This window comes from Telopea speciosissima, chromosome 1 (genome assembly GCF_018873765.1).
Source record: "Telopea speciosissima isolate NSW1024214 ecotype Mountain lineage chromosome 1, Tspe_v1, whole genome shotgun sequence".
Classification (NCBI taxonomy): domain Eukaryota; kingdom Viridiplantae; phylum Streptophyta; class Magnoliopsida; order Proteales; family Proteaceae; genus Telopea; species Telopea speciosissima.
This window is the reverse complement of record NC_057916.1, coordinates 29,481,293-29,624,716: the sequence shown is the minus strand read 5'-3', so window position 1 is coordinate 29,624,716 and position 143,424 is coordinate 29,481,293. Positions and strand designations below refer to the sequence as shown.

At 38.6% G+C, this 143,424-nt stretch overlaps 10 protein-coding genes and 1 long non-coding RNA gene across 16 annotated transcripts in view; 9 read left to right on the top strand and 2 right to left on the bottom strand.

The window, feature by feature from the left end:
• The window catches only part of LOC122641280 (U-box domain-containing protein 3-like), a 6,124-nt gene extending 4,355 nt beyond the window's left edge, over window positions 1-1,769 (top strand). For 2 of the 3 annotated variants that reach the window (XM_043834513.1, XM_043834511.1), the window contains exons 4-6: window positions 1-946; window positions 1,266-1,405; window positions 1,538-1,769. The exon at window positions 1-946 is cut by the window's left edge and continues 944 nt beyond it. In XM_043834513.1, coding sequence (XP_043690448.1) covers window positions 1-946; window positions 1,266-1,331 — 1,012 coding nt within the window. In that variant the 3' untranslated portion in view covers window positions 1,332-1,405; window positions 1,538-1,769. Of the gene's footprint in view, window positions 947-1,265; window positions 1,433-1,537 lie in introns of all 3 variants that reach the window. The other variant, XM_043834512.1, reaches the window with a different exon arrangement.
• A 2,948-nt stretch (window positions 1,770-4,717) lies between these two features.
• LOC122645779 (coatomer subunit beta-1) lies at window positions 4,718-27,287 on the top strand. 2 transcript variants are annotated; one of them, XM_043839154.1, is made up of 6 exons: window positions 4,718-4,969; window positions 5,178-7,258; window positions 10,572-11,081; window positions 12,906-12,991; window positions 13,282-13,517; window positions 27,278-27,287. In XM_043839154.1, the coding sequence occupies exons 2-5, from the start codon at window positions 5,210-5,212 to the stop codon at window positions 13,484-13,486; spliced, it is 2,850 nt and encodes a 949-aa protein (XP_043695089.1). In that variant the 5' UTR covers window positions 4,718-4,969; window positions 5,178-5,209; the 3' UTR covers window positions 13,487-13,517; window positions 27,278-27,287. The 2 variants fall into 2 exon arrangements, with proteins under 2 accessions (XP_043695089.1, XP_043695082.1); XM_043839147.1 differs by lacking the exon at window positions 27,278-27,287 and having other exon boundaries at window positions 13,282-13,667.
• Window positions 14,817-35,958, bottom strand: LOC122645766 (vacuolar sorting protein 3-like). Of its 2 annotated transcripts, XM_043839128.1 has the most exons (15): window positions 35,593-35,958; window positions 34,620-35,562; window positions 32,163-32,438; window positions 22,628-22,824; window positions 22,314-22,455; window positions 21,806-22,078; window positions 21,633-21,705; window positions 19,068-19,116; window positions 18,000-18,288; window positions 17,783-17,838; window positions 17,551-17,619; window positions 17,339-17,450; window positions 16,655-16,744; window positions 15,558-15,728; window positions 14,817-15,182 (listed from the first exon to the last, which is right to left on the bottom strand). In XM_043839128.1, the coding sequence occupies exons 1-15, from the start codon at window positions 35,910-35,912 to the stop codon at window positions 15,090-15,092; spliced, it is 3,153 nt and encodes a 1,050-aa protein (XP_043695063.1). In that variant the 5' UTR covers window positions 35,913-35,958; the 3' UTR covers window positions 14,817-15,089. The 2 variants fall into 2 exon arrangements, with proteins under 2 accessions (XP_043695063.1, XP_043695071.1); XM_043839136.1 differs by lacking the exon at window positions 35,593-35,958 and having other exon boundaries at window positions 32,163-32,460; window positions 34,620-34,751.
• A 151-nt stretch (window positions 35,959-36,109) lies between these two features.
• Window positions 36,110-42,050, top strand: LOC122645821 (putative peptidyl-tRNA hydrolase PTRHD1). The gene is made up of 2 exons (XM_043839197.1): window positions 36,110-36,533; window positions 41,752-42,050. Exons 1-2 carry the CDS (start codon window positions 36,135-36,137, stop codon window positions 41,932-41,934), a joined length of 582 nt encoding a protein of 193 aa, XP_043695132.1. The 5' UTR covers window positions 36,110-36,134; the 3' UTR covers window positions 41,935-42,050.
• A 2,600-nt stretch (window positions 42,051-44,650) lies between these two features.
• Window positions 44,651-45,322, top strand: LOC122645828. The gene is made up of 2 exons (XR_006330522.1): window positions 44,651-44,851; window positions 45,000-45,322. It is a non-coding gene; the product is annotated as an uncharacterized LOC122645828 (long non-coding RNA).
• Window positions 45,323-57,073: 11,751 nt separating this feature from the next.
• LOC122643280 (cell division cycle 5-like protein) lies at window positions 57,074-76,397 on the top strand (the record flags this gene model as incomplete). Its single annotated transcript, XM_043836946.1, has 4 exons — window positions 57,074-57,338; window positions 58,079-59,806; window positions 73,724-74,005; window positions 75,969-76,397. Coding segments are annotated over exons 1-4 (2,616 nt in total), but the record flags the coding sequence as incomplete, so codon positions are not given.
• Window positions 76,393-77,523, top strand: LOC122645813. Its single transcript, XM_043839184.1, has 2 exons — window positions 76,393-77,062; window positions 77,141-77,523. The coding sequence occupies exons 1-2, from the start codon at window positions 76,398-76,400 to the stop codon at window positions 77,211-77,213; spliced, it is 738 nt and encodes a 245-aa protein (XP_043695119.1). The 5' UTR covers window positions 76,393-76,397; the 3' UTR covers window positions 77,214-77,523.
• A 3,534-nt stretch (window positions 77,524-81,057) lies between these two features.
• LOC122643186 (homeobox-leucine zipper protein HAT5-like) lies at window positions 81,058-82,923 on the bottom strand. Its single transcript, XM_043836865.1, has 3 exons — window positions 82,881-82,923; window positions 81,725-81,867; window positions 81,058-81,402 (listed from the first exon to the last, which is right to left on the bottom strand). Exons 1-3 carry the CDS (start codon window positions 82,921-82,923, stop codon window positions 81,058-81,060), a joined length of 531 nt encoding a protein of 176 aa, XP_043692800.1.
• Window positions 82,924-85,573: 2,650 nt separating this feature from the next.
• On the top strand, window positions 85,574-112,892 carry LOC122645798 (probable low-specificity L-threonine aldolase 1). 2 transcript variants are annotated; one of them, XM_043839166.1, is made up of 9 exons: window positions 85,574-86,022; window positions 87,619-87,730; window positions 90,251-90,301; window positions 90,534-90,605; window positions 90,682-90,814; window positions 91,491-91,549; window positions 91,992-92,092; window positions 93,502-93,568; window positions 112,663-112,892. In XM_043839166.1, exons 1-9 carry the CDS (start codon window positions 85,580-85,582, stop codon window positions 112,696-112,698), a joined length of 1,074 nt encoding a protein of 357 aa, XP_043695101.1. In that variant the 5' UTR covers window positions 85,574-85,579; the 3' UTR covers window positions 112,699-112,892. The 2 variants fall into 2 exon arrangements, with proteins under 2 accessions (XP_043695101.1, XP_043695108.1); XM_043839173.1 differs by lacking the exons at window positions 85,574-86,022; window positions 87,619-87,730; window positions 90,251-90,301; ... (3 more) ...; window positions 91,992-92,092; window positions 93,502-93,568 and adding exons at window positions 105,647-106,088; window positions 107,465-107,576; window positions 109,468-109,518; ... (3 more) ...; window positions 111,211-111,308; window positions 112,506-112,572.
• Window positions 112,893-125,685: 12,793 nt separating this feature from the next.
• On the top strand, window positions 125,686-126,258 carry LOC122643100 (protein LIGHT-DEPENDENT SHORT HYPOCOTYLS 4-like). The gene has a single exon (XM_043836772.1). The coding sequence runs from the start codon at window positions 125,689-125,691 to the stop codon at window positions 126,256-126,258; it is 570 nt and encodes a 189-aa protein (XP_043692707.1). The 5' UTR covers window positions 125,686-125,688.
• Window positions 126,259-140,426: 14,168 nt separating this feature from the next.
• On the top strand, window positions 140,427-141,456 carry LOC122643001 (RING-H2 finger protein ATL46-like). Its single transcript, XM_043836662.1, has one exon. It carries the CDS (start codon window positions 140,710-140,712, stop codon window positions 141,454-141,456), a length of 747 nt encoding a protein of 248 aa, XP_043692597.1. The 5' UTR covers window positions 140,427-140,709.
• The last annotated feature ends 1,968 nt before the right edge of the window (window positions 141,457-143,424 follow it).

Sequence of the window (143,424 nt, the reverse complement as noted above, 5' to 3'; positions counted from 1 at the left end):
TTCAGGGTTTTCTCCATGGTTGTCAGGGAAACAATTTCACAGTTCTGAAATAAAGGTGGCAGTGGCTGAGGATGGCAAAAATCATCATCAAAGAAGCCTTTCTCTTCCATTTTCAGATTCCGGATTCGATGATTTGACCTCTTCTTCCCATGTTGAGAAATTGGTTGATGATCTGAAGAGTCAATCCAATGAAGTGCAAACTGCTGCTGCAGCAGAGCTGCGGCTTCTTGCAAAGCACAATGCGGAGAACCGTATTATTATTGCCCAGTGTGGGGCTATTGCTCCTTTGATTTCATTGCTCAATTCACCAGTGAAACTGACACAAGAGCATGCCGTCACTGCCCTATTGAACTTATCAATAAATGACGGAAATAAAGCCTTGATTGCTGAGACAGGAGCTATAGAACCTCTTATCCATGTTCTTAAGACGGGAAATGCGGGGGCCAAAGAGAACTCTTCTGCAACTTTATTTAGTCTATCGGTATTGGAAGAATACAAGATAAAAATTGGTCGTTCCAATGCAGTGAAGGCCCTAGTTGATCTGCTAGGCTCTGGGACACTCAGGGGTAAGAAAGATGCTGCTACTGCCTTGTTCAATTTATCGATCTTTCATGAGAACAAGGCACGCATAGTCCAGGCCGGGGCTGTGAAGTACCTGGTTGAGTTGATGGATCCTTCCACAGGGATGGTTGACAAAGCCGTTGCTCTTCTTGCAAATCTCTCTACGGTTCCAGAGGGACAGTCTGCTATCACTCGCGAAGGTGGCATCCCATTACTAGTTGAAGTTGTTGAATCAGGATCACAGAGAGGAAAAGAAAATGCTGCATCCATCTTGTTGCAGCTCTGCATTAATAGCCAGAAGTTCTGTGGCCTGGTTCTACAAGAAGGGGCAGTGCCACCTCTTGTTGCATTATCTCAATCTGGGACTCTCAGAGCAAAAGAAAAGGTGTGTATCTGAATTTACCAATGTTACGTGATTAGGAAGCTTTTGCATCTTTAAAGCAGTATCTCAGTAGCTGATCATGCTTGCATGGAAATGGCTTATGGTTTTACTATATAAATCATAGGTTTGCATTTGCTATGCATAGAAATGGTTTATGGTTTGCTTTAGATTTATGTGTATAATGAGGGACCTATGAAAAATCATGGCTCTTTAGAAAAATGTTTCCTTTAATTTCTTGGTGTTCTGAAACGAATGACATGCATTTTACCTACTTTCGAGGTATCTGGAACCCTGTGATTCAGAAAGACATGTATTTATGCAGGCACAACAGATACTCTGTCACTTCCGGAACCAGCGAGAAGGGGCTGTTGGAAAGGCAAGATCATGACTCAGGATGTGGAATCTTTCAGCTTTCTGTGAGTTTGGTCTTCTCCAGTGCAATGGGTTCATTGATCAGCCAGGGTATATTGGCAGTTTCTTTGATTCTTTGTAAGATGTTCTAATTCTGCCTCTTATCAAAATTCAATTATGGTAACTTTCTTGAAAAATATTTAGTTTTTAGTGGTTAGTGGTTACTGTATTATTCATTTGCAGCATATGAAACTTACTCCAGCGTGTGTGGAAAGAAGAGAATACTTAGTATGTGCCATCTCTCTCTTAGCTCCATCAAGGAAGTAAGCAGCTCAACTGTTAGCAGGAGTAACTGATATTGTCTGTTCTACTTTATTTGGTGCTCTGGGTCTGCTGCAGCAGCAGATAAACATGTGTTGTATATGTGTTACTCCCTTTGTCATTTGTTGTACAATAATATTATAGAAGTTCCATTCTTTGAAACATCAAGTTCTCTTATGCACCATGATGGCAAAACACTATGTGGAAATCACTTATGCTATAGATTCAAATTGTTTATGGCTTTTGCATAATTCAGTGAAAAATTTGTCTCTTCTTAAAGAGGGTCTTCCTCAGGATCATGTATAAAATTTGATTTTGGGAATCCTAAACTCAAGGTTCATGCTATACTTGTGTCCCTTGAGGTAACTTACTAACATGGATTATTCATCATGAAGTTATAAAACCCAGATTGCAGATGAGGGACTGACCCATTAGTTCTCAGACTAACCCACACAAAACCAAATGTGATGCACTTATGAACCTTGATTTTGGTTTTGCTACGAGACCGGATTGACCCAACTCACTCCCTTGGATCCAGTTTGGTTTTCATACTATTACAATCAAGTGGCCTCTCCTTTTGGTAAATTTTTAGTTTTGAAGAAGGTTTCAATGATGCAGGTTATTTTAACAGCTTTCCTTCACTGGATAAAGAGCTCATTCAAGTTTGGCTCACACTCCAACTTTTTTTTGGTTGAACCACACTCTCCAACTGGAGGGCTCATTCTAATGATCTCATACCCTTCCAAAACAATCCACTTTTTTGAGCCACATAGACAAATTGGTTTTTGCCAACTTAACAATAGAGTAGGGGTTTTGGAAGGGGGAAAAAAAAATCCTCTGCAGTGCTTTAATCTTGCGGTGCCTGGCAATTCGGGTCTGAGAGCTCGACACGTGGAAGATGCAACATCCAACGGTGTCGAGCTCGAGAGGAAACAAAGAAAAAAAAAACCGGGTCAATCGAGCTCGCACCGTTAGATGAAACATCTTCCACGTGTCAAGCTCTCAGACCCGAACTGGTAGACACCATAAGATGAAGGAATTGCAGAGGATTTTAATTTGTTTTGGAAGGTTTTTTTCTTGTCAGGAGGAAAATGTCCCAAGAAATTAAATATGAGAAAATTTTCTTGAGTTAGGGCTGCATAGAAAAAAGGGAATTTTTTCTTGACTGCATTAAGTTTATCATTTGGAAAGAAGGGTGTGGCAAATCGGACCATTAGATATCTAGGAAATAATATGGATTCACCATCAATTGTTCGCCCAACAATGGGAATGCAATAAAGAGTCAAGAAAGTATCTCTTGACTCTACAAGGAAATTCTTTTCAAAAAGAAAAAAAAGGGAAAATCCTTGAGATGATCACGCCTACATGGCAAGGAACAATTTTTAATAGTTGCCATATCAAAGAACAGTGCTTATGTGGTCATATAGAGCAAAATAATGGCTTTCCTGGTTATAAATCAAACAATAATGTTTGACTTGCTAGGCTGCCCTATGCATTCTAATAAAATCATTATCACAGGCATAGTCTCCCACTCTTTTAACGTATATTTGTCATCACATCTTCTCAATCTCTAATTCTCAACATTGTGGTTAAAGAAATGAATACAATTATATTTGTCACCCTTTCCCCCTTTTGAATTATCCACCATTGTGATGGACATTAGACTTCTGTTACCTTATTTCGCGTTTATCTATTTTTTTTTTATAGATAGAGATGACAATACTTGTGTCCATGCTATTTCTAAGTGGGGATCTACTTGAAACTGTTCTTTCCCTTTTGCCATCTGGGCCTTAGTACTATTGCCCTGCGGGGTTTTCGTGCCAAATAAATAAATAAAAAAATCCGCATATTCAATTGTTCATTTATTCTCTGACAAACTTTCAATCTCAGATTTGGTAGTGAGATTCATATCAATATAACTGGTGAAGTAACTTTGAAGTTAGCCCTAACAAATATTTTTGTCCCGCTTTATATTTTTTAAATTGGGAAATAAGTTTGTCATGACATCAATGTACTATCAACCTCTCACCTGAGATATTTGTTTCTCTCCCCTAATATGACTATGTGGATCTCATGCATGGTTTGAGGAATGAAGAATCAGTATCGGATCGGTTAAATCGGCCGATTCATAGTGGTATCGGTGAAGACCGGTACCAATTCCTGATCGATCCCATATTGCTGGATCGACATGAACAAGGGTAAAAATGTAAAGAACATAATTCTTTTAGAAGAAAACAAGAGAACCTGAATGATCCAGACCGATATGGATCAATTCAAATTGGCATCGGAGTGGTATCTACAAAGACCAATACTGATATTTATTACTAAAGCCCCGATCCCATGAGGATGATAACATTCTCTATGCTACTATTTGTGTGGCCATATAAAGATGATATCATTCTCCGCAGTCCACACTGCCATTAGTGTGACATGCGAGAATCGTGGAGTACACCCTCATTTTGATTGTGAGCATGTCTATTGCGTGGCATTTGTGTAGATGGTCAATCCACCGGTCCACTCTTGGTTGCACGGATATGATCTGTTCGAGTCATTAGGATGGTTTGATCAGACCGAAAATCGTTCTTTAACAGGAATGAGGAGTGAGAAGAGGATTTAAATCCTCTCCAATTCCCTAAAGGTGCAATGCGGTGTAATTCGGAGTTGAGAACTCAACACATGGTAGGCGTGACATCCAACGGTCCGAACTCGATTGACCTAGTTTTTTTTTTCTTCTTCAGCACCATCTAATTTTGCGCTTACACGATGTCGAGCTCTCGACCTAGAATTGATCGCACTACACATTAGTTAGGGAATTGAAGAGAATTTAAATCCAAATTTTTTACGAGGGAGGAGGAAAAAATAAAAAAAACCAATCCATTTATTTTACCCCAACAGTTGAATACATGTGATAGCCAATCACATTTTAATTTTGTTTTCATAAAAACCCTTCCTCCTCCCTTTATAAATGGCAAAAATAAAACAGATGGTTGGCTCTCACATGCACGGTCACCTGTTGGTACGTGCAGATGATCCATTCTCGAGTTTTTATATCGTGACGCTCAATGTCTCTCTACTTCGTTTCTTAATTCTTAAGAGTAACGACCCACTACCAGAAACGCAGATCTGAGAGAGCAGTTCCTCACCACCTGTCTCTCTCTCTCTCTCTTCCCCCCCACAATCCATCTAGTATATCGGATCTGTTTATCTAGTCGCTATAATTGATTGAGAAGCTCCCCCAAATCGACAGGAAGTGTTCGTGTTTCACATTCGAGTAGTTCTGAAGGTTGTTTGCAAGGACAGAGCATCGATTTTCACGAATTTATCGATCTGAGATTTCCGATCTGGTTCGTCGAGGTACGTCTGAAATGTCTCTTACTGTTCGATTTTCAAATCCGAAGCTCGCTCCGTAAGCAAGGTTCCTTAGCTTTAGTTTGATTTCTTTCCCATTTCCTTCATATTCGGCTATGAAATAATGGAGTTTTAGTGAATCTAGTAGAGATGATTTGGATTTAGTGTTTCTAAGGAAAATTTTCAGGTTTCTGAACCGGGAGATACATTGTAGGTTATAGGAAAAGGGAAAAAAGGGGGCAAACAATGGAGAAATCTTGTACATTGCTTATTCACTTCGACAAAGGAACTCCTGCGCTCGTGAATGAGATCAAAGAGGCTCTTGAAGGGAACGATGTCCCACTTAAAATCGAAGCTATGAAGAAAGCAATCATGGTTCTGTTGAACGGGGACACCCTCCCTCAGCTATTCATTACTATTGTACGATATGTCTTGCCTTCTGAAGATCACACTATCCAGAAACTTTTGCTTCTCTATTTGGAGATCATTGATAAGACTGATGCGAGAGGAAAAGTTCTCCCTGAAATGATTCTAATATGCCAGAACTTAAGGAATAATCTCCAGCATCCGAATGAATATATCCGTGGTGTAACTCTCAGATTTCTGTGTCGATTGAATGAGACCGAGTTAATTGAGCCTCTGATCCCATCGGTTTTGGCCAATTTGGAGCATCGCCACCCCTTCATTAGGAGGAATGCAATTCTTGCAGTCATGTCGATATACAAGCTTCCCCAAGGGGATCAGCTTCTTGTTGATGCCCCTGAGATGATCGAGAAGGTACTTTCATCGGAGCAGGATCCATCAGCCAAGCGAAACGCTTTTCTTATGCTCTTCACTTGTGCTCAGGATCGTGCAGTTAATTACCTACTCACCCATGTTGATAGCATCCCTGAGTGGGGAGAGCTACTTCAGATGGTTGTACTGGAGCTGATCCGGAAGGTGTGCAGAACAAATCGGGGGGAGAAAGGGAAATACATAAAGATCATCATTTCTCTGTTAAATGCCCCATCAGCTGCTGTTATCTATGAATGTGCTGGGACACTCGTATCTCTGTCATCTGCCCCCACGGCTATAAGAGCTGCTTCCAACACATACTGCCAGCTTCTGCTCTCTCAGAGTGATAACAATGTTAAACTTATTTTGCTGGATCGCTTGAATGAGCTCAAGTCTTCTCACAGAGAAATCATGGTTGATATGATCATGGATGTGCTTAGAGCATTATCTAGCCCCAACTTAGACATCCGAAGGAAAACACTGGACATTGCTCTTGAATTGATAACTCCCCGCAATATCGATGAGGTTGTTCTTACTCTGAAGAAGGAAGTTATGAAGACTCAGAGCACTGAGCTTGAGAAGAATGGGGAATACCGGCAAATGCTGGTTCAAGCCATACATACTTGTGCAATAAAATTCCCTGAGGTCGCAAGCACTGTGGTTCATCTGTTGATGGATTTCCTTGGAGACAGCAATGTTGCTTCAGCTATCGATGTGGTAGTTTTTGTACGAGAAATAATTGAAACCAACCCAAAACTGAGGGTCTCAATAATAACAAGGCTCTTGGACACTTTCTACCAGATCCGTGCTGCTCGTGTTTGTTCATGTGCACTTTGGATCATCGCAGAATACTGTCTATCACTGTCTGAAGTTGAGAGTGGGATCGCAACCATTAAGCAGTGTCTTGGGGAACTGCCTTTCTACACAGTTGCAGAAGAAGGGGATGCTTCAGATGCTCCCAAACGGTCTCAGCAAGTAAACCCTATTACTGTTTCCTCTAGAAGACCTGCGGTCCTTGCTGATGGGACCTATGCTACCCAGAGTGCTGCCTCAGAAACTGCCCTTTCCACTCCAACCCTTGTTCAGGGTTCTTTGGCTTCTCCTGGGAATTTGAGATCCCTGATTCTGACTGGTGACTTTTTCCTTGGGGCAGTGGTTGCCTGCTCCCTAACAAAGCTGGCTCTGAGATTGGAAGAGGTTCAGCCATCAAACGTTGAAGTGAACAAAGCTACTACTGAAGCCTTATTGATCATGGTTTCTATGCTGCAATTGGGGCAGTCTTCGGTTCTTTCTCACCCAATTGATAATGATTCTTACGATAGGATTGTCCTTTGCATAAGATTGCTTTGCAATACTGGCGATGAGATTAGGAAGATATGGCTGCAGTCATGTCGTCAGAGTTTTGTTAAAATGCTTGCAGATAAGCAGATCAGAGAAACGGAGGAGATAAAAGCAAAGGCTTTGATCTCTCATGCACAACCAGATGACCTCATCGATTTCTACCATTTGAAGAGTAGGAAGGTGAGACATGTTGGTATTTTTACTTACTGGATTCTACAAATCCTAATAAGATGAATTATTTCACTAACTGTGGGGTACTATCTTGCATTTACAGCTAGATTTAATTACCTGGAAAAGTTTGTCTTATTGGACAGACAGTTGACAATTTTCATATCATTATAATGTCGTAGATATTAATCGCTTGCACCTTTGCTTGGTAACCTCTTAAAGAATTTTATATTTTTCTGAAATTAGATATGTTATGTGGGACCAAATGAACATAAACTCTACTACTCCTACACCCGTTTGGTCTATTTTTTTAATTGAAGTTTATTGTTCCTTCAATACGGGTATGGCTTTGCCATTGTATCAACTATCACCAATATCTTCTAAATTCTGTCATCGTTAACTGAATTTGATTTATGCCATAAGAACTGTTCTCCCCCCCTCCTTTGATGCCACCATGCATATTCTTTCATGATCCATATGTCAAGACATTACTTTTCCTTATTATTCCTCTAGATTAATATCTTAATATATCTTTTGGTTCCACGGAAATCCTTTTCACTGGGATTCGTTGAGTTAGCAGCAGATCACTTATTTTTTCTTATACCAATGATTATATGCATGGAAGAATCCCCATATCGTTTTCTTGTGTTTTGTTTTAATGTTCCTTTTGGTTCCATGGAAATTGTAAATGAGTACTATTCTTTCAATTTGTTGAGTTAGGAGCAAATCAGATTATTATTTTATTTTTTTTGAGGGGTGGGGTTTATACCAATGATTATTTGCGGAGAAGAATGCCTCAATGCCCTCTCTCTCTCTCTCTCTCTCTTTTTGTTTTTTTCTTGTTAAATAGGAGATGAGTGGTTAGAGCAGCAAGTTTATAACATCATCTAAGCTGCTTGTCAAAGTATGTTCTTATGACTAGAAGCAGTTCTTATAGGTGGCCTGTTATTCATACGCCTCTCTTGATCCCTATACTTGATGTAGAATACTTCTGATTTGAGCCCTCTGGACATGAAAAATGAGGGAGTAGAACTAATTTATGGTTCTGTAGTATTTTTTTTTTCCTTAAAACAAAGTCAGTAACAACAGATCTTTCATTTCATCAATTACCATATCAAAATTACATATGATTCAATTCTTCCTTACATGTATTCTACACAAGGAAACACATATATATATGTATGTGCCCCCCCCCTCCATATATAAGGAATTGTATGTCAATCATCCAGTGAGGAAAACCATTTGGATCTAAAAGTGATCCTAGAGACACTTCAGCTCTTTAGTTGCAATAACCAAGCACCAATATCAGCGCAAACTCTGGGAAAAGATCTTGATTGACCTTCCTGTGCATTTCTTTTGTTAATCCCATATATAAGGAGTCGGATTTCATAAAAGAGTGGGCCTCTGACTTTTTTGATAATTTGGCATGGTTGGCATTAATCTTTGAAGCATAGTTATCAAGGCGTCACCATGGTGTCCAGGCACCTTGGTTGCTTTGGACGCCTAAGCGGTCGCCTTGCCGCCATGGCGGTGCCGCCTTGCTTTTTTTACCCTCTAAAACACCATAGTCACCTTCCTGCCTTGATAACTATGCTTTGAAGGCATGATTATGATAAACTTTTTATGCAAGATTCAATAGGAGCTTTGTTAGTCTTTGATGAATTGTATTGGAACAGAAGGTGTAAAATATGGAAAAGAGGGATGTAAACTTTGATGCGAATGGTATTGTTCCAAGCGTTCTAGGTGTCCCTTTCCTTAAAAAAGAAAATCCTCTCCCCAACTCTCCACCTACAAACCCTCAATGTGGGACTATGTTATTATGTTGCAGTGGGTTTAGAAAATACATTATTAACAGAGATTGTGTTTAGCACCTCTTATTTAGAAATGGGTTCTTCATCCTTAGAACTTGTTTATGAAACTCTCTTCCCTCTTCCTCACATGTGACAACCATGAACCTTCACAATGCAAACTTTTACAGTGTTTGAGGTGAATTAAAACTGCCAATCTTCGACCTGTCCCTTTGGTTGCTTTTCATTGTTCTCCCGGTTTTATGAACTTGTGGGTTATGAATTCTGCAAGATTGTAAAGGGGCAAAGAAATATCGATCAAGTCTTCTGTGGAAGTGTGGGAGAGACCGACACAGAGGAGAGGATATATGTATAATGAATGAAGAGAGTGGTCACTTGCTCCATTGTGACCACTTTGGTCACGGGTTCGAGTCTCGAAACAGCCTCTCTGCGAAAGCAGGGGCAAGGCTGCATACATTATGACCCTCCCAAGACCCCGCAGTGGCGGGAGCCTTGTGCCTTGTGCCCTTTTTTGTGCACTGGATTATTTCTCTTTCTGGATGAAGTCAGTGATATTAAAGAGAGCCTACATTCAGCCACAGGAAACATTCTAATTTAGGAATGTAATGTTTAGGGGTTTTCTTTTCCTGAATGGTTGCCCTTTAGGGATAGAGTAAACAATGTTTGGTGTAACTCATTACCTTCTGGGTGGAACTGCCACAACATGGGCGCTCTTCTTAGCAAGAATTATTGCAGTAGGATAGTGGCTAGGAGGATTTGAAAGGCATTAAAATTATACATTTTACTCACCCATAAAGACATTCTGTTTGAGACTTGTGACAGAAGTTTTGAGATTCATTTAATGGGAAGAGATTGTTTCACTCCTGATCAAACGAATTACTGTTAAAGGTTTTAAGGGCTTATCTTGTAAATACATTGGTGGATTAGTGTAATCACTGAAATACCCCTTGATATTTTGCTGCTCACCTGCTAGTGAAATTGATCAGGTAGTCATCCTCGACTGAGGCAATTATTTTCCTTATCTAACTTGGAGAGTTGAAGGCTGTACAATTTCATTTCCTTCTATGCACTAGTGGGACAATGTGTTACTGGATTAATTATATTGGCTTGTTTACAAAGCTAATACTTATTGTGGCCAATGTGTAGAAGAAATGGAATCTTCTGATGTTTTCTTATCATTAGTTAACATTCGTCGTTTATGAGAATGAAGCAGAAGTTTGGAACTATGTCTATATGAGATGGTTTAACTATTGACATTTGCATTTCATAATGCTATTGCCTTTTTATTCTTTTGACAATGTGGAATGATTATTGTTTCCATGTTGAAACTTGATTTTCGTTGAAGTCTAAATCACTATTCTTTTCTTCTTATATTTTATGGTTCCATGTCTTCAGAAACCAATAAAGTCTTGTTTGACTTACTTCTGCGATTTGTGAATCTTATGTGTCTCTGAACTAGAAATGTTTAGATTAGTGGAGTTGTTCCTTTACAATGTTGACCTTGTGTGCTTTTCCAGGGCATGAGCCAACTTGAGTTGGAAGATGAAGTTCAAGATGATTTAAAACGTGCAACTGGAGAGTTCACCAAAGACGCAGATGATGCTAATAAGCTCAATCGCATTCTGCAACTGACAGGATTTAGTGATCCTGTTTATGCTGAAGCCTATGTCACTGTTCATCACTATGACATTGTCCTTGATGTCACTGTCATCAATCGAACCAAGGAGACCCTCCAGAATTTGTGCTTGGAGTTGGCAACCATGGGTGACCTCAAACTTGTGGAGCGTCCACAGAATTATACGCTGGCTCCAGAATCAAGCAAGCAGATTAAAGCAAACATTAAGGTTTCTTCAACTGAAACAGGAGTAATATTCGGAAACATTGTTTACGAGACTTCAAATGTGTTTGAGAGAACAGTTGTTGTCCTCAATGACATCCATATTGATATAATGGACTATATCTCTCCTTCAACCTGTGCTGATGTGGCATTCAGGACTATGTGGGCTGAGTTTGAGTGGGAAAACAAGGTACGTTTATCATTCATTACTTGTTTAACTTTCACAGCCATAAGTACTTTTCTCTTTTTTGACCATGTTTTGCTGGTATATCTAAATTGATTTAGATGGAAAAATTCCCATTTTATCTCTTTATAAATTCTTTTAAGAATAGAAGCATTGTTAGAGAAAATTAGTTGAGATAATGAAACAGAAAATGACCTGCTCTGTGTATGGAATTTAGTTGGGGGAAGGAGAAGAGATGACACTGTCCTAGAACGTGGGGATTTAGAAGTGTAAAATATGGTAGTATACTGGGTAATTGATGGACCTCAAAGAAAATGACCTGCTCTGTGCATGGAATTTAGTTGAGGGAAGGAGAAGGATATGAACGTTGGGATTTAGGTAGTGTAAAATATGGTAGTAATGTAGTATACTGGGTAAGTGATGGACCTCATAATCAAGCACCTGCTCTGTGCATGGAATTTAGTTTGGGGAAGGAGAAGGAGATGACACCATCCTAGAACGTGGGGATTTAGAAGTGTAAAACATGGTAGTCTACTGGGTAAGTGATGGATCTCAAAGTCAAGCACCTGAGGTAGGTCTAGTTTGGCCAGTGAACAAACTCGATTCAGATCTCTCAGCTCAGACAATCTTTCAGGCTCAAATTCTGCAATCTAGGTTTCCCTAGAGTAGAAAACCTTCCCAAAATCTGAGACTGATCCGTGGAAATTCAGTTTTGTTCTAAAGATTTTCTCTCAACCAAAAAATTGACGTAAAATAGAGTAGCAGAGTACTATTTTAAAATTCAAGCATCAACCAGTAATGGAGAGAAACATGACTTGATTTGAAGACCTTACTCAATAGCAAAAGAAAGTTTAAATCACCAGCAACTATCTAGGTACCAAATCACTCACATGCACAACCAGCATACCACTCAATTGCCTCAAAGCAAAACTGAGAATTCCATAGAAAATCATGCTTTACAAAGAGCATGATTTTCTGATACAATTAATCAACTATCTAGGTACCAAATCACTCACATGCACAACCAGCATACCACTCAATTGCCTCAATAGCAAAACTGAGAATTCCATTAATCAGAAAATCATGCTTTACAAAGAGGCTCAACACATATCTATAGATATAGATGACCACCTAAATTCCTGATCAATTTATGATTCATAACCTCCAATTGGACTCTTGACTCTAGACTCCCCTACTTGCTATCCACTTAACTAAGACTAACCCTGATATTTCGGCTTATGTAGTGACCCATAATAAATCCCTTAAGACCCATTTAACCACAGATGGATTCTATTTCAACCAAAATCATGCCCAAACCTCTTAAATTGAGGCCCATGGCTAGCACTAAAACCTGGCCTCCTGTGAGGAGGCACATATCTTCCAAAAGGCTGTTTAAGCCCTAACTTCACTGGCTTCCCTGCATCACAGGTGGGAGTGGGCACTTGGGTGGGTTTTTATGTGAACCTGTCCAATCCCTACTGAGAAACCCCAAAGTAAAACCTGAAGCTGAAGTTGAAACTTATGCGTGTGGCATATCATTCAGAGATATTTATTGACATTGGGTTGTGAAGTGGATGGCCTTGGTAGTGCCATTTTTATTAATACAATGTACTTATAGTTAGTTATACATTGATATCTAAACGATGCTTTTATGGTTGTTGGGCTGGGCCTGACCTCTTTGTTCTTGGATTGTGCTTGGGCCACCTACAGGGTTGCTCAACTCACCAAATGTTAAACCCCTAATGGGATGGATGATGGATGTTGGCTATGCTATTCAACGTAATAGTCTTCCAAGACTAAGAAAATATACTAAACCTACTTGCATTTCAGGTGGCTGTAAACACTGTCATTCAAGATGAGAAAGAATTCCTAAATCACATCATCAGGTCAACCAATATGAAGTGCCTCACTGCACCGTAAGTCACTGCTCTCTGCTTCATAAATGACATGTAGTCCCCTCCCCCCCCCCCCCCCCCTCTCCCAGCATGCAACCTGCAACCTACTAAAGGAAAGGCAGACTTTCTCTTGCTCTTATTTGAAAGTCTGCATTTTATGGTACCATTTACAAGGTGTTCTTGGCCCATAAGTTGTCGATGTTAGACAGACACAAGTATTCTTTCAGTCTCCATGTGGAAATTTGGTTGGAAGCTTATAAATTTTCACATGCTCTCCTTGGGGATCTTATGGTCAGTTGATTTTGTTTCAGGTCGGCACTGGATGGGGAATGTGGGTTCCTGGCTGCTAATTTGTATGCAAAGAGTGTGTTTGGGGAGGATGCTTTGGTAAATATCAGTGTGGAGAAACAAACAGATGGGAAATTGAGCGGGTACATAAGGATAAGAAGCAAAACCCAGGGAATTGCCTTGAGTCTTGGTGACAAGATCACTCTCAAACAGAAGGGAGGCAGTTGACCTATAAAAGTACTTTTTTCGTCGAAGTTCTCTTTTTGAATTCTATATTTCGCTTCTTCTCTTATCATCATTTGAAAATTGCAGGCATTTGTATTGGAAATTTTGTTTCCGAAAAGTAAAAGATAAAGTCTTAACTCCGGCCAGTTGTTGTTTCCCTAAATCTGGGAAGAGTAGTAGTATAGTCTATTACCGTTTTTTCCGTAGCCATTCATTCCTTTATTGTTATGTCATAAGTGGATGATTATGTCGTCTTTTAGAAAGATTTAGTTGGGTACACTTCTGGTGCTCTACTGTAACTATTCATTGCTAGCTTCATTCAGCATGGCATTGGTTATTGGTCCAGATTCTGATTTCAATTTTTAGTTACCATATGGCTGATTTTGGTTATTGTGTTGCAGTGCATATCTAGGGTACTGCCAATTTGTTGATAATCCCTGTGCATATGGAAGCTGCTAATATATGCAAAGCAGCATTATTGAAGTCCCAATTTAGCAGGTGGGGATAGCAATTGGGTGGCTTAAAAAGAGAGGATCTACTAGGCCTGCCCTGGTTCCCTTGTAAAATTGATGTGCCTTAAGCCCTCAACTACATTAAGTGCAAAGATACTCTGAAAGGAACATTTTAGGAGGACATTTAAGCAGCTGATAGATCCCCAACAAGAGCGAAGTCTCCTCCAAATTTCGTTTTGTGGAGATTTGAGCAGCTTGGTCTGTGACACCAAACATTCCCAATTTGGGAAGGCATCGCTTTGTTGGGATCTTGTAATGGCATTTTCCCCCAAACAATTAATCTCAATTTTTATTGAGTGTCCCATGGATGGCTTAATTCATACAACAGTTCAAAATAACCAATCTCATCTGCTGTGCCAAATGAATAATACAATTTAGTTGGTTAGTTCTAGTCTTCCATCGCCCACTGAACCTGTGTCCATCTCCAACACCAATCAAGAACAATAAAGGCATTACAGGTATGCTATGATGATATAATTATCCTTACTCTTCTTAACATAAATGTGGCTCATTCTTTTACCATCAAACTCTACCTAGGGCTAAAATTTGAACTTTGAAGTATCAGAAAGAAGAGTATTTGTGCATCAGTGCATGTATATAACAAATGCGAACAGAATCGACCATCATCCAATTGGCCCCTCCATTATCTAGCAGACCACGTGGTCTAGTCCGAAATACAAAGCTCTCTGTTTATTTGTTTTTTGTTTTCCTCTTCTTTTCTCTAAGTAAAACTGTAAAAGTCTTTATACCCAGTCTAACAAGTACACCATTTTCAAGGTCCAACTATTTTTCATGAAATCATAACAGCAAATAAACTTGTGCCAACAAAACAATTAAGCACAATGTTAGCATGACATGACCTACAAGACTTTGATCCTATAATTACATTTTTTACAGAGTCAAATCTAGCAAGAACATGTCGTCAGCAGAATCACAGTAAAAAAAATCAAATTGCATGCACACTATCTTCCTCTTCAAACAAGAACTTGATTCTGGCAAAGATTTTCAGCTTGTCGTTGTCAAGGTGATATAGCTTCACTGGAGAGCAGTAGAAGCATTGAACACAGAAGCATGGTATACATATCATCTAAGGCTCATCGGCTAACAAGCCAACCTGGCTTGATTATGATTTCCCGCTTGAAGTTACGTCCAGTTACTGAAGTGGAGTCACCCAGACGACGGAAACACTGCATGAATAAAAGAGAATAGCATTAAAAAAATGAATGCAATTTTGTACTTAAAGATTCACTAAAAAACAATTATTTAAAATTAGGGCTCTGTTTTGGTTATGGGTCTTCAAAATTTGAGACAGAAAAAATGCCAAATCAAAGGGGGAATTGGAAATTTTCCAAGGGTATAGGGATTATTAGGATTTGCCACAAGAATCCCAACTAAATTGTACTCCCTACTATTTTTCCAAATACTGTTAAAAGCCCGAAGGGGTCTGCCCAGTCACAAGCTTTACGCACAGGATGAGAATGGAAGAACATTAATAACTTGTCAGATAGGGAAGCACATCATGTAATATTGGGAAAAACAAAAGTAGAGAGATAAACAACTACCTTGTAACAGACAATCGAATCATCAGGGTACATAGCAAAGAGCTTGGTACCAAGGCGAGTGTGACAAGAATCGCAGAGGCTTTCATCATTGATCTGCACATTTCTTGACCTCTCTTCTAATCTTGCCAACTTTGTGTCTATGCTAATGGCACGGGATAGATTACGCACAATCTGAAACAATAACAATGTTTAGTTGAACCATCCAAAAGAGAGAGCAACCAAAAGCACAAATACCAATGTTATCATAGTGTACACTAAAAGACAGAACAATGCAGCTCCCTCAATGTCTCTCCCTCTCCCTATCTACACAACTACTAGTCCGCTTCATCCTTTTCAAAATAATATAGATGTTGAGGCCCTTCCAAAAAGAATAAAATCAAGCTTAGTTGTGATGGATCTCACTTTCCTATCTGGGAGCATCTCCAGAGATGGACAAGTAATTCATTTTTGGATTCCTTGGGGGGAAAGAGTAGTACAAACAGAGCATCTTTTCTATGAGGTCCAAGTTCCCAAGGGCTTGATGTTAGAGAATCTTGTTGTAGGAGGCTAAGTCAATGCTAGTTGTTGGACCTAACTCCCCCTCCCCCACCCCCAAAAAAAAAAAAAACTCATAAAACTGTAGGTCTGCAGTCTATTTGCTGAAGCATTATTAGGTGGTCTGACATCAGATCAGCTAACAATGAAGTAGATTAGCTAAACGAGTTCAGGATCAGAGTTTTTTGTGTTAGATATGTTGACTTTTTCGTGTACTTATCTGAAAAATCTTATGTATATAATAGGTATAATTCAAAACAATTGAACTAGGCCACCAAATGTGGTTTTCCTGCTATAAGAACCTACACTTTTTTCATTAGCTTTTTCCAATTTATCAGAAACTAGACAAATGTCCATCCCCAATCTGCCAAGGTGGACACCGATGCAAGTTGGAACATAATCTTTGCATACAATCACAGGAGTATTTTGTACAATAGGAAAATGCTTGAACTTTGTAGAGAGGATTCAATTATCTTCATCTGGGTTATCTTTACAACTTAGACCTGCTCAAGATTCACAAAAAACCACAGAAGATAAAGAGAAGTATCCATATCGAAAGTTACCTGTCCTTGACGACGATGATGAAGCCGAGCTTTCAACATTCTTAATATTGTATCAGAGGCAAGTTGGAGGGGCATGTCTGGGGACAGTGTCTGCGAATAAAAACTTCAAATTCCCCACTAACAATTCTGAATAAAACAGATTTCTTGACTAAAATAAGGCTTGCCACCAGCTACAGAATCACATGATAGACAGTAGAAATAATAACCACTAAAACAGAGATACGGGGACATGTGGTCTGTGCTTCCTGTTCCATCGTTAAATCTCTCCAGAACAATACATTGAGTTTTAAATAGTAAATGATATCTTTGCACAAGTCCCCAAATCCAGGTTTTCTCAACTAGTTGAATCAGATACCTGATATCCATTGTGTTTCTAACACTTTTTCCATCTATTCATGGAAGACAGCTAAAAAGTATATCCCAAGAATAACAGGGCAGGATAAACCTTCCGAAGGATGTGTTTAATGACATAGCCAAGAGATTTGCTCTTGAGATCTCAACCTAATCTGTCAAATAAGGCAAATTTCAGAAGCATGGCGTCTGCTTTAAGGGTCAATGGAAGACATCCGGAAGGTTACACAATTCAGCTGGTCTTAGACTTGAACTCACTAGGACAGGACAAGTGATGACCCTGACCTGCCCTCATGCAAGGGCACATGTTAGCAAAAGAGACAGACTTGTTACCTCTAAAACTTGTAGGGGATCCAAAGATTCTCCATGGTTGTGAAGAAGGCGAACTGCAGCCTTAAACATAGGCTCCTTCCCATCTTGTGGATCCAAATACATATCAAGCAGCCTGCAAAAAACATTAATCAACCAAATCATGGACATGGAAGAGATTGAAATAAGTTTTATTATAAAGTGATTAAATTTTATTCAAATGAAAAGAAACTAACTGCATATAGGCGTCTGGTCTACCGATTTCTGCACAATATTGTTCAGCTGCTTCACTGTCCTCCAGCTTCCTAATAGTGAATTACACACACATAAACAAATCAAAAGTTAATAAGCAACAGTGCATATTAATATATAATTATTATTTTCACCAAGAACTTGTCTATTTTCTAAAATCCCTACATGGTATTATTACTTGTGATTGCTATTATCCTATAAAATAATGAACCTTACAAAGCCAAAATCTGGAGAACTAGTGTCTCTTGCCCCAGTTTTCTGTATAGAATAGCCTGTCATAGAAAGCCAAAAATAATATAAGGAGAAAGAAGCATATAAGTCCCATCCTTCTAACAGGGAAACTCCCAAGAAATCTATAATTTCATCCAAACAAATATGAAAAGACAATGTGCAAATGGTAGGGCCCCAGGGCAACAGAAAATCACAAACTAACCTTTTCCAACCATAATTCCGATCCTTCAATCAAGTCTAGAACTTCTTCAGGGTCGTATAAGTCCGAAGACTGTAAAAACTGTTGTAATCTTTCTCTGATTGAACTCTGAAAGTTAATACCATTTTCAACATTGGAAGTGTTTGCTTCTTCAAACTTCCCAGCAAGTGGGGTTTGATAACTGCTTCCCATCTCTACGGATTCCATCACTGATTTCGCAAGAGAAAGAGCATATAGTGTATGGAATAGTGTCTCATCAGTATCTTGATCCTCAATCAACCATCGCAAATATCTACAAGATAATGGAAACATGATTGAAATCCATGAAAGTGTGCAGAACTGCCACAATAGTGAGAAGCAGCACATGGATTTATGATGATCTTTTTAGTAGTTCTGTATATTCTAATGAAGTAGCCATAAGATTGATGTAAAATCTAAATTTGACCAAGATATTGTCTAGCTAAACATACAAGGTAATAACTTTAGACCCTACAGAATAAAGGTTGCCAATGATCTGAATGTTGGCAGTTGATACATTCAGTTTATACATTAGACTAACATGCAAGGTGATGGAGTCCAATCACATCTCGAGTTTCACCTGGGAGATCTAATAGGTAGAAAATAAATGAGACTAGGTATGATTTGAGCTATCCCTCTTCCAATAAAAAAGATCAGGTATAACCTCCTAAGAGAACCAATTCAATCTACTATTTCTAATATAAGCCAAACTATAGGTAAACAACCAAGGTTTCCTCTAGCTGTTCATCAAACAACAAGATGAATAGATCAGACATCTAAAGAGACTGTTTAGGCACTTTAAACAACAAATGAATTATGAATATGGATTGCAGCGTAGGATCATTATATCTGCGGAAGATTTTGGGTATTAAACCTCACCCATCCAAGATGTGGCTCAAGAAAATCAATGGACTGGGTCGACTCTAGCTGGACAACATTTATAGATTAAGGTGATAGAATGTTTGAGTAATAGCAACAGATGGAAACAAGACATAACAACTTTCCTCTATATCAATGCAATGGGAAACAGGGGGAAAAAAAAAGAAGACATACCTCTGAAGAATCTCTACCTTTTTCGGATCAATTGCCGAAATTACTTCTTCTGCAGTAAGAGACATGAAAAGATTCATTAACATCAATCCAAACGAAGTTCAAAACTAATATGAGAAATAGGAGCATTATTCCTACACAATCCAACTTCATTCTCTATTAGTGTATGATATTCAGTTATAAACAGATCAGTACAGTCAAACAGAATCATGGAAGTTCTTATGAACAATGGACCAAAAAACAAGCTTTTCCAAAGACACGCTCTAAGCAGACCTGGTCACCATAACCTACGGGAGTACCTAAAAGAGAATGCTAGACTCTTTTACCGTATTGTAGAAAAAAATATTGGTGAGAAGGTGCAAGTATGGTCAGGTGCAACTCCCACCAGCCATATCTGCCACATGGTAGGTCAGGTAGGGCACAAATTGTGGTAAGAAGTAGAGCCCACTCTCTTCTACTAATTGTCGAGTTTGAGCCCAATTTGACTCTGCCAAGTGTCAAATATTATCAAAAAAGAATGGTGAAAAAACCTAAAATCTGGACCATTGAAAATACAATGGAAAGTATGCAATACAAGGTGGCCCAAACAATTGAATTAGAAACCTAAATTTAGCAGCTGACAATACATGGCATCCTCTCCCGTAATCACACTCAATGGTTCCAATTAGTCCAGTTGGCATGCCACATAGCAGAAATGGGGGAGTGGTGGGAGGAGTTGAACCCCCATCCCCTCCACTGAACTTGCATCCATTCTATCTAAATATCTAGTCATAAGCTATCTTCTATGCTAACGTAAGATAGAATACACAAAAGAATTAAAAAAAAAATTGCATGTTGATAAAAAAGGAGTAACTGATATAGGAAAGTGAGGTCCCAGTTTAGGATGGACATAAAATAGATGTAGAGTTGGTATAATTGATGAATAGATCAGAAACGAAATTGAAAGCTAGATGATGGATATAGGGATGCAGGTTATCATTAAGGCGTATTAATGAAGGCTGATGAAATTTTAGGGTGAGTAAATGTATGAAGGAAGGGTTTTCAAGTTGAATAAGTAAATTATAAGGAAAGGGAATATGTATAAACAGAATACAGGAACAGAGAAGAGAAGAGCAGCCATAGAACCTATCAGCATACATGAGGTTTTGATAATGGCATATGGGCTTGGACTCCTAAATAAAGTATGAATTTGAAAAATAAAATTTCATTTATCCTGAAAACCATACAATTATTTTGGCCATGAGTCTCCTAGACGGCATTGAATACACAATATCTTGGATGCATCAGATAGGAAATTGAAAAACCTCTATAACAATAATAATAATAGCAATAAAGAGCGACCCAGTGCACGAGGTTCCCGCTACTGTAGGGTCTGGGAGGGCCAAATGTACGCACCCTTACCCCCTGCTTCGCAGGAGAGGCTGTTTCCAAGTTTTGAATCTGCAACTAACAGGTTGCAATAGCACAACTTAACTGTTGCGCCAAGGCTCGCCCACTAGACAAGTTTTGACTTACAAAAATAAGGTCCAAAGAAAAGTTGCAGGAATAAAACCAAACTATCATAGAAGACACTCCAAAAGGACCCAACAGTTACATAAACATGCACATACACATGTCATGTAACAAACATTCATAGGATTTCACAGGAAGATGGTATGAATGGTAACTTCGCTTTTTTTTTTTACAGAAGTATCTTTCAAGTACAATGGACTCCGGAGGAAATTGATCATCCATTATAGACCATAAATTGTGGAGGCCCCTCCATCTGCAAGATTTGAAGTGGTAAATTCATCGAAGTCATAAATTTCCAAAACCAATACAGAAGTATAAATTGTGGCTTTAATGGACCAGTTGATCCTGGCAATTTTTATTTTGATCGGTAATTATTAAGATTAATTCTTGCTTTCACAGGCTTGTCTGGCTCTTTTGAAGACATTGGAGCAGTGTTTTAAGGGATGCCTGGCACTAAGCCCAACCATCCCCCATTTTTTTGGTGGTTGGGACATTGTCTGGCGTCTGGGACACTGTGTGTCGCGGAAGGAAAAAAACGCTTGGCAACCCCCCCCCAACCATCCGGAATGCAAAAATATTTTCGAAAACACTGTATTAGAGGTATAAAACTATTGTGCTAGCCCTAACAAGTCATGGCAGGGATATCATATTGACTAGATGGGAAAGGTCCGCCCCCTCTGTCCAATCAGAGATTCTTGTCCCTCTTCCAGGAAATGAATCTCTTATCACCAGATTCCCTTGTTGGCGAAGCTTTTCACATCCCTTGAGAAAAAATTGATCAGTCAGATAAAGTTGAAAATCTTAGAAACTAATTCTCATCACAAAAGCGTATCTATGATAGGATAGGTCACCGTCTGGAAGATGATGAACCCCAGCAAACTACAGCTTTCCAAGGGTAGAAAGAGTACCACTGTTATTGTTATTTGTAGGCAAGAACATTCTCTTGTCCTTGACCTACATGCTACCTCTACCACCCATGCAAGATAGTCAAAGCAAAAGAACAATCAAGAAGTCAAGACTAATGAATATGTAAGTTTTCATGAAGTGTGAGATAACCTGGTGAAAGTTGATGGGCTCTCTTCTCTGATGTTAAAACTCTAACAGCGACTTCCTGGTCTACATCCACAATCTAATAAAAAGACCCAGAACATTCTAATTAGCTATTTAACTGATGGAAGGTACAACTTTCAATTGTTTCAAAATTTTCACCAAGTTTGAGCAATACATACCCACCCAAGATGCTGCAGAACCATGTCCTGGTCAGATAACTCTTCCAGAAGCTTCGAAGCCTCAATTGCAGCAGTCTTCTTCCCAGAGATCACACTAGTACCAGTATCCTGATTGGGTTGTTCTGTTGCAGGGTCTTTCCACAGGCCAGATGAATAGTTTCTCGCCAAAATACGCCAGATAGCAAGAGCCTTTGAGCTCAATCCTTTACTTGCATACAGGAATGCAAGCGTCCGTAAGTGCCCAGACTCATCTAACAAAGATTCCAATTCCTCCTGCACCCGCCATGCAAGTTGCAGGGTCATCTTTCAAGCAGGCTTCTGACAATGGCCTCTCTGGTTTGCAATACACAGGAATACTAGAATTCTGCTCCTTTCCAACATACACAAGTTGTGCATGATCTTGAGGCCTATATCACTAAGTTCTGACCATACAACTAACCAACATGTGTATGCCTAAGGATAAATTGGTGAATATAATATCAAAAGTTACAAGCAAGTATGTACATACCACAACACAACTGTTCTCCGAAGATGCCAGCTGCTCCATATCATCCACATGATTAAGGGCTCTATAGAGGTACATTAGAAAAGTGTCAACTCCTTCCCTGACCTGAAGGGCCAAATCCTTATTCCGACAAACTCGCAGATACCTACAGTAGACCAGCAGCTTATTGGATTCAGAATTACTGATAAGCAATCCAGAACAAATAGAATGTGTCAACACTTGCTTTTTCAAAATATAACTGACACTTATATCAACTCTCTCTCCCTCTCTTACATACACACATGCGCACAGTGGAAAATAAATAAATAAAAGTTAACCTGATCATGTTTTGGATTGCCGACTCTAACAGTTCAGCTCTACTTGGCGGATTCAAAAGAAAATCTTCATCAGTTGCAGTCTCTACTCCTGCTTTTCTAAGAAAGACAGCTCTCTGTATAGCCATCAGCCCATCATCTACAACATTTTCAAGAGGTACAGGAGGAGGATGCAAGCCCCAATACCGCTTCCTGGGAACCTGAAACCCAAAAGTTTATCTTTAATTTTCTTACATTTGTAACCAAAATATGGTTACTAAAAACAGCAGCACATTTATTATGTGCAGAAAATCATACTTATAGTGTGCAAAGATGCAAGTAGTTACAGACTTACAGTGACATACTACTCCATGCACATAAAGAGTATGCATTATAGACATAATCAAGAATGTGTCAACACATGTAACCAGACTTCTTAGAGCTAATATAGGATAAGACCCCTCAATGCAGCTTTATGTTGGGGCAAAAAAATCCCCTCTGGAAATAGACTACAGAAGCATAATACCTCGGAATACATTCCCATATATGATATTGAAGGACTTGAGAGGTTTTAGTAGAACATTGCAACCCCAAGGAAATTTCAAGCAAATAAGCCCCCTCTATCATTTTACAAAGCTGTAAAATCAGGGCATGTGCCTCAGTGATTGAGGAAACTCCATCAGGCTTTGGTATTGTCAAGTTTTTTAAAATGGTAATAAATTGCTTAAGGTTTTTTTGGTCCTTTTCTTGGAGGAGTGAATGAACACCTTGTAGGCTTTTGAGATGAAGAATGCATGGATAAAACAACTCAAGATCCAAATTAAATATAATCTAAAGAAAAGTCCAACTGTAAGAACATTTAGAATTCCCTACGAACAAGGCAACAGGAATGGCCTGATTATACCTAGGATTCAATGGCATGTTCTAAGATGTGAACAAATACCAAAAGTAGATGCATAAGAATCCTACTTTAGACAGAATAGAGAATGAGCTTTGTGGATGGAACAGGTGATTTTTATCCACTTGAGGGAGTGATATTATTAGAAAACACTCAATGGTATTTACCAAAGGTCCATTTTGGCAACAGAACCAGTGTAAGAGAAACACAGAAGAAAATGCACACGTTTCCTGGGATGGGATGGAAGGAATTGTTCAGAAAACAAACAAAGTTTTGTTGGTAATACAAAGTGGATTTGTGAACCAAAAAATTGGGAGTGCTAGGTATCAGATCTATGGGATTTATGAATGATTCTATTCCTATTAATTGGCTATGTAGATTCAATATCAAGTCCTCTTGATGCAGATAGATTGATAGATCTGCTTGTGGTAGGCTTGCTTAATAGATTGAAAGGGAAAGATTCAGATCTGAGAACTTGCCAGCAAGGTGCCACAGGCAAAAGGGGAGAAAAAGATCACAAAGATGAGGGAGAAAGGAGAAACAGTGGGGAAAGAGAGGAGGTTCACACATAACCTTATCCAAAACAACAAATTCTATTCCATTCCATTCCACAATCACACATACCATGGGGGATAGTTACATATTTATAAGTAAATAAATAAAAGAAAATATCCAAGATTAACTCAACTAGGACAGTCCAAACTAGACAGCTAAGGACTCTAAAGTTCCTAAACTAACTCAAAGACTAACAATTTACGAATAAAATATAAGATAAATTCCAATCCAACTGTCACCAACATGGACACACTAAAATAAGACAATAATTTCGTGTACCCCCTTAATCCCCCACTTTTGGTCCTTATAATTCAGCCCATTATAGCAAATAAACCCAAAAATTAATGCCCAACACAACCCAAGACTCAATCTTGTCCCAAATTTAAACCGGGCCTTCAACCAGGCCAGCATTACTCTCCTACAAGGCCTTGAATCATGGGCAAGTGTGGGGTGTGGTAGCGGGGGTTTTGCGATCCAAAACAAGTTACAATGTATCAGTCAGAGAAATAATGGGAAACTCCAAGCGAGTTTCTTGGGTCAGGAGGGATTTAATGCAGGAGATGAGGAAAGGGTGCGATTATGAGAGCATGAATGCACGCAAGTGGCTAAGCTTTGTGATATGTCTCCTAGGCTATAATAAATGCAAGGATTGATGTGTTCCAGTTTCCAAAAACCTATTTGATGTAGCCTAGGTGAAATAACTTCCACTTAGGACCAGTTCTGTCTAAGGGTTGGCCGAATGGGCAGACTAGGATTATTAGGGCAAAATTTAGGGTTAGGGCTAAGTAATGACAAGGGGGTTTATAGGGTTTTAAAAGGCAGGTTTCAGAGGTCTTAATGGTATAAAGATATTAGGGTTTGGAGAAGTTTTGAATTTCTGCAATTTTGGGCAGAATCGGGTCACAGGCTTTAGGGTTTAATGGAGTGAAGAGATGAAGGGGTTAGAGTGGGAATTATAGGCTAGGGCTGAGGTCGAGTGTGGGGAATGATGTAGGGAAGGTGGGCTGAGACTAGGGTTTGAAGGTGATGGCTAGATCTGGAATTATAATGGAGTCCTAGTTGAAGTAAGAGTTGCAGGTTTAATGGGGTTGAAGGTTGAATGGATAAGTTGCAGGGTTAATGTGCAGGAGCAACAACAGCTTGAAGATTGAAGAAGACCTCCTGACCTTCACAGTGCAAGGAGTCATAGGAGAACCCACCCTTTAACCACCTTGAGTCCACAAGGATGCAGGCTCACAGATGGAGCAGAGGCAGCAGCTCGATGGCAGCAATCTCAGATCTGAAACACAGTTTTTTTAATGCAATAATAAGTGGGGGAGCCTGCCTACGATTTCTTCTATTTATAATAAAAGGGGAGGGTCAAAAGGCCTTACAAAGATATGTAGATTTGAACTAGGAGTCCTAGTTCTAAATCCTAAAACCAATCCTAATCAGATTAGGAGTAGTGACTTCCCTTAACCTGAATCCTAATAAAAACAATATAAAAACAGTAGACTCATACTCTAACTAGGAGTACAAGTTTAACAAACAAATAAACAAAAAACATCATCCCTCTAATAAAAACTAAATATATAAAATAAGGCTCCAACGAAAATCAAAGGCTGCTCTTCTTCTTCCTGCATGAACTTGGATCTGCATCAGCTCTCCCCGGCTTAGAAACATTCATCTCCGATGAATGGGTGAATGCCATGTAGCGATCATACAACTCCGGATCGAGCCTCTTGAAATCATCAGCATGTATCCACGTGCTGTCGTGGCGTGGGCGACCTTTCCACTTGACAAGGAAAGAGTGATAACCGGCGCCTTGACGAGTCGTCTTGTGCATATCATCCAGAACTTCTTCAATCACATCTTCTGGAGGCGGCTTCAGTTGGGGCAGCCGCAACATGTGCTCTGAGTCGCCATCATCGGAATGATGCCCCGTGTACAGATATAGATCAGCCACATTGAAAATATTGCTTATGCCCATATCATCAGGCAACTCTAGAACATAAGCATTAGGGCCAATACGTTTCAACACCTTGTATGGACCCATCTTCTTTGGATGGAGCTTACTGTTGACACCCGATTGGTGTCTCTCTGGATTCACCCGTACCATGACCATGTCACCTGGCTTGAACTCAACGAACCGGCGATGCTTGTCGGCAGTGGACTTGTAGTGATCATAATTGAGTGCAATTTTGCGCCGAACATCTGCATGCACTTCGGTGATATGACAAATAAACTCATCGGCTTCAACACTTACCCGAGCTTGAGGGGTAAGGGAATGAGATCAATCGGGCGGCGGGGTTGTATCTCAAGAAGAATCTCGAAGGGAGTACGACCGGTGGTCCTGTTCACGGAGCTGTTGTATGCAAACTCAGCAATGTCAAGGATAGAGGGCCATGTCTTCTCATAATCTCGGACCAAACACCGCAGCAAATTACCAAGGCTTCTGTTGACTACCTCTGTCTGTCCGTCAGTCAGTCTGGGGGTGGAATGCAGTAGAGAACAAGAGCTTGGTGTTTGTCTTTAGCCATAGAGTTTTCCAGAAATAACTCATAAACTTCACATCACGATCGGATACAATGGCACTGGGTAACCCATGGATGCGAACAATCTCCTTGAAGAATAGCTTGGCAATGTGGGATGCATCAAATGTTCTTCGACAAGGAATGAAGTGAGCCATCTTGGTGAATCTATCAACAACCACCATGATGGAGTCAAATCTCTCTCTGGTAGGGGGTAGACCAAGTACGAAATCCATACTGAGATCAACCCATGGTTGGTGAGGAATCGACAGTGGTGAGTAAAGGCATGTGTTTTGCTTGGTACCTTTAGCTAGCTGGCAAACTCGCACTTGCTTGATTACATGCTCTACATCCTTGGCCAAGTGAGGCCAATAGTCGATCGATTACACTAAGATGGTTTTATCTTTCCCGAAGTGTCCTCCTAAACCTCCTCCATGTAACTCCCTGATAATGTGGTGTCGTAAGGACGAATCGGGAATGCACAGCCGGGTTCCGAACAACAAGTAACCATCATGCAAGGAGTACTTACGGTGCTGCCCACCCTGCTTCAAATCAGCACATAGGACTTGAAAGTCCTTGTCACTAGCATACTCGTCTCTGATCTGCTCGATGCTAAGTGCATGGGCTGAGAAAGTGTTCAAGGTCAGGACTTTTCTACTCAGTGCATCAGCCACTGTATTTTCCTTTCCTGACTTGTATTTGAGGGCAAAGTTGAAATCCTGTAAATATGCAACCCATTTAGCATGCCTGGTGCTAATGGACTTCTGTGAGTGGAGGTGCTTGAGTGCCTCATGATCAGTGTACAGGACGAACTCTTTGCCAATAAGGTAGTGTCTCCAATGCCGCAAGACCTGAACAACAGCATAAAGCTCCATATCATAAGTAGAGTACCGAGTCTTGGCATCATTAAGTTTCTCGCTGTAGAATGCAATATGATGCCCACTCTGCATAAGAACTCCGCCTAAACCAACATGGGAAGCATCTGTAGCAACTTCAAAAATATGGTCAAAGTTGGGCAGGCGTAGTACTGGAGCTTCAATCATCTTCTTCTTGATCATCTGGAAGGCCTTTTGAGCAGCTGCTGTCCATGCGAACGGACCCTTGTTCTGTTTGGTGCATTCGGTTATGGGTGCCATGATGGCACTGAAATTGCGAATGAATCGCCTGTAAAAGGAAGCCAAACCGTGGAAGCTTCGTACTTCAGTAAATGTCTTCGGAGTAGGCCATTCAACCACGCTTCGAACCTTTTCCGGATCAGCTTCAATACCCTTTGAAGAAATTATAAAACCAAGGAAAACAACCTTGGGCAGCATGAAGGAACATTTCTTTAAATTGATAAACAACTTCTCTTGCCGGAGTACTCTGAGAACTTGTTTCAGGTGGTCTATGTGCTCATCGGGGTCTTTACTGTACACCAAAATATCATCAAAATAAACAACAAGAAATTTACCAATGAAAGGACGAAGTACCTGGGTCATGACTCTCATGAAGGTGCTAGGTGCATTCGTCAAGCCAAAGGGCATGACCTTCCACTCGAATAATCCATCTTTGGTCTTGAAGGCTGTCTTCCATTCGTCTCCAGGCCGTATGCGGATCTGATGGTATCCACTGCGGAGGTCAATCTTGGAGAAGATCTTAGAACCGGACAGCATGTCTAGCATGTCATCAAGCCTAGGAATTGGGAACCTATACTTGATGGTGATCTTGTTGATAGCTCGGCTGTCCACACACATGCACCATGAACCATCCTTCTTCGGTGTCAACAAGGCTGGAACAGCACAAGGGCTTATGCTTTCTTCAATAAATCCCTTCTTGAGAAGCTCTCCAACTTGTTTATTAAGCTCTTCATGCTCCGAGGGGCTCATCCTGTAGGCGGGCAGATTTGGTAACATAGCACCAGGTACCAAATCGATGGCATGTTGAATATCTCTGAGTGGTGGCAACTCATTGGGCAGTTCTTCGGGTACTACATCTGAAAAATCCTGCAATAGATCCTTGATGGGTTGTGCAAACTTCTGTTCGGTTGGGGCAGCAACCTCTTAGAGTCACCAAGGCAAGAACCAGTCCCGTATCATGGCTGATTTGTTCAAATTCCCTTTGTGGAACAGCTAGCAATTTATTTTCAGATTCTGTCCCCTTTTTATTAGTGCACATGACACGACGTTTCCGTATTTCTGCAAGCAAATTAAGTGGTTACCACTTGATCTCTTCTCCTTTATGTTGAAACACACAGAGGTTTTTTCTTCCTAGGAGAGCAACATCATTGTCATAAAGCCACGGTCTCCCTAGTAGGACATCAATCATTCTCATCGGAATGATATCACACCAAATTTCCTCTGAATATTTTTGGCTTGTAAGGGAACATAGCATCGCTTGTTCACATCAAGCTTATTCCCATTCAATAAGGAGACTTTGAAGGGCATCGGGTGCTTCTCAAATTTCAGATTCGCCTTCTTCACAAGATCTTCAGACACAACATTAACGTAGCTACCACTATCAACAATTATCTGGGCAGTGCGCTCACCTGCTCGCAAGCAGGTATAGAAGATGCAACTACGTCGCCAATCTTCACCTTTGGATTCAGCACTCAATATACGTGCTACTATGTGTATACCTCGGGTATCTTCAAATTCATCACCCAAGTCGTCAAAATAAGCAGTCCCATCATCACCATCTTCGGGGGGTAATGCATAAATACCCTGTTCATCAAATTCATCAGGGCTTTCTTCCTCCTTTTCAGCTATATGAATCTGCCGTTGTCGTTGTGGGCAGTCCTTAGCATAGTGTCCCTTCTCATTGCAGCGATAACAAGTGTTGGACTCACTGGTAGTCATTGGGGCTTTACCCTTGTCCACACGTGAAGAGCTGCCAGTGTAGGGGGCTGTCCGTGTGGAACCAGCAGTGGTGTTATTACCTCTATTGTAACCATTAGTTGGTTTGGATGCTGGAAAAGATTTTCTAGTGTCGACAGCAGTAGAACCAAACCTTCTAGCAGTGTTCAATAGGTCTTCTGCCTTCAATGCCTTCTCAAAGCAATCCTTGACGTCCAGAACATCCACAACGCCAATAGCTCTGAGGATGTTAGATCTCAATCCCAATCGGAATCGGGATAACATTTGAGTAGCACTTTCTATTGTGTCAGTGCGAGATGAGAGAGAATCAAACTTCTGCATGTACTCGGATACAGTCATATTCCCTTGACGAAGGGAGTTGAATTGGTCTTGCATCTGAGCTGTATAGTGTCTTGGTAAATACTTCTCTTTCAAATCATACTTCATATCCTCCCAGTTGGTAGGTGCTTTACCTTCGCGTTCCATATCCCTCTCTGTCTTGCGCCACCAGTCTCGAGTAGCACCAATTAATTTAGTGCGTGCCAGTCTCATCTTTAGGCAAATCATACCAATCAAAGTAGTCATCTAGGGCAGCAAGCCAGTCGTAGAATTTCTGTGGATCACCAGTCCCATCATACTCTTTCAATTCTAGCTTGACCTTCTGTGTATCAAATCTTTTGTTCTGGGCTTCATCTCCAGTGAAGTAGGATCTCAAATATTCCTCAAAATTAGGTCTTCGAGGTGCTTCAGTAGTTCTGTCCCTATCTTCTCTGTAGTCATCCCTGTCATATCTTCTTCGATCCCTGTAGCCTCGATCATGTCTAGACTGATCTCTGTGGTCCCTGTGACGTCTGGAATGATCTCTGTAGTGCTCATTCCTTCCCAGAGTGCCATGAACTTCAAAATGGACTTGTAGCCGATCTTCCTCTACGTATAGAGGGTTGTTAATAATAGGCGCAGCTTGCTTTTGTTCCATGGCTGTCATTCGATCACCAAGAACTTGCTGAGTCTTTGAGATCTTCTGCAGCATAGCCATGATTGCAAAGGGAATCAGGTTGGGGTGGTCGTGTGGGATCCATAGCAGGGCTGCCATGTTCAGCCATGGCTCTGATACCAATTTGATGTAGCCTAGGTGAAATAACTTCCACTTAGGACCAGTTCTGTCTAAGGGTTGGCCGAATGGGCAGACTAGGGTTATTAGGGCAAAATTTAGGGTTAGGGCTAAGTAATGACAAGGGGGTTTATAGGGTTTTAAAAGGCAGGTTTCAGAGGTCTTAATGGTATAAAGATATTAGGGTTTGGAGAAGTTTTGAATTTCTGCAATTTTGGGCAGAATCGGGTCACAGGCTTTAGGGTTTAATGGAGTGAAGAGATGAAGGGGTTAGAGTGGGAATTATAGGCTAGGGCTGAGGTCGAGTGTGGGGAATGATGTAGGGAAGGTGGGCTGAGAATAGGGTTTGAAGGTGATGGCTAGATCTGGAATTATAATGGAGTCCTAGTTGAAGTAGGAGTTGCAGGTTTAATGGGGTTGAGGGTTGAATGGATAAGTTGCAGGGTTAATGTGCAGGAGCAGCAACAGCTTGAAGATTGAAGAAGACCTCCTGACCTTCACAGTGCAAGGAGTCGTAGGATAACCCACCCTTTAACCACCTTGAGTCCACAAGGATGCAAGCTCACAGATGGAGCAGAGGCAGCAGCTCGATGGCAGCAATCTCAGATCTGAAACACAGTTTTTTAATGCAATAATAAGTGGGGGAGCCTGCCCACGATTTCTTCTATTTATAATAAAAGGGGGGGGGGCCAAAAGGCCTTACAAAGATATGTAGATTTGAACTAGGAGTCCTAGTTCTAAATCCTAAAACCAATCCTAATCAGATTAGGAGTAGTGACTTCCCTTAACCTAAATCCTAATAAAAACAATATAAAAACAGTAGACTCATACTCTAACTAGGAGTACAAGTTTAACAAACAAATAAACAAAAAACATCATCCCTCTAAAATCGTGGAGGGGAATAAAAGACTGTTTTAACCCTAATAAAAACTAAATATATAAAATAAGGCTCCGACAAAAATCAAAGGCTGCTCTTCTTCTTCCTGCGTGAACTTGGATCTTCATCACTATTACTTAATTTGTGTGATGGAAAAACAAGAAGTAGGACTGTCTTTACTGGATGAAGAGAGTATATCAATAATGTTCTACAAATTCACCAACTCTTCTTAGAAATTACAACACAAGAATTCTACCACCATAGTTGTCACGGCGTCTAGGCGACCTAAGGCGCTGAAGAGGGTCCAAAAAGCATGGCGACACCAACAAGGCGGCCACAGTCGGCCAAGGCATCGCCTAGGCGACACCTTGACAACTATGTCTACCACATAATGATGTCAAGAAAAGGTTTGGCATGGATGGATGGGAACTGAACTCATACAAATTATCTTCAAAATGAAGCCCACAAGAGGATAAAGATGTATTTTGCGAAAACGCAAAAAGGGAAAAGAAACTCCCCTATTTACAAGATACCACAGCGAGAACTTCCTCTCAGCAAAAAAACGGTGACACCACGGCTATTGATTGACAGTAAGTAGTTGAAATTTGTCAGAAGAACATATACTAGGAGCATATTTTCAAAGAAAAATGTAGATCCTTGTTGATAATAGTTAGTCATATATTTTGTCAAGGAATCAAAGACAGTTTCTTTTTTGTCAAAAAATAAGGATCAATAGAAATGGAAAGAATAACAGGAACCAGTAAATAAGAGAAATACCAGCAGTGACCAGCGATTTGGATCTCGCATTATAAAAGGAAATATTTCAGATGGTTCCATTGTTTCAGACTGCAAGAAATGATTTACAGCTTCCTCAAAATGCAAGTCAAATAGCAAGAGAAATCCCACTTGAGCATGCACAAAAGAAAGCATTTCCTTTGTCATTTCTCCCTCACACTCGAGTTCTTCCACCAAAGAGATGGCTTCTTTAAAATTCTTCTTCCTCAGTAAGTCTTTAATTTGTTCTTCAGCAGAAACCTTCCGAAAGCAAATGGCCTGTAGAAGTGAAGATAAAGTTCTGGTAACAACATGAGAACAAAATGAGAAAAGTGTATCATTACAATTTATCAAGCCAGAATATACTTCTTTGTGCCAGCTTAAGATTCAAAAACTACCACAGTTGAAAAGATAAGATGTTTTTGGAAGAAAAAAGGCCTCAATTTTTGGAAATTTCTAACTTCTGTGACATTACAACTTCTAAAACTTGCTCCAACTTCATTCTCTGAAGATCCTAATGCCTGCTATTCTTGCTGCAATCTATCTTAGTACAGATTGGACCTCCACTTCAATCCATATAATAAACCGGTTAATTCCAACATCAAACCATTTAATAAATCAAGGTTGTTTTTTTTTCTTCTCAAGGAAGACAGCCACTCAACATCCTTTTATTCTATTTCTTGATATGTCAAGGTTCTGCAGTCATCACCATAATCTTCATGTCCACTGGACTAGCAATTTAGCTTTATTGCTAAAAACTCGTTCATGTTATTTGCAATTTGTTAAGCCTGGTTTTCATTAATTGAACAAAATTGGTTGAGAACCATCAACAATCACAAACTTATTGATAAGTACTCCAATTTCTGAAAAGTTCACCAAATTGGCCACATGATGGCAGCCAGCTCTTTGAAAGCTCAATTTCTGCACATAGTCTTGCAGTCTCCCAGACCTAAGCTGATGACTGTCAATAATTTGTCACAACAACGGCCATAGTCACAAAAACTTCTAGAGTTCGCCAAAAGGTTTATAAGACATGAATATGGGAATAAGAATCCAATGATTCAATGAACAAACCGCAGAGAAAGCGTTCACTTAAGATATGTATCGATATTAGTATATTACAGATGAAAAGCACATGCATCCAGAATCTCCAAACATAAGTAGTTGCTCTAACAACTTCTCTTATTTAAATTAGCTTACATGATACATGTCACATGTAGATATGAATTGATGGCCCTAAATGCAAATGGTACATGTTAGCAATACCATGCAGGAATAATGTGGTGGTTTAGGCTAAAAAGGACAGAGCCTATGGCAGTTATTATCTCAATGTTATGTAATTTTCAACCTCAGTTTCCTCTATAGTATTAGAGCCAGGCCCATGATACGACAGACTCAATTCAGCCTTATCCTAACCAAATGGGGTCTGCTACATGGATCCTATTTCTCCAATCAGTTCTATTCAAAGCCATACAAGATTCCAATCCTAAGCTATACATGTCCTTCCTCACCACTTCTTCCATGGTTATTTTAGGCCTACCCCTGGTTCTTTTAGCTCCTTTAATTTGTAATAAATCACTCCTCCATACTGGAGCATTCAAAGGTCTCCGCTGCACACATCCATGCCATCTCAAAAGAGTTTCTCGCAACTTATCCTAAATAGGGGCAACACCCAGGTTTGCTCTAATTTGTTTATTTTTTATTTTATCTTATCTAGTTTTACCACTCATCCACTGCAACATCCTCATTTCAGCCACATTAAGTTTGTTTAAATGTGTTTTCTGTACTGCCCAACATTCAGCCCCATACGTCATTGCTGGTCGTATAACAGTTCTATAAAATTTTCCTATGAGTTTTAAAGGGATACGTCGATCACACAATACTCCGAAAGCACCCTCCATTTCATCCACCCTATATTAATTCTTTGTATAATATCATCCTCTATTTCTACTTCTTTAATCATGATTGGACCTAGGTATCTAAAGTTATCACTTTGTTGTAACTCCCTATCATCAATTTTCACTACCTCACTCTCAGTCCTCTTATTACTAAAGTTACACAGTATATATTCTGTTTTTGTTCTACTTATCCTAAAACCTTTTGATTCCAAATAGAGCCAGGCCCATGATACTAACTAATTCAATTTACAAATTGGTCAACCACGTTGACGTCTTAGACTCATTTTGATTATTTTCAGACATGGTTTTTCAGATTCTGAATTGTATTAGAAATTGCAGACACAAGTGACTCACATTCTAGATAATTCCTGGCTAAGAGTTCATGAAACACTTTTTTTTTATGGAAGTGTAATAACACATACCACACCAATCCCAAAAGGGTAACCAACATTTAGGACCGTGGAATGGTGGATATACACAATTTCACGAAACATTTGTTATGCTGAATTTATAATTGAAATTTATGTTCATCAAGATATTTGGATAGGTATAGAACACCTACCTTAGAAGGTGTTGCAAAAACAACAAACTCCCCAGTCCCACTCTCCTCATTTGCCACGATGCATGGACCAACCCTTTCCATTGCAAAATGCAGTGACTGAATGGAGAGGCTTGTTTTCTTGTGGTACAAATCCACATTTCCATCCTTTACAACTATCACATAAGAGGATATCTCCCCAACAGAATCTGGGACACATCGAAAGATCAAGCTCCCACCAACAGGCTGCCCAAAAGCATTAACAATGATACCGACATTGTCAACAAACAAAAGCACATTATGGTCTTTAACCAGAGGTTTCAGGCAAGGAGGACTGGATGTATCTGGAAGTGAAAATAATGGCGCACTTTGCCCCGTAACGCAAGAGAACAGTGTGTATCCATTAACAGTGCCAATAATTATTGAATCGTCAAGCCACACCATCGTCTTGACCCCCTCAACACTCTGAATTTCTTTTAGAACTATGAAAATCTCCCCAGTATCAGCATCGCGATCAGTTCTATCCCTTCTACCGGGTAAGAGGAGCTCTATCAAAATCAGCCTTTTACCCACTGCAACTGCAACGACACAGTTACCATCTCTGAGCGATTCGTAGTCCCTAGATTTCGTACCATTTGTCCTAATCCCTCCTCCTAACTTCTGTAGAAACCTTTGGCCGGGACTAGATAATTCAGACCGAGGAACTCCATCTTCAAGAAGATCTGAACTCGTTGAGTCTATGCCACGCAATCTCCTGGCAACAACCGTTGCTCCCCGTGGAAAATTCAATCTCCGAACGGGTTGCAATAGATGCAAATCTAACAAAAACAGAAATCCATCGGAAAGCACAAGAATTTTCCCAATTTCGACACACTCCTGTATCGAATCCACTGAGCAGTCACTAACCGATAAAGATCTCAGAAAAGTGAGTTTCATGGAGGAAGAAGCTTCACAGCCGGTTTGATTTTCCGTTTTAACCTCTCTTCCGTTAACAGTCGCAGGATCCAAGTTAGGAGCAACGACCGAGGAGGGATTGAGGGAGAGCAAGATGATCTTCCCGCCATGGGTACCAATGTATACCAGAGTTTGAGAATCCGATACCGTAGAAACCGCTAGAGATCGAAAAGAACTACGGACAGATGGAGGTAGAGCTGAAGTCTTCGGAAGCTCGAACTCTGCAACTGCTTCCAAAACCGTGCGAGCCTTCGTCTCAAGCTTCGTAGTAAGAGATGAGAAGCTCGATCTCGAAGAAAAGCTTGAGGATACCTCCCCTAATCCCCTAGACATTGAGAGAGGAAGGGGATTCTCCAAGCTCATGTTCACGAATTTGTCCTCTTTGAGCCTTGACTTGCACGTAAACCTTGAATATAAGTGGTTGCAGAGCAGGAAAGCTTGACAGCATGAGACAGGGCTCTCGGATGAACCGGATCAGTTCTATCCGGTTCATTGTTGGTTCGAGTCCCCCGATCGGTATTAGCCCAAACCGGTCTTGGATATCTTTTAGACGTTAATTTCAAACCGGTCTTGACTGCTGCAGACATGCTCAAACTGCTCTCACCTCGCCTTTCCCTTCCTTGTACCTACAACTGCTACCATTCTCCTTCGTCAAGTATTAGGCTTAGGGTTTCCCGTCCAGCAGGTTCGAGGTTTAGGGTTTTATATCGGCATTTTTCGGAACCAATGAGCAGCTCTACCGTAGATGCAGTAGGAGAGCCCAGTTCTATTGCTTCCGATTCAGGAAATGCCGTCGGAAACACCCCAGAAGCTGACGTTCTAGTTCAGTATATCATTCTCCGTCGAGATCTAATTGATTCATGGCCACTTGGAAGCATCGTCACGCAAGGCTGTCATGCTTCTGTATCGGCGATCTGGAGTCACAAGGACGACGCCCATACCCTCGATTACTGCAGCCTTGAGAATATCAATTCCATGCACAAGGTAGAATATTTTTTTTCCTCCTCCTTTTATGTCTTTGGGTTTTGGATATATTCGAATTATCATTTATCGGTTCTGTCAGATTTCGTTTTTCGTTTGAACACTTTGAGGTTTTTCCACGAATAGCTACGTAGAGTGCATTTCCTTTAGGGAATGAAACCGGAATTTGTTTTCTGAGTTTTATCTCTGGACTTCTCTTGAGGCTTTGATTGGTAACTTTTTGTTACTAACACTCTTCTCATAAGAATTGTACATTCACTTGTTAAACTAACTCTATTAAGGTTCAGATTCAATTTGTCACCTCTTTGATTGGAGTGTGTAGTGGTCGAGCCTTGGCGCAAAGGTTAAGTTGCGCTATTGCAACTTGTTGGTTGCAGGTTCGAAACTTGGAAACAGCTTCTCCTGCGAAGCTGGGGGTAAGGATGCATACATTTGCCCCTCCTAGACCTGTAGTGGTGGGATAAACTCCTACCAAGCTTCTTTTTTTTTTGTTAAGGATCCTACCAAACTACTGTGATCCTAGAGTTATGTGGCTTCTGTTCTTGTTTATAAGAATGGGCTGCGGGTTACATGTCACGTTGATCATTTAAAAGCAAATCTTATGTTTAACAGGTTGACAGGTTTTGATTTTAGTTTTGGTCAATTTCTAGTCAATGAGCCCATGGTATGTGGACTTGTGGAGTGATGAAGCTATAATATCACCAGTCATTAATTTTCAAAGGCTATATTCCAATGGCTCTTTTCCAACGACTAGTTATCCCGTCCCCTATATATTTGTATTGTGAAGTATAGAAGAGCAAAGAGAAGAAAATTTTGATTCCAATGTAACCTCTTGTGGTGAGTTAGTCCCATTCTTGGGTTGAGTGAGTCCCCATTTGAGTTTGAGGTCTCTTCTGGTTGAATGAGTCCCACACTTCGGTTGAGTGAGTCCCCAATCGATCCCAGAGTTAAGTGGTCCTCTTTGACCCTTGTTATCTTGTATTTGACAATAAAGCTATTTTATATATTTTTGGGCTGCATCACAACGGCACAGTTGCACAGTGGTATTTCCATAGTTTCATTGATATTCATATTTATATCCCACCATCAATTTTTTGCTTGGGTTTATGTTGTATTAAAATCTTGAGAATATCAAATAGATTGGTAATTTTGTATCTTTGGCTTCCATTGATCTCTTGCAATTTAATTTCTGTTGCTTAATAATGAAATATAAACTCTCCTCTAGTTTTTATGTGAGAATTTGAAAGTGATCCTTGCACAATGCATGTCTATTATTTAAGAATGATTTGACTGTGCACAGAAAAAAAGGCCTTTATCAGCATAAAAAGGACAATATAAGCTTGGAAACCTTTGAATAATATAGAAGGTGGAAATGAAGCAGTAAAACCAGGTTTGAACCATTTCGAGAAAGATGTGGATATACTTCAAATTCCAGAATTTTGGATTACTTTTCCGACTTATAAAGTCTCGCATGAATGAAGAAATAAAAGTAAGAGAAATGTATTAAGCATTTCTAATTGTTTATGTCAAAAAGTCGAAATATTATTGCCTCAAGGATATGTTACTTTTTCAAACCTCACAAGGGCATCTATTCTGCCACGTGGACTGATAAGGTGTCGATTCTGATAGAGAGGCCATGGTCTAGATTAGCTATGTGTCAAATTCTAGAGTATAATTCAATCAAATACCTCCCCTTGTATTAGCATGCACCCCGTGTATGTTCATGCATGTGTACTGGTATTCTAGACATCACTGTGCACCCAACTCTGAGCAGGAACAGACGGTTTAGATAGGAAAAACCATGAAAAGGGACGGCTCAGTTCTGTCTTGCGATTTCTGGAAACATCACAAACAATTGTGACACCATTAAAAACCCATAAACAAAACATTCTTTTAGGGGGGGGAGGATTCATTTAAAACCACTTATGATAACAATTTTATTTGATAGAAAACAATAAGAGAATACATATGGCATCATATGATGCATGAGAGAAATTCAAAGCAAACAAAGTAGCAGCCCTCTAGATTCACTCCAATATAGGATAAGTCTCCGCAGACAAAATTCCCTCCCAACACTACCTTTCATGAACTCATCTGGCAACTTATTGCTAGATTTAGGAGTCTGATATAACAAGATGTTCAAGGAAAAACAGAGGTCTCTTACTATGAGATGAGAAATTTGTCAAGGACCACCAGACACTGAGACCACCAAGCAATAACCCATAGAAGGGTCTCCTTCAACCTCAACTGGGGAATATTGTGTTGGAGGAACCAATGAAGGCCAGAGAGCAAGTCTAGAATTTATTAAATCAGTTACACAAATGAGACCCCAGAAATCAGAAGTCCAGTAGAAATGTTCCGCAGATGATGTAGGACATTATAGAAATCAGCTAAGTTTTGGCACTAGAAAAAACCCATTAAATAGAAAACTATTAGATGTACATGATACGCATATGACTTACTCTTGGCTATCAACCTCTAAACTTTAGAATTGAAGGACAATACAAGGGAAAGGTTAGCTAAAATTTTGGGTTTAAGAGTAGCCAAATAGGTGCAGGTCATGAATTTGGATTTAAGAGTAGCCAAATATGTGCGAATGTGGGAAACTAGGTTTACAGTTGGATTTTGGTCAAGTGCCTCAAAACAATTAAAATAGTGGCGGAAACAAAGGTACAAACCAAGGTGATTTGCCGGATTTGGTGCCCAAGTTGATTTTGGGTGACATGATTTTTAGAAATTTGGGATTTCTGAAGGGTTTGATGAGTAGGGCTGATGATCAATGATTTCTTGAATATTAGAGTCGCTGAAAATAAAAATTTCTGCAGTAAGGAAAAGAAGAAAAGAACTAGGCAATCAGCCCTAAAAAGAAGAGCTGTGCCTCACAATTGAAAGAACTCGATAGACTGCTACTCTACTGCTACTTTCACTATAATTTGAATATAAAGACAAATGGTACCAACATGAGAAAAGAAAAAACAGCAAATGCCCCTATTACTAGTCCAACTGCAATTAAGAATTAACTAATGGACAAGGTCCAATAAAAGAATTACATAAAGGAAAATGGCTCATGTCTAGAGTCTTGACCTGCCCATTTATGTGTACGACAGAATTGCCACTAAACTCTTTTGTAACCCATTAGATTAAACTGTCTGCACCCAGATACCACTCGTAATTTTTAATAAAATAAACTAATAGGGACAGTCCTAGTGGACTCCATCTATCATACAAGTTTTAGGTCTCAGTTTCGCCCCTGGTTTCGCCAGGCCACGAAACTGAGTTCTGGCGAGATCTGGGCGAGTTGGTGTAATTTTTCCCCGTCTTGACTCGGTGGTGGGTTTCGGTGGCCATATGGCCAAGATAGGTCCTGAAACCTGACACCCATCCTATTTTAGGCCTTCTAAACACAATGTAAACATTAGTTTTTACAAATTCAAACCCAAAATGGTACTTTGGCTTCGGACCCTTGGTTGGTAGTCTACGGTGTAGGTGAGCTCTACCCTAGGCTATTCCACGCAATATTTAGAACACATATAATTAAAGTAGAGGTGTAAATCAACTTAATTAAGCATTAAAATTAAACCATTTAAGCATTAGGCATCATATTCATAATCATGTATGGTGATGGTTTGACAGTTTGTTAATAATTGTTAGAAACTTGGAAAGAGACATAAATTATACAAATACAAGTGTAAGTGTGTAACAAGTCCTACCATTTGAGAGTAGCTAGTACTGAAATGAGTGTCGGTGGATATTGAATCACATATGAAAACTACATAATCAACAAACAAGTATTGATCATGAATCTATGAAAAAAAACACCAAAACCCTCTCTTGATGTTGAAGCTTCAATCTTGAATCTCCAAGCTTTGATCTTCATTTCAGGTGAGATTTACCAAAAAAAAGCACCAAAATCCTCATCTCCAAGTGTTTTTCCTTCATAGCAGAGCAAGAGAGGCAAGATTTCGAGTTGAGGTCGAAATCTCGCTGAGAGGGTGCCTTTTTATAGCTTGGTTTCCGACCGAGTCGAATCGAGATCGAGATATACCACGAGATCTCGGCGAGACAATCTCGACCGTGATATTGCACAAATCCTGTATCGCCTATCCTTGCGTTTCAAGACTTCACAAAACCGAGTTTTTTCGAGATCTCGCCGAGATCTTGTACCATGACGGGCACAAATCTGCAAAGCAGCCTTGAGTTGACGTCCCAACACCACCTTCTATACACATTAAGGGGCTATATACAATCCCTATCAGCAAATGAAGTAGCTCAGAGTTGTTTTTAAATTGGATCAAATAAAATCTTCTTGCTCTTCCAGGTTTCCTTGGCCCGTCCTCTATGACTAATATTAATTTCAATGGGGCAATAATTCAACTTAATAATGTCTTCTGTTTGAAAAAATATATGAATGTCATTGAACGAACCAGTTTTCTTAGGCATATTTACTAAAGAATAAAGTGAAAATAAACTATATATGTGCATGCATGCCGAGAGGAAATCCAAATTAAATAAATAAAAAGTTACTGCAGAGCAAAAAAATTCACATAGTTACAGAAACCAACTCATCGATAAGATGATTAAATCAAATATGCAATGCCTGTAAATTTGTCTGATTCTTATGGTCATTAAAACCATCCAAAGGTACCCCCCCCCCCACACACAAACCCAAAAAAAAAAATCAAAGAGAAAACTAGTGGGACCATTTATGTGGTCTAGACATATGTTGTGCATCATAATTTATCCTGAAACTAAATGATCTATATCAATCTGTACCAGATGCAACTGGAAGGGATCTGGCATGTACAACATTGTTACTAAAACAGGCTGCGCATCAACTCGACCTGATTACTATTAGGGTCCTACTATGTCTGGTAAAATTTGATTTCCAATATTGTTGGTTCCCATATCCAAGAGCATTTCTTTCCCTTGTAGTTACTGCGAGAGCTATTGTGATGGCATCCTTAATTACTTATTAATTTTGGAGTCCACCCTCCTTAGAAATGAAACTGGATTAGCTTATTGTAGCAGAGATTGGGTTGTCACTCAAAATAATACACTTAAATTCTCAGGGATTTTCCCTTGTAAGAGCTAACGATTGAAGCATTACTTCTGTGATTTGTGAATGCACCCAATTTGGATGGCTAAGAAAATTGGCTGTTTTGTTAAATCCCAAAATAGATCCTGAAATAATACATTCAGAACTGCTTTTGTGGTTTTGCAGGTTACGCTGGAGGTCAAAGGAGAACCCCAGATCTTGAACTTATCAGAAAAACTTACAGCTGCTGGCATTGCTCATAAACTATGGATTGAACAACCTGAAAATTTTCCCACTTGTCTTGCTACAAAGCCATATCCCAAGTCTATAGTTTCATCATTCTTCAAGAAGTTGAAACTCTGTAAGTGAGAATTTTCAGGTTGCATCAACGGCATTACATCAAGTGATATTGATTGATGAGAGATGAGGATCCCCAAAGATATATGTAGAAATATTTTCCTACTTAATGATTTAATCCCTCTGCAGTCTGCATTGTAAATTTGTTGAATATTTTGTAATTGAAAATATCTTGGGCTAAGGCCACTTTGAACCAAATTATTTTAATCGCTTTCGATATATTTGACCAGTGAGATGTTGTGGGCTTCACTACAACACGAATCATACCAAATGCAGCCATAGAATGTCATGACTAACTGGTCTTTTATGGGAGATCTACTAGATAAGAATGAAAATTACAAGATAAGTAGGTTTCAAATTTGTTTTACATCCACTACTTTCTATTTTGAAAAGATTTACTCAATCCTCAAAGTTGGTTAATACTCATGCCACCCATGAACAAAATAAAAGTAAACTTTTAAAATTGTCCAAAAATCTGATTTAAACTTTTAAACGACAATGGGAAAATAGGAGGGGAGGGGTGCACAATTTTATTGTTTCTCTCGCTTTTTAATTTTTAAATTTTCTCTATGTCTTTTTCTCCAACTATGAATGGGTTGGGAGGGTATTTTGGAACATACTAAAACCCTAGGAGGGGTTGGTGAACCCTAGGATAGTGGGTGAACCAGAACCATCCTTTTTTTTTTTTTTTTAATATGTTTTTATTGTTTTTTATTCCAACAATTAAGATGTACTTCCCTTTGGATTCGATGTTATAGCTTTGTTTTTAATTTTTTTTAGGGGATAATAACCGTTTTGATTTCTACTCCTACAATTAAGGTACACTTTCATTAGATTTCACACTTTTTAAAACAGTTAAATGAGATTGGGACACTTTTGGAAGTTTTTCTTTATTTTATTTTGATGTGGCATGAGTATTAACCAACTTTAGGGATTAAGTAAATCTTTTTAAACTAGAACATAGTGGATGTAATACAAATTTGAAACCTACTTATCTTATAATTTCCATTCTTATCTAGTAGATCTGAGTAATTTTCCCTTCTTTTATTGGTTTAATATATATACTCGATTCAACAGTAAAATAGTTCTAATTAGTTTTAGATGGTTTAAACGGTTTCACTTCTTCAAACCAAAACAGACCATCTAATAACCGGTTTTATTTCATAGAATCAAAATCGAACTGATTAATTTTCAAATATTGGCAGCATCTCCAAATCCAAATTTCTAGCATGCAAGTTTCCTTAGTGTGCATAAAATGTGGGAGATGTTGTTCCAAGTAAATGATCCTATTTTTTAGGTAAAATTATGAGACAGAATATGGGACTGGGAAAATACTTGGCTTCGAGTGTAATACCCCAACTTTTAGAAATTCTAATAGTGATATACACATTATGGTACAAATGATTAATTTGTAATTTGTGTATGTGATGTTGGTTGAATGGTTCAACTATGTTTGTGGTTATGTTGAATGGTTGTGGTATTGGTTTGGTCAGCCAGTTAAGAGAATATAACAACAACAACAACAACAAAAACTCAGTCGTATCCTAACTAAATGGGGTCGGCTACATGAATTCTTGCCTACCAATCAGTTCTATTCGAGGTCATATTTGAAGCAAGTCCTAAGTTATGCATGTCTTTCTTCACCACTCCTCCTAAAGTCATTTTAGGTCTAGCCCTGGTTCTTTTAGTTCCTTCAATCTGAATCAAATCACTTCTCTGTACTAAAGCATACAAAGGCCTACGTTGAACATGGCCTTGCCACCTCAAATAACTTTCTCATAGTTTATCATGTATCGAGGCAACTCCCAAATCAGCTCTAATATGATCATTTCTTACTTTGACTTTCTTAGTTTTTCCACTCATCCATCTCACGTTCTTATCTCCGATCCGCTACACTAAGTTTATTTATATGATGCTTATTAACTGTCCAACATTCCGCACCATAAGAGAATGATTCAACTAATATATTAAAATAGGGGAAAAGAATGCCATATGGGAATTAAAGGGTCAATCAGGGCCAACCGGTCCAACCTAACCCAATCAAGGTCAATCAGGGTGGGACGGGGCTGGGCTAGGCTAAGATATCTCAGCCGACCTAGGGTCGGGTTGGGCTTGGGTTGAGCTAAGAGGACTCAAGGTTGAGTTAATGTTTTAAAATCTCGGGCAATCAAGGGCAACCCAATCCAGACAAACTCGATCAAGGTCAATCAGGGCCAGGCTGGGTTGGGCTGAGATATCTTAATCTGACCTTGGGCTAAGTTGGGTTTCGATTGAGCTAAGAGGACTCAGGGTTGACTTAGGGTTTTAAAAATTCAGACCCAACCGGGCCTGGTTCACCCGCAACCGTATGTACATATGTATGAGCGGGAAGAGGAGAGAAAATAGGAAGAAGGGAATAAAAAGAGAAAAACATGGGAGAGGAGAGAGAGAGATAGACTGCGAGAGAAACAAGGAGATAGAGGGTCCGAGAGAAACAAGAAGAGAGAGAGAGAGAGAGGACATGGGCACGATTGAGAGAGAGGGGATATAAATGAGAGAAATAAGAGAGGTCTCTCTCACGGTGCGGAAGATCAAGAAGGAGGAGGGAGATATTCTGAAGACAAACCCGAGTACGGTTTTTGATTTTCCATCACATCTGTAAAAATCTTTTTTCTTTGATCATTCTCTTGTTTTACTTCTGGAAAGCAATCTGACAAGAGAGATCATCGAGTACTTGAGTAAGAAACAGAGCGAAACAACAAAAAGGATAAAGATGAGGATTATGATAAAGGGTGGAGTGTGGAAGAACACAGAAGATGAGATCCTTAAAGCTGCTGTTATGAAATATGGGAAGAATCAATGGGCGCGGATCTCTTCCCTTCTTGTCTGCAAGTCAGCGAATCAGTGCAAATCTCGGTGGTACTAGTGGCTCGATCCGTCCATCAAAAAGGTAAGTCGTTGTGTTCTTTTTTAATCCATCTGAGACACTAGAACTTATTTCGGAGCCACTTATTTCCAGTCCTGTTTGATCCTTAGGTTGCTTCATTGGAATTTTCTTCCTTTCAGTTTGGTTTGACCCAGTTCTCATCGTTGCGCAGATTGAATGGACCAGAGAAGAAGATGAGAAACTGCTTCATCTTGCCAAACTCATGCCGACACAGTGGAGAACGATTGCCCCTATTGTGGGTCGAACTCCATCTCAATGCCTTGAGCGTTATGAGAAATTGCTTGATGCTGCCTTTGTAAAAGATGAAAACTATAAACCCAGCCATGACCCATGGAAATTGCGTCCTGGTGAGATTGATCCAAACCCAGAATCCAAGCCTGCACTTCCAGACCCTGTTGAGGTGGATAAGTATGAAAAAGAAATGTTATCAGAAGCACGGGCTCGGTTAGCAAACACCAGAGGAAAGAAGGCAAAGAGGAAAGCTAGGGAAAAACAGTTTGAAGAGGCCAAGAGGCTTGCTTCTTTACATAAACTGGGGGAATTAAAGGCATCTGGGATTGAAACTATAAATAGGAAGAGGAAAATGAAAGGAATAGACTATAATGCAGAAATCCCCTTTCTCAAGAAACCACCACTAGGGTTTTTTGACATTACAGATGAAGAAAGACCGGTGGAACAGCCTAAGTTCTGAACAACCATTGAAGAACTTGAGGATTAGACGTTTATGCTGATTTTCTTTTATCTTAGTATGTAAATTTGCTAGAACACTTTGGATACTTTTGAAAATTTTGGGTTGTAAAAATTTTATTGTTCATCAACTGTTAGATTTTTTTTTTGGGGTGTAAACTGTTAGAAACCATCAGTGCAATATAGGTATCTTTTCAAATAATATTTTCTGGGATTTATCAGTATCGAAATCCACCCCCAACTCTCAGTTTGAGGTTACGATCTCTTGCTGCATTTCTTTCTACAGTTTTGTGTTCAGAGACTAGTTTAGGATAGTTAATACATGACAAAGTTGAGTTGAATTTATAAATCATTGTATCTATAACTAATGTAGAAATTTTATTTATACCCATATCTAAACCCAATTTACATTTCCCATTGATCATGTAAAGGCTTGGATCCAGCTCTTGTTACTAAAAGTTTCTTCTAACTGATATTGGCACAAGCATGTAGATTTTATTCCAATCTTCCATTGTAGGCTTTCAAGAAAGTGTCTTATGAAATTGATAATCAAGAAAAAAAAAAGTGATCTATCCAAAAATATTCTTTAAATCATTTATTGTGAAACACATCAGTTTCTTCTAACTGGATGTTGTGCCTCTTGAACAAAGACCACTGCTACTGATTGAAGTAAGAGTTCTCTGAAGTAACCTTTAATATTTTTACATGAGCTAGGTCAGGATAAGGAAATGAACTATCCTTGGGCTTGGAGTGCTTCCCTCTTTTTTCTTTTCCCAAGGGGGGGGGGGGTGATGGATGTGGGTATGGCTGGGATTGTTGGATGGTGCGTGGGATGTTACTTGTCAGAAAATAGTATGTACTTGGACAGTTTTAGTTGCATAGCAAAGTAGGACAATGTATAGCTTAAACCAAAGAAAATGATGGCCTCCTTTAGTTTGTTGTTTTAATTAATTAATTATGGAAAAAAGAAGTCTATAGGGGAGTGTAAAAATGCCCGCCCTATTGATGCTTTTGCATGCGTTTTCATTGACAAGGGTCACACTCCCCCACAGAGAACTCTCTCCTTTAACTATATATTCCTTTTTGTTACTTAGGGCCTCATATAATTAACAACCTCATATCAATGAATGCAGAGAGTGATACAGAGACTTCTCTCTCAGAAAGCAATATTCTACTGGTGTAAATCATGTGGCTTCTCTATTGACTAGTGAAAACCCAAAAAAATAACAGTAAAAAATGAAAAATATCATTAACTACTTGAACACATTTATGATTGAATGGCTGGGGTATTGGTTTGGTCAGCCAGCTTAGAGAATGGTTCAACTAATATATTAAAGGGAAAGAGAATGCTCCATGAGCTTGTGTGGTATGCTGTCCCTGTGTCTAGACACAGGGGTGGGCAAAATAACCATCATGCCCCTAGGAAATTCAGCATTTCCATGGGGGCGCAGCGGAAAGAAAGGTTTAAGGAGAGATGAGGGAGAAAGGGTTTAGGATCTAAATGGATCGAATTCAGTCGGATAGTGGCATTATCAAATTTGTATCCAATTATATTCGAACAGATTCAGATAATATCCTATTAGTTTTCGGATGGTGATTTTTTGAATATGGATTCTCCTAAATGGATATGAATATAGATCAAATACGAATTTTCGATTATCTGTTGACATCTTTACCGTTTTGTTTATGAGAGTTAGAGTTGAGTTGTTTTTACTTTTGATTTTATCTTGTATATATATATATTTTTGGAGACAGGAGGGGTATCCAACTTTAGGCCGATTAAATCCCCCCTGGGCTCGTACATGACCCCCGCACCATGCACGAATCGGGAGCTTCTGGGCCCTAGTGAGCCTCAGGCAGGTGGCCCCAAGAAATTATGCAACAGCGAAGGTTTGATCACAAGACCTCGCTTCCTGAGGCGGAGTCTCATGTCCCCTCCAAGCCAACTGCGCTAACCCCTTGGGGTTTATCTTGTATATATTTCTTGTATGTATTTTGAGACATATGTGATTCCATGTATCACCGGTTCATATATATAAATCAATAGAAAATCTTGAAAAAGAATGATATTATCTTAATTTATAAAATATAAAAGAGAGAATGTTCTTTGTGCCGCAGCGTAGCTTGCGCCCAAGCACATGGGCAGCCTCTGAGCAGAGGCAGGCTGGTCATTGCACCCACCCCCATGTGTCTTGGCGTAGGCGACGCTGCGGCACAGAAAATAAGATGAGTTAACTTAATCGGATAGAGGCACAAAGATACATGTATTAGACATTTTATTACGACCGAATTTTTAAACAAATCGAATGATAATCCATCACATAAGGGATTATCATATCCCTATCCGATTAGTTTTATTCTCCCGGATACGAACGACGGATCGAGATCGAGTGATAAAAATTCGAGAGAGGAGAGGAATTGGTGGAAACTTATTGCTATTAGGTTTCTTTTTTAAGAGAAACCGCCTCCGACTCTTAGTTTACAGGTCTCGCCTCTTATAAAACTGTTATAAAAAGGAGAATCGGAAGGGGAGGTAGTACGTGAGAGAGTGAGAGAGTGAGAGAGTGAGAGAGTGAGAGAGAGAGAGAGTTGCAGTCTTTAATCTTAGGATTTTCAAGTTGCAGGGGCAGGCTTTTTTGGAAAACAACCATCGGTTGGGAAGTTATGGGGGAACTTAAAGAGGTATTTGAAGCTCTGTAATATACTCTGAAATCTTAAATTGTTACGATGTTTTATATCCATCTCCTTAGGATCGTCGTATTACAGGGTCTGCACCCACTCCTCCCCCCACAACAAAAAGGGTGAAAGGGAAAATCCGTGAAACTTTTCGTTAGTAATTCCATTCCAGTTTGATTATTAGGTTGATTCTTTGGAATTTTCTTCCTTTCAGTTTGGTTATTAATAATGTCGGTTATCTAGCATTCTCCTGAAATTGATAGTTAAACTATTGAGTATTGTAACCAAAATTTCCGGTTTAAGAGGTTCTTTTGTTGTTTTGATTGAAGGATTTGTTAAGATATCTGGTTTGCTTAAATTTACAGAGGCTAGCTTCTTCTGAAGTTTTATTTTTTTTCCCCTTCTGTTGTCTACTTATTCTTGGTTTGCTGGTGATATATGTCTGATTTGTGTTGTTGTTGGTCGTATTACTCGTTTTGCTATTTTGGTTATGCTGTGCAAGTCACTCCATTATTTTTCCCTCACCCTTGATCTGCATATTTGAGTCCCCTCTTACCCACTCTGGAAACATATGGCTAATGACCCAGTTCCCGTCACTGTGCAGACTCTATGGACCAGAGAAGAAGATGAAAAGGAAATGCTATCAGAAGCATGCGCTCGGTTAGCAAACACCATAGAAAAGAAGGCAAAGAGGGAAGCTAGGGAGAAACAGCTTGAAGAGGCCAGGAGGCTTGCTTCTTTACATAAACGGAGGTAATTAAAGGCAGCTGAGATTGAAACTAGACATAGGAAGAGGAAAAGGAAGGGAATAGACAACAATGTAGATTCAATTTTTTAAGCTTGAGAGGAAATGTTGATTTGTCATAAGTACCCGTTAGACTGTTCCATCCTAATTTACTGTGATATTCACAATTTCACATAGCTAATATACATGGTTAGAAAAAAATATTTGTCGTTTTCTTTTAGTGTACTTTTTAATTTCTGTAAGAAATTTATGGTTTGACCTCTTACTTGCATTGAAGCAAAATACTTTAAGCCTTTTCAGGGTTTTCATCAATGGTTAATATGGACCTTTTTTGCAAGCATTTCTTGACCCTTCAGTTCTGCAAGGGGCTAAGTAAGCTAAATCCTTGTAAGTGGTGAAAAAACTTCCCCGAAGTCTGTTTGCTGATTTATGTGTAATGAGTAGACTATTTTACCTTCTGCTTCATAGGGAGTTACTTTCCTAACTCAACATACAGGACGAATAGACTCCTACCAAACTACCGTGATCTAGAGATATGTGGTTTCTGTTCTTGTTTAAAAGAATGGACTGTGGGTTACATGTCACATTGGCCATTTAAAAGCAAACTTATGTTAAACAGGTTGATAAGTTTTGATTTTACTTTTGGTCGATTTTTAGTGAATGAGCCCATGGTATGCAGAGTAATGATGCTATAATCACCAGTCATTATTTTTCAACAGCTTTTTTCCAACTGCTATATTCCAACAGTCATATTCTAATGGCTATATTTCAACAACTCTTTTTCAACGGCTCTTTCCCACAACTAGTTCTCCGGTCCCCTATATATATATTTGTATTGTGAAGTATAGAATATCAGAGAGAGAATTATTATTTTTTAATTCCAATGTAACATCTTGTGGCGAGTGAGTTCCCATTTGAGTTTGAGGTCCTCTTGTGGTTGAGTGAGTCCCGAAGCAATCCATGAGTTAAGTGGTCATCTCTGACCTTTGTTATCTTATACTCGGTTTCTTATTTTGGCAATAAAACTATTCTATATATTTTTGAGCTGATGCACAGTGGTATTTCCCTAGTTCCATAGGTATTCATATTTACATCCCACCACCAATTTTTTTACATGGTTTTATGTTGTATTAAAATCTTGAGAATACCAAATAGATTGGTAATTATGTATCTTTGTTTCCAACAAAGTTGATCTCCAATTTGGTTTCTGTTGTTTAATAATGAAATATTAACTCTTCTTCTAGTTTTTACGTGAGAATTTGAAAGTGATTCATGCACTATGCATGTCTATCATTTAAGAATGATTGACTGCATGGGAAAAAAAAAAAAGGCCTTTATCAGCATAGCAAGGACAATAAAAACTTGGAACCCTTTGAATAATATAGAAGGTGGGAATGAAGCAGTAACCGAGTTTGAATCCTTTCCAGAAAGATTCCAGATTCTTGGATTATTTTTCCTGACTTATAAAGTCTCGCATGAATGAAGAAATAAAATTAAGAGAATTATATTCAACATTTTTAAATGACTATTTCAATATACAAACTCGAAATATTATTGTCCCAAGGATATGTTACTTTTCCAAACCTCACAATGTATATATTCTGCCATGTGGACTGATGATGTGTCCATTCTAATAGAGATGGCACTGGTGTAGATTAGCTACATGTCAAATTTCAGTCTACTTCAATCACATACCTCCCCTTGTATTAGCATGCATCCCGTGTATGTTCATGCATGTGTACTAGTACTCTAGATATTATTGTCAAGGTACTAAAACTCGGAAATCGGTCCCTGGAAAAACCGAGTTGAGTCGAGATCTCAGCGAGATCTCGCCGAGTTGGTGCATTTTTTTTTCCGACTCGAAGCCTCAACTCGGTGGGTTTTAGACCTAGTTTGGGTCTGAAACTTGACATTCAGCCTATTTTAGGCCATTTAAACACAATGACATTATCAGATTTCCCAAAAACAAAGTCCAAAATGAGTTTCACTTCGGACCCTAAGTTGGTAGATCGTCCAAAGTTGTGTAACATATCTTAAAATGACATGAATCTACCAAGGATCGAACAATTTTTTTTGAAAAAAATAGATGTGGAGAAAATAGTTACCTTTGAAAAATCCTTCAAATTTGTGATGAATCTTGAAGATGTGTAGTTGAATCTTCAAATGTGCAGCTAAATCACCTCTCCCGAAGTTCAAGTCTTGAAATCCATCCAAAAAATGAAGAAATAGAGTAGTTTTTGGGAAGAAGAGAGCTTATTTGGGGGTTTTGGACAGAACTCGCTGAGATATGGCGAGTTCTGTCGAGTTAGGTGGGTTATTAAAGTGGTAGATAGGCAAAAATGTGGGTCGAACCGAGATATCGACCCGAGACGAGATATAAACCCGAGACGAGATATCTCGCCGAGATTTCGGTGAGATATTGTAATTTTGAATATCGCCACCTATCTCGACTCGGGTTCTTAAAAAACTGAGAAACTCAGCGAGATCTCGCCGAATTGAGACGAGTTTTAGAACTATGATTATTGTGCACTCTCCCAACTCTGAGCAGGAACAGACGGTTTAGATAGGAAAAACCATGAAAATGGACAGCCCAGTTCTGTCTTGTGACTTCTGGAAACATCACAAATAGTTGTGACACCAATAAAAACCCATTTTACAAAACATTCGTTTTTTTTTTTTGGGGGGGGGGGAGAAGGATTCATTTGAAACCACTTTTCTTGTGATAACAATTTTTATTTTTGAACAATTTTATTTGATAGAAAACAATAAGAGAGAATACATATGGCATCATATGATGAATGAGAAAAATTTAGAGCAATCAAAAGTAGCAGCTCTAGAATCTCACTCTAATATAGGATAAGTCTCAGCAGACAAAATTCTCTCCCAACACGACCTTTCATGAACTCATCTTGCAACTTATTGCTAGATTTAGGAGTCTGGTAATACAAGATGTTCAAGGAAAAGCATTAAGTCTCTAGCTCTTACTATGAGATGAGAAATTTGTCAAGGACCACCAAGCAATAAGCCAATAGCCATAGAAGGGTCTGCTTCAGCCTCAACTGTGGAATATTGTATTGGAGGAACCACATTAAGGCCAGAGAGCAAGCCTTCTAGAGTTTGTTAAATCAGTGACACCAATGAGACCTCAGAAGTCAGAAGTCCAGTAGTAATGTTCGGCAGATGATGTAGGACATTATAGAAATCAGCTCAGGTTTGGCAGGTAGAAAGAATCCTAGAAATAGAAAACCAATAGATGTGTTCGATACACAGATTCACTTACTCTTGGCTGTCGACCCTTAAACTTTAGAATTGAAGGACAATACAAGGGAAAGTTATGCTAAAATTTTGGGTTTAAGAGTAGCCAAAGACGTGCGAATGTGGGAAACTAGGTTTACAGTTGGACTTTGGTCTAGTGCCTCAAAAGGATGGTGATTTGCTGGATTTGGTGCCCAAGTTGATTTTGGGTGACATGATTTTTCTGGGATTCCCAAAGGGTTGATGAGTAGGGGCAGGCTGATGATCAGCATAGTTGTCATGGCGTCGCCATGGCGTCGGCGCTGAGAGGCTGCATGGCGACCTACGCCATGGCGACCCTCTTTGATTTCTTCTTCGACTCTCTTTCCCTCTTGATTTCTTCTTCCCTCTTCGATTTCTTCTTTCCTCTTCAATTTCTTTCGATTTCTTCTTGATTTCTTCTTCCTGTCTTCTTTCCTCTTGATTTCTTTCGATTTCTTTGATTTCTTCTTTCCCTCTTCGATTTCTTCTTCGATTTCTGAATTTTCTTCTTAAAACTTGAGAAACAATAGAGAAAAATAAAACATGGCTTGAGTATACATCTATTAACACATTAAAAATAGAGAAAATAAAAAATAAAACATGGTCGACATGCTCGCATGGCACGCCATGGGCGACTTCGATCGCGTGACACCCTCCACCGACTTGGATCGCCGTGCCCGTGACAACTATGATGATCAGTGATCCCTTGAATATTAGAGTCAATGAAAATAAAAAATCTGCAATAAGGAAAAGAAGAAAAGAACTAGGCAATCAGCCTTAAGAAGAACAATTGTGCCTCACAGTTGAAAGAACTCGATTGACTGCTGGAGATATGATCTTTCAATAAGGTATGAACAAGAGAAACAATACTTATGTATAGATTTTTTTTAGGGTGTCCTGCTGCTCTACTGCTACTTTCACTATAATTTGATATAAAGACAAATAGTACCAACATGAGAAAAGAATTAATGGCAAATGCCCCTATTACTAATCCAACTGCAATTAAGAATTAACTAATGGACAAGGACCACTACTTTAAACCAATAAAAGAACTACATGAAGGGAAACAACCCATGTTTAGAGTCTTGACTTGGCCATTTATGTGTGCTGCAGAATTTCCATTATACTCTTTAAGTAGTTACAAAACCATGGCATTGATAAGATGGTTAAATCAAATATGTGATGCCAATAAGTTGTCAGATTCTTGATGGTAAATATGCTTACTCAATTGCACAGTATAACTCTCCTTTTTGGCTTATCGAGCACACATAAATGAAGTCTGGGTGAAGGTTGATGCATCTGAACTGGACGGCTTTGGATCCAGTTGTGTAGCTACTCACAGAATGATCTATGGAAGAGTTGCTTGAATGTATATTGCTGTATAGTACTTTGTGCCACTGTACTTGTGTATTCATGAATATCTATACAGGACTGTGTAGCTGGATATTTCAGTTGAACTCTTCCACTTGTTCACAATAAGATAATGGACTTGAAATATGTGATTATTCTTGTACATCCATTATCTTATTTTGCACAAGGGTGTTTCATCTGATTATTAGTTTAATTTTAGTTTAACTTTTGACTGTTTGAATTAGAAACCACTTCAATGTTTTATGCGTATTCACCAAATTGAAATTTTGGCTGTGATAGAAATTGGATTGAAATTGTAATTTGATTCCTTGCTTTTCATTTTCTCTATGAACAAGCAGTTTCAGTAAGGGCTTCATGAGTGAGTGGTGTCAAAAATGCTGCTGCTGCTGCTTATTCTTCTTTAAATCTTTGATCATCATAATTTAATTTATCCTGAAGCTAATTTAATTTCAGTTAAACTCTTGACTGTTTGAATTACAAATCATATCAATGTTCTATGTGGATTCCATTCACTAAATACAGAGGAATTTGGACTTCGATCCACTGAGCTTTAAATTAAATCTTGCAAGAAGGTGTTGACAATGATTGGTCATAGTGGTCATCGGAGACAAATCCTCATAAACGAGCGTGGATAATCACAGGTCGACGATCCAACGATAGAATTGGGTTATATTTCAACAGGCAACCATGTTGAGGCTGAAGCTAGAGGCCTTCTGAAAGGGCTGAAAGTAGCTAATAGCCTAGGGTGGACTAATGTTCAGATTTGGACTTCTTAGGCTTTGCAGGATATGATGATTTTGGAGCCTTCTACACATTTGTGGACCATTGAACTCTTTTCATATTTTGTCGCAAATTTCTTACCTTGTGCAAAATGCTATGTTTTGTAATCAAGTAGATAATGCTGTCTTTCTTTCTTTTATCCAGAGGCTAGCAATTAAGGCTAAAAGTGTAAAACTATCTATCTCGACCTTCGGAACTTTTGATGATGTACTCGTTTTGTTACATTAATGTTTTATTTGATTTTTTCTCTTAAAAAAAAAAGAAGGTTATGGCAATGATCTTTCTTTAGTCGACCCCAAAAAGGGTTACGTAGATAGGTCTCAGTATAAGAGGTGGCTTTTATACCAAATCTGTCTTCAAAACTGGCATTTGAAAGAACTCACGTTGGAGCTGTGTATTGGACTTGGGGACTTGGTAACGTTTAAAGCATTGACCTGAGAAGTGATAATAGGATTCCAGAATACTTTGGAAAGCAAGGGCTTCTTGGATAGTAGATCAACCAAATAAGATTATGTCGTCTGTGTAGGCCATATAATTAGTTATTGATTCAGTTTCTGTGGATCCGGATTCCCCTAATCCACTTTTGGGTCTGGGTTATAAGTAAATGAGATGATAATACTTTGGCAGATAAGACAAATTATTTTTTGTTTTTTCATTATTCCGTATATTATGTTTTGGTATGAAATTTGGGACAGTGTTGGTCAGTACCGATTGCCTCCAGTGTGGTGAATCTTCTTCTATTGATGGGGTATATGAGTTCATTTTTGTACCAAGTTTGGGTACGGTGAAATAATTAATCTTCTTCTGGGATTTTCTACTATTGATTTATGAGTGTTCCCTCTCAGGGTATTCTGGTCATATTCTATGGACAATTTATGGACGAATTCGAGAAAATGAGCACCACTCCAAAAACTACAGTTACACAATTACCATACCTTGAGGGATACACATCATCGTTAGAGTGGCCTCTGGAGGTGACAAAATGAGATGTCTACACAGACCTTAATTCTTAGGAGAAGTACTAGTGAGGAAAGACATGCTTAGCTTAGGTCTTGTTTTAAGTATGACCTCGAATAGAGTTGATTGGAGAGCAAGGATCCATGTAGCCAATCCCCATTTAATTGAGATAAAGCTGAGTTGTTGTAGTGTTTTGTAGTGGATTTATATCATGTAAATTATGTTTATTTCTTAAGTCATAATTTACGTTTAGATGTCATGGTTCAAACCAAATAGTATCAAACTTCTTTATTGGGCTTCAACAATAGAATCATCCCAATTAGGCCTAAAACTAGTATCTCAAACCAGCAACAAAATCGAGATCGAAACCGATAAAAACCATTTAACCGAAACCATTTTATCAGATGTCTCTGCGGATGTCTTTTCGTAAACATCCGATAAAATGTACATTAATACAGCCAAACAAGCCAAAATGGATGTTTCTGTTGGTACGAATTTCATTAGACTGTAACCAGCATACATATGTCCTGATTGGTGCCAATTACCAATTGAGGGGACAAACTTGAACCGGCCTTGTGGTTCAATGTTCGAACTGGTTCCCAAATCGGTGAGGCTTTTCTTTGGGACCAGTTAGGGGTGTCAATACCCAACCTGAACCGATGAAACTGACCCGAACCAGCCCCGAACCAGCCCGGACCACACCGGACCGAACTCTTAATGGTTTGGTTCGGTTTGTGGATCCAGAAAGGCAAACGGTTTGGTTTGGTTTGGGCTAGCCCGATGGTGCACTGGTAGCCCGAACCCAAATCGAACTGACCTAACCCGATAAATTAGTAAATCAGTAACTGCCTAATGCCCCATTGCCCCTTAAATGTGTTGTGATAGTTTCTCACTTTATCTCATATCCTTTGTTAGTGATTACCCAACCAATTGTATCCATAGGCCATAGGACATAGGATACAAAGATACATTGTATTTGAAATATTTTATGTACTTAGAAGAGAAAGAGAAGATAAATTAGCACTAACCGGACCTTACTAGTTATATAAAACCGGTACCAAATCGAATCCAAACCGATATCAACTTGTTATCATAAACCGAAACCGACACGAAACCAAACCGCACCGAAACCAATTATTTCTTAATGGTTTGGTTTCGATTTTTATAAAAATCACACCGAAACCGAAAAGCCCGAACCAAAATCGGCCCGTACCGGCCCGTTGACACCCCTAGACCAGTTACTTCAAATGCGTTATTACATCAGTCGCCAGCTTCTGTGTAGCAGCAAATAGAAAAGCTGGAGAGAGCATATGCTTAGGGCCCCATTGGCCATTGAAAACATACAGGCGCAATGGAAGATCGGAGAAACTGCTCGCCTCTTTTATTTTTGGGACAATTTCCTTACTACGAGAATAAGAAAATTAATTACATAATAAGTAGATTTTTAATTTTTGGTAATCACAAATAAGTTTAGATTCACTGGGAATTGGTCCTTTGTTATTCTTTTTGGCTTAGGCTAGGCGGAGGCGTTAGGATATTTGCAGCAGGGACCAGGGACACTTACAAACCCTACGAGGGAGGATTGAGGAGATAAGTTGCAGAACGATCTGTAAACAGTAGATTGGAGAGAGAGAGAGAGAGAGAGAGAGAGACAGTTGTAGTCTTAATCTTCATTAGGATTTCTAAGTTGCAGGAAGGCGCTTTTGGGTAGCGAAGTTACGGGGAACTGAAAGAGGTCTTTGAAGCTCTGTAATATACTCTGTGAAATCTACTTCTTTAGTACTCGAGTTCGAAGCAAAGCGATACAACAAAAAAGTCGAGATGAGGATTATGATAAAGGGTGGTGTGTGGAAGAACACAGAAGATGAGATCCTTAAGGCGGCTGTTATGAAATATGGGAAGAATCAATGGGCGAGGATCTCTTCACTTCTTGTCCGCAAGTCGGCGAAGCAGTGCAAAGCTCGGTGGTACGAGTGGCTCGATCCATCCATCAAAAAGGTTAGTCATTTTATTCCTTTAATCCATCTACTTGTCTCATTGCGACAGAAACACTGGAAATAGTTGCTTGTTTGATCATCTTTTTCAATTGTTACGATGTTTATATCCATCTCCTATCTTCCCTTGGGGTTGTCGTATTACAGGGTCTCTCAACCCCCCCACCCCCCCCAAAAAAAAAAAAAAAAAAAAGGGTGAAAGGGAAAATCCATGAAACTATTCGTTAACATTGTCGTTAATCATTCCATTCCGGTTTGATTCTTAGGTTGTTTCGTTGGAATTTTCTTCCTTCCTTTCAGCTTGGTTATAAATAATATCGGTTATCTAGCATTTTCCTGCAATTGATAGTTAAATTATTGGGCATTGTAATCAAAATTTCCAGTTTAACTAGAATGTGTTTACATCTGGCTAGAGAGGTGGTTTTGATTGAAGGATTTGTTACTACCCCCCCCCCCCCCTCCTGTTTCGTATATCATTGTTAAGATATCTAGTTTTGCTTAAATTTACGGAGGCTGGCCTCTTCCGAAGTTATATTTTTTTCCTTTCTGTTGTCTGCTTCTTGGGTTGCTGGTGATATATGTCTGATTTGGGTTGTTGTTGGTCGTATTACTCATTTTGCTATTTTGGTTATGCTATGCAAGTCACTCCATTTCTTCGCCCTCACCTCTGATCTGGCATGTTTTAGACCCACTTCCCCACCCTGGAAACATTTGACTAATGACCCAGTTCCCATCACTGTGCAGACTGAATGGACCAGAGAAGAAGATGAGAAACTGCTTCATCTTGCCAAACTCATGCCAACACAGTGGAGAACGATTGCCCCTATTGTGGGCCGAACTCCATCTCAATGTCTTGAGCGTTATGAGAAACTGCTTGATGCTGCCTGTGTAAAAGATGAAAACTACGAACCCAGCGATGATCCACGGAAATTGCGTCCTGGTGAGATTGATCCAAACCCGGAATCCAAGCCTGCACGTCCAGACCCTGTAGATATGGATGAGGATGAAAAGGAAATGCTATCAGAAGCACGGGCTCGGTTAGCAAACACCAGAGGAAAGAAGGCAAAGAGGAAAGCTAGGGAGAAACAGCTTGAAGAGGCCAGGAGGCTTGCTTCTTTACAGAAACGGAGGGAATTAAAAGCAGCTGGGATTGATAATAGAAATAGGAAGAGGAAAAGGAAGGGGATAGACTATAATGCAGAAATCCCCTTTGAGAAGAAACCACCACCAGGGTTTTTTGATGTCGCAGATGAAGAAAGACCAGTGGGACAGCCTAAGTTCCCAACAACCATTGAAGAACTTGAGGGAAAAAGGAGGGTTGACATTGAAGCACAATTAAGAAAGCAAGATACTGCCAAAAACAAAATTGCACAGCGGCAGGATGCTCCTTCCACTATATTGCAAGTCAACAAGCTGAATGATCCTGAGACAGTGAGGAAGAGATCAAAACTGATGCTTCCAGCACCACAGATTTCGGATCAAGAACTAGAAGAAATTGCAAAGATGGGTTATGCAAGTGAACTTATTGCAGGGAGTGAGGAACTTGCAGAAGGAAGTGGTGCTACACGGGCTCTTCTTGCAAGTTATGCTCAGACTCCACGACAGGGAGTGACCCCAATGAGGACTCCTCAGAGAACACCTGCTGGAAAGGGTGATGCTATTATGATGGAAGCTGAAAACCTTGCAAGATTAAGGGAGTCACAAACGCCATTATTGGGTGGGGAGAATCCGGAGTTGCACCCATCAGATTTTTCTGGTGTTACTCCTAAGAAAAGGGAGATTCAAACTCCAAACCCAATGGCTACTCCTTTGTTAACTCCTGGACCCATGGGTCTTACTCCAAGAATTGGCATGACACCATCAAGGGATGGGTACTCTTTTGGTATGACACCAAAGGGGACTCCTATCAGAGATGAGCTTCGTATAAATGAAGACATGGATATACACGATAATGCAAAACTTGAACTCCGTAGACAAGCTGAGGTTAGAAGAAACTTGCGTTCTGGGTTAACCAATCTTCCACAGCCGAAAAATGAATACCAGATAGTCGTCCAGCAGCCTCCAGAAGAAAATGAAGAGCCAGAAGATAAAATCGAAGAAGATATGTCAGATAGGATAGCTAGAGAAAAGGCGGAGGAAGAAGCAAAGCAGCAGGCATTGCTTCGAAAAAGATCAAAAGTTCTTCAGAGGGAACTGCCTAGACCTCCCACTGCTTCATTGGAACTTATTAGGAAATCATTGGTGAGAGCTGATGAAGACAAGAATTCTTTTGTTCCTCCTACTTCGATTGAGCAGGCTGATGAAATGATAAGGAAGCACCTTCTTAATTTATTGGAGCATGATAATGCCAAATATCCACTTGAAGAAAAAGTAGGTAAAGAGAAAAAGAAAGGAGTCAAGCGTGCTTCAAGTGGAACGTCTGCTGTTTCTGTCCCAGAAATTGAAGATTTTGAAGAAGATGAATTGAAAGAGGTATGCTCTCCCCCAAAAATAAAAATAAAAATAAAGGGTGATTTAATTCATGAGGTACGCACAATGTTATTCCTTTGCTAGCATGTCATGACCTAATCATTCTGATTTCATTTATTAGTACACCTAATCTCGCTGATTGCCAATACATATTCTCATTGTTTATTCTGTATTTGAAAGTTAAGTACTTCATTGTTTGCTCTATTTTTCCTTCTTCATTTCTAGGGTTACTTTTTCTTATTGAAGGATTGCTTTCAATGGTTTTTATGCTTGGATTATTATATATTTTTGTTGATATGTTTACAGTTATTTTTGAAGTTTTAATTCCTATGAGTTTCAAATTATGCATAATTTACTTGCGTCCTTCAAAAAAAAACCTGTTTGAACAGTTAGTACTTAGTACTTAGTAGAAACAAACACATGGCTCTGATACATTTTGAGATTTTTGTATGTGGTAGCCGGCTCTATGTTACATGTTTGTATGATACCAACAATTCAAGTGTTCAATACACTGATCAAAATTTCTTTCTTTTGGTTTCAAGTGATGTAGGCTGTAGTTCAATTTTTTTTTTCTATGAACAAAGCAACTTTTGACTTTCTTTTATAATAAATTTCTTGATAAGGAGCTCTTTTGAATAATGATATTTTTACGTACTAATGGGATTCCAATTGTAGACCCTGATTCTTTAATGCAATAACTTGTCCCAAACTAGAAAAAAAAACTAGAATGAGACTTGCAAACACCGGATCTCCAGAACATAGAAAAGTAGAGAAATTATAGCTGAGTGAGAAAATAATATAGCAGCAACTAGGAAGTTCAGAATGTTCCAATATTCAGGACCAGTGGTGTACTAGGGATACTCTATTGATCTGCAAAATATCTGAGGAATATGAGATCACATTAAGGTGTGCAGAGCAGTAATGCTGGAACTTGAATATCGGCTACCAGTTTTCAGTAACTTAGATCAGAAATCAAAAGAGCAGATAACCAGAGGCTTGAATATCAAATTTGAGAGAATTTTACACAATATTCAGAAAATTATGACACTAGAAAACAAGCTGAAATCAATGGTGAAAATAGGGTTCCCGCCAAGGATTTAAGTATCGGTATCGGGTATCGTATCGGTCAGGCGATTTTAAGAGACGTATCGTATTGTATCGGAGATACGTATCGATCAGTGCATAAACGCATGAAAATGATCAAAATACACATGAAAATACACTTTTGGACACAAAAAACAATATAAACAAGCAATTTGTGTCATATATCATGCATATATACTAAGAATTGTGAATAATCAATAACCAGACAAGTGCGGCACTTTGAAATTGTTATAAAAGATTAAATTGCATCATTTTCATGTATTTACTACCTAGCAAAGTTGCCCTAAACAATATTTAAACATTTTTATATTTTCTACAACTAGTTACACATTATTTAATATTTCAAATAATGAAAAAAAAATGACATAATGTACTACATATATGAATCTAACTCTTCTCTTCTATTTCAGCCAATTATACATTTTATCAAACTATAATGAAAGAGTATAGATGGAAAAATCATGATTTTTGACATTTTTTAAAGTATTTTATAAATTCAGAAAATACCCAAAAAATTAAAAAAAATACAGATTTTAGGGTAAATGTATAATTTTGTATTCTTGTTGGGATGTCAATCATGTCATAGATCTATACATAATGTACTACATATACTATATACATTAGCATTTGTTTTAAATTTAAGAAGAAAATAAAAAAAAAAAATCATTTTAAAGAAGGAATTTTCGGTTATGGGTAAAAAATGCCAAAGAAACATGGATTTGAAGTCAAATCTTTGTAAATGTATACAAAGAATGCAATTTCTATGCTAGTTTAACATATTCCCTTTGATTCATACCAAAAAACATACCAAAAATCAAAGATTTAAGCAAAAGAATCAAGTTTTTTTCAAAAAACTTACCTTTCCCTTTAAAAACAGCTTTTGATTTCAAATGTGGGCTGTTAGATGCACCAAATGATGTGATTTCACCAGCTTTAGGGTCGTTTTTGGCAAAGGATTGAAAGCCCTCAACAATTCTTACCCAAAAACCAAGTTTAAATGTGTTTTTTGAAGGGTTTCTCAAAGTTGGAAAGAGATTTTTTCCGCCAGCCTGCTCAAAGTTCAACTTTCTGGTTTTCAGATATGAAATGGACATGTGGGTTTTAAGTAACGATACGTATCGAGACGTATCGAGTCGTCTTGATATGTATCGATATGTATCGGTCTTCCGCCAGCCTGCTCAAAGTTCAACTTTCTGGTTTTCAGATATGAAATGGACATGTGGGTTTTAAGTAACGATACGTATCGAGACGTATCGAGTCGTCTCGATATGTATCGATATGTATCGGTCGATACATATCGAGACATATCGAGATGACTCGATATGTCTCGATACGTATCGTTTTTTTAAAAATAATAAAATAACATTTTTAAAAACTCTCGGCTGTATCGATACGTATCGTATCGGTACGTCTCGGTCGATACGTCTCGATACAGTCGAGACATTTGCATTTTTAAAAAAAAAAGATACGTCTCGACCTGTATCGTATCGACCACGACCGATACCGAGACGTATCGGCCGAGACGATACGATATGGTCCGAGACTTAAATTCTTGGTTCCCGCCATAGTTGTCAATGCGTCGCCTAGGCGTCTAGGCTGTTTTGTTGGGGCCTAGGCGACAACTGCCTTATTGCAGGGAGCCTTGCAGGTTTTTATTGGTACCGGGTTCCGGTAATGACCCTAAGTAAATGTTTTTATATTTGTAATTTCATTTGCTTAAGTTATTATTCATAAATATGCAAATACCCAAAATATTTAAAAAATAAAATTCCAAAAGGATAAAAAGTCAAACCCCCAATTCCAGAACAAAAATTGGATTTTCAGTGGTAGGTGAAATTTTCAACTTTCAAATGCTGGGTTTTTTTTTTCTCAAATCTAAAATTTCTATAAATCTTAATATGGTAAGACATTGCTCAAAACCAAACGTGCGGTAAAATATTCATTTGTTTTAATATATAAAAAAATGTTCTTATTCAGAGCCATTTTGACAGCATTCGCGCAAACAAAATAAGGTTTGACTGGAACATAACTTCTTCAATATAGATCAGATTTAAGCACTTTTGGATTTGTTGGAAAGCTGGTTTTGTGCTCTAACTAATACAAAAAATCTCAGGTAAAACTAAAATCATTTGACTCATCAAACTTCTTAGAGAACAAGAACATCTCGCTAAATTGAGAGCAATTTAATTACTTATAGATAAGATTATATTTTTTTTGACTTGATGTGACTAAAATGTTATTTTTGATGACTTGATGTGGCTTAATGTTTATTTTTGATGACTTGAGGTGACTTAATGTTGATTTTTAATGACTTGAGGTGTCTTAATGTTGATTTTTAATGACTTGAGGAGGCTTAATGTTGGTTTTTGATGATATAAGGTATATATTGTAGCATACTAAAATATTGTAGCCCAGTAAATAATTTTAGAAAAGGGGGAAAAAAAAAAACAACACTTGAGGGCGCCTTGGTTGCCAAGGCGAGGCCTAGGTGGGCGCCTTGTCGCCTAAGCGCTTAGGCATCTCTCCACCGCCTTGGGTCGCCTTGCCGCCTTGACAACTATGGGTCCCGCTGGTTTCAGAAAAGAGTAGAAAACTATTCTGAAGTGGAAAAGAAATAAATAGAAAGAGAAGAATGAGGCAGGAAAAACAGGGATCCACTTGTGAAGAAACCCTTGGAGTCCACCAAGGATCTTAGGAATCCACCTAAGTGCATTGCGAGTCCACACCGCCAAATCTTGAAGAGAACTTGAATAATTCTCTTCAATAATGTTGCTCATTAATTTGTGGGTTAGGCGACAGGCCAGTAATGTAGTCCTATGTAGGAGTAGTCCTACTAGGAACCAGGGTAATAGGATCACCAAACAAGGCTGGCCGATTGGGACAGCTTAGGCTAATTAGGGCAGAATTAGGGTTAGGGTTTCGAGCTAGGGTTTTATTTGGTAATGATGTGCAGGTTTTTAGGAGTCTATTGGTGTAGGTTTGGATTGATTTGGATGAAGTTGGAAATCTAGGGTTTTGGATTAGAGGCCTTGTAAAAATGGAGTGTTTTCAGGATCTAGGGTTTAGGGGTGGATTTTGGGAAAGGGGTTTATAGGGTATTAATGGGCAGGTCTAGGGGGTTATTTTTGGTATAAAGAAGTTAGGGTTTGGATTAGTTACGAAATTCTGCAACTTAGGGTAGAATTGGATTTAAGGTTTTGATGGACAGATTGGGCTGCAACTGAGATCGAGTGGAGGGATAAGGCTGGACAGATTTTTGAGTGAGGCTAGGGTTATGGGAATCAATTAGGGTTAAGTGGAGGATTAAGAAGAGGAATGAAATTGTAGAATTATAAAACTACTTACTTGAATTAACACTGATCTCCAACAGTAGCAGATTGAAGAAAAGCTAAGAGAGGACCTCCCGATCTACAAGATGCAAGGAGTCACTGGGGATTCCAGTCGTTCAACCTTGATATTACTCACAAGGGGGGGTCTTGATATGACACACAAGACAGTCTCTGAAGAGAGAAGCAGCAACAGCAATGACAGCTGCAAAACAATATTTTTTATTAATCAAATTCGTGTTCAATACTTGACCCCCTTAGAACCTTATATAAAAGAATCAAATTATACTCCTACACTAAAAAGGAAAGGCCTAACCCATTTCTCAACCTACTAGGTAACTTAAACTAACTAGGAAACTAAAATACTAAAAGAAATAGACTCAAAACATGGCTGGACTTATAGAGTCCTAATCCAGCCCAACTTACATCACATGACCACTTAAGTTGTCACATGACCACTTAACCAAGTCACATGATCACTTAAATTGAACCAATTGGATGCAACCAATTTGAACCGGTTCAATTAAAAAAACATAAAAATAAACTAAGTATTGGGCTAATCCCGTATGCAACCTATGTACCCCTAGTTTAGGCTCATTAAAGTGGCCTAATACGTAGAAAACCCTTGGGAACAAAGGCCCAACATGTATATAACCCAACCCTAGGCCTATTTCTAAAGAAATAAGCCAATTTCTATGATGAACCTGCATCAGCCAGTTGATGCAGTATAACTTCCATGGATTGATGTAGACAGATTCTATGGCAAGCATTATGCTAGCCGCAAGCATCACAATGGAGCTGGGCCATCTCATCAAATGGTGGACCAACCAGCCTAGCTGGACCAGCTCACATGAGCTGGAAGTTTTTGCTCTCTCAAACTCAAATCGTGGGGGCAATTTTGCCGTTTTCTTCCTGTTTTTCTAGCTGGCCGATGGAGGTTTTTAAAGAGTTGGGCCTACATGCTTATGTGGATCGACTAGTACCCTTGAAGACGCTAGAAGGCTGAAGAATTAAATGAGTATTTTCTTTTTTTTTAAAGAGATCTCAGTTTCCTTGTATTAGTTTCCAATTTAAAGTTACTTCCTATTTTCTGTTTCTTAAGGAGCAAGATATTGCTGCCTATATATGTAAAAGCTCTGAGGAGCCTCCCCGTCGATTGATTGTTGAATGGAAACTTTGCTTTGTGCATGTTTGCAAGTCCTGAGAGAGGGTGAGAGGGTGAGAGGCTGAGAGAGCTGACCCCCCTCCCCCTATCTATCTATTTCTTCTATCTTCTTCTTCACCTTCTACTTGATCTCCACTGCTGCTGCTACCTTGTGACTACATCAAACTGCCGCGTAGACGCTCTGTGAAGACCTGAATCAACTCCTAATCACTATCAAGAACTGCTGCTGTTACACACTGCCAGTAGGAGACTGCTGCACACCTGTGGCCCAAGCTTTCCTGCCCAGATCTGCTGCAACTTCAGATCTCAATAACTCTGAAACTAGCCATTGGAATTGGCTAATTTTTGGAGCACAAATCCCCCTCAATATCCTTTTTATGCGATCCAAACTTGGAGTGGTTCTGCTGGGTGGGTTGGTCTCTACTCACTATGTTGCTAAATCTGAGTTTACTTTCTATTTTAGTGTCCTACTAATATCTCCACCTTCAGCCATTAGTTGGAACTGAGACTATTATGGTTTCATTCTCCCTATTAGACCTCTATTTGGTGGAAATATCAGGCCCATATAAGTTTGGTAACTGTTGATTTGGGTTTATCAAATTTTCTGGTGTTAAACCTCTATTTCCAGACCTGTGGCTGCAGTGTCTTGGCTGCTTTTGAGTGTGGGTTAGTTGATCAATCTGTGGGTATTCTTTGGGGTTAGGTTACCTATAATGTAGCCTTAGATTATGGATGGGCACACTCCCATTTCGGAGCCCTGTCAGAGATGAACCGGGTCGAATTTGGATTTTGGGTCTAGTAGGATCTTTAGGATTTATTTTTATTTTTTAATAATCATGTAGTCTTTCATTTTATTTAGGTAAATTGATATTGGGTTTACCTGTTTGAGTTGATTTTTGTTTCCTAGTTTAAGAGTTACTATTTTTTAGAGTTTTAGTTTCCCATTAATATGCATGTTACCCTACATTGGAGATTAGATTGAATAATGGAATTGAGAAATTGAGTTTGCTGTGGTGTGTGCCTGCGTGGCTTGGCAGCAAGTTGCTATGGATCCTCTCCTCTTTCTTCTTTCATTCTTATTCCCCTCTCTTCCCTCCCTTGATCATGGTTGTCAAGGCGTCCAAGCTCCTTGGATGCCTTACTGGCATCGCCTTGCGTCCAGGCCCCCTTCAATGCCTTGGGTTGCCTAGAGCCATGACAACTATGCCCTTAATCTTCGTCATCTTTTATATTCTGTTTCATCAAAGCCTTTCGGTTGTGTTCTGTTCTGGACATCATCTACAGCCCTCACAGGGTAAATGAACTCCATCTATATAGACCTATTCACCTTGAGGTTTTGGGCGTGAACTAAACAGTCGTAGGCAAGTCTAACCCCAGCCCCTTACCCAGTGATACAAGGCCTAAGCTATGCATCTCTTTCCTCACTTCTCTTAGGGTCATTTAGGTCTGCCACTGGCTCTTTTTGTTCCTTCAATCTGAATCATTTCACTCCTCCGTGTTGGAGCAGCCAAGGGCCTCCATTGAACATGGCCATGTCACCTCAAACGGCTTTCTCGTAGTTTATCATGTATTGTAACTACTCCCAAGTCAGCTCTAATATGATCATTCCTTACTTTATTGTTCTTAGTTTTTGCCACTCATCCATCTCAATATCCTCATCTACGCTACACCCAGTTTATCTATATGATGCTTCTTAACTGCCCAATATTCCTTTATAGGTCGGTCGATCACACAACACTTCGGACGCTCCTCTCCATTTCATCCATCCTAAATATCATCCTCAATATACCTTCTTTATTTATGATTGAGCCCAAATACCTAAAATAATCACTTTGCGGAATCTCCTCGTCAATTTTTCCACCTCATTATCCTTCCTAGTGTAACCAAAGTTACACCATATACTCTGTCTTCGTTCTACCTGAGGTTCAAGAACTCGGTTTCGGTACAGGTTTTGACCTGGCCAAAAACCGAGTTTTCAAGTTGGGTTAATTTTTTTTTCAACTCAATGGCTGGTTTCGGATGGTTTTATTCTTATTTTGAGGCTGAAACTTGATACTCAGCCTATTTTAGGCCATTTAAACACAATGACACTGTCAGATTTTGCAAAAACAAAGTCCAAATAGAAGTTTCACTTCGGACCCTAGGTTGGTAGGCAACGACTTACTAATAGGCCCTATTCTACACAGAATTTAGTAACTGAATGCAATCAAATCATATACTTAAATAAACATTATAAATGTAAAACTGTATAATACATCGATCTTAATATATTACATCTATCATCCCATGCCATATGACCGAATCACGTATTCACCACCATATCGTTCCACAAAGTCTTCCCATGTCATAGTGTTGTTGTAGAGTTGCACATAGGTTGCCACAGAATTCATATAAGTGTTGTCATCAACATATTCCAAGTTTCCTATCTTAGGGTATAGAAGAGCCGGTTGTGATGAGGATCATGAAGCCTGAGATCCATTGCTACTGTCATACTGAGGCTGTTGAAATACCATCGACATGTATGGATGTGGCTGGTTGGGGAAAAAATGGTTTACCTTTCAAAAGTTCTTCAAAATTGGGATGAAGAATCACAAATCTTGAACAAAGCTTGCACTTTTGTAGCTGAATGATGTCTCCGGCAGGTTCTACGTTGAAAACCAGGTGAAAAATGATGAAGCAGCAACTCTCGGTCGAGTTAGAGGCCAGTTCTCGCCTCTCGGTTGAGTTCTGGCACTTAAATAATGTGGTTTGGGTCAAAATCTCGGTCGAACCGAAATCTTGACCCGAGATCTCAACTCGACCGATGAATTGAAATGGCGAGTTATTCCTAAGCTCTTCCACACTTCTATTGGAACCGCATCTGGGCATGGTGCCTTGCCTAATTTTATCCTCCTTAAAAGCTATTTTTACTTCAGCTAAATTTTCGTATATATCTACGACATGTGGTGTCTTGATGGTAATGCAGTATTACAGTATACTATTATTTGAAACTCGAAAGGTTTTCGTTTAGTAGGCTGTAGAAATAATCTTTCCATCTCTTTTTAATGTCCTCATCTCTTATTAGTGCTTCACCATCTTCACTTTTAATACATCTAAATTGTTCGAGATTTCTACTCTTACTTACCCTCATTTTAGCTATCTTATAGATGATAGCTTTTTCCTCTTCCTTTGTACTTAGATTGTTATAAAGATTTTCATTTTTCTTCGCCCTTTGCTTTTCTCACAATCTTCTTAGTTTCATTTTTGGCAAACTTATACCGTTTTATATCCTTTACATCCTTAGTTCTTTGCTATGTCTTAAAACTAGCTTTCTTAGTCTTAATGGCTACTTGAACTTCATCATCCCACCACCAAGCCTCCCTAGAGGAATGACGGTTTCCTTTTGATTTGCCTAGGACATCTTTAGCAACTTTCTTAATACAAGTAATCTCGTTCCTCATTGTACTAATGTCTCCCTCAAAGTCTCACTTTCCTTGTTTGACCACTTTATCGATAAATGATTTCAAGGTATCTCCTTCTAAATTCCACCACCTTATCCTAGGGTAAATAAGCTCACATTTCTCATCATTCCGCGTAATGAGGCACATATTTATGACCACTAATATATGTTGTGTGGTTAGGCTCTACCTTGGTGTAAAACCTTACAATCTTTACATAACTCTCCATCAAACCTTCTAGTTAGGAAGAAATTTGTTTGGCTACCATGATGCCCAATTTTGAAGGTAACTAAATGCTCCTCTCTCTTTTCAAAGTAAGTGTTTACAATAAATAAATCATAAGCCACAGAAAAATATAAAACTGAAATCCCCTCGGCATTCCTATCTCCAAAATCATACCCTCCATGTACACCTTCATAGCTTCTACGATTTCTCCCAACATGTTCATTTAGATCACCCCCTATAATAATCTTTTCTACTTGACTAAAACATTGCACGAATCCATCCATGTGTTCCCAAAATTGTAACTTACTACTTTCATCCAATCCTACTTGGGGTGTGTAAGTGCTGATTATATTGACAACCTCCTCCAACACAAGGTTGATGGATATAATCTTATCTCCAAATTTGTTAACATCCACCACATTATTCTTGAAATCTTTATCCACTACTATGCCTACTCCACTTCTATTACTTTTATCTGCCATTGACCAATGTTTAAAGTCGTCCAACTCCTCCATAGCTTTTTTATACAGGCTACGTTAATCCTTTTCCTCATAACAACTATCAATTCTAGACTCTCACCCATTAAAGATCCAATGTTCCAAGATGCTAATCTAATCCTATGATTTTGGATTAGCTTCTTTACTTTTACTCGTCCATGGTGCAAGAACCCTTGCCTACTTGTCATCGCATCTGGCTGCCAACGCGGCATGTCTCTTACAGGGGATGCCCTAGCTAACCCTTCCCCTTTTTTACCACACCCAGGTCATAGTGTAGTGCGTCATTTATTCTGGAGGGGAACACCCTAGCATAATGTTGATAATTTAAGGTTCTAGATTCCATGTAAAAGGGGTTTGGCTAGGGTTTTTTCCAGTGCCGGCTGCCAATCGATGCACCAAGGCTAGGGTTTTTTTGGTTTCGTTTGCCAACCTGATGCACCAACCCTCCTCCTTTATCTGGGCTTGGGCCTGGCAGCAAATGCTGGCGGAGTTGACCGTAGTTCAAGAATATTTAATACCAATAGATCAACAAATCAGTTGGATGTAATATTGTGATATGATGTTGATGGTATAACAGGGAACAACTCTATAAAAGATGAGCTCGATCCAATGGGTGGATCTCAAGAACCAGCACTGTTACAGAATTAGTAACTTAAGATCCTAAAAACTATGAACTCAGATATCTAAACAAATGATGAACTGATGAAAGTTAGATTCTGGTCAACAGTCCTTATGCTATCAAACAAATCAAGCAAATCTGATGGTTAGATTAGTAATTATGACAATACCTTACTTGAGTATCGATGGTGAATGAAAAAGAAGAAGATATAACTAAGTATCCCTCCTAGCCTCAACTAGAATCCCACCAGCCACTATAATGCAGAACCAGGGGGGGGGGGTCGTCTGCTATGGTGGGCTTCACAGAGAGAGCAATAGAAGAGTTAGAGTTGCAGGGGAAGAGAAGAAATCGCATTAGAAGAAGAGAGGGGGGGGGGGGTGGGGGAAGGAAGAGTGCACACGCACACAGCCCTCAGGCTACTCAAACCATAAACTCAATTCATTCTTCAATTCTGTCCCTAACGATGGGGAATTACATCATATATAAAGAGAAATAAAAGACTCCTAAAATAAAGACTCCTAATTACTTCCTAAAACTTAGAATAACTAAAATAGAAACTCAATAAAACTCAAATTGGAAATTTCTCTATAAGTCTAATAGCTACCCCAAAATAAAAGATTACATATCTTTCCCAAATAAAATAAATTCTAAATATCCTACTGAACCAGAACGTGGTTGGGAAGCGATTCATCTTGGTTTGGATCCCCAACTGGGTTTGGGTCGGTCCAAGGTAACGTATCTGCATCAATTCCCTGGTACTGAGAAAAACTTGCCCACGAGTTTTGTAGAATGGTAGAAATAAAAGCTCACGAGCGGGGGCGATTGGTTCCATGTCTGCAACTTGAAGAAAATCTAAAATATGAAGCTTTGGGGGTGCATCCATGTGAGGGAAATCATAAGGAAGAAAGAACTCATGATGCGGAATGGCCTTCACTGCACTGGAGTCCGTCGTTACTTGATCCACGAACTGCACATCTTCCGTTGCCGCTATTTGCTCTTCTGGTTGAGACTATCACTGGTGCTGCCACTTTTGGCTTGGAACAAACGTTGTCAACTAACCCATGAAGAATGAATGTTTGAGGCATGTGAAAAGGATGTAGGGTGAACAAGTTTCCATCACAATCAATGATGCCTTTTTGTTCTTCTAGCCATTCACGACCCAATTTAATAACACGCCGAGGAGAATCAAACACTTCACAATGAGCACCATCACAATAATAAGAAACAGAGAATTCGACGAATACATAATCCTCAGAGTGAATAATGATCTGGTCGTTCTTTGATAACATCTCTACCACTGGTCGTGAGACAAAATTGTTGCTTTGTCGTTCATCAATAAACAACATAACAAGCTTTCCATTAGGCAACCGAACTCTGAACTTGAACACAAAAGAATCCATGGCCAGGGTTGTATTTGGAATCGCTATGGGTCCACACAAATAAGAGAATATGCAAAATAAGAGGTAATGGCAAAACAGTAAATAAAAGGAAAATTTTATGACACTAATGGAAGAACTGTAATTATGGGAACTGCAACAACTAACACAAAAGGGAATGGAAATTCACGCATATGGTGAACGGCAAACTGGGAAGTGGGTGAATAACAGAATTAATAAAAGACTGAGGGGCAGTTTGGGAATAGAAAATAAGAAAAAGAGAAAAAGTAAGATCGTGGTTAGGGAGGGGATTACCGTCTCCTACTTAGAGCCTGATTCTGTCGAACCAGAGAGGAAGAATGGAGGAGGCGCTGCAAGAAAGGGCTACACGACTTCGATGGACGCGACAATGCGAGGCAGCCAAGCGGGGAGTTGAATCGCGAGAAACTTCTGAAACAGGTATGTACTTTTTTTATTTTTCTGTTTCTCGATTTCTCACTTCACTTCTTCTTTCTGTGTCTCGCACTCTCTCTGTTCTCTGCACTTTTTTTTTGTTCGGGTCTGGCGGAACCAAGGAAGTGGGTGACGGTGGGTCGGGGATTATGCTCAGGGAATCGAAACGATGGAGTTGGGGAGAGGGATTTGTGCGGGAGAAGGATGATTGGATGGGGTTTTCTGTTTTATTTTTTTTTTGGTCACTGTTACAGCGAGGAAGAAAGGGGTTGTTGCGGTTGGGGTTTCAGCGGAGTTGAAGGAGAGGGGTGGGAGATGGAGAGTGACGTAGGGTTTTTTTTTTTTTTTTTGGAATGGGAATCACAGGGGTTTGCTGTGGTTGATGGGAAGGAGATGGGATGCTGGTATGACAGGTCGAACAGCAGTGCGGAGAAAAGAATACTGGGAAAAAGGAGAATGGAAGAAGAGAGATTGATAAAGGAGGTGGAATTTTTCGGCTCTGATGCCAGATAATGCAGAACCAGTGGGGTTGGTTTGCTATGGTGGGCTTCACAGAGAGAGCAATAGAAGAGCTAAAGTTGCAGGGGGGAGAGAAGAAATCACATTAGAAGAAGAGAGAGGGGGGAGGGAAAGAAGAGTGATCGCATAAGAAGAAGAGGGGGGGGGGGGGAGAAAGTAGAGTGCACACGCGCACAGCCCTCAGGCTACTCAAACCATAAACTCAATTCATTCTTCAATTCTGTCCCTAACGATGGGGAATTACATCATATATAAAGAGAAATAAAAGACTCCTAATTACTTTCTAAAACTTAGATTAACTAAAATAGAAACTCAATAAAACTCAAATTGGAAATTTCCCTATAAGTCTAATAGCTACCCCAAAATAAAAGATTACATATCTTTCCCAAATAAAATAAATTCTAAATATTCTACTGAACCAAAACATGGTTGGGAAGCGGTTCATCGTGGTTTGGATCCCCAGCTGGTTTTGGGTCGGTCGAAGGTAACGTATCTGCATCACATTATTGGCTTCCCACCAACATAACACTGTATCTCACAGAAAATCTGAATCTCAGAAAATAAAGAAAAGGTTCAAACCAAAATCTCATTAATCAAATTCATGTACAAGGTTGGACCCCTTACAAACTTACATAGAATGAAAAATAGACTCAAACACTAAAAAGGAAAGGCCTAAACCAATCATTAACTAATAAGGTAACATAAATATGAAGGAAACTGACTCAAAACATGATTGGACTTATCGAATCTTAGGCCAGCCTACCAAAACACTTAATGACAATTAGTGTAAAGAAATAAAGACACTTAACTAATTTTGTAGGCTTCTACCTATATTATAGGCCCATTACAGTGAAAACACATTGGATCAATGGCTCAACACATGCATAACCTAACCCACTGCTTATTTCCATTAAAACAAGCCTGCATCAGTGGTGTTCAGGCTCTCCTTCACTTAGTTGTTTTGTTGTAATTTTTGTTGGTTGTAGTTTTGGGTGCGTTGTTTTGATTTCTGTTTAAACGTATGGCGTTTAGATCATTATGGCCTTTATTGTGATCTAAAAATACAGCTGGGCTGATTTGGACTTATTGTTGGCTTTGATTTTAGCCTGAACCTAACTTGTCCATAATATTGTATGAACATATTTGGTATAGTTGCTCCTCAGGAACAGCACTTCTCACTGTTCTCATTCCTTTTGCAGGCTGATTCATTGATAGAGGAAGAGGTTCAGTTTCTTCGTGTGGCGATGGGGCATGAGAATGAGTCCTTCGATGAATTTGTTGAAGCGCACAAGACGTGTCTCAAAGATCTCATGTATTTCCCAACACGTAACGCTTATGGTCTCTCCAGTGTTGCAGGAAACATGGAGAAACTTGCTGCAATGCAGAATGAGTTTGAGAATGTCAAAAAAAGAATGGATGATGAGGCTAAGAAGGCACAACGCCTTGAGCAGAAGATAAAACTTCTTACTCATGGACATCAGGTATGGTGAGGAATGCATGCTGAATTGTTACCATCACTATCATCATATTCATCATTATAACTCCTAGAATTATTTTATGCCTATCATTCACTAATGCGATTTGGAATTTTATCATAATGAATTAACTTATCTTCTGTTGCCAGCATTTGTAAACTCTGAAAATCCTTATTCCTCTATTCCTTTTGGCATTTTCAAATTCAGGTCATTGATAATTGGGTAAACTTTTCTACCCAAAAAAAAAAAAAAAAAAAAAAAAGTGGTAAATTTCACGTGCCTCTACACTTTCACCTGTGAGGTTTGGAAACTTTCACATACCTCCCCTGAGGTTCAAACTAAGTAACAAAAAAACCCAGTCCGTTAACTGGTGACTGAAAACGTTTTAATTGTGAATTAATTGACCAAAATGTCCTCATCTTCCCCAAATCATCCTCTTCTTTTATAAATGTAGATACCCAATACCACCACCACCGCCACCCACCATTAACACCATCACCGCCGGTCCGCCGTGCAGCCCCATCCCACACCATCCTCTTCCCCGTGCGATCATCACTACACAAAGCCGTGAGGTTTGGAAAATTTCATCTCTTCAATTCCTTTCTCTTTCCCCAGGGAGAATGACCTAGGGTTAGCTTGCCGATAGCAGTTTCAAAGAGAAATTGCAGATCTTCAAGATCTATTTCCAGAAGGGCTTCAAAGACTGATCGAGTGTAGCTTGAATAGAACAGAACCAAACCCCAAAATCTCTGCTCTGTTGGCTGCAGACTGATCGAGTGTAGCTTGAATAGAACAGAACCAAACCCCAAAACCCCTGCTCTGTTGGCTGCAGGTAAGCTGAGATCAAAGCTTTGATTGGCAGCTATGAAATCAGGGTTGTAAATTCCAGGAAGTGGAACCATGGATTCCATGTACGGCCTTAATTGCCTCTGCAATTCGATGTCAAAGACCTTAGCCCTGGCCATGGCATCCGCCAGGTTCATGTCGCTTATATCTCAACCCCCCAAAAACAATATCATCAGGGTGCACCTGTGTAACTAAAAAACAAAATGAGTAACCTATGCGTAGAAGATAACAATAACTCAAAAGTATCAAAGGGGAGGGGAGCAATCGCGAATTTGCAGTGAATTGGGGAGTAAGCTCTTGAAAGGAGCATAAATCTCTTCCCCATGAAACGAACCAACTCGAATGGTTGAGGCCTGGGTGAGCGACCCAAAATAGTTCGCTTGATGTACTGTCTTTGGTACCCCAGAGATTTCTTTGAGATCATTTATACATTTATAAATTCAGAACGAAACAAGAATAGCCCACACAAAATCTTACCTACCCATGTACATTAAACAAATCAAAATCAGAAATTAGAAATAAAAAAAAAGAAGATTGGGGGTGGGGAACCAAGAATCAAGAAACTCACTCCTGATTAGCAATGACACCACCAGTAAGGGTTGAACCATTGTTTCCTCCCCAACCCACAAGCAAAACCCTAAAAAAAATTCACAAAAATGAGATTTCAAGAAGAACCATCAAAAGCATGTGTTTTCTTACTGCGTTACAATTTAATTGATTTCCATTAATGAATTGCATGAGGAAGAGGATGGTGTGGGATGGGGCTGCACAGCGGTGATGGTGGTGGTATTGGGTATCTACATTTGTAAAAGAAGAAAAGATTATTTGGGGAAGATGAGGGCATTTTGGTCAATTAAACACAATTTTAGCGTTTTCAGTCACCAGTTAACGGACTGGGTTTTTTTGTTACTTAGTTTGAACCTCAGGGGAGGTAAGTGAAATTTTCCAAACCTCACGGGTGAGTGTAATTAGGTCAAACCTCAGGGGAGATATGTGAAATTTACCCTTGATAATTTGTTATTAAATCCTGATTGAAATCGATAAATTTAAGTCTTGTTGTCTCATTAAAAGCTTTGAAAATTTATTGGTTTTTGAGCGGTTGTGTATTATTTTATATGAGCAGACGCTGGCTGGAAAATTCTGGTCCCAAATTGAGGCCACCTATAAGCAGATGGACACTGCTAGTACAGAACTTGAATGCTTCCAAGCTTTACAAAAGCAAGAACAGTTGGCGGCTGCAAACAGGATCAACAGTCTTTTGGAGGAAGTAAAGAAGCAGCAGGAGCTGGAGAAAACTCTCCAGCAGCGCTATGGGAATCTGATAGCAGAGCGGAATAGGATCCAAAGGCTCCTAGAAGAGTACAGACTACAAGCACAAAAGCAGGAAGAAATTGCAGCAAAGAATCGTGCGCTTGAGTTAGCGGAGTCTGTTACAAATCAAACAGAGATGTCGAGCAATGAATCTGCTGAACCTGTAGCTTCCATGGAAGTGAATGAAGCCCCTATGTCCATTGACCATCAACGTGATGAAGCTCCTAATGATCAAACAGAGATGTCAAGCACTGAATCTGCTGAACCTGTAGCTTCCATGGAAGTGAATGAAGCTCCTATGTCCATTGACCATCAACAACGTGATGAAGCTCCTAATGATCAAATCGATGCTGCCCAAGAGCAACCAATTCATCCAAGCCCAAAGGATACTGATAGGGTTCAGCAGTCAGGTACAGGAATGGATTTTGCTGTGATGCATGGTGCTGCAGAGGAAGAGAAGAAAACAGTTGTACTGACTAATAGTAATGAAGCCCCTATTCCTACTGATACTCAACTCTCTAGTGCTGATGGTTACCACCCAAGTGGGGTCTTGTCCGAAAGCCATACGACCCCTGTTGAAGTAGCCATTGACAATGGCGATGCTCTTTCAAGTTCTATTGGTGCAAAGGGGACCAAGATGATGGATGGCCAATCTGATCAGATAGCTGATGGCTCCAGTAACAGTTTTGAAGTTTCACAGGAGGGGGTTCATATGATGCCTCAGCTTCAGTGTAGTACTCTGGAGTCCGAGGCACCAGTAGAGGATCATAATGCTGTTACAGAAGCGGAGAAAACAGATGGTGTTATTTTCAATCCAGATGAAGGTTTTCAGGAGATGACAAATGATGGTAATGGGGATTTGAAGCTGGTTCCTGGAAGTGAAGATTCAGTGGTTAATTCAGATGGTGGCACAATAAAGGAAACCATGGATGCAGTTGGTGTAAATGTTGTGGATGGTAAAGGTTTGGTATCTGGTTCAGATGAGGGAGATCTCAATCACAAGCCTGCCGAAACTGTGGCTACTCTCAACAATACTGAACAAGCAACAGCAAATTGACGAGTGTTGAGGACTCTTCAGTGTAATGATCTTCTTGGTGGAAGTAAAATGTGCAATAGCTCACTGTGCACCATACGACGGTTGGTTAGGATTGATGAAAGTGTCAAGCTAGATTCACTTGCATAATCTGTGGGGCAAGTGGACTGTCAATGGTTGCTGTAATTTTTCCATGTTAGGGTTGGTCCCCTTGGAGTTCCTTACATGTAACAAAGTGTGAGAGGGTGGAGCTAGGATGCTGCCATAAATGCGTTTCTATTTGTGTGACTATGAAATTTGGAACTGTCAAGGTGATGGCTCTTTGAAGGGCAAATGCTCAAGTGAGTTGAATAAAATATCATACTAATCTGCTGCCCTTATTCTTCCTTGAGTATATTAACTCCCTTTTTTTTTTTGCCCCTTTCTAACATGACACAAGCAACCTGAAGAAACTTTGATCTCGAAAAGCTGAATCAGGGTTTAAAAGAATGGAATCGGGATCCAGTCAGTGTCGGTTGATTTTCATCTGGATCCGATCCAAATCGGCCTGAAACAGTCTGGATTGGCGTGAATCAATCATTTTTTTGGGGGTAATTTACATATTCCACCCCTGAGGTTTGACGAAAGGATAATTTTATCTCCCAATTTTGAAAAATTTTGCATACCCCCCTGAGGTTTGCAAACAGTAACAAATAAACCCATTCTGTCCATTTATGACTAACAGTGTTAAAATTAAGAAGTGAACTGACAAAACTACCCTTGCAAGAAAAGGAAAAAAAAAAAAACCTGCAACTCATCTTCCCCAAATCGATTGGGGAAGATGAGTCGCAGGTTTAGAATAAATTTAAAAAGATCTTTTATTTCATGGATAAATGGGGGGAAAAACAAAGAAATTAAAGAAAGGAACAAGAGTTGTGATCCAATAGATTTAAAATGAAGAGGAAAGTAAGTTCCGATTGACGGAAGACCATTAAATTCATCCATTTGTAATTCAAGAGCTACGAACCATGATGCTGTGCATCATGTCCTTGAATTCAACGCGGCCATCCTGATTGCGGTCAACGGAGAAGATCATACGCTCAACTCGACCGATGTCTCGGCCTTCAGGCATCCCTAGTTTCTTGAGGACTATCTGCAATTCCTGTGCTGAGATGATGCTGTCGTCGTTCTCGTCGAACACTTTGAATGCCTCCATTAGATCTGCATCCTATTGCGATGACGATTTTGCTTCTGCTGCTTCCCCATCGTCCTTGCCACCACGTCGACGATTCTTTTGGGATGAGGATATTGACAAATCCGACAGCATTTATACTTGTACAAGGTTGTCATGGATGTTCTTCCTTCCAGATTGAACCAGAGATTTTCATCTAAGCTCCATCTAACCTGCAACTCTTCTATCAACCGATCCGAAACCCTAATCTCAACTTCATGATCAGCATGTCCTTCCATCCTTTCCCCTCTTCTATCATTCCTGTAACTCTCCTTAACCAGTCTCTCTCTCAGGTGTTCTTTCGGCAACTCATCTTGGCATCCATGGTGTTCCCTACAAAGGATACCTGCAACTCATCTTCCCCAATCGATTTGGGGAAGATGAGTTGCAGGTTTGTTTTTTTTTTTTTTTTTTTCCCTTTTTCTTGCAAGGGTGATTTTGTCAATTCACCTTTTATTTTTAACACTGTTAGTCATGAACCGAAAGAATGGGCTTATTTGTTACTGTTTACAAATCTCAGGGGGTACGTAGAATTTTGAAAACTGAGGGGTAAAATTATCCTTTTGTCAAACCTCAGGGGGGATATGTGTAAATTACCCTCTTTTTTGTTGGTCTGTTTTTGGGCTGTCAATTGGTCTGATCCCCGTAGAAGCTTGGATCTCCTTCCCTCTCGTCATCACTCTCTCCCTTGCTGCAACCCTCTGCCTCGGTAGCCGGCACCCCACCCCCCTATCCTTGCATCCCTACCCCAGTCCCCTTCGTGTCATGCACCCCTACATCCCTCCCTTTCCCCCCACCCCTGCTTTCCTACACCTCGCCAGTCCCAACCCCTGCCACCACGAATAATTATTTCCTCCAATTCGCGGGCACCTCCAATTTCTCCAATTCCTCTAATAGGGGGGAGTGGACCCCACATTGGGCAGTGTTTTTAGGCAGGGGGTAGGGTGGTCATTCCCGCCCCCATGTGAGGAATTGGAGGAGACAACGAATTGGAGGGGACAACGATTCCGCCCCCTCTTTTGAAGACGACTCCGCTGCCTTCACCACTACTAAAGCCATTAATCATGATCTCAGAGTTGAAGATAAACACTGGTGTCTATCGACATGTTCCGGTTTCCCAGCCTCCCACCCCTCCCACTGCAACACCCCTTGCCCCTCCCCCACTTCCTCCCCCTTCTCTTGCAACACCCCATGGCTCCACTCCACCCCACCCCACCACCCTACCTTGCTCTGCGCTACCCCTCCCCCACTCATTGCAACACCCCTACACGTCCTCCCCACTCTCCGATCCCTCTTTTTTTTTTTTTTTTTTAATTCACAAGATGGTGATATGAATCCATCATGTTGTTATATGTTGACCACATGTTTATCATGGTACTGGATTTTTATAGCCGTGGATTGGCTGGATTGGTCGGTTCCGACGATCCAGATCGAATAAGCTCACATTACTTGATTCACCACCCAATTCGAAACAGTGGGAATTGGATGTGCCAATGCCACTGATCTGATCCCGATTATTTAAATACTGATATGAATCTAACTCGTTAATGTTATACAACTTCGGGGACAGTTTTCATACACGGTTGTGTAAGCCTTGCATGTGAGAGGATGAGAGTTTTGAGGCATTAAATATAGGTGGGGGTTTATGACTTTTCTAATTCTTTGTGAGAGGGAACACAACCGTGCACGCTTGCACAGCCGTGTATGAAGTCTTTGGCCTTTTCTTTTTGTTGGATAAGCACGAAACATAAGATTAGTTGTTCATTGTCAGATAGGTTAAATATGGGCTGGACTCGACTGTGGATTGGACTCATTGTTGTACTCTGTTAATCAAAACAGAGTGGACTCTGATAAATCCTATGCTAGGAGTGGGCTTTTCCCAAATCCCAATAATCATCATTCGAGACGTACTTTAATTCTGATCAAAGGGGTGTTTGAGACTTTGACCCTATAGAGAAATGGGTAATAAAATGGGAAAGTGGAGTGGTATAGGGGTGCAACTGCCGAGCTGGAATGGGCTGGGCTCGATTCTTGTAAGCCAGGCCCAGATCGGGTCCCCAGGGCACAGACTACGCCTAGCCCCTCCTGAGTTCAGGCTAGCTCAGGCCCGACCCTGTCGGGCTCAACGTGGGCTAGGGTTGGTCCAGTTTTTGTCATTTTGTTATTTTTTACACAAAAATTAATTTTTTAAAAAAAAATTTAAATATGTATATATTTATAATAAATATAAACTAGGGTTAAATACGCGTATCCCTATAATGCACCCAATATTCCTCATACCCCCTAAGATTTTGATAAGTCCACGGACCACCCCTGCTTTACCCCCAAATGCCATTTAAGTCCAAAGTGCTAAAAGATGACTAAACTACCTTTTCTTATATCTTTTCTAAAATTTGATAAAACCTAATTGCCCCGATCTATTTGCTAAAATTTTAAAAGACCAAAATACCCTCATCTTTCCCAAATCATCATCTTCTTTTACATTCCCACCACCACCACCACCCACCATTAACACCATCATCATCCCGCCGTGAAGCCCCACCTCAGTGTCTCTCCCCTCCTCTACTTCCTCCACCTCTCGCAGCCGCTCATCACTCCAAGTTGCAGCATCTCTGTCCTCTCGATCATCTTCTAAATAAGAAAGTAATGGTGAATGTATTATAACCTCAGCCGCTCATCTCTGTCCTCTCCAAGTTGCAGCATCTCTGTCCTCTCCTCGCTTTGAGCTTTGAGCTTTGAGCTTTGAGCAAAGCGAGAATATACCTCAACTTTGAGCTTATCTTCCTCCTTAAGCATGGATTCGTAATCGGAGAGAAGGGATTCGTAAGATGACTTGAGAACATCATAATCTCTCTCGAGCTGCTTCGTCTTCCAACGAGCCCTGCGGTTCTGAAACCACACAACAACCTGCCTCGGTTGCAGACCGAGCTTCTTCGCAAGCTGTGTCTTCCTCTCTGGCTCCAACTTGTTCTCTGTTTCGAAGCTCTTCTCCAAGAGGTGAACCTGTCCATTCACACAAACCCCCAAGCATCACCACTAGGATTTCTTTAACCCAAGAAAAAAAATTCGTGGAAAAGGGAATAAAGGTTAATATTCAGTTCAGCTCGGAATCCCAGAAAAAGAGATAGGGCACTAGCACCTAATCTGATTTAATAAAAGGAAAAATTGGAACTTTTTTGTAAAAAGAGGAATTGAAGAATTGATGCAAGTATGATAGATACGTTTGAGATGGAAATGATGGATCCTCTGTGATACTTATCGGATCAAATCAAACATTATCAGCTAAAGCTAAGTGTGATTGTGAGAGGAGTTCAATTCCCTTTACCTGCTCAGAGGTAAGGCGTCGTTTCTTTTCTGGAAGCTGTTCGTCGTAATATTCTTCATCCATGAGTTCTTCCGGCGAGCTAAAGAAAGGGCGTCTCTTCGTGCTTTCCTCCATGTTCAGCATCGATCCTGTTCCTGCGGTTTCTTATTTAGAAGATGATGGAGAGGACAGAGATGCTGCAACTTGGAGTGATGAGCGGCTGCGAGAGGGGGAGGAAGTAGAGGAGGGGAGGAGAGATAGTGAGGTGGGGCTTCACGGTGAGATGGTGATGGTGTTAATGGTGGGTGGTGGTTGTGGTGGTGGTGGTGGGTATGTAAATGAAGATGATGATTTGGGGAAGTTGAGGGCATTTTTATTTTTTCAAATTTTAGCAAATAGGTTAGGGCAATTAGGTCTTTTTAAATTTTAGAAAAGATAAAAGAAAAGGTAATTTGGTCATCTTTTAGCATTTAATATCTGGTGTGGACTTAAATGACATTAAAAAGATAAAACAGGGATGGTACGTGGAATATTCAAAGATGGTACGTAGACTTATCAGAAACTTGGAAGTAGAACAAATATTGAGTGCATTACAGGGGTATGCGTATTTAACCTTATAAATTATGAATGTAGCTTACACACATTTTATTTGGTAAGATATCTTGCACACAACCCAAGGCACCAATCTAAGCTCATCCCAACCAGACCCGTCTAAAAATCCAGACCTAACAACTAACCCAGCTCACAGGCTGAAAAACCCAACCCAGACCTTGAAATTCTCAATTGGACTTGGGCTCGCTATATTTATGATCAAAATATAAATGGATCATAAATAGGTTGATCAAGCTCTAAACGGATTAACCGGGCTATAGACGGTCGTTTACTGGTTTGGGACTTTGGGTCGAACACCGGTCACTCTACAATCAAGAGCTGAACTCCGACCAAACACTAGTCGGGCTAAGGCCCAAGGCAATGCGGGTTTCAGTTTTAACCGGTGCGGTCCAACCCAAACATCCTTTATTTGTTGATATAGAATGTTTTCGAGTGTCGTGACCAGGATATACTGGTAAATGTGGATTGTATTCATTGAACCCGATTGTTCCCACTTCAAATCGTTATCATCTTCAATTCTTGTCTGTTTCAATCCCTCATATAAGAGTGGAAATGATCGTCTTACCCATTGCCCCAACACATTGCTTAAGGTGGAGTAAGGTGGCCATTTCTACTCTTATGTGAGGGATTGGAGGGAATTAAAAAAATGCAGCAAATTGAAAGTGATTAAAATTACATCCGAAGTTCCTAATTCCCGCGAGTCATCATCACAAGCCAAATTGAACTTTTCTTTCTTCGATTCTCCGCCATTAAACTTTCAATTAGAAAGCGTTTCTTCTTAATTATAGTCAGTAAAAGTATCGTAAAAGCAGCCAAACATGGAAAGAACGAATTTATTCAACCAAGAAAATGGTGGAAAAAAAAATATTAATATCGTCACTATCTTCTTGTCTTTACTTGTCGGCATCCGCGAATCTTACAAGACCCCACTCGACTGGATTCTATTCACAGAAGAAAAGACGAACGGAAAGATGAGTGGAGGACTCGCTTTCGAAGAATAAAGGCGGAGAAATGGAGTGGACTGGATTCTCTTTTTTGTTTTTTGGTAAAGAATGACTGGATTTCTGTATTAAAGTCATTATTAATTATTTTTAGAGTAAATATCATCTCTTCCCTCTAAGGATTCAGAATATCAAACTCCACTCTTTTTTTAACCAAAAGAAAAAAAAAAAAAAAAAAAAAAACTCCTTTCCCCGAATTTTAAATAATGATAATGGTTTGTTCTATTTTTCAAAGATTCTATCAACTGTATCTTAAGTGATTAACGGTGTTAAAATAATAATTTAAAATACAATATTACTCTTTAATTGAAATAAAAAAAGAAAGGCTGAAGCCTTTTCCCCTTTCAACTGGGTAATCAAGAGAAAGAAGGTGGAGAAGAAGAAGGGACCATTTATGACCTGCAAGCATCTTCCACCATTGACGACCTTCAAGCATCGAACGATGACACTTAGATGCGTACGTTGACAAGCTATGAATAATATAAACATATTACAGCTGCCCAACTGAGGCAGAAGCAATACGCTTACACATGGTTAACACTTGATCCCATGAAACAGAGTGAGAAGGAAAAGTAAATAAACTAACTGTTTGGAAGAGAAGACAGAGAAAAGATTGTCAGAATCCATCTCGGTTCAAGAACTACGGACTGTGCATAATGCAGAAAATCCTTAGGAATACCAATTGAATGCCAAACTTCGCCTCCAATGCCATTATTTCATGGTATTGTGCACTGGGTACGATTTTTTTTTTTTTTTTTTTCTAACATTCTCCCTGCTGTGACCACCACACCTTCTACCACCGTCTCTCAGAAAATTTTATGGCCATTATTTTCCTCAAGTTTCCACAAGAGTCCCACCAAATGGGTGGGAGAGATATGGGCTAGAAAGAACAAGTATAAGAGAAGAAGAAGAAACGCAAGAGGGGTTTGGGGTTGAAGAAGCCAAAAGTGAAATAAAATTACATTTAAAGGTATTATGGGATTTTAGAAAATTTGTAAATACCACATCATCATTTAATGACGTTTTTTAACCATTAGAATACGGTTGATAGAATCTTTCAAAAGTAGGAGAAGGCATCATGTTCAGGGGTTTGATATTATAGAGATGGGAGAGAGGAATGATATTTCTTTATTTATTTTTATATTTTTGGTCAATTGCATTGAAGTCATTATCATGATATGTATCCTACAAGTTAATAGTCGACTCCTACAACTGCCACTACATGGTGATGAAGTTAAAAGATGTTTCTCTCCATTGTTATCGTTCAATCTTTTTTGGACTTTTGCTCTTGTATGCATCAACATAGTAAACATGAGTTCAATATTGAGGAGTTCAATATTGAGGGGTTCGATCTGGTTTGCTTCTTACTCCCTAGATAAGGTTGATTCTTTGAATCCATTTTTTTTTCGGTCTATTTCTCAGGAAATTATTCCTCTTCAACTGTGGAACTTGTGTTGCAGTCTTTCTCGTTCTCGCCTAAATTGATTTTAACGATCATTTTTTAATGAATTAAGGATGAAGAGTTCGTCATTTTAAGAAGTAATCGAGGTTCATACACCTATGCATGCATGCATGCATGCTATCGAGTGTTGGGAAGATTTCGTTCATCTTTGCTGAAGATTTGGGGTTTTGGTGTTTCAGGTCAGGAACAGAGCCGTCGAAGCTTTTAAACTGAAAGAGGGTCACTGTAATTTATCGCTGAATTTAGAATTGCAGGGGAGGAGGTAAGAATTTCTTATCGATGTCGGTATTAGAAAGTATGGAAAAAAAACACGCAACAACGAAGATTTTTGTTTTCCTCTTTTCATTTTTTATATTTAAACAAGGATTTCTTAAAAAATAAACATGTCTCAGAACTTTCAGAGTACTCTTGGAAAAGATCGATGAAAGATTAACAATCAATGGAATTCAATCGAGTTGGCCCTCTCGTTGTCTATCAAAACTTCGAATGAATGGAGAGTCGAACAGCTCATAAGTTGATTAATGTTTCTGATGAAAATTTCAGACAAGGATTTCAATTACAGGGCAGAGTAGCGGTTGAGAAAATATAATAGTTTTCAGTTGTGTTTTAGTGTTGTTTTATCTTCCTTTCTGATTGAAGTATTAGCGTTAATGGTTGCAGCAAAGCAGAGTCTAGATTATTTGCTTGAAATTTTTCTGTTTGATAAAATTGAGTTGTTGAAGTGTTACTGTTTTATTAAAAAAACTATAATCGTTATCATGATTCCAGATATATTTCCTTAATTACAGACTACAGGGAGAAATGGTGACCAAAACAGTGGACCTCCGATCAGACACAGTCACCAAACCAACTGAAGCAATGCGAGCTGCAATGACAGCTTCTGAAGTCGATGATGATGTCTTGGGTATGGATCCAACAGCGTATCGCTTTGAGGCAGAGATAGCAAGGATCATGGGCAAGGAAGCGGCTCTCTTTGTTCCTTCAGGCACAATGGGTAACCTCATAAGTGTACTAGTCCACTGTGAGGTTAGAGGAAGTGAAGTCATTCTTGGAGATATATCCCATATTCATGTTTATGAGAATGGAGGAATTTCAACTATTGGGAATGTTCATTCTAAAACTGTGAAAAATAATTCAGATGGAACGATGGATATTGCTCTGATTGAAGCTGCTATAAGGGATCCTGAAGGGGAGCTTTACTACCCAACTACTAGGCTTATCTGCTTGGAGAACACACATGCAAAGTAAGGGCCTGTCTCTTTCAGAAGGATAGTACCCACTTCACTCATTAAACTATTCTTTTGTTTATTAGATTCCCACTTTGTGCTCTACCATGGTCTGATTTTTTTTTTTTTCTTTCTTCTGGAGCTTTATTGGTTTCTCAAGGTGCCAAGGTAGTGATACCTTTCTTTCTTGAATACTCTAATCACCACGTCTGTGGGGTTGGATTTCTTTTGTAAATTCTCCTAGTCAGATTCCACCAGATGATTATTCTATACTAGAGATTTTTTAATTTCTTATGGTTGTTCTGTTTGTACAGTCTGGGAACTAGAAAGTGTCTTTTTTCCCATGGTTTCATCAACTGGAGGTCACCTTTGTGAGCCTGCTTTGAATTGTGTCATCATCTTACCTTATACTGGACCAGTTTGAGCCATTTCTACTGCATGCAGTTTACAGCACAGTGCCTAGAATGAATAATTCATGATGAAATTTGTTCACTTTTTTATCCATTTATTACTACATGAAGATGTGAAAAAATCTCTCTCTCGATTAACTTTAGATCCTTATGGCTTTGTCACGACAGGTTCTGTTTGATTCTAAACCTAATCTATCTCAGGGCTATATAACAAAGTAGAAATTCAATGTGTTTGAGATTCTGTAGATACTTAATGGGAATTGGGAATAACCCTAAACAACAGCAATAATAGTAATGATAATAATACTATCTTTCATGAATGGGTCTATGCAATACCTTGGTTTCCTATTGTAAATAAAAACATGAGACTAAACCTAGAATCCTTAGCCGAGTCTCACATTGGTCTACTGTTCCTGGATTTTTAATTTTGTTTTGTCTTGGAAGCTGCCAACTAGCTCAGCTGGTAAAATTTGGGCTTGTTTAAGCTAAGACCTGCGATCAAGGCCCACCCTTACCCTCCCTCTCTTCATCTTTCTCCCCCCACCCCACAATACGCCAAGTGATTGTAATGAATTTTGTATGACCCAAAAAAAAAAAAAAACAGTGTCTTTAGATTTTGTTCCGAAGATCTTTTCTGAGTTCCTGTAATCAAGGCCCAGCTTTACCCTCCCTCTCTTCATCTCCCAAGCAGCTTATACATTTGATGGATCTAAATAACATAAGTTTCTGAGCCAGGTTCATGTTATTAGTTCTGCTTAGTATGAATTTTGGGCTACGCTCCAATACAAGAGGTAGCCCGCTGTTTGATGATCCAGATAGATCAGTTGGTGGCCTCTTGTACTGCATGGTATGTCAAGTCCCTCATCCTAACCCCCCCCCCCCCCCCCAAAAAAAAAAAAGAAGAAGAAGAAGAAAGAGAAGAGGGAAAAAAAGAGAGGGGAGTTTTCAAATTTCATTTAAGTTGACCCCTAAGTAACTGTCATGTTTAGACTATGATTTCTAGGAATTGAGGATTCATTGATTTTGACTCCTAAATGTTGACATACCGTTTACCCTCTTCAATGTGTCAGGTATGGTATCTCAAGCAATTGCTATATCTTTTGTATTGAAAATAAAATCTAAAAAGATGTTATATCCAAGTTAACTAGCTGCAACATTTTCAAATCTTACTGATTATTGATATTTTCCCTGGTTATCATTGCAGTTGTGGTGGTAGATGCATTTCTGTTGAATATACAGACAAAGTAGGAGAGGTTGCTAAAAGGCATGGGTTGAAGCTTCACATAGATGGAGCACGAATCTTCAATGCTGCAACTGTATGTAATAGTTTGTTTGATTTCAAAATGATATATTGATGCCGTTGGTTTTGATTTTCTACTGGTTCCACGGTTTTGCTTTTAATTTTGTACGCATTTTATGTATCTCTTTGACATCTTATTTTTTCTTTCGAACCCATAAATATTTGAGCAGTTTAGTTTAACGTCATTCCTATTTTCTGCCATGTAACTCGTGTCTAATATTTGAGCCGATGTATGCTGATCACATAGGCAAGTTATGAACTTCTTGTGCTATTTGAGAGTAAAGGTGAAGAGGGATTAGTCCCTACTTACTGAATAGTTTGGTTACTTTAATTCTATCTTCCCTTTGAAACCCACCTATTCTGTTAAAATCCTGGAATGGCAGGCATAAGTTAGAATTGATTAAATGGAATTTTCTTTGGATTGGAGTTGAGGTAGAAGCATTTTGCAAGGGAGAGGAGGAAGAAGGGAGAAATTGTTTTGACTGTTTGGAAGCATAACATCGCCCTGATGGGCAATGGTTATGGAGATCCAGTTCAAACGAATAGCCTATAGTTTTGTCATTCAAAGGTTCATGGTTGTGATCCAAATGGTGGAATTTTTGAGTTAATTCTATGATTCTTGTTCTTGCAAACCATAGAGGTTTATAGATTGAATCAATTCATTTCATCTCCTCTTTTATTTGTTTATGATGTTAAGTTTGATTTGTAGATTAGGTCTGTGGATCTTTTCTGGGTTCCTGAGGTTGACTTGTTTAATTTCAAGCCTGTATCCAAGTGTTGTCTCTGGGAAATCAGAGGTAAGGCTGCGTACATTATGACCCTCCCCAGACCCCGCAGTGGCGGGAGCCTCGTGCACTCGGTACACTCTCTATCCAAGTGTCATCTCTCATGTACCCTGCTGCTAACACACTAGTGGGATTTCAAAATATTCATCGGGAAGTCCATATCTTCAATTCTATTGTTACACTAGCGGGATTTCAAAATATTCATCGGGAAGTTCCTATCTTCAATTCTATTGTTTGTGGAATCTCTCAAAGACTTTATTTAATTCCGTCTGATTCTAGATGTTGGACGGTTGAACCTAATAATTCTTCCTTCAGGTCCCTCTTTAGAGCACTATTAGATCTTAGCAGCAGTCTTCCTGGTAAAAATGTTTGAAAATCTCTAGCTACTCCCACAATTAAGGCTTTCACTTGGTAGAGGGTTCCCAAGAAACTAAATGATTGCATTCTGTTTCAAAGGAGAATGAAATAAAGGTCTATTCGTAGACTCAAAAAGATATTTGTTAATTGATCCAAGGAAAGGTGTGTGTGGCATGGAAAAAGGATGATGAAATGATTAAGTTATTTGATGTGCCTGAGAAATCTGTTATCACTTCCTTGATCTTGGTTGTATCTGTTTCTTTGTGAGTAGTTCGTTAGGCATCCTCTGTGGGCATATCCCTGGATAGTAGTTAGAGAGTGGTTGTGATATCTTCTCCTCAACATTTGTCCAATTTGGTGACCCCCTACTGAGAATGTGGTGAAGTTCAATTTGATGACTTTTATATAATATTTCGCCTTATTGGGTACAAGTGGGGCTTCTCATGATCATAATGCGAGGATCGTCCATCTTCCTTTGTATTTAGGGCAGTAGCTCCCAAAATCCGTACCTCTATCTCCATTAAGGCCCTTGGATTGCCGAGGACTTGGATATTGAGCTTCTGTCGTAGAAGGTGTTTCTATTAGATGATTAATTTGGTTTCTGGTTTGAAAATACTGATTAGGAGATCATCTCCTGTGTTGTGGGCATACTCATATGTTGAATGCTTGTATTTATACATTGTTCTCCAGTTGCTCTATAGGGTGGTAGCAGACTGTCTTCTAACAGAGAGTTGGTAGATGTTCTCCATATTATATTGTTAAAATTCTGCTTGTAACTTTGGGTCTCTTCGTAACTCCTCTGCTTGCTCTTTTATTGTCAGTTTATGCTCTGTTTGTTTCAGCGTGGAAAATTTTAGTTGTAAATTTTCAATTAAAAAAATTGTAGATTTAAAATTTCAAATGCTGAAAAGTGTTCCAATGTTTGTTTTTCTATGGAAACAAACATTAGAAAAATTTTCAACATGTAAAATTTTACGCTGAAACAAACAAAGCCATGCTGGAAGTACTTTATCAAACATTTGACTGGAGTATGGACATGATGGTTAGAGGATTTAGAGTGTCTTGTTTAATTTCATCAAAGTTTGTGCCGCTTGGTTTTGTGATTTTGTCCATTGTCTTATTTTTGTTTGCCTAACATAGTAACATTTTATGATTTTGATTCTGAAGATAGAAATAACAGGAATACATAGATGGGTACATGGTATGGAACTTATTAAGACTTCTATCCGTTGTTATCTTTTAAGACCTTTGGCAAAGAAAGAGAGTTTCTGTGGGTGAAAGAACTTGAAACATCTTCTCTTAGTTACCTGTGCTACTGTTGCTTGTCTTTTATGTCAAATAAGTAGATTTAATGACTTTCCCAAGTTTCTGACTTCAGTTAGTTGATCTGACAGGCACTTGGGGTTCCTGTTAATAGGCTTGTGCAAGCTGCTGATTCAGTTTCGGTATGGTTTTACCTAGGTGCTGGCTTCTCAATATTTTCAATATACATGGTCCAAATGATGACTGTTCTTTCCCTTTTTTTTTTTCTTTCAAATGTAATTTAGGCCAAGCTCATAAGGAACATGTTTTATCTGTAAATTCATACAAAAGCCAATTCCATTTATGTCTTAATTCATCCTTATTAGACTCTGACCTGATTCCTGATGTTTACTGTTCATCATATCCATGAACTAGGTCTGTCTCTCCAAAGGTCTGGGTGCTCCGGTTGGATCTGTCATTGTAGGTTCCAAAAGCTTTATTGCCAAGGTATTGATGGAGATTTTGTAGGTTCAATTTTATCTCTTCTGCAGAGGAAACTACATATCTGTTTTTTTGTTAAAAGGCGAAGAGACTTCGAAAAACCTTGGGTGGAGGAATGAGGCAGGTTGGTATCCTGTGTGCTGCTGCTTTTGTTGCATTGCAAGAGAATGTCAGTAAGCTAGAGGGTGATCACAGAAAAACAAAGATTTTAGCAGGTCTAGTCCATGCCCTTAAGGTTACATACTTGCTTGTTCTGATCTTTTTGTTTTGTTTCATTTGTTAATCTCATTGTTGGCTATAATCAGAAAGTCCATTGTCTGATCCTACTTTGCTGTATATTCACATATGTGTCATTTTTACCACCATAGTCATAAGGATGTTCTATTTTATGTTTTAACTATGTCAGTCAGTATAGGACTTGTATAAGTAATATGCTAAACACTTGCTTTAATAGATGTTTTATTTTGTCATGTACTCTTGCTTACAACTATTATTTGTGTACTGTTAAGAGGAGTCTATGTTTATCATCTTGTATGATCGTTCTGTACAGAGCATTAACATGAAGTAAACTGTTCCAAGAAACATATCTACTTATATGACATTAACTGTATGCCGAGGTGTAAACAGGCCAAATTTTGTACTATGATCATGCTAGGCGCAGCTTGGTTTATTCAAACTCAAGCAAAACCTGAGCATGCCTGGTCCCTTTACACCTCTCTGCATCACTCATGATGCGTCTGGTCTATCAAGGTTTCTGTGTGAAACCCATTAACATTACTCCTAATATCTTATTGAATCAATCCTATTAAGGAAATTTTATAAGTTTCAAGCCTAGCCATCTAATGGTGAATTTTCTGGTTTGGTAAATGTATTGGCTTTGATTTTCTGCAGAAGGACTGAATCAAATCAAAGGGATAAGAGTGGATATGGGTTCAGTAGAGACCAATATTGTGAGTATCCCGTTTCACAATTAAATGTATTGTTTGAGCCTGTGTTGAAGTTGTCAATTTGTCTTGCCATTGTGGGTTTTGAAACAGTTTCTATAACAACTTGGCTGAGTTGGTTGCAGGTTATTTAAGTGCCCTGTGAATTACAATTTTAAACTTAGATTCAAATTTCTTGTGTCGGGCCTCAATCTGTATTGGGCTTGCTCTTGATTTAATGCAATTTTTTTTTCTTCAAGTTTGGAGAGCTTATATTTCTTATCTTAATCTTGGAATTTTTCTCTAAACTACGTCTATTTCCTTATGAATTGAGTATTTACTATGCTTCTTATTTGGGCATGTCTAGGAACATCTCTTTGAACTCCTACCAGGGTGTGCTGTAAAATCTTGTGTCATGTGCTCTTTGGTCTAATAGTAATGGAGAAATGACCCATTTTTTTTGTGTCAGATATTTTTTGATGTTTCAGAGGGCTCAAACATTACAGTAGAAAAGCTGTGCCAGTTCTTGGAAAAACATGGTATTCTTGTGATGCCAACAGGTTCATCCAGGTTGGTTTCTTGGTTTTTCAAAGTGTAGGCTCTCAGCTCACAATGTTATACTTCTGTATTCTAGAGATTTGTTTTTCCTTTTTTTGTTTCCTAAGCCTGTTTTGTAGAACTTGCCCTCAGGGTCTTAAAAATTCGGAATCGGATCCAGTGTATTTATTGGCAATCTGTATTGGTATCGCTGGTCCCTGATCCAGCTGCTATTTGGCTCATTTCTGTATGGAATGGCCCATCCATATCAGTACCCACTGGTGGCCTATCCAAGACCGTGATTTAAATCCTTGGTTGCCCCCAGAAAGTCATGCTTCAGCATGCATGCATGCATTTATAAATACATATGCCAATCTTTTATGTAGACTCTTCAAGTAAGCATGCCTATTTATTGCGGTTACTAACTGTTAAGATCATTATTAAATGGCAGAATTAGTGTTAATATTAGTCGTCATGACAATATAAATATTTTTCTTCTGTTTCTCCTTCTATGGCTAACAAGCCCGTGCAACAGGACATTAAGTATGAGGGAAAATCCCCAAAAGGGTTGTTGATTCATCAGTTTTTGGCCCTATCTATTGGCTACCACATATTGAACTTTGTCCCTCTTATTTTGAGCTGTTAAATCATTCGTCCGAAACAAACATCCAACTATTTTTCTAGGCTTTACATATCAGGTCAATGCATTTTAGCTTAAAATTACCACAAATATATGACATGTGAACAAAATGCATGTAAAAATTGAGTGCCAACTAAGCTCCCATCGGAGACGTACTTTGGGCGGTTGAGGCAAGAATGCCTGTTGAGGCTGTGAGGTAAATGTCCATTTAGGCAAAGCTTTCCTGAAAGGCCCAAATACTTGCCACATGGAAGCTTGATTAGCACCCAAATTTTGTAGACATGTTGTTCGCGCCATCATCTGCCAGACAGATAAGTTTCAGGTGTCTGATTCTTCCATGTGGAATTTCCAATTATCAGTTTAACTCAACTCAACTTGAGAAAGCATTATCCCAACTAGTTGTGGTTGGTTACTTGAATAGAATGAGTGGATTATGAACTTTAAGCAACAGCCTTTACATTTGTACTACCAAGGAAATTTTTTATTGGTGTGCTCTAGAAGCTGTTGGGACTTTTTGACTTAGGTCAGATGGTGACAAATGGATTTTACTTGGTTAATTCAGTCTGCTTTTAAGCTCTGCATTTAGGTATTTTACACAACCAAAGAAAAGTGGGCCAGAAAACTGGGTTCTTCATGGTTACCAAATGAAGTGCCAGCTCCTAGTAGGGTAATTCCTAGGAGCATTGCTTCTTTTGCACTTCAATTGTCCAAGCAGTGTTATCTTGTATTGTGTGCTTGCTATATAAAATTGTTAGGTTAACCCATTGAATTCCATAAATCTAATTGGCACTCACTTTTTCAGCATAAGGGTCGTTCTCCATCACCAAATCGCAGAAAGTGATGTTCAGTACACACTGTCCTGCATTCAGGTGATAATTTTTCTGGTTTACATCTCCCTTTATGTTTTTTTGTCAATTTGGAAAACTAAGATTTGGTTATATGAATGTCTCAGCAAGCTTTCGTGGTTACTGGAAAATGAGAATGTCAACCCCTTAACCGGATGATGAACCTTATCTTTCTCAGAACAACAACTATTTTTCGTTCGTGAGCCAAAAAGATAATTCTTTGGCTTAATCATGTAATTGAAACTTGCATTATTCTGGATATTTCCTTCTAGCTTTCCTTTGTAAACTCATCTGTCTAAAAGACAATTATTTTACTTTTCCATTTCACTGATCCTTGTTATTACTAATTTTTGTGCTTTTTAATGCGTGATTGTAAAACAAAGGTATTTGGTGAGTAATTTCTTGCTTACTCGTTTCTGTTTTCAGTATTATATTTATAATGAGAAAGGTGTTACATATCATGTACAACAGAGGTTATCCATCCAGAGAATAAGGTGGGTTTGTTAGCTATTTTGTTAGCTACACGTAGTTGAGCTGTTATCTATAACTCTGGTGGAAAGTTATCTTCAAGGAGTCATGGTGAGTCTTGGTCATGTAGGACTTCGGTTATCAGTGATAGCATATTGAGCTTAAGTGCATCTTTTGACAAAATCTATTTGGATGTTGGGTGCTGTCTCTGTTTAATTGATTGCTTTGCTTTCCAAAAGACATTGTTTGGTGTGTCATTATCATCATCTATATCAGATAGGGTTTAGTTTTTCTTCATCACAGGTGAAGAGAGAATCTCTGCACCCTTGGTGATTTGCCCTTATGATTCGACTCTGGGAAGCGTGAATGTCATTAACCCCACCCCTATTGGTCTGAATCCCATGGATGAAGAGATTTTCTCTAGAACCCATGCATGCATTCATTTCTCATTTGGGACGTGGGGATGGAGGTGTTATGTTGTACATTGATGAATTCATACTGATTCAGGAAATAATAGCAGGACACAGGTTAGGGTCCGTTTGGCTGCCTCCCCAAAGCAAACTGGAATTACTTTTTATGTGCATGTATCAGTTAAGTGTTTCAGCAAACCATGCTCTTGGGTAGCTTCCAAGACTTGGAGATAAATGCATTCTTGGAGGAACTCTGGCCCTTGGTTGTAGAATGCATTCTAGGTCAATAATGCAATCTGAGATGATAAAAACAGTGAAAATAATAATCTCAAAATGTGAGCCTTGGTGTAACGGTTAAGTTGTGCTATTGTAATAGGGTGGTTGCGGATTCACCCGATGATGTAGCTCACAAGGAGGATTCAAAATAAATCAGAAAATAAAAAAATGTATAAGATAACAAAGGTAAAGAAAACCACTCTACTCTAGGGTTTATTTGGAACTCCCTCACTCAAGTGTGAGCTTCGCTCAGCACTAGAGGATTTTAAACTCAAAATAGGCTCATATTGGCACATCCAATAGTACAAAAGGACACAAAATATTGAACCCTCTTACAAGACAAAAGATACATATATAAGGGAATGAGAAAAGAGAAAATCATTGGAAAAAAATTGTTGGAGAGGGGAGGGAAAAATGGAGTGACAACATGCTGACATCATCACTTGATATTACATCATTAAGTTAGCTAGATACCAAGGTTCCGCGCCTGTATGTCAAGTTTCAATCCAAACAGAATTCATCAAGCAGTAAAATAAAATTTTGATAATAGGATAAAGTTTTTCTTCACGATGGGTGAAGGAAAAGTATATCCATATAGGGTCATTATTCCTCGACTCCTATTGTACGGGGTCCATAATGCCTTCCCCACTGTTCCCAATAGGCTGATACCCATCCCAAGACACACAAGCCCGTTAATATTCCTTCGCTGTGGGTGAAGGGAAACTACCGGCCTCCTTGGTAATATATGGATTCTAGAAAGGTACATGAAAAATACACTGATAACTAAAAGATAAAATGAAACATGGACATAAAAGAAAAAGTTAGTTATTGATAAGTTTGAGTATGAATTTAGAGAGTTATTGATAGAGTTTGAGTATGAATTTTGACATGTGATTAATTCATAAGTTGTACAACTAGAGTCAACAAATACAAAAAAAAAAGTTAAGAATACCTCCACCTTCGGCAATGCCATCAATAGGGGATTCTCACCACTAAACTAAAATAAAACAAAAAAAATCTATAGAACCGGTATCTATTCTCTTCCAAATATGAGAAGGAAATGCATAATTCATATCCAAACATCACGACTTTGCTGCCTCCTTTGCCAGGTAGTCAACAATGGGATTAGCTTCCCTGAAACAGTGTGTGATCTTCTAATTTGTATTGGACAAGGAGGACTAATGGACTACAAAGAGAGCCATTTTATTGCCAAAAATAAATAAATAAATAAAAGAAACTTTTTTTGAGCAAGCAGAAATAATCAAACAAGCAGTTGGTCAAACTGCCCACACGGCTCAAAATGGTGGAAGGGCTTCCAAAATGGAGCTGTAAGAATGAGTTTCCCCTCCCCCCCTTATATATAGTTGAAATTTTCTACACATTTTAATCAATAATATATTGAGAAAGTTTTTGTGTATCTTTAATAATGAAATTCCATCCATTGAATTGAGAAAGGTATTTCAGTCTGTCAATAATATGGGAAATTCTCTCTTCACTTTGAAAGAAGAAAATTTTTCGTCAAAATGTGTCCATCGATACACTTTTGATAATGGTAAAGTGTTCTTGGTCCAGAATCATGGCTTATACCAGTACTCCCTATGTGTATCACTCTCCTTCCTCAATAGGGGGCAGAGATGTCATTTCATAAGAGAGGACAGTTATAGACGCATGGGAGTGTTGGTATAAACCACACTCCCAGATAGAAAACATTTTCCCTTTGATTAATATGTCCCAATGATTATTGAAATATGAGTTGCAACGATCATTCCTAAAAGGAACACCAAAGAGGTTAAATACTCCAAAATGTAGTTATTAAAGGTATTAGTGATAGTGCTCTTAGAAGTGTTGCCATTGTTGGCAACAAGGATTTGGCAGTGGTGGTCATCAGCATATGGTTGTGGAGGTAGTATTCGGTTCGTCGATAGGGTGTATCCCCGCCGTAGGCACTGGGATTCGGGGGCAGCGCCCCCGATGGTCTCTCTGTGTAATCTGTTAAGGGTTGGGTTTGTGATTGAAATCTAATTATTGGGTTGATTGATTGTAAGGCTAAGGGCATTTTGTATTGGGGATTGAAGTCCTTGCCCGCATTGAGGTGAGAGGTTGAAATAGGGTAAGGGGTATCCTGGCCGTAGGGGCAGCTAACTGTATTGGTGTTGAAGATTGGGCATATACGAAACCCCGAGGTGTATTGCTCCGTGGACGTATTCACATACTGTGAGGTGAACCACGTATATCGTGTCTCTTTGTCTACTATTATTTGTTGGAGACTGATCCCTGTTTTGTAGAGTGGGTTTACAGTCTTGGTAGACCTGGCCACATTCTGGTGGTGCGAAGTGAGACTGGAAGCGACTGTGTGGTTTGCAAAAGATGTAAAATTAAGGGAACTGATTCACCCCCTCTCAGTTCGATAAGGATCCTTGAAAGTCCAATATAAAAGTCATTTTGATTCAATTTGGATTAAAAGTTCAAAGCGTCTGAAATTGCCTTGATTTGCATTAGATCAAATGAAGGTGTTGCCGTAAGAATCTGAACTATCACACCAGGTGGAGACCTACACACCAAAGACCAAATAATCCAATTAGCAAGGGAGGTCGGAGCGGACTTCGAGGAGGATTTTTAGATGCTTAAGTTAGTACTCCGAGCAACAGTAGTATGGGCTGGGAATTGAGCGAGCAATTAAGGTGAGTAAATGAGAGTAGTTGGCAATTAATGAGTAACTGAATGATCCCTTTACCTCGTATTGGGTCCTCCTATATATAGGATGGACAATGGTAGCAAAGGAGGACCCTACCCTTTGTGGTGGTGAGGAAGCCAAGGTACGGGGTATCATGATGACACCTATGCTCCATTAGCTCTTTCCTGGTTGTACTCCACTTGCTCTAAACTAGCCATGTGTCGACCACCTATAGGCGGATTGGATTTATGTATATCAGATGCCCCCTACTCCTTCGAGTCCGAATGGGGTCGGAGGAGTATAGAGGTTCTTCGTTCTCTCACTTGGTTATGGTAGCTTGACTAGGCTATGTTGCTTTTATTGATGCTACTCGGAGATCGGGTATCTACCTCAGCTTGGATGTTGAGTCTATGACTTGAGATTTTGGCTGCCACCTAGGTTTATGCAGTTTGGTTGGAATGCTCGGGCTGTAACTTGGATTCTTGGAGCCACCTCAGTTTATCAAGCTCAACTTGGATGCCAAGCCTCGGAGGAGTGCTTTTCTTCGGATCTACACATTTGTTGAGTCTTAGCTCGGTTGTCCTTTGAATTGGAACATCCCGATTTGGGATGTCTCATTCTACGCCTTCTTAAAAGATTTTTGGTGGGTTTTTTCCTAGGTTCTTCCATTGGAAGCTTAAGAGATTGTTACAAGAAGGTGCCAAGTCTCATGTCTGCCTCAGGATCGAAAAGGTTACCCCGGGAAATCCCAAGGTCACGAGATCTCGAGCGTCCATTCGAGAAGATTTGGACCATCGACATTCTCTATATAAACGATGGTGAGTCTACAGTTCCTTCCTCACTTTCGCTACTTCAAATTGTTTGAGAGAGGTCATCTACTAGTCTTCTTGGCTTTCTTCTTCGGTAATCTTCGAAAGCTTCCGTCTTGGCTCCATCTTCTCGGCTCCCTCTATCATTAGTGAGTCCTCATTCCCTTTCTTGCTTTATTTTGTAATATCGTCGGATAGAGAGTCCTCTTCTTAGAGGAATTTGGGTCGCGATGAAGACTCCCATGACCGTATTCGTGGCATGAGTTCGGATTCTAACGTCGCTCCTAGTCGGAGATGTAGTGATGATGAGATTTCGATTTCTCTACATGCTGAGGAGAAAACATCGGAGCCTCCTGCACAAGATATTCGGGCCTCCGCTGCAGCCGAGCCTAGGCTTGCCAATGAGAAAACACCGGAGGTTCTCAAAGAAAAGTGTATCCTTGGTAAATCTGATCTGAAGGTCATTAGAAATAAGTTCCATATCATGCTTGCGAAGACTCTTACATGGCTCGACAAGAATGAGAAGGCCTGCACCAGCAGACCGAGTGAGGTGTGCATATACGAGGATAGCCTACGCGCTCGCCTCCGTCTCCCTCTCAATGACTTAATGATTCTCATGGTTTAGCAGTAAGGAGTTGACGCTACTCAACTCGTACCTAATGCTTGGAGGTGTGTGTTAGGCTTCGACATCTTCTTCGCCAGTTTGGGTGGTTTCACTTCTCTTGATCTTTTTACCTACTGCTTCATCTTCAAAATCCATCTGACCGTCCCCAGTTTGTATTACTTTTGTCACCGACCTGGTGTGGGGAAAGTTGTAAATGATCTACCGTCCTCTATCCACTCCTACAAGAGGAAGTTCTTTTTTATTAAGGTTGGGAAGGTGCCTTATAACACCATTTGGTCAGAGTTAGACTCCTCAACTGCCAATAAGAGACCTAGTATTGATGAGGAGGATTCACGACTCCTCAAATTGATTAAGATCAATGAGGCATTCCAGGCAGGAGAGCTTCTTTTGCTATTGGACTCTAGATCGAGGAATTCTATTTGGTTTGATTATGTTTCCCCTTGTTCATGGATGCTTCAAGTGTTTTTTGTAGTTTAATTTGTAATGTTTGAATGAATTGATGACTTGGTTGTAAATCATGAATTAATAGTGGCAAATCAAATACTTAACAATCTTGTGGAGGTTCTCACTAATTACTGAGGTCATTAATTAATACATACATTAATAAATGGAATTTGAATGTAATAAAGAGGAATTCCCAGTAGTGCAAAGCTTAAAACGCACTAATAAAGCTACATAAGATAATCAGATTGAGATATACATTGATGGCGAATTTTTTTTTTTTAATAATCGATTGCTGTTGAGAATATAGTCGTTATATTTTCGTTATGTTACCGTTGGAGTATAGTGTATATATTTGTGTGTGTGTGTGTGTGCTTTCAGGTTATGAATGAAGTTTTATATTTCACCATGGATTTAGGTATTATATCGAATCATGTTGAACAATGTGTATTCATTTCCTATTCTAATTTCTACATGGTATCAGAGCGGAAGCAGCTCTAAATCTGGGACCTATTTTCAAACTTCAAAATGCAGAAGTGATTCTTAGTGCTGCTACGTCTCAAAACACAGAAGCAGCTCCTTCATTTCAGGTTCTCCTCATATATGCAAGCTATGCTCCAGCATTCCAAAAGCTACAGTTGGGTTCTTCTCTTGGTAATAACTACACTGGTACAACATTAACAAAGCTGAACCAAGACCTCTTTTTTCTCTCAGTAATGACAAATGTTTAAATATCTTACTTTATTCTAGTCTCTTTCTTGGAAAAAAACTCATGAGCTACTGACTAAAAACATTTAGTATCTTATTCCATCATTAAGGCTCTATTCTAAAATTCTCTTGGAAAGGAAAAAAATTGCCGTGGAACCACCCCTTTCCCATTCTCGGTTGTCTTCTTTTTTGCTTTGGCTGGTGTCTCTGTTGTTCTAATAGGTTAAAATCTCAAACTTGCTAAATTTGTTTGAAGAGAAAGGAGAATTCTTAGGCTGGTTAATCTTAGACGATTGGTCGCTCATTGCTCCGATCCGTCAAAGTGATTCGTTAATCAAAGAGAAAGGATCGACTGCTATCTTCTTCTAGGTTGGTTACCTCTCATGTCTGATTCAATTTCATCTCGTGACCATGAGACCAATACCAGTATTAGGCTAACTTCCATTTTGTTAAATGGTGTAAATTACCTACCTTGGTCTCGGGCTACCTCATTAGCCTTCTGTGGGAGAGGCAAAATTAGCCACATAAATGGGAAGATTGCAACAACCTTTTCCGAAGACCCAAAGTTTGATGACTGACAAACCAGTGATCAAATGGTTATGTCTTGGATCCTAAACTCTATGGAACAAAGAATTACTGAGATTTTCATTTATGCTGAAAATGTGAAAGAACCATGGGAATCGGTTAAGACCATGTATGGGCAGCAAAACAATGCCTCGAGAATTTTTCAAATCAAACAAGAAATCTCTACAATCACTTAAGGATACATGACCTTCATTGATCTTTTTTATCTCTTAAAACGTAAATGGGAAGAACTACGGATATATCGACCTCCCACAACTGATTTAAAGATCCTTTAAGCTCAAGATGAGCAAGACAAAGTTTTTCAACTATTGATCAGTCTCAAACCCGAATATGACGCTCTTCGCAGTCAAATTCTTATGAGTATTGAATTTCCAACTTTAGAAAATATTTGTGCTCTTGTTCAACAAAAAGAAATTTGAAAGCGAGTTATGAATCCAACTAGTCTCCATGATATTACCTAAGAAAAAAATGCACTTTCTGTCAATGTTGGACCTTCCAAAAGTAAAGCATCTCTTGGGGAAGAAAGGAAAATTTTTAATACCATACGGGGTCGAGGTAGAGGTCGTGGGAAGCAACCCCCATTTGAAAATCGGCCTCCTCCCAAGTGTGATTATTGCAAAGGAACTGGGCATGTCAATGACAAATGCCGGATCTTACATCCTCACCTACGACCAGATCGAAGCATTGGAGAAGTTGTTGCACAAACTGCAACTAATTAATACCAACACCACTGTCAAATGGAGATGCCTCTACCAACAATTCTTCTATCTCATCTCTGGCCCATGACTCAGGTAACTCTCATGCTTATCTTACTTCTAGAAATACTAATACATGGGTTATCGATTTTGGAGGTACAGACCATATGATAGGAAATTTACAATGCCTCTCCCATTAAAACATGAAGATTCCATGCAACTGGTAGTTGTGGCTGATGGGTTTATTGTTCCAGTCAAAGGAAAAGGATTCACTAAGCTTCTTTCATCAAACACAGAGGCTCTATTTTTACCATCCTTTTCTTCTAATCTTTTATCTGTTAGTAAAATAACTAATTCTTTAAATTGCAATGTCATCTTCTCTCCTAATAATGTTGTTTTTCAGGAAAGAACCACGGGATGATGATTGGTGAAGGGTACCATCAACATGGGTTATATCTTCTAGATCAACCTACTCATGCCCTCCTTGACGGATCAAACAAACAGTCTGATTGCCAACTTTGGCACCACCGAACAGAACATCCATGAGATAAAATTTTAAACATTTTATTTTCACTATATGTTTTTTATTCTCATAGGTGTGATGTGTGTTGTTTTTCCAAACAAACTAAACTTCCCTTTCAACACTCTTTACATAAAACTAATGCTCTATGTGAACTAGTTCATTGGGATTTATAGGGACCCGCTCTAGTTGACTCTCAAGATAGGTTCAAATATTTTATTACCTTTATCGATGATAAATCCCAAGCTACTTGGATTTATTTGTTAAAACAAAAATCTGAGGCTCTATCTATTTTTAAGGATTTTTCTTACATGGTTCGGAACCAGTTTGATTCTACTATTAAAATCCTTAGAACTAATAATGAAACTGAATATATAAATCATTTATTCGGTGAATATACTAAAGAAATGGGAATTATCCATCAAACTTAATGTGTTGGGACTCCTCAACAAAATGGTATATCAAATATAAATCATGATACTTAATCCATGGCTTGTATCTTGCACACATTTAAACATATATGAATATATGTTTTTACACATGTACATATCTAGGGCAAGGCCATGCTCAATCCTAAGCCCCAATCTAAGCTCATCCCGGCCAGATCCGCCTGAAAATCCAACCCTAACCCAGCCCACAGGCCGAAAACCTCAACCCATACCTTGAAAATTTCAATTGGACTTGGGCTCACTAGATGAACTTGCACCCCTAGTGTGGATGATTTGCCTTTGAAGATAAGGAGTGATGGGCTAAAACAGTTGTAAGCAACAACTAAACCAAGAGGGAAGAATCAAAGACAAACAAGAAACATGGACACAGAAGGCAATCAAGACTTGCAGAGGAAGCAATGAGGTTTGGTAGGCTTGGGAGTTGGGAGTCCAATGCTCTCTCAGGTGTGCAATTGTGTGGATGTTATGTTGGAATTGATTTGTTTCAGTTAAAACTAGTTTTGGGTTACTTGAGATAAAAACATTCAATGGTTGAGATTTGATGTGACTAAATATGATCAACAGTTCAATTTGATCAATGTCTTGCAAACTTAGTCTCATCCACATTGTACCCATATAATACGGAAAATTATCACCTCCAGTTTGCTGACCGGCCCAGTTCCCCAGTTCCTCTAATAGGGGATGGTGGACCCCACCTGGGCAGGGTGTTTGGGCATGGGTAGAGGTCATTTCAGCCCCCCTTTGTTAGAGGAACTGGGGAACTGGGCCGGTCAGCAAACTGGAGGTGATAAAGATCCATATAATACATAATTACATTAGTCATTGGACATAGGGGTTGCCACTTGCCAGGCTCAACCAGGGCCAACCTGGCCCAAGCCTGGCCCAACCAGGGTCACTCAGGCTAGACCGAACTGGGTCTAGGTTGGTTAGGGGGACTTGGGGTTTTAAAACGCGGCTCAGCCTGGCGGATTGCACTCCTAGACTAGTCTCCCTATCATGGTTTGAGGTATCGGATCGGATTGGCCGATATTGGCCGATACAATAAGGTTTGACTGGATCGTTGATTGGATCGCCCAACTCGGTTGGATCGGTCGATCCAATTCGATCCTTGACCGATCCAACTGAATATTTATTTTATTTTTTCAAAGTTTCTTAGTTTTTTTAGTTTTTTATATTATCTTGACTGATACCAATCAATTTTGCCCGATCCGATCTAGATAATATCAGCCAGTCCGATCCTGAGATCACAACACCCACCAAATCTGACTGATACATGACCCGATCCATAAAAAAACGATTTTGGGGGGTTTTGATCGATCCTGACCAATTTGGACCGCTCCGATCCCGATCCAAAAAGGTTTCGGTCATGACCGATCCCGAGTCCGATACCTAGATTTTGAACCTTGCTCCATATTGCATTTTCCATTAAAAATAAAAAAATAAAAAAAAATTAGATCTCTCTTCCTCTCCGGCCTTTCTCAGGGATTTTAGATCCCTCTCTCTCTTTTAAAATCGTTAAGTTTCAAAGTTTAAAAAGAAGATCGACGTTGCATTTTTCTCCTTCTGGTTCGTTTGGATCGAATCCAGAACTCTTCAATATCTTTAGCTACTTCTCCATCTTCTCCAACGAAGAGAAAAGAACTCTTCAAGTCCTTGCAATCTGAACAACAGAGATTTTATAATAGGAATGCTTGGTGACAGACAGAAGCACCTTAACAGGTCTTCTTTCTAAATCAGAAAATGCAGAGCCATAAATAAACCAAAATTCAACTGGAAGGACTCCAAACAAGAACCAGAAAACAGTGGAGAAGTAACCCATCCCATTCTGATATTCTCTCTCTCTCTCTCTCTCTTTCTCATCTCTTCTTCCCCCACTTCCAGCAAAACCCTCTCATCCTTCTAATTCTCTCTTCCTCTTATCTTGCATACTAACAGCCGTTTTCCTCTGTGTTGTTGTTAGCAATGACATACAACATAACTGAATGAACCTCTGACTCGGCATTCTTCATCGGTTTGGCTCAAGATTTTGGGCACATGTTCCCATCCCAAGTTCCCAAGCCAAATTGAACTTTTCTTTCTTTGATTCTCCGCCATTAAAGTCTCGATCAGTTAGAAAGCTTTTTCTTCTCATGGTTAGTAAATTAGTAATCGTAAAAGCAGCGGAAAGAACGAAATTATTCAACCAAGAAAGGGTGGAGAAAAATATTAATGTTGTTACTATCATCTTGTAAGACCTGTCGGCATTCGCGAATCCTCCAAAACCTCCACTCGAATTGAAAATTGATTCAATTCACAGGAGGAAAGATGAATGGAAGATGAGTGGAGGACCCGCTTTCAAAGAATCTAAAAGGCTTTAAAAAAAAGCTTTAATTAATAGAAATGGAGTGGATTGGATTATTTTTTTTTTTTTTGGTAAAGAATGGAGTGGGTCTGGATTCTGCATTCATGAGTTCCACTACAATGGTGATGGAGTTAAATATGTTTCTCTCCATTGTCATCAGTTCATTTTTGGACTTTTGCTCTTCTGTGCATCAACAAAGAAAACATGAGTTCAATATTGATGGGTTCGGTCTGGTCTGGTTCTTACTCCTTAGATAAGGTAAATTCTTTGAATCCATAGGTTTTTCCTCTTCAACTGTGAAATCTGTGTTGAAATCTTTCTCGTTCTGGCCTAAGACCATTTTTAAATTAATTAAGGATGAAGAGTTCGTCGTTTTAAGAAGTAATCGAGGTTCATACACCTATGCATGCATGCATGCATGCCGAGTTTTGAGAAGATTTCGTTCATCTTTGCTGAAGATTTGTGGTTTTGGTGTTTCAGGTCAGGAACAGAGCCGTCGAAGCTTTTAAACCGAGAGAGTGTCACTGTAATTTATCGCTGAATTTCGAATTGCAGGGGAGGAGGTAAGAATTTCTTATCGATCGATGTCGGTATTAGAAAGTATGGAAAAAAAACCACACAGCAACGAATATTTTTGTTTTTAAACAAGGATTTCTTATAAAATAAACATGTCTCAGAAAGTCCTGTAGACTTGTCGGACTACTCTTGGAAAAGCTCGACGAAAGATTAACAATCAATGTAATTCAATCGAGTTGGTCCTCTCGTTGCTATCAAAACTTTGAATGAATGGAGGGTCGAACAGTTCATAAGTTGATTAATATTTCTGATGTAAATATCAAACAAGGATTTCAATTACAGGGCAGAGTAGCGGTTGAGAAAATATAACAGTTTTCAGTTGTGTTTCAGTGTTGTTTTATCTTCCTTTCTGATTGAAGAAGTATTAACGTTAATGGTTGCAGCAAAGCAGAGTCTAGATTATTTACTTGAGATTTTTCTGTTTGATAAAATTGACTTGTTGAAGTGCTACTGTTTTATTAAAAAAACTATCATCGTTATCATGATTCCAGATATATTTCCTTAATTACAGACTACAGAGAGAAATTGTGACCAGAACAGTGGACCTCCGATCAGACACAGTTACTAAACCAACTGAAGCAATGCGAGCTGCAATGACAACTGCTGAAGTAGATGATGATCTCTTGTGTAAGGATCCAACAGCATATCGCTTCGAGGCAGAGATAGCAAGGATCATGGGCAAGGAAGCGGCTCTTTTTGTTCCTTCAGGCACAATGGGTAACCTCATAAGTGTACTAGTCCACTGTGAGGTTAGAGGAAGTGAAGTCATTCTTGGAGATATATCCCATATTCATGTTTCTGAGAATGGAGGAATTTCAACTATTGGGAATGTTCATTCTAGAACTGTGAAAAATAATTCAGATGGAACGATGGATATTGCTCTGATTGAAGCTGCTATAAGGGATCCTGAAGGGGAGCTTTATTACCCAACTACTAGGCTTATCTGCTTGGAAAACACACATGCAAAGTAAGGGCCTTTCTCTTTCAGAAAGATAGTATCCACTTCACTCATTAAACTATTAATCTTTTGTTTATTAGATTCCCACTTTTTGCTCTACCAAGGTATGATTTTTTTTCCCCCTGGGGTTCTACTGGTTTCTCAAGGTGGTGACACCTTTCTTTATTGAATACCCTAATCTTCACATGTCTGTGGGGTTAGATTTCTTTCCTAAATTCTCCTAATCAATTCCACCAGATGATTATTCTATATTAGATATTTTTGAATTTCTTATGGCTGTTCTGTTTGGACAGTCCAGGAACTAGAAAATGTCTTTTTCCCCTTTGGTTGTTTTGTGTGTACAACTGCACTCACGATGAAATAGATGATTATTTCGGATAATGTTAGTTCTTTAGTTTTAGTTATCTAGCCCTATTAAATGAAATATTTATCCCATGGTTTCATCAACTGGAGGTCACCTTTGTGAGCCTGCTTTGAATTGTGTCTTCATCTTACCTTATACTGAACCAGTTTGAGCCATTTCTACTGCATTCATTTTACAGCACAGTGCCTAGAATGAATTACTCATGATGAATTTTGATCACTTTTTTTACTACATGAAGATGTGAAAAGAAATCTATCTCTCGATGAACTTTAGATCCTCATGGCTTTGTCATGACAGATTCTGTTTGATTCTAATCCTAATATACCACAGGGCTATATAACAAAGATAGAAATTCAATGTGTTTGAGATTCTGTAGATACTTAATGGGAATTGGGAATAATCTAAGGCTTCTAATTTTTATTTTTCATAAAAATAAAATAATAAATAACATCAATAACAGTAATGTTAATAATACCATCTTTCATGAATGGGTCTATGCAATACCTTGGTCTCCTATTGTAAATAAAAACATGAGACTAAACCCAGAATCCTTAGCCCAGTCTCACATTGGTCTTCTATTCCTGGATTTTTTTATTTTGTTTTGTCTTGGAAGCTGCCAACTAGCTCAGCTGGTAAAGTCTGGGCTTTGTTTAAGCTAAGACCTGGGATCAAGGCCCAGCTTTACCCTCCCTCTCTTCATCTCCCAAGCAGCTTATACATTTGATGGATCTAAATAACATAAGGGGAGTTATCAATTTTTATTTAAGTTGACCCCTATAACTGTCATATTTAGACTCTGTCTTCTAGGAATTTGGGGATTCATTGGTTTTGAGTTTTGACCCCTAAATATTGACATACCATTTACCCTCTTCAATGTGTCAGGTATGGTATCTCAAGAAATCGCTATTTTTTTTTGTTTGTATTGAAAACAAAATCTAAAAAGATGTTACATCCAATTTATCCAGCTGCAACATTTTCAAATCTTACTGATTATTGACATTTGCCCTGGTTATAATTGCAGTTGTGGTGGTAGATGCATAACTGTTGAATATACAGACAAAGTAGGAGAGGTTGCTAAAAGGCATGGGTTGAAGCTTCACATTGATGGAGCACGAATCTTCAATGCTGCAACTGTATGTAATAGTTCGTTTGATTTCAAAATGATATATTGATGCTGTTGGTTATAATTTTCTACTGGTTCCACGGTTTTGCTTTTAATTTTGTACGCATTTTATGTATCTGTTTGACATCAGAGCAATTAGTTTAACATCATTCCTATTTTCTGCCATGTTACATGTGTCTAATCTTTGTTTTGTCATTCAAAGGTTCATGGTTGTAATCCAAATGGTGGAATTTTAGAGTTAATTCTATGATTCTTGTTCTTGCAAACCATAGAGGTTCATAGATTGAATCTATTACTTTCATCTCCTCTTTTATTTGTTTATGATATTAAGTTTGATTTGCAGATTAGGTCTGTCGATTTTTTTGGGGTTCTTCGGGTTGGCTTGTTAAAATTCAAGCCTGTATCCAAGTGTCGTCTCTCTTGTACCCTGGTGATAACACACTAGCTGGTTTTCAAAATATTCATCGGGAAGTCCGTATCTTCAATTCAATTGTTTGTGGAATCTCTCAAAGACTATTTAATTCCGTCTGATTCTAGATGTTGGATGGTTGAACCTAATAGTTCTTTCTCCAGGTCCCTCTTTAGAGCACTATTAGATCTTAGCATCAGTCTTCCTGGTAAAAATGTTTGAAAATATCTAGCTACTCCCACAATTAAGGCTTTCACTTGTTTGATGGCTCCCAAGAAACTAAACGATTGCATTGTGTTTCAAATGAGAATGAAATAAAACCCTATTCCATGGACTTGAAAAGATATTTGTTAATTGATCCAAGGAAAGATGTGTGTGGCATGGAAAAAGAATGATGAAATGATTAAGTTATTTGATGTGTCAGAGAAATCTGGTATCACTTCCTTGACCTTGGTCGTATCTTTTTCTTTGTGAGTAGTTCGTTAGGCATCCTCTGTGGGTATCCCTGGATAGTAGTTAGAGAGTGGTTGTGATATCTTCTCCTCAACATTTGTGCAATTTGGTGACCCCTACTGGGAATGTGGTGAAGTTCAATTTGGTGACTTTCATGTAATATTTCGCCTAATTGGGTACAAGTAGGGCTTGGCATCTCATGATCATAATGGGAGGATCGTCCAGCTTCCTTGGTATTTAGGGCAGTGGCTCCAAAAATCTGTACCTCTATCTCCATTAAGGCCCTTGGATTGCCGAGTACTTAGATATTGTGCGTAGATGATTAATTTGGTTTCTGGTTTGAAAATATTGATGAGGAGATCATCTCCTGTGTCGTGGGCATATCCATATGTTGAATGCTAGTATTTACATATTATTCTCCAGTTGCTCTAGGATGGAAAATGTAGCAGACTCTCTTCTAACAGAGAGTTGGCAAATGTTCTCCATATTATATTGTTAAAATTCTGGTTGTAACTTTGGGGGTCTCTTCCTAACTCCTCTGCTTGCTCTTTTATTTTCAGTTTAGAGAAAAATGCAATCCAGGCCTTGACTAAGGTGATAATGATGTAACTTAGTCATGGTTATAATTATTCCCCACACTTGACTGGGGGGCTAGAGTTCATGCTGAAAGTATTTCATCGAATGTTTGACTGGAGTATGGGCATGATGGTTAAAGGATTTAGAGTGTCTTGTTTAATTTCATGAAATTTTGTGCTGCTTGGTTTTGTGATTTTGTCCGTAGTCTTATTTTTGTTTGCGTAATAATTTATGATTTTGATTCTGAAGAAAGAAAAAAGAGGAATACATTTTATGGAACTTATTATGACTTCTATCCTTTGTTATCTTTAAGATCTTTGGCAAAGAAAAGAGAGTTTCTGTGGTGAAAGAACTTGAAACATCTTCTCTTAGTTACCTGTGCTACTGTTGCTTGTTTTTTATGTCAAATAAGTAGATTTAATGACTTTCTCAAGTTTCTGACTTCAGTTAGCTGATCTGACAGGCACTTGGGGTTCCTGTTAATAGGCTTGTGCAAGCTGCTGATTCAGTTTCAGTATGGTTTTACCTAGTTGCTGGCTTCTCAATATTTTCAATCTACATGGTCAAAATGATGGCTGTTTCTTTCCTTCTTCTTTTTTTTTTCTTTCAAATGTAATTTAGGCCAAGCTCGTAAGGAACATGTTTTATCTGTAAACTCATACAAAAGCCAATTCCATTTATATGTCTTAATTCATCCTTATTAGACTCTGACCTGATTCCTGATGTTTATCTGTTCATCATATCCATGAACTAGGTCTGTCTCTCCAAAGGTCTGGGTGCTCCGGTTGGATCTGTCATTGTAGGTTCCAAAAGCTTTATTGCCAAGGTAATGATGGAGATTTTGTAGGTTCAATTTTATCTCTTCTGCAGAGGAAACTACATATCTGTTTTTTATTTTTTAAAGGCGAAGAGACTTCGAAAAACCTTAGGTGGAGGAATGAGGCAGGTTGGTATCCTGTGTGCTGCTGCTTTTGTTGCATTGCAAGAGAATGTCAGTAAGCTAGAGGTTGATCACAGAAAAACAAAGATTTTAGCAGGTCTAGTCCATGCCCTTAAGGTTACATACTTGGTTGTTCTGATCTCTTTGTTTTGTTTTATTTGTTAATCTCATTGCTGGCTATAATCAGAAAGTCCATTGTCTGATCCTGCTTTGCTGTATATTCACATATGTGTCATTTTTACCACCATAGTCATAAGGATGTTCTATTTTATGTTTTAACTATGTCAGTCAGTATAGGACTTGTATAAGTAATATGCTAAACACTTGTATTAATAGATGTTTTATTTTGTCATGTACTCTTGCTTACAACTATTATTTGTGTACTGTTAAGAGGAGTCTATGTTTATCATCTTGTATGGTCGTTCTGTACAGAGCATTAACATGAAGTAAACTGTTCCAAGAAACATATCTACTTATATGACATTAACTGTATGCCGAGGTGTAAACTGGCCAAATTTTGTACTATGATCAAGCTAGGCGCAGCTTGGTTTATTCAAACTTAAGCAAAACCTGAGCATGCCTGGTCCCTTTACACCTCTCTGCATCACTGATGATGCCTCTGGTCTATCAAGGTTTCTATGTGATACCCATTTACATTACTCCTAATAGTTTATTGAATCAATCCTATGGGGAAGATATTGCAAGTTTCATGCCCAGCCATCATCTAATGGTGAATTTTCTGGTTTGGTAAATGTATTGGCTTTGATAATCTGCAGAAGGATTGAATCAAATCAAAGGGATAAGAGTGGATATGGGTTCAGTAGAGACCAATATTGTGAGTATCCCGTTCACAATTAAATGTATTGTTTGAGCCTGTGTTGAAGTTGTCAATTTGTCTTGCCCTTGTGGGTTTTGAAACTGTTGCTATAACAACTTGGCTGTGTTAGTTGCAGGTTATTTAAGTGCACTGTGAATTACAATTTTAAACTTAGATTCAAATTTATTCTTGTTTCAGACCTCAATCTGTATTGGGCTCGCTCTTGATTTTATGCAATTTTGTATTCTAGTTTGGAGAGCTTATATTTCTTATCTTAATCTTGGAATTTTTCTCTAAACTACGTCTATTTCCTTATGAATTGAGTATTTAATATGCTTCTTATTTGGGCATGTCTAGGAACATCTCTTTGAACTCCTACGAGAGTATGCTGTGTCATGTGCTCTTTGATCTAATAGTAATGGAGATGTGACCATTTTTTTTTGTGGCAGATATATTTTGATGTTTCAGAGGGCTCAAACATTACAGTAGAAAAGCTGTGCCAGTTCTTGGAAAAACATGGTATTCTTGTGATGCGAATAGGTTCCAGGTTGGTTTCTTGGATTTTCAAAGTGTAGGCTGTCATATCTCACAATGTTATACTTCTGTATTCTAGACAATATCAATATTTTTCTTCTGTTTCTCCTTCAATGGGTAACAAGCCTGTGCAACAAGACATTGAGTATGAGGGAAAATCCCCAAAAGGGATGTTGATTCGTCAATTTTTGGCCCTATCTATTGGCTACCATATATTGAACTTTGTCCGTCTTATGTTGAACAGTTAAATCATTCAGTCCGAAACAAACTTCCAACTATTTTTCTAGGCTTTACATATCAGGTCAATGCATTTTAGCTTAAAATTACCACAAATATATGATATGTGAACAAAATGCATGTACAAATTGAGTGCCAACTACCAACAGCTGCCTAGTGTAGTTGGTGAGCCGTGGTGTGCTTCATGCCCATGCTCACCAGGAAGTCATGAGTTCGAGTCTCCTTGCTGGTACCTTCCCCCTCCCTATTCCCCTCCCTAAAAAGTAAGTTATATATATATAAAAAAATTGAGTGCAAACTAAGCTGCCATCGGAGATGTACTTTGGGTGGTTGAGGCAAGAATGCCCGTTGAGGCTGTGAGGTAAAAGTCCATTTAGGCAGCACTTTCCTGAAAAGCCCAAATACCTGCCACATGGAAGCTCCATTAGCACCCAAATTTTGTGGACATGTAGTTCGCGCCATCATCTGCCAGACAGATAAGTTTCAGCTGTCTGATTCTTCCATGTGGAATTTCCAGTTATCAGTTTAACTCAACTCAACTTGAGAAAGCATTATCCCAACTAGTTGTGGTTGGTTACTTGAATAGAATGAGTGGATTATTAACTTTAAGCAACAGCCTTTACATTTGTACTACCAAGGAAATTTTTTATTGGTGTGCTCTAGAAGCTGTTGGGACTTTTTGACTTAGGTCAGATGGTGGCAAATGGATTTTACTTGGTTAATTCAGTCTGCTTTTAAGCTTTGCATTTTAGATATTTTACACAACCAAAGAAAAGTGGTTACCAAATGTAGTGCCAGCTCCTAGTAGGGTAATTCCTAGGAGCATTGCTTCTTTTGCACTTCAATTGTCCAAACAGTGTTATCTTGTATTGTGTACATTGGATAATGTTGAAGAAATAAGCAAGCTTGCTATATAAAATTGTTAGGTTAACCCATTGAATTCCTTAAATCTAATTGACAATCTTTTTTTCAGCATAAGGGTTGTTCTTCATCACCAAATCGCAGAAAGTGATGTTCAGTACACCCTGTCCTGCATTCAGGTGATAATTTTTCTGGTTTACATTTCCCTTATTATTATTTTTTTTTTTGTCAATTTGGAAAACTAAGATTTGGTTATATGAGTGTCACAGCAAGCTTTTCAACAATTTGTGGATACTGGAAAATGAGAATGTCGACCCCTTAACCGGAAGATGAGCCTTATCTTCTTCCCTCAGAACAACAATTATTTTTCGTTCGTGAGCCAAAAAGATAATTTGTTGGCTTAATCATGTAATTGAAACTTGTATAATTCTGGAACTTTCATTCTAGCTTTCCTTTGTAAACTCATCTGTCAAAAAGACATTTATTTTACTTTTCCATTTCACTAATCCTTGTTATTACTAATTTTTGTGCTTTTCAATGCGTGATAGGATATTGAGCTTAAGTGCATCTTTTGACAAAATCTAGGTTGTGGGGGATCCAAATCTATGGATGTTGGGGGCTGTCTCTGTTTAATTGATTGCTTTGCTTTCCAAAAGACATTGTTTATTGTGTCATTATCATCAGCTATATCAGATAGGGTTTAGTTTTTCTTCATCACAGGTGAAGAGAGAATCTCTGCATCCTTGGTGATTTGCCCTTATGATTCGACTCTGAGAAGCGTGAATGTCATTATTAACTCCGCCCCTATTGTTCAAGGTCTGAAATACCCTTTTTCCAATCCAAATCAGAGGGTCAAATGCCATGGACGAAGAGATTCTCTCCAGAACGCATGCATGCATTGATTTCTCATTTGAAACTTAGGGGTGGGGGGTTTTTGTTATAAATTGATGAATTCATACTAATTCAGGAGATAAATAGCAGGACACAAGTTAATGAAAATTATCATCTTAGAATGCATTCCAAGGATGTATACCAAACGCAACCCAACTGTTTCACCATTGGATCCTTTTATTTTTTCACATGCAAACAGGATCCAATGGAGGACAGAAGAAAGACAGCTGGGGGGGTAAAAACAGCAATATAACCCCTGGGCCAAAGCAAATTGTACGGACACTTGAGATGAAACTTTTTAAATTGGTTTTTTTGAGGTTTTGGATTATTTATATAAGGTTGAGCCAAGATCCGTATTGGTTCCTTGTGTGAAAAAAAAAATTTGACAGCAAATCCAATGGGGGGAAGTGAAAGGGCATCTCCCCAAAGGGTGTTGTAGTGAGTGTGGATTAAGTCTATTTTGTACATTTAGTGATAGTCTTCATATGCTTTACTCTGTCCACGTGATTTGGCCCCACAATTGATATTGCTTGGGGCATGGAGGATCTTGGACTCTTAAACCACATGGGGATTGTCTACTAGGGAGCCCATTTTGAGAGAGACAGAGAGACAGAGAGAGATTAATGTTGCTTTGCTTGACAAAATCAACAAGGCTCTTTAGGTTGATTTGTTGTGGTTGATTCAGATGCCTTTCAATGTCTGAAATTAGGAGAGCAAGATATTTTTTTCATCTTTCCTAGTCTAGAAAGCAAGCATATGGCATGGAAGTATGAACTGATCTTGGCGTAATGGTTAAGTTGTGCTATTGCAATCTGGTGGTTGCGGATTCCCCCGATGATGTAATTCAGAAGAAAGATTCAAAATAAATTAGAAAAATAAAAAAAAGTAAAAGATACAAAGGTCAAAGAAAACCACTCAACTCTAGGGTTTCTTTGGGACTTACTCACTAAAGTGTGAGCTTCACTCATCATTAGAGGATTTTAAATTCAATGAAGATTCTTATAAGAAAAATATGATGTGATATATAGTTGGAGAATGCAATAGAATTTAGTGATTCTTATAATATTTAATCTAATTATACTAAATAACTCATATTGTTAAATGTCGTAGATAAATTTGTTAGGATAAAGTTTTCCTTCACCTAGTAAACATTCAGCCACCATCATAAGGTTCACAAATCAGTATAGGGTTTTAATATGTTCCCCAAAACACCTTCCCAATACCCCCTGCGTACATTTGAACCCGCCTCCGTGGGTGAAGGAAAACTCGGTCTAATTTATTAAGCTTTCAAGGGAGAAATGTAATCAATATAATAGTTATTATCAAAATGGGCAAACCATGCTCCTCAATAGGATAGTTTGAGTAAGGTCCAACCTTACATTATGGAGTGCTCATCTTAAATCCTCTAAGGACCCATCCTATAGTCTTAGACCTAAGGGATTCCTTTGTACCAAAAAAAAAAAAAAAAAAGACATTGACAATCTCTATACATAATTACATTTTATGTCTTCAATATAATGAAATAAAGTGTCTATGTTTGGGTTCTCAAAAAATGGGAAGATAAACTACGTACAACAACCAAATAATATAGTTTAATGACTATCTTATGAACAACTATCATTGCCATGATTATGAAATATATCTTTCTTCTGATCTCTTTGTAGAATTGTTGTCATTGTATAAAGGGAAAATTTTACGGACACCCTCTATAAGTATATCATATATCACGTTATGCACAGTTAACACCCAAAGTTGAAATCTCCATTTTAACCCCCAATAGTTATTTAAATAAATAAATATTTTTTAGAGTATCCGTGATATACGATATATTTATAGGGGGTGTCCGTGAAATTTTCCCTTATTTCTTTGATGATCAAATAAAGTATGCCAAATTTATGGATTCTAGTATGTGCATAACATAAGTTCTCACAACATAGCATGATTTCCTATATTCATGAGCATGATACGAACAGTAAACCTTCTCACTAAGTTAGCTGGTCATCCCATAGCTACACATATTTTTATAGAGCATGCGCATAGGAAGTGTCAGTGTGTAGACTGCATCTGGAGATCCAAAAGGAAGGGTGTCCAGTCTTCCCAGTAGATGATTTTGAGAGATAGATTACAGGGACTATTTTTTTGTACATAGACATTTTGTGATGTACATGAGATGGATAGATGTTTTGATGTAAATTCATAGATACTTGTTGTTAGGACTCATTTGATAGAAGTTGATGGGCAATTATTTTGGACATTTTTGTTGATACAATTTAATGAATAACAGATTTTAGAATGCAAAGGATAGGTAGATGTTGCTCTCAATGAATAGTTATAGGTGATGAGTTAATGTTATTATAATATAGCTAATGTTCGCAGGATTTACAGATGTTAATGAGAATGTTTCTTATAAATCCGCTATAGTATTTTTGATGTTTCTGTTATTATTTGAAATAGAGTTATAGTTTCCGCATCTACAGATAACAGGAAAAAGCAAAGAAAAAGAAAAAAAAAATTACACTATCATTTAACGATGGCCCGCGAGGGCCTACACCCATATCTTACCCAGATTTTGGGGCGCTACATTGAGTGGTTTGTTGTAATTCTCTTTCCCCCCCCCCCCCCTTCTCTCCCTATTGGGTAGCTTCGTTGTAATATTTATCTATTCATCTAAAAAAGTTAGAAGTTGAGTAAAATTGATTATTGCAACAACAACAAACTAAGCCTTATCCCAACTTAATAGGGTCTGCTACATGGATCAAAATAATAAAAAATAAAAAATAAAAAAAAAGAGAGAAAGAATGGAAGAGGAAAGAAGACAGTCCAGTAAATCAGGAGAATCTCAACTAAATGGGGTCTGCAACATGAATTCTTGTCCTCCAATAGACTCTATTCGAGGTCATACTAGGTACAAACCTTAGATTATACTTGTCCTTCCTCACAACTTCTCCACTAAAATTGATTATTGCATTTTAGTATAATTTTTTAAACCAATACAATTCCCGTTTGCTTTTAGGACAAATCTTATAAAATATTATCCCATTGAATTCAACGAAGTCCTAAGGGTCATTCATTATAAGTGGTTAAGAAAAGCTACCTTGCAATAGTGCAATACCTTCGCTTGCCTCTCTAAGTAATTGTAATAACAATAGGGTGGTTTATATAACTCATTTTTCTATGACTCTATGGAGCATGCCAATCCTAATTTATATATAATTAGGATTTCGTAACACCGGCCAAGGGGAGGGGGGACCCAATTAGTTAGAGTGATTAGTATAGAAGAAACCTATTTCAAAATCTATCACCATGCATTATTCTAAAACAAAGTTGATGTACTACAGTTTGATTTGGTATGATTTCTATTTCAATTTCATGGGATAATTTCTATTTCAGAAATTGTTTGATATGATTTTTGCACCTCGTTTCAAATTTTCTCTGTCATTTGATTTTACTCTTGCTCTTTAATGAGCACATGGTTAATTTGATGGGCAAAATAGTAATTTCATATTAAAAATAAAACACCATCTTTCGTCTTTTCCTAATGGTCTCACCACCACCATGCTACCACAACCACCACTGCCACCACTTCCATGCCACAACCGGCCACCACTGCCACTACCTCGCTACCACCCCCCCCCCTTCCTAGCCTAGCCCTGCCCCGTCCCTGTCACCACCACCACCCTTCCCAAAGAAATATATAGAATCTATTTTTAAGAAATTGAACTATCAAAAAATTTTTTTTTTTTTTTTTTAATTCTTTTAGCTCCTTTTTTGCCTTCCTTGGGTAGTAGAAGTGATATAAACTTTCTGTTATGTGATAAGCAATGCAGAATAATGGGAGTAAATTACCTTCGATAAAGAAAATGAAATTACTTGATTAAAGTTAATTATACAAATCAAATTAAAGTGAATCCTCCCTTAACTTTTTGAAAGCTTCCATTAAAAAAGGAACTTAATTTGTAACTCCAATGCAAATGAGAGGAATAAACAACGTCTCAAAGTGCCAAAAGAGGCCAAAGCATAGGGAGCTGCAACTGGATGGTGTGGTTTTGTTATTAGTTTCTTGGTGGCAGTCGAAGAGATTTTTTAATAAGAAGATGAATATGGATGATCCGTTTCAATCTTGTTTGGTCGTTTATTTATTTATTTATTTTGATGGGTAATCCAAAACTTGCATTAAAAAAGAACAAAAATTACAGGCTTGAAGCTTAGAAAAGCTTAGAAAAACCAAGTACAATTAGGAGTACAAAAAAAATAGCGAGTATAAAAATGAAATCTTGTTTAACGGAATATAATACTAATCAGAATCTGAAGAAGAAGAGATGGCCAAGAGAGAAAGGAAGGCCGACTAGAGAGCAATAGTCAATACTAGTAGTCCTCTCCTCCCACCAATGTCTTTATTCATCAGATCGCATAACTCTAAACTCCTATTTGTAATAGGAACCTGAGAAGAGGTCTAAATACAACTCTTGTAATAGGAATCTGAGATGAAGTATAAATACGATTTTAAGACTAAAATATAAACTAAACTAAGGATTCACAACTACACCATGATAGGGACACTCCCCCTATCATGAATAGTCTTTAACAAATCTTATATCAAGTTTTCAATGAGAACCAATATGGCTATTAAAGCTAGACAAAGGAACCACCCTACTAAGCTTTGAACATCTAATCTCGACTGTTGAAGAAAACTGGCTCCAAATAAGGTTAAAAGATCTGGCATATCGCTTGAATCTTCTATTGTTCCTTTCAACCCAGATGTGATAAGTGGTCGTAGAAATGCATTCCTACCCACGTGACAGTAATGCACCACCCCTAGAAGGTTCTCTTGACCCAATGAAGCTCCGCAGACGATCACCTTATCCTTCTAGAGAAAAGGTAGTTTAATGATAATATGTCATCCGAGATTCTTTTAGGAAAAAAACATTCATAATACATCTATCCATCAAGAATGGTTGAGTAGAGAAAGATTTTGTATATAATCTCTACAAGTGATATGCATGCCTAGAATGATAGAGGGAGATCATACTATACCGTTTCAGTTGACTTCAGAGTCATTGAACAAATGAGAATATACGTTGACTTGAATGTGAACTTCCCATGGTTTCTAGAAGCTTGTAATTTTGAATCCATGTGTACCACACGTTCTTATGAGTAAAGCTTTGCTTACCAAAAAAAGAAAGTGAACTTCCCATTAACCGCTAGAGTCCAGAAACAAAAATCATCAAGGTCATAGTTCAGTCGTTGTATACCAATAAGTGATTCCCAATCTCTAGGAGAGAGGAGTGACAACAAGAATACACAAACCATCCATCTTATGTAAAAATATCTGACACAAAAGCATTTCTTTGAATATTAGAGTTATGACGAATATTTGCACCAAATGTATTGATCGAGTTACTCGAGGATGCCAAGGATTGAGCAAAAAACCAAAAAAAATAAAATGTGATAGCACCATTCTCTAATTTCCATTTAACATGCTTATCAACCAAGTTTCTATATTTGAGTATTATTGTTTTCTAGACATAAGAGTAATTAGATGGTTTCTTAACGGTTAAAAAAGACATTCTTAAATATGTAAAATACCCTAGTTAATCAACAAGTTATTATCCTTAGAAGCAATTCTCCATATCAACTTCACAATGGACTAATGTCTTATTTATGTCTTTCACTCTTCTTAAGTTTAGACCTTCTTACTCAAAAGGTAAACAATTTTTTTCCCAACTAATGAAATGGAATAATTGGTAGTTTATTTTTCTCATGAATAGGTGTTGTTTGTTTCTCATAGGGTAATAGCCCCTATGTCCTTGGTAGGATATTGAAGGTGATTTTTATTGAGATGATATCTCTCCCTTGGCTTATTAGTGATGTATGCTTGCGCAGCTCAATAACTTGCTTGTTTTTTGTAGTTATATTTCGCTTTACCTTCCACCCCAAAAGATAGATAGATGGTAGACAATTTGGATACGTTGCCGTCTGTCAAATTTCAGACTCAAATCCAATCATATACTTCCTCATGTGTTGGTATGCATTCTCACTTACTACAATTGTGGACTCTCACATAATCTTAGATTTTTAAAGCTTTATTTTATCATTTGAACTTTGTTGGGAGTTGAAACTTAACATGTGAGTAAGGAACTATGGGATCTATTTATCCACAAAATTTAAGTTCCATCTACAAAGTGATAGATTTTTGAGCCACACTAGATATACTTTGTGCTCATAGAGCAGAGGACCATAATTATTCTCACTCTTTTTTTATACTTTTAGCATAACTAAAATGTTAATTGAGAATTTTCTAACTGTTGTTCTCTTAATTAATAAATATTTTTCAAATATAAGTTGTAAGCTTTCAGAAATTGGAAGACAAGATGAGGCCGTGGCTGTGTGCATGCCACGTATTTGTTTCCATACACGTGCATGGCACGTGGTAGAGGTTAATTACTAATTCATTAATGATTAAATTTATAATTAAATATAATTATAAGAATTCCTCTATATTGGAGAAGAACAAGCAACCAATTTGAAAATCTTTCTCGATCATTTGAGTGCTTCTATGGTACTATAGTACTCTCTATTACTAAAGGCCTTCTTGATCTACCAAATCGAGCAAAACTCACGTTCTCTATTTCGAAATTGCTGTGGGAAATTCCATAATTTAGATCCTCTACTATCGAGCTGCCCGACAGTATCATGTTGCCTAGACATGGTGTTGCGTGCAATGTTCGTCTTACCTTTACTCGAATGTCTTGTCTGAGTAGGGATAAAGTGGTCATTGCATGCAACACCATATCTAAACAGCACAATCCTACTGGGCAGCTCAGCAATAGAGAATTTGGATCTGAAAATTCCATCAATAACAAGACTTTCTTATTTACTTATTGCCTCACAGTTGAAAGGATGAATAAGGCACTATATCAGTACTATACTTTACTTTTCTCAAGGAAAAGAAAAGGAAAGATTTAAAAGAAAGTAATGCGGGCAGATTTATTTCCTTCTGCCCGCTGCCCGGATCTTGATTTGGGAAGATCAACATAGTAAGTTAATTACTCTCTTGAAAATTTAATTAGAGACAAGCCCTTCATTTCCTTTTGAGAATGGTAATTAAAGAGCATTAGTATGACTCAGTTATGGGACCAAAAATAATGTGAATTGTTAGATGCTTGATTAACATTATCTGTGTAAAATTTGTTATAAAGTATGATGTCATTGGTAGTAAGCTAACATGATCCGACATAACAAATTGGTAATCCATGTTGATGTAAGCAAATTCACTTTTAGGCAATACATTTTCTTAAAGCTTGGTGGTATATTATTACTTATGGAGTTTTTTAGCAAGTTACAGGTGTTATTGGTGAAGCCTGATCTCAGTTCAGAAAGTGTTGTGGTGATTTTTTGGTGGGTCGTTTCGTCTTCGAAATATACTGGAAGCTCGTCGAAATCTTCGATTTGATATGTATTTCACCTTATATTGGTTCAGGTTCGAATCAGACCGGATGGATCTCTAGGGGCTATTTTGTACTTTCTGGATTAGGGTTTTCTTATGTATTGTTGTTATCTTTTTGAGAGATGAATGATTGAGGGTTTGTATTTGCTTCACAAAAATAGTGGTTTCGTTCTATCGTTCGACTGTGGATGTAACCTTTCTTCTTGGAAGTGAACCACGTAAATCTTGTCTTGTGTGTGTGTGACTTCTCTTCTTTTTTTTGTTTTCTTCTGCAAAATCGTCATTCTGCTGCGTTGTTTTTCAAACAACATGATCATTCTTATTTGCTAATACACTATTGATAGTGATGATTTTATTTTACATGTACTAGTTTTTAGGCGTGCAGATCTAGTTTGGTAGCCAACATATGCAATCATCTTTCACAAACAAATGTGACTTATTTTTGGTCTTAGTAATCAATATTGTTGTTTGAAACGGAAATCATATGCAGTTTTTTTTTTATTTTTTTACTTGGAATTTGTAAAGTTTAAAGATAGAGTTAGAAAAGATCAAATCTTTGATGATTCCATCATACATTATTGAGTTACAAAAAATCAGATATAGGACAAATTAATTAATAGGCCAACTTACTTGAAAAAGAAAAATTCCCCAAGATAAGATAAGTACTTTTATTTTTTATTTTTTATAATGACTATCAATATATTGCAAAAACCCAAAAAAAGGTGGTGGGACGGGGAATATAGGGGAGATCAGCTACTCAAGGACAGAACTCAAGAGAGGCCAAACCACCCCCCCAAAGAGAAGAACCTACCAGCGCCTATACAAACTAGGCGACAAAGGAACTCCACCACACTTGGGAGATCAAACAAGGAAAATCAAGGGGCCAAGTCCATTGAATATGGAGACCCCAAGAGGCTAGCTTATATTAATATATATATATAACTTATACATGTAGTTAATAATAGGAAAAATCTTGTTGTAATCAAGGTTGGTTACAACAAAATTGTAACTAGGGTTACAAGTTTGGTCCTATCGACTTGGCTCGCGTTGAGCCCGAACACAGCTTGGGCTAAAGATTTCTAGCCCTTAGGGCAGTTTAGGGTCAAAAATTCCTGACCGTAAGTCAAGGTTGAGACCTCGGGCTCAGCCCGACACTGATTTTGGTCTTGATTTTGGCCCTGATTTTGACCCTGATCTTGGTCTTGATCTTAACCTTGATTTTGACCTTAAGTTTGATCCTAAGTTTGGTCTTGATTTTGTATATACAAAACAACAAAAATGCTTCTTGATACCTTACAGTCCTAGTATTGATCAAATTTTGTTAAGGACATTAAATAAAGCAAAAAGATTGTTTTTCTTGGCTTTCTCAAGTAAGGACTTTACATGATCAACTTTAGTTATTAGAACTAGTTGCTCTTCAGGTTTAGGGAGTAAAATAATGTATAGCTAGTGTGTACAATTTTTGTACCTTATTTGTTTATTGTTTTAATATTCTAGTATGTGCTCTATGGTTCACTGAAGCATCATTTCTGGGTTGTACTCCGTGAAGAAAATTCTTTATTTATATAAAAAAATAGAAGTTATGATACATGTGATCAAGGAATATAATTATTTAAAATGGAGCCTAACCATTATACCAAGGAAAAAAAAACATAATAAAATAACCAGATTAATGTGAATCCGCCCCTTTATTGTGTTGCTATATAAACATTCAGCTATTTTGATTTGCTTATTGCAGCAGGAGCCGAGTGAGGGGCTTGAACTGTGAGTTTGACTAATGGAGGAGGTCAATACAGGTTTATTACATGTAACATTTCACATGTTGGTAAGTTAAACCATTTTTGTGCCAAGGTCAGGATCAAGGTCAGGGCCAATAGGCTAAGCCTGGCCCAATCAGGGCCAATTAGGGCGGGCTTGGGCTGCGCTTGGCCCGTCAAGTTCAAAGTTTTTAAGCCTTGAGTTAGGGTCAGGGCGAGCCTGGGCCCAGCTAAAGGGACTCAGGGTTGGGCTAGGGTTTTAAAAAACCCGGCCCAACCCGACCCTGTTGCAGCCCTAAGTGTAACCTTACTTTTTTTGCCTATTTTTATTTCCATAAGTATCTTATTCGTGAGTGTGAAAAATAATTTTCAAAATAAGTTGAAAATGACATATCATTATGTCATTTTTCAAAAGTCATTATTTTCTATGTAAAATGACAAGATTACCCTTATATTAAATAATTTTTAAGAATAAAAAAGAGATAAAAAATTGAGGTTACAACTTTTTAATTAGTTCACCTACTTATTGTTACCAACAAGATGGCACCCTAAGGAGATGTCACCTTAAATTTAACAAAAACAAAAAAGTGAAGTCTTTGTTAAAGATAGAGAGGATAGAAGATGTCAGCTACATGTTTAAGTGGAAAAGAAACATTATTGGCTTAAAGCTTGAAACTACCTTGCCTACTCTCTTTTCAAGCAATAATACATCCTTCTTCCCACCAATTTCCAATGAGATGGGGGGTGGGGGGGGGGGGGGAGGGGAGAGGGGATTGTTCAGTTGTGTTTGGAGCAAACATTCAAAGTCAATGAGTAGGGTGTTGGATATGCATGGAACTAATAAGACAGTAGTGGAGCAGTTATTATAATCATCTGTGGCTTTAGAATAAAATATACAATAATTTATCTTCTATGATTTAAATATATATATTAAGAAAATCTTTTATTTAAAGAGTAAAGTATAATATACACAGCTTTTGCTGCTGAATCAGAAATCTTATATTCCACTTGAAGAGAAAAATATATAATAATGTACTATATATTGGTATGAGAGCATCCAATAAGCAAATGGGTCACTTCATTTATCTAAAAGACTTAACATTTATAACATATGCTGTGATGATTGGGATCATTCAAACAGTTTTAGCTTTTGGATTGTGGCATTGAAGAGCAGGAGCCAAGAAGCTAGATTTATGCCTTTCTTAATTACATCAGAAAATTTGATTAAGTGAGAATTGTTGTTGGTCAAGCTTGATTTCAGTCTAATCCAAACAATACTGTTCACTTTTCCTCAATATTGACGGTCCAAATTTTTCGGCAGGCATTTATACTGAGGGCAGTTTTGTACTTGTAAGGATTTGGTTTCTTTATATTGTAATGTGTTCAACCAAAAAAAAATGATCTTGCAAGAAGGATGGTATGTTAGGATTTTGAAAATTTTCATCACAATAGTGGAAGTTCTGGTTGATTGCTCGGCCGTATCTCATCTTGGGTGAACTATATAAATTGATGTGTTCTATGTGTGTAATTTTCTTTCATTTTTCTTTTGCTATAGTTGTTGTTCTGTTGCGTTATTAATTCTTAACAAAAATGACATGTGAGTTATATTGTGATATTATAAATTAGAAAAGGACAAGGGGTTTGAGGGGCCGGTCATCTATCACACCAAGCCAACGTGTGTACAAAAGGAGAAATCATACGGCTCCAATATAGGAGGACCCACATATTAGAGGGTAGAGAAAATGTAAGAAGACATGATACCACAGATTGGTCATTTCTTTGTGTATTTTCTTGGAGTTCTCTGTCCTCTAATTCTCGTTCTACATTCTTTCCCCAATTTTTTGATAGTAATATATAATCTGCTGCATTTTAGCAAAATATATATATATATATATCCAAAGAGATAATTAGAAGAAGAAGAAGAAAGGAAAAACAAGAAAATAAACGGGCAAAAATAGTCGGGATCCTCTCCTCACGAGGGTACATGGCCTTCTCCTTAGATCTCACACCGTCCATGAGGTATGAGATCAATCTTTAGAGTGTAGGACCCATACCCTATGAACGGTGTGAGTACCCACAAGAGGTGAGTAGGCCTCTTTATTTTTTTTCTTTTTTTTGGCGGGGCAGGGGGGAGAGGCAATTCGACTCCTCTACTTCCGCTTGCCCCTACTATCGCGTGTGCCCCACACACAAGTAAGGTGGAATGTACCACCTTACCCCTGTCCGAGTGTCTTATTCAAACGGAGGTAAGGCGATACTTTCTATCGTGCTTATGTGTGGGGGCATACGACACTACCAAGCAAGTGAAAGTAGAGGAACCGGATCCGGGGGAGAGGGGAGAAGGTTTGGAGGAATGAGTGAAAAAGAAAAAGTACATAGCTATGGATCACTAAAAAAGTTAAGTTATTATTATCATTCATTAAAGAAGGGTTGAAGAAACAAAATGATGTTATTCCCTCCTATTTTTTTACCACCTCTCCATACTTACTTTTTACTGTCCCCATCATCTCAAACCTCCTGTCACCTCTTTCCAATCGCACAAAAAGCCCTAACCAGTCCAGAAACGGGTTCCCACCACTTACCACTATTACCACCACAAAGCAAAACACTCTCTCTCTCTCATATTCTGTATTCTCACCACATACTCATCCTCAGAAAATAGAAGCTGTGTTCCTTCCCCTTTTCTGGTAAGATTATCCATCTCTCTACCCATCTCAGAAAACATATCAAAAGTCCACCAGTATATCACCCTCTTTCAATCTTTCTAGTATTTTGCTCAAACAAATCAAAACCCAAAGAAGAATAAGAAAAGATAGGAATCTTTTCCTTCTTCTTCTGTTAATCTCATCATCCCACACATATCACAATTCCCCTCCTCTCTTCCTCCCATACCCAAAGTGTTTCCCATGTAAAGCTACAACCACTAATCCAAATTTTTTCTCTCAAGGGTTACAGTCTTTATCAACAGTTCCATCTTCAAAAGAACACTCATCCCTAGCTGACACCTGCAAGGAGTATATATAACAACTCTGATCTCTACAACTACTTCTTTTTTCTGGTTTGTCTTCCTCTTTCTTCATCTCTCTCTCTCTCTCTCTCTCTCAGATCTTTCTTAAAAAGAAAAACCTAAAAAGTAAAAAACAAATAGAGTTCATATGATTAACACAAACATATAAATTTCTTGTGCAGGTGTTGGTTCCATGGAAGCAGTTCCAGCAACAGCAGAGAGTTCCAACTCAGAGAACACTAATAGCTCAGCAGCAGCAGCAATCTCATCCTCTTCCTCTACAACAACTCCAGTCTCTCCAAGCCGATATGAAAACCAGAAACGTCGAGACTGGAACACTTTCGGACAATACCTAAGAAACCATAGACCTCCACTCTCACTCTCAAGGTGTAGTGGTGCTCATGTCCTTGAATTCTTAAGGTACCTTGATCAATTCGGTAAGACTAAAGTCCATACTCAAATCTGCCCTTTCTTTGGACATCCAAATCCACCTGCTCCATGCCCTTGTCCTCTCCGACAAGCTTGGGGAAGTCTTGATGCACTCATCGGTCGTCTTCGAGCTGCTTTTGAAGAACATGGTGGGAAACCTGAAGCTAACCCATTTGGTGCTCGTGCTGTTAGGCTTTACTTAAGAGAGGTTCGTGAGTTACAAGCTAAAGCAAGAGGGATTAGTTATGAGAAGAAGAAGAGAAAGCGTCCACCTCAACAACAACAACAACAACCACCCCCTCCTCAATTGACACTTCCATCACCAAATTCTTAATGGTTTTAAGAATTTCTGGAATCTTTAGATCTACCAAGCTGGGGTTGTTACTTTGGTGGCAATATGGGTACTACCTTCCATTATCTTCTTTTTTTTTTTTTTTTATATTTCAAATAGGTAAATTTGTGGGTAGTTCAACTTGAACTCCTTTGTCTTTCCTATTTACTTGCACTGAAGCTTATGTTTGGATTTGTGAGTACCCTTTTGATGCAAACAACCACCCTAGTAGTAGTAGTAGTAGTAGAACTATACTTAATCAAATTTGTGAGTACCCTTCAAATTGCTTCTGTTTTAGTTTCTTCTTGCTCTTCTTCTTCAAATACTACTTAATTGGGTTACTGATGAAGTGGATGATGAAGACTTGAAACCTTCAAAGATAATGAACCTTTGAAAGACTAATGTCAACAGGTATATATGGTGATGTCATGACCTAATTTTAGTTGTTTTTTTTGCAACTAAAAGTCTTAAACTCAAGCTGTTTGTTAGTGGGTTGCCATTAAATTTTCATTGGAAGGAGAAAAAATTGCAAATGGCAGACAGTGTAGCTTCCTCCTCACCCTATATTTTTTTGGTAATGAATGATCCGGGACACCTGCATTTATTGCTTTTTAACCTCAAATTTTTTTTTCCCCTGATCTCATCTCTCATTGATCCTTTGAGAAAAAAAAAAAAAAAAAATGCTACTCTTGTAGCAATAGTAATAGAATAATTCACTTTTCCTTTGATTCACAAATACTCTCCTAAGTTTTAATATTTTTTTTCTTTGCCTGCAACCCGTGTAGCAGCAAAATTTCGTCCGATCCCTTAAGAAACAGTTGAAGAAGTGAAATAATAATATTTAGATCAACCCCATGAAAACAGTTAAATTAGGTTTTGATAGAAATGGCCTTTGTATCTTCCCTTATCTCTGAGGGTTTATGGTTACCTGGCCCTTAGCCTTCTTATGCACTTGAACAGGTTTTGGAACCAACTGCATTCCATTTCTAGAAGATCACACCCTAGAAGTGGGGGATCATGGACCCTCTCTTCATCAAAGAGTTTCACTGTTGTCTCAGCTTGGCATCTGATCAGATCCAAAGGTAATATTGTCCCTGGGGAAATGGTATGATTTATATATCATATTTCAAGGCATAGCTTCATTAATTACATGTTGTGCCTTGACTTGTATTCTTCTTATTCCAGAGTTTCTCCGTTATAGATATATTAGGATCCCAAGCTGCTGCCTTTGTTGGAATGTTACCGAAGAGGCGAAGACATTGATCACCTATTTTTTGGGTGCTCATTCTTCAAGAGAATATGCCCGGGGGTTGCTTTCAAAATGTTAGCCTTCTCATAAACCCTACCTATCCTTGAAGGTGAATGGAGATTGTGCTTCAGTGTATCACATTTGGTGGGAAAGGAACATGTATAGGTTGGCCACTTCTTCTTGTTACTTCAACTAGATTTAGGCTGTGTTTGGTATGCATTATAGATGGCTTTCACATTCTCGGATGATAAAATAGTTGTTTTTATCGTTTGAAAATACGAAATCGACCTAAAATGCATTCTAAGAATACATACCAAACACAGCTAGACTTCTAATAATTTTGAAATCATGACTAGGGTCAATGCTATTCAGGCCTCTGACTCAAATTGGGAAAACAATTGGCACATTGTATCTTCTTGGGGTCTTCAGACTCTGCTTGTTTAGGTAGACTTGTTTTCTTTGTTGTGGAAGTAGGTCTCTCCTCTCATTGTTCCTTCATGGTCCTTTTATATAGTTCTCCTGCCTCTTTTAATAAATTTCCATTCATCCCAAAAAAAAAAAGAAGTTTTTTTTTTTTTAGGGGGCTTGAAAGAAAGGAAATGCAGTTGGATCCTTTAGGGGGAAAAAGACAAATATCCCAACGCTAGCTAGCTGAGAAGAGAAATAATTTTAATTCAATAAAATAAGTACTTGGAAAGAGGAGCAATTGGTTTATTGAGATTTGAGTTATCAATTTAACAATATTCTAATCAATCTGGCCGACAACCTACCTATGGTGATGAATAGTAGTTGTTTATGATTGGGTGATGTTGGACTTTCCATTTCAGAATTTCAGATTATTTATTTACCTTTTAACTTGAAGGATGTAATTTGCTCAGTCTTCTATATCCTTCACGTGAATTTATTAGTATCTTGTGTTAATGTTTGACTTGTGTTTGTGGGTGATCTTGAATGAAAACCAATTCCATATGGCATAGATGGATTGGTCAGTAACTTGAAGGCTTAAGTCAAGATTTTTCAAACTCAAGGGCTCCATCATTAAGAAAAACAAGGAATGATGCATCATAGCATTTTCTTTGTAATCTCATAAAATTTGTTCTTAGTTACTACTATTAATGATCTGATAACCTGATGTTCAAAGTTTTTAATGCTGTGTTTGGTATATATTCTTGAAATGCATTAATTCTAAGTTGATTTTGCATTCTCGGATGATAAAAAATCAACTATTTTTATTATTCGAGAATGCGAAATCGACCTAGAATGCATTCCGAGAATGTATATCAAATATTACCTAAATTAGCCCTAGTGCCATTAGATTTGCTTCTGAATTTCTTGCTCCATAGAAGCTGATAACATATTCTACACCTTCCATTTCCTAATTTCCTTCATCTGGAGCATGCATGGAGTCCCCAAATTCATTGATGAATTGGGACTTTAATGGTATCTTATAGTAATTCTCCTTTAGGTTTGGTAAAAGGAAATGTATTCTACACCTTCCCTTTCCTAATTTCCTTCATCTGGAGCATGCATGGAGTCCCCAAATTCATTGATGAATTGGGACTTTAATGGTATCTTATAGTAATTCTCCTTTAGGTTTGGTAAAAGGAAATGTTTCCTTTTGTTGCCGCTTGATGCTGAACTAGCTGAGGTGGATGACCGGTGAAAGAAATAGAGAATGGTCAAATGAACCAGAGGTTAACTCGTAGTAACGCCAATGGTAAAATCAGAACCGGGCAATAGGAAAGTAAGAGTGAAATACGGAAAGAGTAATAAATGTGAATATTTGCCTCTGTCTATTGCTGTTCTTTTTATACTTTGGATTGCTACAACTCAGTTGAGTGGATGGTGAGCTGTTACAGTCAACTAAGTTAGGTCTGTTTCCTTCACTCGCCTTGGAAGAGATTAGGACCCACTAGGTTTTATGTAGATAACAAGACCTTCTGTTATACTGCCACATGTACAGGTATATATACTTTTTAGTTATATCGAACTTTACATAATTGTAAGCCTATGCTAAATACAACAACAATAATAATAATATATGATCATAATTCATTAATTGGAACTGTAATGGTGATGGGGTTTCAGCCTAAATGGTTCAGTTTTAAGAGAGAGAGAGAGTTCTGCAGGAGATGGATCATTAAAGGGAAGGTTTTACCATTTGTTCCTATTGAGTTTACTGATGAAACCATAAAATCCAAGAAATACTATTGCAATGAGAGACAACAGTAAGATTCCCATTGGAAAGATTTCTAAGTTCAATATTAAAGATGATTTTTTGTCTATTATTAGATGACAAAATTTTGCCTTTCCCAAGAAAGCATATATATATATATATATATATATATATCTTTGATTGGACTTTCAAGTGTCAACAATTCTCCATGGATTGGGTAATGCTACCTACATATTCAATCTTTAGAACTCACAAGGGCACTCTTATAAATTCACAAGGGTGAGACTTCTCAATTGGATTCCAATATGAGAGTTGAAAGTAGTGCATACACTAGAATTGGTTATAGCCAAGAACACCTAAAAGCATTGTTTCTTATATGAATTTCCATCATATAATTATAGGACCAAATTAAACCTAAAGTAACTCTAGCTAGGAGCAATTGGGTTCATGATCAGAAAAGGAGTTATCTTGAGTTAGTAATTGCCTCATTTTTTAGAACCCTGATCTACATCTGTGAACATCAACAACCTAGTCTTTTGGATCTTTTGGTAATACCCAAACATTCATTACTTTCTTCTTCAAAAGTCTAAATTCTAAGGAACAAGGAACCCCACCTTTTGTATCACAAATTCATTCTTTCATTCTTTACCCATAATTAAGAGTCTTCAGGATTTCTATTTTAAGTTATATATACTTCTTGTTTTGAAGCCAAGAGATCCATAATTAAGTGTCTGACGCCTTTCTTTCTTTTCCAGTCTTCTCCATATAAGCTTTTATCATATCCTTAAGGAAATGATAGAAGCATGTAAAAGGTAAAGGTGATGTGATGAACATCAGAAGAAGAAAATAGAAACTTTCAGCAATCCCAGTTTCAGGGAAGAGAGCCTCACTTTTGAGTTGCTATTTCCCTTAACATGGCAAGAGTAGAGAGTAAAACCAGTAGAGAGAAAGAACCATGCAACTGTAGTATACGTAAAGTCTAAAATACCTTCCATTGTTTTTTCGAAAATCCCAAAAAAAAAAAAAATTAATTAAATAGAAATTTAAGATTACTAATAAATAAGGAATTATAACGTCTTTTACTGATTATAAACACTTTAAAAAAAGTCCAAACTCTCATAAAAGTCCTTGTCACTCGGCCTCTCTCTCACTCTAACTCTTCAGAGTTCAGGGTCTTCACCACTCTCAGTTACTGTGCGTTTCTGTCGGATTCTTAGTACACTTGAAGCGAGAGGAGCCAGAGAAAATCACTTTTTTTTTTCAGTCTATCCTATCCTTGACACGACTGACACTGTTTACTCACTCGTGTGTCTTCATTCAAGGTTACAAAAAGAACATCTAAAAACCACGCGCGTGAAATGTATGGTATCACTCGCGTAGGGCTCTATCCTTACTACATCTGGATTGCGAAACATTCATTGCGACTTAGCTACAACTGCGCAACACGTGTTAACAGTGAATGAAGGACAAAAAACAGTTTTGATTATGAGACTCCATGATTTTAGTGCACCATATCGGATCTGGTATCGATCACTTTCAAAATCGATACCGTATCAGTATTAATGGGCACGGATTGACGGATTGATCGGTGTTGAAGAAGTTTGCCACTGGTTTTCTTTTCAAAGTCTTATCTTTTGCCCATTATTTTTTCGTAAAAAGAAAATCAGATATTTTGATTATGTTATCTCTTATTTATACCATTTCACGAATACGATATTAGGATGATACAGGGATTGGTGACCAACAATATTGATATCGATTCAGATCACCCCTCAAACTAGGGGTGTAAGTTTGGCCTTGTCGACACAAGTTCGCTCTGGCCCTGCCCTGCCCTGCCCTAATTGAAGGTCAAAAATTACCGACCCTAACCTGCCTGCAGGACCAAACTATCTCAACCCAGATCCTATTCAAAAGAAAATCAGATATTTTGCCCATTCGGTGTTGAAGAAGTTTGCCACTGGTTTTCTTTTCAAAGTTTTATCTTTTGCCCATGATTTTTTCCTAAAAAGAAAATCAGATATTTTGACTATTTTATCTCTTATTTATACCATTTCACGAATACGATATTAGGATGATATAGGGATTGATGACCAACAATATTGATATCGATTCAGATCACCCCTCAAACTAGGGGTGTAAGTTTGGCCCTGTCGACATAAGTCCGCTTTGGCCCTGCCCTAATTCAAGGTCAGAAATTATCGATCCTAACCCGCCCTCAGGACCAAGTTATCTCAACCCAGATCCTATTCAAAAGAAAATCAGATATTTTGCCCATTCGGTGTGAAGAAGTTTGCCACTGGTTTTCTTTTCAAAGTTTTATCTTTTGCCCATTATTTTTTCCTAAAAAGAAAATCAGATATTTTGACTAATTTATCCTTTATTTATACCATTTCACGAATACGATATTAGGATGATATAGGGATTGGTGACCAACAATATTGATATCGATTCAGATCACCCCTCAAACTAGGGGTGTAAGTTTGGCCCTGTTGACATAAGTCCGCTTTGGCCCTGCCCTGCCCTGCCCTAATTCAAGGTCATAAATTATCGACCCTCACCCGCCCTCAGGACCAAGTTATCTCAACCCAGATCCTATTCAAAAGAAAATCAGATATTTTGCCCATTCGGTGTTGAAGAAGTTTGCCACTGGTTTTCTTTTCAAAGTTTTATCTTTTGCCCATTATTTTTTCCTAAAAAGAAAATCAGATATTTTGACTAATTTATCCTTTATTTATACCATTTCACGAATACGATATTAGGATGATATAGGGATTGGTGACCAACAATATTGATATCGATTCAGATCACCCCTCAAACTAGGGGTGTAAGTTTGGCCCTGTCGACACAAGTCCGCTCTGGTTCACTTTGAATTTGAATAGGATCTGGGTTGAGATAACTTGGTCCTGAGGGCGGGTTAGGGTCGGTAATTTCTAACCTTGAATTAGGGTAGGGCAGGGCCGGACCAAGCCATAGTTGAGGCCTAGGGCTTAGCCCGGCCCGACCCTATCTTTTTCTTCTTCTCCCTAGTCTTTGCGTCTCCCTTTTCCATTACTTGAAAAAATTGGACAGAAAATTCGTATTCATCTGCCACCCATGCCATGCATAATGTTGAAGACTGAGATGGATAAGGAACTATATCATGAGTGTCCACTATCTAGTGTCTTTTAATTTCAATTTCAACCGTTCTTGTTAAATTCTAATATGAAATCTCAAAGCATATGAAGTTCTATAAATATTTCTAATCCCAAGGATGGGCATGGGGTGTGTAGATTTTTTTAGTACATTTTTGAATGCCAACATGTTTTCATTTGTAATTAATAAAACCTTTATTTGATTTAGTCAATTTTAATCAACTTACTAATTTGACATCAGTTGTCCTTTATCTCCTTATGTTTAAGACTGTTCACTATCAAGGCCAATAAAGGTGATTCTGGCTTGATCGCCCTGAGTCAAGGTAATTTGGCTCTCCTCCAGTTGTGGTGGGTTCTTGAGGGTCCAACCCAGCAAAACAAGGGGGATTTTGATCATTTCACAGGTAGGACCCAAGTACCCCCCTCCCCCCTTAAAATGACCACACCCCCTGATTTTGCTGGACTGGACCCTCCAGCTCCTGTCACGGTTGGAGGAGAACCAGATCCAAGTCAAGGTAGGGTCAAGCCTGAATGCAACTAAGGGAACTAATTAGGGTTGAGTTGGAGATTTAAAAAGCCACCCAACCAAACCCTGTTAAAAACCCTACCTCAAAACTGAGACCATGGGGTCATTGGAGGAGTCGGAGTACGAAAGCGAGTGAGGGTGAGGTTGAGGGGTTGGGACTGGGAGAGTACTGGGGGCTTCAGTAGAGAGGCAATTCCTCCGATCATCTTCTCTAAAAATTTAGAGAGAAAAAACAAACAGAGAATCTAAACGACTCGTACGAAGAATCAGGGCAACCACACTCCCCCACCCTCTACGGTCAATTTCGATGGGACGTATGATTTGACTCGTGGGACCCACCTAATTCCGCCAATCGCGCTCTCCCTCACGTGGCTGCCTGTCATGCATGTCGGCTACGCGACACAGCTAGTGAAGGTCTTGTCTAAACTTTTCCATTTCCCTTCCTCTCCTCAATCCTCAATTCCCAACCACTTGTCGACAATTGTTTTAGCCACGTGGCATCATCAGATAAATTACATTCAGTCTCGGTGGTGGATCCCGTACGATAAGTTTCCCGTCCGGTCGGTGTCAAACATGACTATTCCTTTCGCCTTTTTTTTTTTTTTAAATTAAAATTTATTTTCCTTGGAATTTTCCATGTGTGGGTCCCACCTTTTATTATTTTTCTCCCGACTTTACCGTGCACCATTCACCTCGGTTGGTATTATTTGCAGACAGAAATGGAAATTAAAGAAATTTTTTTTTAAAAAAAAAAAAGGACAAAAAAAAGTCGAAGAGAAGAGACGAGATGTCTTGTCACCGACTGCAGTTGAGAAACTTTTACTGATCCACTCCATTGACTAGGTCTACTATATATACACATAATTATTTATAAGAAGGGGAATTTCTGAGTAAAACTGACATGTCCCCATTTGGGCAGAACAGGATTATTGAACCTATACATACCCTGTTGTAGAAACTATCAAAACCCTTAAAATGGTGTTTGTGGGTCCAACAAAATCTCATCTGAGTATAATGGGCATCTGTTTTGGGGATTGAACGGTGAAGGATCATTCATGTATGAGGAAGGGTCAACTTTTAATAGCTATCAGAAGTTAATGAAGTGGTGGGGTTTGGAAAGAAGACGGAAATGTAGAAACCATTATTTGTCCATTTGTATGGGTGGGGGTGGAAGGAACAATACCACTATTAAAAGCAGAGAGAGACAAGCAAGTCAAGTGGGATAAGAGGGTTTAGTGTTGTTCACTGCTCATACATGAATAAGGCAATGGAGTCATCTCAGTTCCAAGTTCTGGGCCCTCACAAACACAAACAAATACTTGGGTTGTTGCTCTCTCTCTCACTTCAAGTGGGGTGGGAGGGGGTTGTTTCTCATGAGTCCCATCTAGGATTGGGCAGGGTGAGAAAGATGAAAAGAGGTTACCAATTTGCCTCTCCCTTTGTAAGATCAAGCTCACATTGTGTCTCTCACTAAAAGGAAATAAAAGATTAATCTTGAGCTTACCAAAAGTATCCCAACTTTATATGAGATGACTTGGGAAGAGAAAGGGGTGGGGTTGGGGAGGCCAGGCAGGGGGGTCGGAGTTGGAGTTCCATGAATCTTCACTCCCATGAAGTGGGTGTCTGTTTCACTTATACCCCTCAGTTTGAAATTGGCATGTGGATTTTACTCATTCTTTCTCTCATTTCATTAGGGTTTACTAATTTCTTTTCATTTTTTTATGTTTTATTATTTTTTTTATTTGACATTCAAATTTTTATTTATTTTTTAATATTTTAACCCACTACAGTAATTGTAGGTCTCAATCATTACTAATACGATACAGATAAAAATTAAAAAAATAATAAATTAGTGTTAAAAATCAATATCGTTACTAGATAGTGCTATGGCATTATGACATTATGGCCATGACCAATATTGATTTATATTGGCATGTCACTAACATGACCTTCCTAGCTAGGGAGTTTGCAATTTTGTTCAACTCCCTCAGAATAAATTGAAACTTACAAACTTCAAAATAATTGGACAACTATGGATGGTAATGTGGCACTTATAACTGTTAGATTATTAGGAAATATTTTATGTTACATTTGCTACTTGAATTCAATCATGGGAAAGGGTTTCCCATCGATCACACCCATGTTAAGGGCCATTTGCAACCAAACCAATGGTCGTGCATAAAATGATATGATCCATATAGGGCCCACATGGTCATAGCAGAAAGAGTAGGAGAGAGAAAATAATAAAAGAATCCATGTGAAAGGTAAATAATATTCTGACATTGTGGTGATTGTTTTTCCTTCAATCATATATAGTCAAATGTGTATGGATGGATGAAGTGGAGAGGTGCGTCCAAAGTGCTGTGTGATTGACTTATTCAAAAAAATTATAGGATAGTCATACAATCGGCTATGATGTATGGTGCAAAATGTAGGGCAGTTAAGAAAGATCATATAGATAAATTCAATGTAACGGAGATGAGGATGTTGAGATGGATGAGTGCCAAAACTAGGAAGGATAAAATAAGGAATGATCATATTAGAATTGGATTGGGAGTAGCTCCGTTACATGATAAATTACGAGAAAATCGTTTCAAGTGGCTTGACCTTGTTCAATGGAAGTCTTTGGATGTTCTAATACAGAGGAGTGATTTAATTCAGATTGAAGGAACTAAAAGAGCCAATAACAAACCTAAAATGACCTTAGGAGAAGTGGTATTGTATGGTATTGTGTAAGAGCTTTTCGGCAACCTCCATGGAAGCTGAGGTCATTCGTGATGGCCTATTACCAGCTAGGAGCCTTCAACTTCAGAAATTAGCTGTTTTCCTAGATTCTAGGGATTTAGTTTCTTTGTTGAAGTTGTATAGAGTTTGGTGGGTTCACGCACCTACCTTCATTGTTAATCCTAACCTTCTCTCAGTTCGGAATTCATACTTCGATCTCTTTCTTTCAATAATAGTTTTAATTTCTTTGATTGACCTAAAAAATGATAGTGGAATTGGTACAAGCATTACTAGCAAGTTTGAACAACATTGAAAGCAATATATTTGTCTCATTCAAAGAACATATTAAAAACCACTATTCCCACACCACAAAGGTTGATGCAATAACAATAACATTAAAAAGATGACATTACTACAAAACAAGGACAAGGAAGACAATGAGGATAAGAACAAGAACTCTTTGCAACTGTAGTAATATCAGCACCATAAATTTATCATCTACTTTAGTGCCAGTACCACTTCACTTAACAGTAGCAACTAAGAAATCTCTCTCTCTCTCACTCGGATCCAGATCCTCTATTGTCGAGCTGTCCGATAGGATTGTGCTATCTAGACATAGTGAGACACGCAATGACCGTCTTACCCCCACTCGGGCAAGGTGCTCGGGCAAGAGTAAGATGGTCATTACACATCTCACTGTGTCTAAACAGCACGATCCTGCCAGGCAGCTCGGCAGTAGAGGATCCAAATTGCTCTCTCTCTCTCTCTCTGTGTGTGAAGAGTAAAACCTGTTAAAGAAGACATATAAGTACGAGATCCAGATCGTCTATGGTGCACTACCCATAGCGGCTTGAGCGGTGCACAAAATAGGGCGTAGTGCAATGTCCGCCTTACGCCCACTCAGACAAGGCATTTGGATAGGGGTAAAGCGATCATTGCAATGTGCCCCATTTGTGCGTCGCTCAGACCGTTACAAGCAGCACGCCGTAGAGGATCTGAATTGATAGAAGTGGTGGTTAATAAGTCATCGAAGTATTCATTTGCTGATACCAAGAGAGATACAACCATATACGTGGAGGAGACATACCAACTTATTGAGCAGTAATTCTTGACTTAGCAGCATAAGAATTTAAATGCTATAATATGAACAAATAATTTGCCTTTATCTCTTCTCACCAGAAAACCAAACTTCCTGCTCTCAAGAAGGTATGGCAAAACACGTGCAGTACTTAGCTATTAATAGGCTCTATTTAGCTTTCTATTTAAAGGTTAAGGACTTATTTCGGTTCCACCAACCTTCTCCCCTGAATTTAAATGCAATTGTCTCCTCTCTTAATTAACGACCAATATCTTACATATAATAACTTCTAGATAGATGAAAGACCCCTGTAATGGTAAAGGTTGAGAAGTACTGTTTATGACTAAAAGGAGATGTGCAGGATTGAGCTCTTCTCCAGGGAGCCCAGCATGGCCGGGGGCATCCAGCCATTGGGTTGTGTTACACATATTTTTAGGCATGCACCGAAATATGTGCGGCATGACCCAACTCTTGGATGTCCCCTGGGCACTCCCTGGCCGTCCAAGGAGCCAGATCCATAGGTTTATGTGATTTTTGAAGTCCCATGTTTTGAATTGAAGCCCCTTCATTTTGAACATAAAGTAATGGCTTTGAAATTGAGGGAACATATAAAACATTAGACAATTGACAAGAGAGAAGAGAAGGGGGAAGGGATAAAGGCAGAACTTAACCTATATGAGAAATCATTATAAAAAAAAAAACCTATATGAGAAATTGGTAAGCACTTACCGTTACCCACGTGAAGTTGATCATGGCCGATGTATTCATCAAAGGAAGAGAGGGATTGGAAGTCTGGGGTAACATGGTGTGAAGCACTCATACCAGGGTACCAGATTAGGGCGGTAGAAGGAGCAGTGGTGTGGTATTGGGGATAGGTGTAGTGAACAGAGGGAGGTGGGGCAATGTGGTAATAAGGATAGTGAGGTGGTGCAGGGGAGGAAAGATGGTAGTAGTAGTTGGTGGTGGAGTGATTGTTACGGTTGCAAATACAGCACCATTGACGACTACCTGCTAATTGAGGGTACTGACAAATGCAACCATGACCGGATCCACATCCTCTACTTCCAAAGCTCTACTTCCATCCTACTTCTGTGAGCTCCTAGCATGCCATTTGGCCTGACAACTATTCAACGGTTATTATTTAAAGAATTCAAATTATTTTGAAATCTAGATGAGATCTATTTGAACCACCTTAAACCCCAAACCAAACCCATCCAATCGGTTCAAAACAAACCAAACCGAATTTATTTCCCTCAAACTAAACACGTTTCACTCATTTGCCTAGGGTTTCAAATCGAACAAAAATTCCCAGCAGAACCTCTCTCGAATCCCTCCCTCTCTCACTCATCCCTCTCACAACTCCTCCGTAGCGACGACGACATCTTCTCTCTCACCCTGCTGCTGCTGCTTTCCGGTGTACTCGCCCTAACCTAAATCTCAATCTCCTCTCTCACTCACCCTGGAAATACTCTCTCGCGCCTCCCTCATTCTCTCTGTGTTCTAGACGACCCTTCTGCTCTTTACAAACCCTAAACGAGAAAACTAATTGTAGCAGATTTCTCATCTTCTTGTTTGATCGGATTCTCTTTCCCTATTTCCCTCCCATTTCACAAACCCTAAGCAAGAAAACCAGTTGTAGCAGAGAGGGAGGAGAAGGAGAACGTCCGAGTCTGTTTTGAGTTTTGAGTTTTCTCGTTTTCCCTTGGCAGAGAAGGAGAAGGAAATTGTGTACGTATGTCTTCTTGAGTTCATTCACAGAGATCGATTATTGAGTAGGGTGTTTTTGCTTTTGCTAGTTCTTTTCCATTTTCACATTTTCCTAGACCATCAGGTTTGACAAGAAAAATGAGATCGATTATTGAGCTATAATGTGCAATGGCTAGACTTGAGTATCGATTACATCTACACTTCATGCATTAAAATATTTTGGGGTTATGCAAATACGCCAACAGAATCTACCTCACAAGCTGATCAATTTTTTGTTTAGGTTTCATTTGTTTCTAGCTAAAACCATGTAAGATATATATCTAAAAACAAGTGGAGAATTGTTTTTAGTTGAGAAACAAATTGCTCCTCAGATTTTGAATTTTTAAAAAAGATCTGCACCTCAGATGTGTCCTGTATATCATTTTTTGAATAACAAAATGACATTAGATTATTATTATTCTCCTTCGTTATTTGGGTAAAACATTGAATTAGTAGAATTGAATTTGTTTCTTGCTGTTTACCAAAAAAAAAAAAAAAAAAAAAAAAAAAAAAAATTTGTTTCTTGCTTATGATGGAACCTATGATTCAGTTGCACTGTTGGAATTGGATTTGTTTTTCATTTTTTTGTTCTTTGAATCCATCCATTATTTGTGATCCATTATATTTTTATTATATACCTTTGTTAATACAGTTTATTTAGGTAGGTGAGTCTTTAGCTCAAACGGAAGAGCACGTGGGGTTACACCCATGGGATGGTGGTTCGAGTCCACCAGGACTCAAGATTCAAGAACAATTTTTCCTTTCATTTTTGTTGTCTGTAGCTTTTCCCCCCTTTCTCCATTATTTTGAAGTAATCTGTTTGATCAATCTTATTGCATGTAATGGATCCACTATCAAGTTTTTAATGCCCAAGAATACTTAACTTTGATCCACTGTGTTCAATGGTTTTCTTTGATCTATCTCAAGTACCCTGCAGCCAGATTGGATACCTTGTATTCTCCATGTATCATTGTATAAGATGCTCTGTAAAATATGATTCAGCAGACCCTACTCTGTCCTGGAGTTACTACATCAGTAATATTGAATCCTCAGCTGGTTGATCCCTTATTACCTACCCTTATTCATGTTGTTTGTTGCATTATTTGCAAAGTTTAGGGCTCCCCGGAACAAGATGTTCAATTTTGGGTTTAAACACTGGTACAACATATTATGTAATTGTGTGGATCTACTGCATTCAATGGTTTTCTCTGATCTAATGCGTTCAATGGTTTTCTCTGATCTATCTTAAGCATTACTTCTTTGAACATTATCCTGAAAAGATTCAGCACACAAACCAATCTATAAATCGGGTTCAACATTGTGAGGATGATCATTACATGTAAGAAGCTTATTCACTTGAGCAATTTTGTAATCCTTGTAATTTTTTGCAATGAATCGACTAAGCTGGCTGCCACGGGCATGAGGTAAAACAAAGACAGACTTAAGAAGAAGAATCTGGATTAATTGCAGAAGCCTCTCAGCAGGGAAGGGGGAGAAGGGGGAAGGGGAAGGAGAGACCTAAATTGGATTTCATTTTTTTAGCATAGAAACACCTTCTCCAGCCACTGCTTTGTTCTCAAATCTCAAGAATGTTTGCTTTTCTTAAGTACTATTTGCTTGAATGAATTGGGTCTTATCTTAGTGGGAGTAATGGGTAATCTTTTCTGTTCAGTTCCTTCAAATTAAAACAAAATTTAAGTTGGTTTTCTCTCAAAGGCAGGAAAGTATGTTTTTTCTTAGCTTACCCTGAGGGGTTTTGGTTTTCATATTAGAAAGATGAGACCAAGGACGACTCTCTAGTCCTTCCCATCTACTCATCCTTAGATGTCTTGGTTTCAGTCTCAAATCAAGGAAAAAGATGATACTTGTAACTTTCCACCTGGTATTTCTCCTCTTTCTTCTTATTCCTCATTCAGATCTCCTCATAGTAGTAATGATCAGAATGGATCAACCCCATCATCATCTGGTAGAAGAATCAGTCTAATTGTTCTTTTAATCATAGTTATTCTAGCTGTTATATTCTCCATATCTGGTCTGCTCCACCTGCTCGTTATATTCCTCATAAAGAAACCATCTTCCTCATCAACTTCTCAGTCTAATAGGTACCTAGATTTGTCTGGCTCTGATGCTCTACAAAGACAGTTACAACAGTTATTCCATCTCCATGACTCGGGTCTAGATCAAGCTTTCATATATGCTCTCCTTGTTTTCCCCTACAAAGAGAAAATGGGTCTAAAAGAACCCTTCAATTGTGCTGTTTGCCTCTGTGAATTTTCAAAACAAGACAAACTTAGATTGCTTCCCATACGTCGCCATGCTTTTCACATCAACTGTATAGACACTTGGCTCCTGCCAAACTCAACATGCCCTCTTTGCAGAGGAACCCTCTTCACCTTTGGCCTTTCTATTGAAAACCCAATTTTTGAATTTGATGATCCAATGGAGGAGGATGGGATTCCCACTGATAGAGAGGATAGGTTCCTTTTCTGCGCTTCAATTAGGATTTCTCAAATGGGAGGGAAAGAGGGTAAGAGAAAAGATAGAAAATGGGAAACACGATTTTTGCCTTAGGGTTTGTGAAATGGGAGGGAAATAGGGAAAGAGAATCCGACCAAACAAGAAGATGGGAAATCTGCTACAACTAGTTTTCTCGCTTAGGGTTTGTAAAGAGCAGAAGGGTCGTCTGGAACATAGAAAATGAGGGAGGCACGAGAGAGTATTTCCAGGGTGATTGAGAGAGGAGATCAAGATTTAGGTTAAGGCGAGTACATCGGAAAGCAGCAGCAGCAGGGTGAGAGAGAGGATGTCGCCGTTGCTATCGCCATCGCCACTGAGGAGTTGTGAGAGGGATGAGTGAGAGAGGGAGGGATTCAAGAGAGGTTCTGCTGGGAATTTTCGTTTGATTTGAAACCCTAGGCAGATGAGTGAAATGAGTTTAGTTTGAGGAAAATAAGTTCGGTTTGGTTTGTTTTGAACTGGTCGGGTGGGGTTGGTTTGGGGTTTAAGGTGGGTCAAATAGATCTCATCTGGATTTCAAAATAATTTGAATTTTTTAATTAACAACCGTTGGATGGTTTTCATGCCAGGTGGCATGCTGGGAGCTCACGGAAGTAAGATGGAAGTAGAGCTTTGGAAGTAGAGGATGTGGATCCAACCATGACCACGCCCTTTTACCATACCGTGAACAGGGGTTGACGGTTTGAGAGGGAGGGGACGAGGCTTCCTTGTGAAGGTTGTTGGCGACTGGTGAAGGCTGACAGCTGTCAGTAACCTTCAATTTGGCGATGGTGTTGGAACGCAGGATCTCATGACTGATGAGAAGACCATGGAGATGGTGTAGAAGATAGGTATCTCACAACCAAGAAGAGTGGGAACAATTAAGGTTTAAAGTATCGGCATCGAGTATCGTATTGGTCAGGTGATTTTAAGAGACATATCATATCGTATCGTATCGTATATATCAAACACTATAGATACACATAGAAATGGTCGAAATACACATGGAAATACACTTTTGAAACAAAAAAATAATAATATAAATAAGCAATATATAACAAGTCTCATGCATAAACACTAAAATGGAGAATAATCTATAACCAAACAAGTACATTAAATTGAGATTATTATAAAAGATGAGGTTTCTTACATGTTGTAATCGTCTATAGCCATGAAAAGTATTGGATGATGTAAAGGATGATGTTGTAGCACTCCTTAATTCATTTTTAAGTCCAACAACGTGAAAAACCAAGATTAAATGCAAGATTTTAGATTCTTGGTTGAGAGTTTTCCTTTATTTTTTCGTTAGAATAGGAGTTGTATCGAGTTTGTGAGTGAAAATAGCTTTTTTATGGAATGTATCGATGGAATCGGTATGTATCAAGTCGTATCGGCCGTTATGTATCGATACATCTCGATATATGTTAAACCACCCACATAATCCTTTACTGGACATATCGATGGTATCAATATATAAATCGGTCATATCGTCCGTATTGGTCGATACATTTCGATACAATCCGAGACAGTCTGTTTTTTTTTTTAAAAGACGTATTGGTACCAACCGATACCGATACAATACATACCGATACTTTAAACCATGTGAACAATATCCTGAAGTTCCTGGCGCAAGGAACGGAATACATGAATGTTGAAGTCTTCAGTGTAAAGAGGCTGGCCTGGCCAGCAGCAGCTAACTCAACGACAATGGACTTTGAACGTTGAAGAAGCTAGGATACAGATTCATCAGGGCATTGGGAGAGGCCCAGAAGATTGAGAAGAAAAGTCATAATTAAGAAAACTTGCAGAGGCGGCACCAAATGTAGAGGCAAGCGAATCCCAGATTTCCTTGCATGTAGTTTTGTTGAGAATAAATGGTAAGACATCTTCAGATAGAGACACAATGAGCAAACTCATTAAATTGGCATCTTGTTCTTTCCATTCCACCAATTAGTAATCCAAGATTCCAGACTTTTATTCAGATGACATGGTGGCGGGTAGAGTGAGGATCAAGAAGAGAAAGAGGATCGATCGGCTAGGGTT

Bases quoted from the DNA above. Each gene is read 5' to 3' on its own strand.
- LOC122645779 (XM_043839154.1), top strand. From the start codon at position 5,210: ATGGAGAAATCTTGTACATTGCTTATTCACTTCGACAAAGGAACTCCT. The intron at 7,259-10,571 runs GTGAGACATGTT...GTGCTTTTCCAG, and splicing joins ACCATTTGAAGAGTAGGAAG to GGCATGAGCCAACTTGAGTT. The intron at 12,992-13,281 runs GTAAGTCACTGC...ATTTTGTTTCAG, and splicing joins ATGAAGTGCCTCACTGCACC to GTCGGCACTGGATGGGGAAT.
- LOC122643100 (XM_043836772.1), top strand. From the start codon at position 125,689: ATGGAAGCAGTTCCAGCAACAGCAGAGAGTTCCAACTCAGAGAACACT.
- LOC122645813 (XM_043839184.1), top strand. From the start codon at position 76,398: ATGTCAAGCACTGAATCTGCTGAACCTGTAGCTTCCATGGAAGTGAAT. The intron at 77,063-77,140 runs TGGCACAATAAA...TGGTTCAGATGA, and splicing joins TCAGTGGTTAATTCAGATGG to GGGAGATCTCAATCACAAGC.
- LOC122643186 (XM_043836865.1), bottom strand. From the start codon at position 82,923: ATGGCCACCTTACTCCACCTTAAGCAATGTGTTGGGGCAATGG. The intron at 81,868-82,880 runs GTAAGACGATCA...CTTCTAAATAAG, and splicing joins GCAATGTGTTGGGGCAATGG to AAACCGCAGGAACAGGATCG. The intron at 81,403-81,724 runs GTAAAGGGAATT...GTGAATGGACAG, and splicing joins GACGCCTTACCTCTGAGCAG to GTTCACCTCTTGGAGAAGAG.
- LOC122645821 (XM_043839197.1), top strand. From the start codon at position 36,135: ATGCTCAAACTGCTCTCACCTCGCCTTTCCCTTCCTTGTACCTACAAC. The intron at 36,534-41,751 runs GTAGAATATTTT...GTGGTTTTGCAG, and splicing joins ATATCAATTCCATGCACAAG to GTTACGCTGGAGGTCAAAGG.
- LOC122645798 (XM_043839166.1), top strand. From the start codon at position 85,580: ATGGTGACCAAAACAGTGGACCTCCGATCAGACACAGTCACCAAACCA. The intron at 87,731-90,250 runs GTATGTAATAGT...TTGATCTGACAG, and splicing joins GAATCTTCAATGCTGCAACT to GCACTTGGGGTTCCTGTTAA. The intron at 92,093-93,501 runs GTTGGTTTCTTG...TCACTTTTTCAG, and splicing joins ATGCCAACAGGTTCATCCAG to CATAAGGGTCGTTCTCCATC.
- LOC122643001 (XM_043836662.1), top strand. From the start codon at position 140,710: ATGTCTTGGTTTCAGTCTCAAATCAAGGAAAAAGATGATACTTGTAAC.
- LOC122645766 (XM_043839128.1), bottom strand. From the start codon at position 35,912: ATGAGCTTGGAGAATCCCCTTCCTCTCTCAATGTCTAGGGGATTAGGG. The intron at 18,289-19,067 runs GTATGTCTTCTT...ATTATCTTGTAG, and splicing joins AAGGTAGAGATTCTTCAGAG to ATATTTGCGATGGTTGATTG. The intron at 15,729-16,654 runs GTAACTTTCGAT...TTATTGTTTCAG, and splicing joins ATCATCGTCGTCAAGGACAG to ATTGTGCGTAATCTATCCCG.